The sequence below is a fragment of the Ambystoma mexicanum genome, chromosome 1q, assembly GCF_040938575.1.
Source record: "Ambystoma mexicanum isolate Mex_15411 chromosome 1q, UKY_AmexF1_1, whole genome shotgun sequence".
Taxonomy (NCBI): Eukaryota; Metazoa; Chordata; class Amphibia; order Caudata; family Ambystomatidae; genus Ambystoma; species Ambystoma mexicanum.
Window position 1 is genome coordinate 468,935,453 of NC_090922.1, and position 144,179 is coordinate 469,079,631.

Consider the following 144,179-nt stretch of genomic DNA (forward strand, 5'->3'; position numbering starts at 1 on the left):
TTATTTTTTTATTAAAATGTTTTGTTGGTTTCATAGTTAAAACAAAGCAACACCTTTAACATTAAAACAAATTCATCCACTTCCCCCACAATCCTTTTCAATATCAAAAATAATTAATAAAACGAAAAGCGAAACGAAGAAAAAAGTAAGAAGAGAGAAAAAACTAGGAAAAGGAAATTCTTCATCCTATCAAAATCAGAAAACCTCCCCAGTCTCCTCATAAGCAAAGGGTCCAAACCTTACTCACTCAATCCGCAGACAGAAATAATTCCAGCATTTTCATAGCCGCAATTACCACTCCAGTACCCAATTTGCACCCATTTCCACCAGTCCTCTAGGGTAAGAGTTTGTCCCATAGATTTAAATTCATCCAGAAAAAAACTTCTAGTCTGTGTTAAGGCAGTACATACCACTACTAAGTGCATTGGGGTTTCCACTGAGTCTCCATTATGACAATATCTACACTGGGGAATCACCATCCCTGGGGTTTTTCACAGCCATTGAACCTCCTTCGTATTTAGGATGTTCAAAATGCATCTTAATAACACATCTCTATATCTTTGTGATGGAAATGTTTTCAGATATTTTGGTAGCATGTTTAAGCCATTTTCTGCTAGAGACAAAGATTTCCTCGATTCCAATCTAGCACGTTGCTCGACAGTATTTATCCAATCTCTCTGCATTCGTTTTTTCGTCACCTTTATGGGATTATGCATCAGCATATCCAGCTCTATTTCATTGCCTTCAGGACACATTCAACTTTTCTTCTCCACCTTTCTAGATGTTTATCCAGTGGGCTCTTGCGCAGATTCAAAATGGCAAAGGGCCCTGTCACCGGGTCCATGGCACACTTCCTATACAAGGAAACTGTTTTCCGCCAAGCCATCGATTCCAAGAGCTGGAGTCTTAATTCATACCTAATAGCACAAGTAGGAAGGCCGTTAGGGAGGCGCAACACCTTCCTCCAAAACTGGCCCTCCAACTTGTCCCACCATTGACATGACAGATGGAGAGAAGTTTCTGCTCCATAATTCAACATTTGGGCCACTGTTTGTTTATAAAAAGAAATTGTTGCAATTAAAGTAAATTTCCCAAATTTACTGTGGAATAGTCTGGCTTGGTTAGTTAATGCAACCAGTCTCGACCTCAAATATAAGAGCTGGTCCATATCATTACGATTCCTATTGATAGTTACTCCCAGATATACCATAGAATCCACTGCATTTAACAGCTTCCCCTCGACCCTCCACTGGAATGTTTCAGTCTTCTTCAAACCGGCCCACTTCATAACCATGATTTTGGATTTAGCAGTATTCATTTTCATACCGTCATCCTTTAAGTAGGCTTCAAAGGCACCCAACATCATCTGCAACCCAATCTGAGTTTGGTCCAGAAAGACCAAATCATTAGCGAAGAGAATCCAAGGGACCACTTCTCCATTAATCCTATGCAGGAATGCTCTTATCTTTCCCTGGAAGACAGCCAAGTCTGCTATGTACAGACAGAAGAGCAGCGGGGCCAATGCGCAACCCTGCTTCAGCCCCCCGGAACGTAAAGATTTTTTCCGAGAGCGAGTCATTAGCTGATAAACTAATTCTGACGGAGGTGCCTGTGTACAGGGCCTTCATAACCTCCACCAGGTCCTTGGGGCAACCCCAGGCTCGCAGTTTGGCTCAGATTGTTTACCTCACAACACCGTCAAAGGCCTGCTCGAGGTCTGTGGGGGCCAAAAACAGAGGCTTCCCCTCTTCAAATGCTCTTTCTTTTAGCAGGTTTATAAGGAAGAGGTTATGGGTAGTTCCCACCCCCTTTACAAGACCTCATTGTCAGGGTCCAGAATCCCACTCTTTTCAGCCCAGGCTAGTAGGTCCCTCAATAAAACAGTGGTGAAGAGTTTGCCAAGGGAGTACAAAAGGGCATTAGGGTGTTAGTTTTTGGGTTCGGCCCTATTGTCCTTTTTAAAAATGGGAACAACATTGGCCTCCTTCCAAGATGCCGGTATGTTTTTGTTTTTCATTATTTGGGAGAACAGAATTACCACCAATTTCGCCCATTGCTCACTATTTTTCTTTAACTCTTAATTCGACAGGCCATCAGGGCCAGCCGTTCGAGAAGCACTAAGCTTTCCAATCATCATGGTAACATCGTGCTCATCAAAGGCAAACTTCCATGGCAACAGACACCGTTCATTTGCACCCTCAACTTCCCAACCGGGTTCAGCAAATAGACCCGAATAATGTTGGATCCAGTCACTCTCCGGAACCACTGCCAATGTCTTAGAATGGTGAAATATCCCACCATTGTTGAACAACTCCCACGTCTTTTTAGACGTTTTGGAGCAAACCGCTCTGAGTGTGGCCTCTGCATCATTCTGTGCATGTAGTATTTTAGTGCTTTTACACCAGTTTCTATAAACCTGACGAGTTTCCCTTATCCGTTCAGTTTTTAGCTCTAACTCGTCTCCACCATTTTTTTTATCATTGCTCTCATCAATCTCCTTCTCTTCACCACCTCAGAATCATATACATGGCTATGGGACCAATTTATTTGACATCCAGGATCACGTTTCCCAGAAAAATCCTTCAACAGACATAAGTAGTCAATATGAAGGATATCTTCTCTGATCTGCGCCTGATACTGAATAGTAACTTCATCAACATCCTGCGGTTTTAGTCTTAAGTGAATTCCGGAGGACCCTAGCTCGACCTGTTCCATTTTTATTAAAGTTTCACTGGGAGCCCATCACGAATATATATAGCCAACAAGTCGTTTAGTTTTTTTACTTACCCACCCTCCCTAAATCAGCCAAAGCCACCCTGGCTTGTGGCCCAGACCTGCCGCAGAAGCCGAAACGCTTGAAAGACAGAGAGGCCATGGCCCTAAACCCCCTGTAGACCCAGCAGAAACGGCAAGGTAAGGTTGGTGTTTCCAACACTACCTACTTCGCTTGCCGAAATTGAGCCTATTAATATATATATTTTTTTAAAAAATATTTTTATACCCGCCCGCCTTGAGGCTGCACTCGAGAGTCCCCCAGGCCGCCACACACCACCACAACAGCGGTGACTGCGAAGGTCCAGGCACAAGGAACGGCGTTGACCGCCAAATGTTCCTGAACCTTTGCTGGCCCCCTATAAATAACTTGCAGAGCACTCTACCCCGCCCCAGCTCGCTGGCCGTGGTGCAGTGCCCAAAACCTACCAGGGGAGCAAAGCATACCGCATGCCCCCCTTCTAGTGAGCCTGACGTGTGCAGCACAGAGATTTACTTTGAACACAATTCTTGACAATGTAAAGATTTTATTGTTGGCAATATGTGCCCACATCTAGGTTCACTCATCGAGCAGTCACGTTTTGAATACGGTTAAGCCGGGCTGTGAGCTTGCTTTTGAGTCAACTAAGTATATACTATTGCCTAAATCTAAGTGTGAGAAAATAAAATAATTCATAACCAGTACCGTATGTGAGAAGGAAAGCTGAGATAGGAGTTGCTTTAAGCCTCTCAATTGGAAAAAAAAATAGGCCTATTCCACCTAGGTTCTAGAGAGAGAGAGAGAGAGAGAGTTTGCAATCCATTGGGATGCCTAGGTTACGCACTACTGTCAACAATATTTGCCCATACATTTAAGCAAAAAGTTTGAGTTCACCCGGTTTATGAATACGTGCCCATAATTTCTGATTTTTCTGGGTCCAGTTTTAGGAAATGTCTTGTGAATCATTCTGAGGTGTTCAGCATATAAATTCTTCAGAAGGTCCCACTCGGCTGCCAAGCAATTCTTTTCAAAACTCTAAGCATCATTTGTACAGTCCAGAAAGGAGAAGCTGCAAGAAGAAATACATGTCATTGGTGGTTACATGACCCGGTTATGACACTGTAGCATTACTGCAGGAAACTGACATGATCGCTTGGCCCCAATGCCGGATTATACTGCAGCATTACTGCAGGAAAGCGACCTCACTGGAGGGCCTGAATGACTGTCGAAAGTGTTGAGTCACTGCAGGAATCGCAGGTCTCACTCAGGTTTCACAGGAGGGACTTGGCATCAACCCATGATCCTGATGCTGAAAGCGGACGGGAGGCTGCGGCATCGATTTGTTATGGACGCTGCAAATGATATTCTGGCCCGTCTTTGATTTTATAATAGGCTAGTTAATTCAAGACAGCTCCATTTTTCATTTGTATTCATTCATTCTCAGCTTTTTGTCTTACACCTTATACTTGCCCTGTCATTTCCCGAATACTTTTAACATCACTGTGACCTGCCCGCCCCCAATGGGCTGTATCATCCTCATGGTACACTGCTTTTCCTTGCTAGCCATTCCCTTTGTATTGGTTACATTTCTGGCATACCCGTCCGCTCTTGGACCACTGTGCCCAAATCTCACCCTTCTATCCAGCGGTATGTTATGTTTTTAATCTGATGTGTAGTGTGCACTGTTGCCATGTTCATGGTCTCTAAGCGCACTGGCGACTCTGTAAAGAAAGAGGGGATGGGGTGGGTTTGTTAGTGGGAGGAGAGGGAGAGCACACACGTGCTTTTGCTGTTCGGTTGGTAGTTTCAGTTTTGAAAAACCATCACTGTGTGATGGGTTTGCTTCTAGGTGGTATGGGATGGTGGGTGTTCTGGTGTGTGTGTATATGGGTTGCTTTGTGTGCCTGTGGTGTAGGGCTAGAATTTGAGCATGTTGTGATTGAGTGAGTTTTTGGAGGAGGTGTCCATTTTGCTGTCTGATTTTAGAGTTGATGTTGTGGTAGCCATGTTTTGCTGTTTTATGTGGAAGTTGGGAGGTGTGTTTGCTGGAATGTGGAGAGTTTTTGTAGGGTTAATGGTATGAAGGGGTAGGTCCTTCTGACAATGTTGCATAGATTGTTTTGTTTACACTGAAATATTTTGTGCAGTGGTTAGTGATATTATGTGTTCTTTTGCTGGTCCTACCAGTTTCGATGACTTGACCCAGCAGGCCAAAGGCGACTCCACCATGTGTTGCGTAACTCTTTGTTTTGAGGTTGCATACCTGTCTTAGACAGTAGTTAGCTTTTTAGGTTGGCAAATCCAGGTTTTTAGAGATTTCCTGAAGGTCAGATGTTCTTCTATTGTGCATATTTCTTTGTGGCGTGAGTTCCAGGGGCTTTTTCCCTAGATGTATGAAAAAGCTGACCCACCTTATTTCCTTTTTGAATTTTGTTTGGGTTCCACGCGTATGCCATTGCTAGATCTTAGGGTTCTTTTTTCGGCCTATAGATGGAGATTTGTTTCTAGCGGGAATTCTGCTCCTTGGCCATGAGTTGCCATGTGGAGGACACAGAGTGTTTGGAAACAAATCCTTTTTTGGAATGGCAGCCAGTGAACAGTTCTGGATGCTGTGTGATGTGCTCCCTCTTAATGAGTCTGAGTAGTAGTCTTGTTGCTGCGTTCTGTATCCATTACATTTTTTTGGTGTGTGGTCTGGCATTCCAAGGAATATGCTGTTGGCTCAGTCTATTCTTATCATGATGAGCGAGATGACGGCAAGTGTTCTGTGTAGGAAGGCGAGAATGGGTACTATCCATTTGATGTTGTGTAGATTGAAGGAGATTTTTTTCACTCCTGCACGTTGTCCATTAATATTCCAAGATTGTTAACTACTTTGGATGCTTCTGTTCCGTTTCCCATTTCGGTAAGCCATGCTATGTGATCTTGAGTCTGCATGGGTGCACAACCGATTCTGCTGGAGGGCAGAACATTCCACACAAGTCCCGTACAGTGGGCCACACTATCCATGTGAATCAGCGGGGGTGTAGGGGCATCGGTGTGGATTTGAGTGAAAAAAATGCATTTTGAGATGGACTGTATTTATTACAATAACACATGATACATATCCTTTTAGTTGCCATTTTGATTTACTTGTATTATGCGTCTGAAATCATATTTAAAATCGAAGTAAAACTGCACATAGCATGATGCAAAGACAAAAAATGGTCCACAGAGGCTTCTCACACGTTACATGACAGACTTAGGACTGACTGACTTCATGGCAGGCAACACTTCATCATTCAACTCATGTGACTTGGAGGGCCACAAATAATGTCCTGAAGGGCCACATTCGGCCCACAAGCCGCTGGGTTAGAGCATCATTTCTGTTTCGTCGACGGTTGGGTTTTAGGCTGTTTCTGCTCATCCATCTGTTTATTTGTGTGAGGCAGCTGATGGGGTTTTGCTCCATCGTTCGGCTGGTGTTCATTTTGTATAGGATTTGCTCGTCATCTGCATAGCTGTAGCAAGTGAGTCTGTGTCTTTACTAACCAAAACTTTCTTTAACATTAAACATTTTCATGAAATGTTGCTGTCCGGGCCCTCCTCTATAACCTGCCTTTAGCAACAATTGATAATGACAGGTGACATTTGGCACTAGCTTACCAGTATTTAAATAAGAGTAATTAATTTAAAAATGTTCTTTTATGTTCAGACTTATGAGAAATACTGTGTTGGATTTGCTTATGTCCAAAGCTTGGTCCACCCATTGGAAATGTTCTATATGCCACGCTATCCAATGTTTATACTGCAGCCATCAACACTGTAGTGCTCTTCAGGTGCCTGGCCTTGTCCCAAAGGTGTCCCAAAGGTAGCCTATTGTGACCCTGCCATGGGGTCTCCAAACCTGGAAGAGGAGGTATATACAACTACTGTCCTTGAGAACACGGGACGGTCAAACATGTGGTCGTCTGGATTAGTTAAAAAAACAATGCCGAGATTTGACACTTGATTAAAAAAAGACAAACAGGGTAATTCATAGAATTTCGCACAAAAGTGGCGCGCGCGGCTGGCGCACAGTGTGCGCGTGAGAATGTCTGCGCCAGCCGTGTGCGCTAAAATCGATATCCACGCACAGCGTATTCATGAATTTCAGCCTCCAAAACCAGCCGTGGCGCAGAGTGGCGCAGCGACCCTGCAGCTACGCCAGTTACGCCCCCAAGAACGCCCTCGCGCATGGAAAAGCCATCAAAATTTCCAATTCATCGCAAAGGGCTGCGCTAACCCTGGACCAGTATACAGGGCTGCCAAACAGCAAACGCCGAGCGGGGAACGTGTATTACTGGGGTGCGTGGGAAGTTTCACACGCGATTTCAGCAGGGTACATGTATTTCTGGGGAGCGGGGAAGTTCAACATGCGATTACAGCAGGGTACGTGTATTACAGGGGTGCGTGGGAAGTTCCACACGCGATTCCAGCAGGGTACGTGTATTTCTGTGGCACGGGGAATTTTTACACGCGATTTCAGTAGGGTACCAGTATTACTGGGGTGCGCGGGAAGTTCCACACGCGATTTCAGCAGGGTACGTGTATTTCTGGGGTGCGGGGAATTTTTACATGCAATTTCAGTAGGGTACCAGTATTACTGGGGTGCGCGGGAAGTTACACATGCGATTTCAGCAGGGTACGTGTATTTCTGGGGTGCAGGGAAGTTTAACACGCGATTTCAGCAGGGTAGGTGTCTTACTGGTGTGCGCGGGAAGTTACACACGCGATTTCAGCAAGGGTATGTGCATTTCTGGGTTGCGGGGAAGTTTGACATGTGATTTAAGCATGGCACGTGTATTACAGGGGTGCGCGGGAAGTTACACATGCGATTTCAGCAGGGTACGTGTATTTCTGGGGTGCGGGGCAGTTCAACACGCGATTACAGCAGGGTACGTGTATTACAGGGGTGCACGGGAAGTCCCACACGCGATTCCAGCAGGGTACGTTTATTTCTGGGGTGCGGGGAAGTATTACACGCGATTTCAGCAGGGTACCTGTATTACTGGGGTGCGCGGGAAGTTCCACATGCAATTTCAGCAGGGTACGTGTATTTCTGGGCTGCGGGGAAGTTCAACACGCGATTACAGCAGGGTACGTGTATTACAGGGGTGCGCGGGAAGTCCCACATGCGATTCCAGCAGGGTACGTTTTATTCTGGGGTGCAGGGAAGTATTACACGTGATTTCAGCAGGTTACCTGTATTACTGGGGTGCACGGGAAATTCCACACGCGATTTCAGCAGGGTGCGTGTATTACTGGGGTGTTCGGGAAGTTCCACACGCGATTTCTGCAGGGTCTGTGTATTACTGGGGTGAGCGGGAAGTTCCACACGCGATTTCAGCAGGGTATGTGTATTACTGGGGTGCGGGCAAGTTTCACACGTGATAGGCCCTGTGCGAATGGGGTACGTGTATTTCGGGGGGCAGGGGAGTCCTACACGTGAATTGGCAGTGTGGGTCCTCCCAGGTGTTCCGTCTACACCCTCCACGGCCCCTGCAGGCAGACCACACCACAGGGGACTACCCTGCACCCCAGGTCATGTCCCGCAGGCAGCACATCCACCGTGGGCATGCCCCCCCAGCCAAGCCACATGTCACCTTGCACTAGTGATCACCAACGCATTACCCCCTTGGACCCACACCCCACATCAGTGCAGGGCACCTGCCAGCAGGCACACACTCATGTCCCCCAGCACCCCCACCCCCCAGCACTGAGGGTCACCTGCCAGCAGGCCCCCACTCATGTCCCCTTGCGCACCCACCACCCAGCAGTGTGGGGCACCTGCCAGCAGGCCCCCACTCATGTCCCACTCATGTCCCCTTGCACCCCACCCCCCAGCAGTGTGGGGCACCTGCCAGCAGGCCCCCACTCATGTCCCACTCATGTCCCCTTGCACCCCCACTCCCCAGCAGCACAGGGCTCCTGCCAGCAGGCCCCCACTCATGTCCCCTTGCACCCCCACCCCCCAGCAGTGCGGGGCACCTGCCAGCAGGTCCCGACTCATGTCCCACTCATGTCCCCTTGCACCCCCACCCCCCAGCACTGAGGGGCACCTGCCAACAGGCCCCGACACATGTCCCCTGCACCCCCACCCCCCAGCAGTGCGGGGCACCTGCCTGCAGGCCCTGACACATGTTCCCCAGCCAACACGTCATCACAATCTAGATCCCTGGCCCTTATGGCCAGCTTCCACATGCCAAAGACCCATCCAAGTATTGCATCCACCCCCATAGAAATGCCAATTTCATGATACAACCCCAATGGCAAGTATGTAATTGAACACATGTCCGTCACACACACACAATGGGTGCAAGTGAATGTCAAAACCCATATCATGACACGCATGAAACCAATGAGATAATACCACACATCGAAGTATGAAGAAAAAAATGTATTAAAAGCAACATGAATGGAATTAAAAACAAACAAACGACAATGGGAATTAAAAACGAAAAGCTGCATGTCCGTAAAATAATGAAAAACAACAAATCATAATCCAAAGGAAAGGTGTCCAAAGTCACAGTTCAAAAAATCAAATCCAAGGGAAAAACAAAAGTGAAAACCATTGCTCCATGGGTAAATAAAATAATAAAAAAGATGAATCCAATAGTGAACTATATACAGAAGAACAATCCAGGGTCCATGATCCCAACTGAAGAAATGAAACCTATCAAAAATACTACCTAATGAAAAACTATATACAGAAAGGTGGTGCATTGTCCAAGCGCAACCAAAATAAAGAAAAAACCAAAGGAAACCTAACACTATCTAACTATTTACCAGGGCAGCGGGCAAGTCCAACGGCTCACATGTTGATGTTCCGGGCCAAGGCATCATCGAACTTCTGCTCAATCTCCCGGAGGCGGTCCTCTTCCATGGCCCCGAGGGTTCGCAGGGACGATGACATCTGGAACTCCAGGTCCCTGCGAATGGCCTCGAGGCACTCGGCCCGCATCAGGGCCCTACGCATGGAGTTCTCCGCCCTGACCATCGTGAGCCGTGCCTCTTCCGCCCGCTGCTGCTCTGCATCTATCGCATGGCCCAACCGCTGCCACACGGAAGACACTTCCCGTCCAGGGTCCTCCTGCCCTCCGGCCGATGCCTGCCCCTCCGATGATGAAGGCCCCGAGCCATCATGGCTCCCACCTTGTTGCTGCTGCTGCTGTGCCGCTGCCTGTGCCCTGGCTCCTGCTGCCTGCACATCCTCCTCCAGCTGGGGTGCAGTTGTTGAGGTGCCCACCCCTGCTGGACGTCCGACTCCCGACTGTGGCAGGGATGTGTCCTCCACCAGCCTGGCCGCAGGGTCAGAGGCAGCTCCACAGGGCACCCAGGTGACACATGGGTGGAAAGATGGCACGGAGGACGACTGGCGCATAGGGGGTTCAGTTGAGGAGGGGGTCGGAACAAGGTCCACAAAACGGAGAAATCTGGCCATGGTGAGCTGTCCCAGTGGGTCAACGCGGACAACGAGCCATGCGAGAAGATGTGAAGTCTCCTCATGAAAAGACTGCAGGTCAGCTCGCATGGCACGTTGACGCAACGCCACCCCACCCAGGACAGGCTCAACCCGGTGCCGGATAGCCACATCCGCAAGGAGAGGAAGGCCAGTTGGTGTAAGCCAATCCCCTCCCTGAGAACGGGTCTGGACGTAGGTATCCCTGCTGGTGCAAGATGATGCAGTCACAGGATCGGGGACAGGATTACACACAGGCACCTCCGTGGCGGCCTGTGCTGCCTCCTGTCCCTGCCCCTGCACTGCACCACTAGCACCAGTGGAATCCCCACCTCCAGACCCCGTCTCTGTCCCTTGCACGGCCTCCTCCTCCACCAAACCCCCCACCAACCTGGATGACTCCGTGCCATCTTCCTCCGTTGGGCCCTGTGGGGTCTCGGCTGCCGAGGAGTCCAACTCCAACCTCCGCCTCTTGGACCTCCCCTCGGCAGCTGCGACCTGGGACGCGGCACCGGACTCCTCACTCCACGACGAGATGACAACCTGGGAGGGGAGCTGGGCCTTGCGTCTCTGGCTGGCGGTGCGATCCCTGCCGCTGTGCTCCACAGCACCTTCTCCGCCCTCTTCATCAGTTGACGCTGCAGACAGGGAGAGATAGGAGACAGGCATCAGGGCACTGTACAATGGACTCATACACACATGACAGTTGTACATGAGTGGTATTATCAAACTTCAGACATGGCATCACAATCCCCAACACACATGTCATTGCAACTCACACACATGAGATATTCCACAGCCATATTGCAACAGCCAGCACCATCCATACACATACAAACAGCATGAGCAGCCAAAGGTGAGCCAGACATCACATAAAACACAGGGAGTGCACTAGACATGCACACACGCCACCACAATTACATGCATGTGTACACCTCTGCCAATTGTCGCAGTGATGAGATTGGCATCCATGTCACATCTGGCAATCAGTCTTCTACATATCAGTCTCACATGCATCCATGTTGCATCACTGTTACACCCATGTCAAATACACACACATGCACATTTACACGGTGCAGATACATGCAGCTGGAACCAACATCCATGTGTGACAGCACAACCATGCCAACTTACATACACAGTAATCAAAACATGTGTGCTCACACATCTGCATTTGGCCTGCATGCTTACCCACACATACACCATCCATGTGTCTCACACATGAAAGGACTTGCATGTGTCAGCCTCACAGCCCTGTACATACACATTCATACATGGCCCTACAAAACCACATGTACAACCTGCACACTACTGGCACACCACCACACGCACAGCTTCCAATCAGTATGCATGTACACTTACCGCTCGGCTCCAGACGGGTCTGCCTCTCAAGGACCTGGATGTGGAGCGCTGGGCGTATGCGTTCCAGGACCCTCATCTGATGTTCCGACAGGTGGCCACGGCGCCCCTTAGCATCCGCTGCCTTCAAGAGGCTCCGGGCCTTGTTGAAGGTCCTGGACCTGAAGTCCTCCCAGCGCTTCTTGACATGTTGGAAGTCGCGGACTGCCACCCCCTCCGCGTTGATGGCAGTCACGATGTCCGTCCAGATCCGAGTCCGTCCTTCCTTGTCGGCTGCCGACCTTCCGAAGAGGGCATCATACTGCCCCAGGACTTGCTCCACCAGGACACCAACTTCGGTGGCATTGAAGCTGGTGGCCCTCTGCCTCTCTGGCTAGGGGTTGCCAGTGGTGCCAGATGGTGCAGTGCCCGACATGGCAACCCCAGAGGCAGGTGCGGGTGGGCAACTGGGTCCTGAGGCTGGGCTGTGGAGCGATGGAATAGCAGTCGGGTGTCTTTGGTTCCAGCAGGGGTGGTCACAGCAACAGCACCCCGGGCTGACGTGCAGGCAGCAAATGGCAGGGCACGTGGGCAGCAGGCAATCAGGCAGCAGCAAATGGCTGGTGGGAGCGTGCTCGGGGCTCTGAGGGGCAGTAATTCGGCCTTCTGGGCAGGAGAGTGGTCTTCCGTGTGTGAACGTGTGGCCAGCTTGATACGGAGTGATTTGGCACGTGAAAATCTAGCACGTCAGCGTGTAATTTGAGGAAAGGCCCTTAGCATGTCAGCACGCGTACGCGATTTCATTGGACGAAAGGCCCTTAGCGCGTAAGCGCGTCTGTGACGTGCGCGCGCGGCATTTCCCTGAACCCGGGTGCATGTTACACGTCCAAGAACTGCAAATCCGTGTGTCAGCTCGTGTAACTGGAGGTTAGGGCCTTAGCGCGTATACGCGGAAGTGACGTTGGACGTGTGGGCCGGTTCAAAAGGTACGTGTAGGATGTCATTTCCTTGTACGTTCTTTTCGTGGAGAGCGAGTGGGTGAATTCTGTACTTCTTGTCGGTTCACACGCGATTTACTTCACAGCGTTTCTAGTTCGTACTCCCTGTTACCTCTGACAGCTTTTTTCTGATTTTCTGTTGGGCCTGTTTCCTCAAACAGCGTTCACTTCTTCTTTTGTCCTGTCTCCTCAGACAGTGTACAATTCTTCTTTTGGCGGGGGTGTTGCCAACGCACACACGCACGTATTTTTCAGGCTCATTTTCCAGGCAGACGGTGAGTCGCGCACGTATTTACCAACTGTGCTTGCCCCGTGTGTCGCGTACCCCTTCAGAGGTCATTGTAGGCTGCGTGTAACACGCGTATGTTCATTTTTGTGTTTCTGGGTGCCACAGCGTAGTGCGGGTTCATTTTTCCACGCACGTGGTCTATGAGGGGTTGCGTGCACTTTATTTTCTGTTTTTGGGGTGCCTGTGCATCGCGTGACCCGTCATCTTTCCCCAGGGGTCACATACACCCTTCCTAGAGCACTAGGGTACGAATTCCATCTAGTACCCTACCCTTTTGACCCCAAATTGCCCAGGACAATAGTTTACTGCAACTCCCATACGCACAACAACATCAGTGCCATGGTTGGGAGGCGACCAAGCGGTAAGGGTGGCAAAGGTGGCCGAGCCTCAAGAGGTGGCCGTGGTAGGGGACATGGCTGGGATTTGCAGGGTACCCCTAGCCCCTCATGTGTGGAGGACCAGTCAGGGACACCCATGCCCCCCCCCATAGTTGAGGGAAACGTGGCAGACACCATCTCTGCTCAGCCCTTGCTGAACCGGCCCATTGTGGCACCTGACCTGGCAGAGGGTGACTCCCAGGCTGACTTCCAGGTCGCCAAGTCTAGGCCATGTGTGGCAGTGCAAGTTGGTGTCACCAGAACATGTGGATCAGGGGCAGCTATGTCATCTGCTGCCCCGAGTAGGTAGGGTGGGGAGGGTGCAGGGGCAGCTGCAGCTCCATCCACCCCAGCTCTGACTCTCCCAGCCAGGGCAGTGTTGGTCCCAGTCCATCTTGCTAACGTTCCCCCTGACTACGCAACACTTCAGCCAATGCCTGCACCAAGTCCCATGCTCAGTGTGCATTCCCACACTCCAACTACCCAGTCCACCAGTGCTCCTGCCCCTAGTGGCCAGAGTGGCGTAGGCCACTCAGGATCCCCACCACCTTCCAAAAAAAAGAGGAAGAGTGCTCGTCCACTACAGGCTGATACCCCAGACATGGCTACGCAGTCCGGCACGCATAGGAAGCCTAGCTTCAATGATGCCGAACGTGATGCACTTGTGCAGTATGTGTCCGCACATGACAGCGAAATGTTGATCACTTCAGGGTGCAAGACCACACCTGCTCAACGTCAGGCACACTGGCAGACCGTCGCGGACATCAAAAGTGCCCTTGGATTAGTGAGGCGCACAGCTGGTGAGTGCTACAAGCGCTGGAATGACCTTAAGCGCAGGGCAAAGAAAAAGCTGGCCTCAAGTCATGCCGCTACTCTGGTGACGGGAGGTGGGTCTCCACAAGTGGACATTGAACTCACTGTACATGAGTCTGTTGCTGGGACCTACATCACAGAGGAACAGATCCAAGGTGTGGGAGAGCTGCCAGATTACGAGGCATTGTCCGGTGAGTGCACATGCATGTGTGTGTGATCCATGTGTATGTTGTGTGTGTAAGGGGTTCTGATTGAGTGCCAGGTGAGGGTGTGTGTCCCTGAGTGGTTTGGGTCACCCATGTGCTTCATCCAAAACATTCTGCGCCCCTAGATTAGGGTATTACAGTATCCCTTCTGCCCACAGTAGACATTTTGTGCAACACCACGCCAGTTGCCCTTGAAGTGGCATCGTGCAACAACATTGTTCCGTATTTCTCATTGTTCATTCAGGCTGATTGTTTCGATCCCCCCACTTTCACTACGCATTTCTCAGCCCTATTGTCAAATGATACGTGACATGCCTATGGTACATGCCATCTGTGTGATGGCATGTGTCATGTATGTGGACTGGACATGCCACTCACAGGCCAATGTGTGATGGCTCTGCTAGCCAGCATGCAGCTAATGTGTTGCTCTTCCATCTTGGTGTCATCAGTGTCTGACATTTTCCTCCCCTTCAAACTCAGTGACAGTGCATGCATGGGAGGGTTATAGTCATGTGGGACATGTGTCAATCAAGTACTGGTTCTGTAGCTTGTAAGGCCTAATTGTGTGCCATGGTGCTAATGCCTGTTTCCATGTTTTGTCTTTCATGTTTCTGCAGGGGATGACGCACTTGATGTTGTTGAGGGTGAGGAGATGGTGCAGACCCAGGGGGGATCTCAGGCCCGACCGGGCACCAGTGGGGGACGGGGTGTGGTGGTGGGTGAGAACCAACTCTTGCTGCAGACCGTTCTCTCCAGGGGTGTCTCTGGGTGCACCTCCCCAGACCTCTATTCAGGTGTTGATTCGGATGATGAGACCTATGTGGCTTCGCAGGTAGGTGTTTCTGGAAGGTATTCTGTTCTGTCCGACCCACCTGCACCAGGGGTACTGCCCACTATGGGGATGTCAGTGTTGGTAGGTCCGCCTTTGGTGGTCACGGATGCAAGGCCACACTCCGCAACATCTGATCCTGTTCCTGGACCAGCAGATCAGAGGGGGAATGCAGTCCTGCAGCCTCAGGCAGTGCCGACACAGCAAGGCACAGTTCGCCTTGCCCCAGACAGGTGTGGTGCCCGCCAACGCGGTGGCCGTACGCCACTAGGCAATACCACATGGGATAAATCCATATACGGTATGGCAAACCAACAGGCAGCAGCATCTGAGATGATGGCTCAAGCTATGGAGAGGGTGGCCACTTCCATTGTCACCCCAGAAAGGCAGATGGAGCAACTACAGCAGGCAACAGAGTCCATTTGCCGATCACTCAGGGAGGACATGTTGGCGTCCAACAGGGACAGAACGGTGGCCCTGGACACTCTGCGGGAAGCCATTTCTTTAGAGTCCCAGGGCCAGAGGGAAGCCCTGAGGGTAGAAGTCCATCACTTCAGGCAGACTCTTGTGGACCTTGAGGCTTCCACTGTCACGAGAACAGAACAGCTGCTGGAGCGGGTCACACATATGCTCTCAGCAGAGATGCAGGCAACTCGGGAGGAGGTCCGGGCATCACGTCAGGTGGTGCATGGGGATCTCCGCACCATATTCCTCCAGAACGAGACCTTCCACACCCGCATGCTTGCTGCCATGGAGGACCAGACTAGGGCTTTGCGTGGGCTGCCACCCATAGCACCACCACCTCCTGTGGCGGCAGCAGCACAGAGTGATGAGAGCGACCACAGCGATTCTGAATCTCTCACGATAGCGTAGCCGTGCAGGCCATGAGCCCCTGGAGGTGTTTTTTTTCTCGCAACATCCACACAGGAGGCTGTTGGTGTGCACCCTGTCCTCGGACCTCCTGGGTGGCCTCCCCCACCCCCCATGGCCCCCCATGGCCATTTTTGATTTTTGGTTTTTGAGTTTTTGTTACAGTGTGTTGCCTTGTGTGGCTCCCGTGGGCATCCACTGTATTCCGGCTGGGCACATGCAGGCTTGTCCTGAGTTTGGGTTAGATGCTTGGGTTCGTGACACACACACCCCTCCTGCTTCCCGTTTCCATGGGTTTGCAAAGGGTGTGCCCAAGTGACAGTCACTTACACAGTGACGTTGGACTCCCATGACATGTGTGGGCAGTCTGTATTCAATACTGTGTATACATTCCTAGTGCATATTGTTGTAGTATTGTACACTGCATGGTGTATTGATGTGTGCTTGTGCATCCATGTCTCCCTCATAATTTGCAGGTTCATTCCTCATGTCTTCACAAGGCTGTCTACTTTGGAGATGGAGTTCATGTTGTAAGCAGTGCACTTCCAGATTTGCGTGGCACCAACACTGTACAGTTGGAAGTGGTCGATGTGCTAGCATCACCAGGTTGTAAGACTACGTACCCTTTAACTTAGTACGGTCATGTGAATGCTATGTTTGGGGTTGGCTAGCTGCATTGTATTGTGGTAAGTCTTTGGTCATGTGTGTTGTCAGTTCTACATTAATGGGAGCATATTGTGTGTGGCCATTTTCCGTTCGGGACACTGTACTTTGTGACACTTGTGTCATGTTTTGGGGATTCCTTTGTTTGCACTCACATAGCATGACATGCCATGGTGTGTTGGGTAGGAGGTGTTGGGTGACATGGCACTGTTGTCATGTTGTATCTTGCAAGGGGGTAATGATTTTAGCAGCACAGAAGTGTGTCTTTTGATGACACAGCATTGGTGGTGTTTGTGTAGGCAGGGATGCACACAATGGAACACTTCCAGGTGAACAATCTCAGACTGGTATGGTTGTGACAGTTGACTGTCACTTGACTCATCATCATTGATAGTCAGCTGGTATGTGCCAGGGCTGTGTGCACTCCACAGGGGTGTGATTTTAGGTGAAGTAATTAGCCACCAGCTGCGTACGGGCTGCCTCACCCCGTGCCCTTTCCCCTCCCATGCGCAGCGGGCGTGCATGTGGTTGGGGATGTGGGGGCACCACCATGTCCATGGGCAGGCCCCGGCGTGTTGCAACGTTGTGCAGGACACATGCTGCCACTATGATCCTGCACACTACTGGGGGAGCGTATAACAGCTGCCCACCAGAACGGTCAAAGGAGCGAAAGCGTGACATGAGCACTCCGAATGTGCGCTCCACTATGCCCCGGGTTGCAATATGGGCTGTGTTGTATCTTACCTCGGGTGGCGTGGTGGGGTTCCGAATTGGCGTCATCATGTGGGTGCTCAGAGGGTAGGAACTGTCCCCTAGGGAGGTGGTGATGGGTATCATTAGTGGGGTTGTGACATTACTCAGTATCTGACATGCATGCATGTGCTGTGGCATTTATACTCACCGATCAGCCATGTATCGCCATGCCGCCCAGCTTCTAGGCCCCGGCTTAGGGTTGACATTCTGTAAATGAAACTGTCGTGCGTGGACCCTGGATAGTTGGCATATACTGAGGTGATGATTCCCTTGGCATCACATACTACCTGGACATTGATGGAATGCCAGTGCTTGCGGTTTCTATAGATGTGCTCAGATGCCTTGGGGGGACGTAGAGCCACATGGGTGCAGTCAATGGCACCTAGCACTTTGGGGAAGTGTGCCACCCCGTAAAAATCCTGGACGACAGCCTGCCTTTCTGCAGGTGTTCTGGGCAGGTATATGTGCATGCGTACTGATGGGCGTGCAGTCATGATGGCCAAGACCTGGTTTAGGCAGCGTGACTGCGTGGCCTGTGACACCCCCCCCCCCACTATGGCACTTGTCCGCTGAAATGATCCAGTGGCCAAGAAGTGCAGTACATTAAGGACCTTCTCCAGGGGGCTGAGTGCTTGGGAGCAGAGGGTGGGTGATGTGAGGTCATCCTCCCACTCACTGACCAGGTCGAGTATTATGTGAGGTGGAAACCTGTAACTCCCATACACGTGGTCATCAGGCATCCCAAAAAGGCTGGTTCTGGGTGTAAAAATTCTGGCCCTGACTATCCTCCTCCTCCTACTGCGGTATCCCACGGCCACTGCTGCTAGGAACGGTATATTCATCCTGGCGTCTGAGCTTGTTTGTTGTTTGCGCGCACTTTTATGCTGCACGGGTCGACGTTCGCCTGCTTCCTGCTGGCGTACGTGTTTCCGGATTCGCACGTCTTTTTTGGCGTGTGCGTGTGGGCGTTCCGCGCATTTGCCTCCTGTACTTCCACGCCCACCACAGTAATACACGTACCCCGCTTGCCCAGGCCCAATCGCGTGTAAAACTTCCCGCGAGCCCCTGAAGTACACTTACCCCGCTCGCCCAAGCCCAATTGCATGTAAAACTTCCCACGAGCCCCTGAAGTACACGTACCCCGCTCGCCCAGGCAAACTCGCGTGTAAAACTTCCCGCGAGCCCCTGAAGTACACGTACCCCGCTCGCCCAGGCACAATCGCGTGTGAAACTTCCTGCACACCCCCGAAATACACGCTATTTTTGACACAGCGGGTGTCCGTGTTTGTCGCGTACCCCTTTGCACGTCATTTGTCCTAGAGGGCCACAGTATGGGACATTCATCAGAGCTGTATATACGGCTTTTTGTTAGCGCACATTTTTTTAATGCACAGGGACGCTACCGCCTGCCTTCGTGTGGCGGACATGTGTTGATGTACATAGTTGACTTTTGGTTTGTGTCATGGGATCGCCATTTCACTGCTGTGGGGTGGGGGTGCAAGGGGACATGAGTGGGACATGAGTGGGGGCTTGCTCGCAGGTGCCCTGCTCTGCTGGGGGGTGGGGGTGCAAGGGGACATGAGTGGGACATGAGTGGGGGCCTGCTGGCAGGTGCCCTGCACTGCTGGGGTGTGGGGGTGCAAGGGGACATGACTGGGGGCCTGCTGGCAGGTGCCCCTCAGTGCTGGGGGTTGGGTGTGCAAGGGGACACGAGTGGGGGCCTGCTGGCAGGTGCCCTGCACTGCTGGGGGGTGGGGGTGCAAGGGGACATGAGTGGGACATGAGTGGGGCCTGCTGGCAGGTGCCCTGCACTGCTGGGGGGTGGGGGTGCAAGGGGACATGAGTGGGGGCCTGCTGGCAGGTGCCCCTCAGTGCTGGGGTGTGGGTGTGCAAGGGGACACGAGTGGGGGCCTGCTGGCAGGTGCCCTGCACTGCTGGGGGGTGGGGGTGCAAGGGGACATGAGTGGGAGCCTGCTGGCAGGTGCCCTGCACTGCTGGGGGGTGGGGGTGCAAGGGGACATGAGTGGGACATGAGTGGGGGCCTGTTGGCAGGTGCCCCTCAGTGCTGGGGGGTGGGTGTGCAAGGGGACATGAGTGGGGGCCTGCTGGCAGGTGCCCTGCACTGCTGGGGGTGGGGGTGCAAGGGGACATGAGTGGGGACCTGCTGGCCGGTGCCCTGCACTGCTGGGGGGTGGGGGTGCAAGGGGACATGAGTGGGGACCTGCTGGCAGGTGCCCTGCACTGTAGGGGGGTGGGGTGCAAGGGGACATGAGTGGGACATGAGTGGGGGCCTGCTGGCAGGGGACATGAGTGGGACATGAGTGGGGGCCTGCTGGCAGGTGCCCCTCAGTGCTGGGGGGTGGGTGTACAAGGGGATATGAGTGGGGGCCTGCTGGCAGGTGCCCTGCACTGCTGGGGGGTGGGTGTGGAGGGCGTCATGCGTTGGTGATCAGTAGTGAAAGCTGACATGTGGCTTGCCTGGGGGGCATGCCCATGGTGGATGGGCTGCCTGCGGGACATGACCAGGGGTGCAGTGTAGTCCCCTGTGGTGTGGGCTGCCTGCAGGGGCCGTGGAGGGTGTAGAGGGAACACCTGGGAGGACCCACACTGCCAATTCACGTGTAGGACTCCTCTGCACCCCAGATATACACGTACTCGACTCGCACAGGGCGTGTCGCGTGTGAAACTTCCTGCGCACCCCCGAAATACACGTACCCCGCTCGCCCAAGGCCAATCACGTGTGAAACTTCCTGCGCACCCCAGATTTACACGTACCCAGCCCAATCGCGTGTGAAACTTCACGCGAACCCCAGGAATACATGCACCCCACTCGCACAGGGCCTATCGTGTGTGAGACTTCCCGCGAACCCGAGATTTACACGTACCCAGGCCAATTGCGTGTGCAACTTCACGCGAACCCCAGGAATACACGCACCCCACTCGCACAGGGCCTATTGCATGTAAAACTTCCCGCAAACACTAGATTCACACGCACCCCGCTCGCCCAAGTGTCACGCCCCTGCGGAGACCATGGTCACTGTGGCATAGATGGTCTCTTAGACGGATTGCGGCCATCTTTACTCCCAAGATGGCCGCCGCTATGGATGGTGTGGGTCTAGACTTACACCAAGGCCGCACGGTGGAAGGACCGCCCCCCTGATCCGGAGTCGGTTCATCTGTTCCTGTGGACAACACGCGGATGCGTTGCTACTCTTCCACAACAGCGCTTCGTGAGTTCGATACTAGGATCTATTGCATACTAGTTTGTTTGTCATTCCTTCTGTGTAATTCAACCCTTTCATTCACCTGTTTCAGACTTGACTCCTTCTCCCAACTCTTGCACAACATCGGCGACTCGAGTGTACTCTCTCAGCCACACTCGTTACGAGCTGAACCTCACTGATCGGTTCGCTAGTGAGAATTCCTTCCTGGCGTGCGGTACGTGAGAATTGATAGTCAGTCCCTAGTATATCCGGGGGTTAGAAGAAGAACCAGAATTGACACCTGATATTATTTCACCTATTCAGAAGCAGGGATATGCGGGGTCCGATCCGCAGCATTGAGATTTGAGACTCATTCTCTTCCTGGGACGTCCTCGAGGTTACTCCTATCCGCGTCTCATCGGAAGACCTACAATATAGCCCGATAAGTCGTATCCCCCTTCCAATCAGGTACTCCTCGTTTTCTCTACCCATATTCTGCCTTCTACTTACCCTTCTTAAACTTACCACTTTCCTCTGTCTTTATCCAGACGGCTCCCCTCCAGCGGATAGTCCGGGTACCAAAAACCTCTCCAGACAGACGACATCTATCCAGTGGCCGTCGACACAGGGTTTTCTTTCCCAGAGGGTTTCCCTGGGGTCCTTCCCCTCCTTAATCCTTGATTTGAAGGCGGAGGAAGGGTCTCAGGGAGGCACTCATTCTCTACCCCTGTCGGAACCATTTCTGAAGAAGGAAGCATAGGAAGGAGAACGACTGGTGTTTCTCTAAGGCAGGGGTGCACAACTGATTTTGACAGAGGGCCGAAAGTACCTTACATGAGGGCTATAGTGGGCAGAAAAGTAAATGTGGGCGCGGCGGTAGGCGGGGCGTGGCAGGAGGCTTTTTAAACCCCCAATTTGTACTAAACACATGGAAAAAGAGTGTTTTTGAGGGGTAACGATTTTTATTTGCATTTCAAACTTACATTTTGTACTACACATTTTTCATTGTTATAATTTATTTCTATTTAGTTATTGTATCTCGCCTGCTTAATTAACTTATATATATTTTATTGACCCTAGATACACTATGCCCCATGGCACTCTCACCCCCAACCAAACACTATGCCCCATGGCCCCCTCACCCCCAATCAAACACTATGCCCCATGGCCCCCTCACCCCCAACCAAACATTATGCCCCATGGCCCCCTCATCCCCAACCAAACACTATGCCCCATGGCCCCCTCACCCCCAACCAAACACTATGCCCCATGGCCCCCTCACCCCCAACCAAGCACTATGCCCCATATGTCCCTCACCCCCAACCAAACACTATGCCCCATGGCCCCCTCACCCCCAACCAAACACTATGCCCCATGGCCCCCTCACCCCCAACCAAACACTATACCCCATATGTCCCTCACCCCCCAACCAAACACTATGCCCCATGGCCTCCTCACCCCCAACCAAACACTATGCCCCATGGCCCCCTCACCCCCAACCAAACACTATGCCCCATATGTCCCTCACCCCCAACCAAACACTATGCCCCATGGCCCCCTCACCCCCAACCAAACACTATGCCCCATATGTCCCTCACCCCCAACCAAACACTATGCCCCATGGCCCCCTCACCCCCAACCAAACACTATGCCCCATATGTCCCTCACTCCAAACCAAACACTATGCCCCATATGTCCCTCACCCCCAACCAAACACTATGCCCCATATGTCCCTCACCCCCAACCAAACACTATGCCCCATGGCCTCCTCACCCCCAACCAAACACTATGCCCCATGGCCCCCTCACCCCAACCAAACACTATGCCCCATATGTCCCTCACCCCCAACCAAACACTATGCCCCATGGCCCCCTCACCCCCAACCAAACACTATGCCCCATATGTCCCTCACCCCCAACCAAACACTATGCCCCATGGCCCCCTCACCCCCAACCAAACACTATGCCCCATGGCCCCCTCACCCCCAACCAAACACTGTGCCCCATATGTCACTCACCCCAAACCAAACACTATGCCCCATATGTCCCTCACCCCCAACCAAACACTATGCCCCATATGTCCCTCTCCCCCAACCAAACACTATGCCCCATGGCCCCCTCACCCCCAACCAAACACTATGCCCCATGGCCCCCTCGCCCCCAACCAAACACTATGCCCCATATGTCCCTCACCCCCAACCAAACACTATGCCCCATGGCCCCCTCACCCCCAACCAAACACTATGCCCCATGGCCCCCTCACCCCCAACCAAACACTATGCCCCATGGCCCCCTCACCCTCAACCAAACACTATGCCCCGTATGTCCCTCACCCCCAACCAAACACTATGCCCCATGGCCTCCTCACCCCCAACCAAACACTATGCCCCACGGCCCCCTCACCCCCAACCAAACACTATGCCCCATATGTCCCTCACCCCCAACCAAACACTATGCCCCATGGCCCCCTCACCCCCAACCAAACACTATGCCCCATACGTCCCTCACCCCCAACCAAACACTATGCCCCATGGCCTCCTCACCCCCAACCAAACACTATGCCCCATGGCCTCCTCACCCCCAACCAAACCCCCCACCCCATGGCCCCCTCACCCCCAACCAAACCCCCCAACTCAGCACACACACAAACATGCACCAATACAGACCCAAACCCCCACCCCCCAACTCACCACACACACAAACATGCACCCATAAAGACCCGAACCCCCACCCCCCAACTCCAAACCCCCCACCCCCCAACTCAGCACACACACTCTCAAGCATGCACCCATACAGACCCGAACCCCCCCACCCCCCAACTCAGCACACACACAAACATGCACCCATACAGGCCCGAACCCCCCACCCCCCAACTCCAAACCCCCCACCCCGCAACTCAGCACACACACTCTCAAGCATGCACCCATACAGACCCGAACCCCCCACCCCCCAACTCAGCACACACACAAACATGCACCCATACAGACCCGAACCCCCCACCCCCCAACTCAGCACACAAACATGCACCCATACAGACCCGAACCCCCCACCCCCAACTCAGCACACACTCAAGCATTCACCCATACAGACCCGAACCCCCACCCCCCAACTCAGCACATACACAAACATGCACCCATACAGACCCGAACCCCCCACCCCCCAAATCAGCACACACACAAACATGCACCCATAAAGACCCGAACCCCCACCCTCCAACTCAGCACACAAAAAACATTCAAATCAAAACATTCATACACATCCGACACACATCCGACACCCCCCACTCCCGCATCTCAACATACACACAAAATACATTCAAATACAAACATTCACACACCCCCCCACATCTCAACATACACACAAAATAAATTCAAATACAAACATTCACACACGTCCCCACATCTCAACATACACACAAAATACATTCAAATACAAACATTCATACACATCCGACACACACCCCCACCCCCGCATCTCAACATACACACAAAATACATTCAAATACAAACATGCATACACATCCGACACACCCCCCCACCCCCGCATCTCAACATACACACAAAATACATTCAAATACAAACATTCATACACATCCGGCACACCCCCCACCCCCGCATCTCAACATACACACAAAATACATTCAAATACAAACATTCATACACATCCGACACACTTCCCGACCCCCGCATCTCAACATACACACAAAATACATTCAAATACAAACATGCATACACATCCGACACCCCCCCCCACCCCCGCATCTCAACATACACACAAAATACATTCAAATACAAACATTCATACACATCCGACACACACCCCACCCCCGCATCTCAACATACACACAAAATACATTCAAATACAAACATACATACACATCCGACACACACCCCCACCCCCGCATCTCAACATACACACAAAATACATTCAAATACAAACATTCATACACATCCGACACCCCCCCGCAACATACACACACAAACATAAAGCAAAACAAACCCGACACACAAACACAAACAGACCACTTACCGGAGACGTGCTGGAAGGCAGGTAAGCGGCAGGTAAACTGGAATGCTGGAATCTTACTACGGCTGGCGTGGTCCAATGCTGAAATGCCTTCCGGCATCAAGCCTTATGGACCACGCCAGCCGTAGTGCTGGCCCTCCATTGGTGCAGCACACACGCATTACGTGGCTCGTAGGAGCGACGTGATGCGTGTGTGTGCTGAGCCAATGAGGGCCAGTGTTTCCACCGGCCCGGAAGACAACAAAGACTTTCCTAATGGAGGGTGGCCGCAACTGGCCCGCGGGCCGTATGTTGTGCACCCATGCTCTAAGGTAACCTTTCGGTGTATTCAAATTCCTCGTAATTTGTCTAATTATTACACCAAGGCCAATCGCGTGTGAAACTTCCTGCGCACCCCTGGAATATACGTATCCCACTCCCCCAGGCACGATTGCGTGTAGAACTTCACGCGCACCCCTGAAATACACGTACCCCGCTCCCCCAGGCCCGATCACGTGTAAAACTTCCCACGCACACCCGAAATACATGCACAAGCTAATTTTTCACACAGCGGGTGTCGCTGTTTGTCACGTACCCCTTTGCACGTCATTTGTCCTAGGGGTCCACAGTATGGGACATTCATCAGAGCTGTATATTCGTGCTTTTTGTTAGCGCACATTTTGGCGCACATTTTGGCGCACATTTTTTTTCCAGCGCAGGGACGCTACCGTTTGCCTTCGTGTGGAGGACGGGTTTGGGTCTGTGCGCGTTTTTGCCCGTGCGCTGGTTTGCCCTATTCGATTCCATGAATACGTGTTGTAGGCGAGCGTGTGGGCGTTCCGTGCACTTGCCTCCTGTACTTCCCCCGTGACGCCCACATTTTTACGAGTTGTTCCCCATTCCGAGTGTTACGCCCCATGTTCCGCCTACTTTTGTTATGTGCGCCGCGCTATGTGCTCTTTCGCTGTGGCCTTAGCGCACGCCGTTAGATAACCTGTGCGCCGGCGTGTGCCGCGCACTTTTTCAGCGCACATCCCTGATTTTACTCGCGCACGGACTTCCATGAATAGATGTGCGCTGGTTTCCCTGCGATATTCGCACTTGCACTGCGATTTTCGCTCTTTCACCTGCAAATCGCACGTTTTCGCAGGCTTGCGCCGAAATTTTCGGCGCACATTAATTCCATGAATCGGCTTGAAAATCTGCCTTATAATATGCCCTGGCTTTTCCGTGCATGTTCACCTATCACTGCGCATCTTGAGCAACGTCAGCTCTGCACATCGGACAATACACCCGCTTTCCTCTACCCTACAATTAAACCAGGGGACCCCGCCCAAACCTATTCCCATTATCGACCCCCCCAGCCCACCCACCTATGAGGCTGACTCCCAACTGCGATAAAAATGTGGGTTCGTGGCGTCATCCTGTGACATCACTCAAGGGCCCCCGGATACAGGCACCACTCCTGGGATCAGACAGTCAGATACTGCAGGAACACATCCTCCACATATGTGGTAACACTCTGGGATGTTTACGTGCCCCAAAGTCGGCCATCCGCATTACACAATCAACTGCTCACAGTGTTGGGAAAGTTGAGAAAACTCGATAAAAGTACGGCATTCAATATCCGCACTCAAGTGATACCCAGGGCAGGCGATTCATAAAACGAGCCCATGCTGAAGACTCTCTGGTCCAGTGCGTGCCAGGCCAAGGCCCCCGGGCACGTGTCCGTTGTTGTTGCTGCCTTCTGATGAGGAAGATGCCGGGAATGGCGGTGGTGATGCGGGAAGCGTCGCGGGGGCACAGGATCTCCTTACAAGGGCCGCCGTGACATCAGAGGGACTCCCCTCCCCTCCCCTCCCCTCGGGGAGGACAGTGAGTGAGCGATCTCTGAGTCAGAGGCGGGCTCAGCCGGCGCGACACGCACGCGGCTCTGCCCACTACGCACCATCAACACAAGGGGACGAGGCGGAGCGAGCCAGGCAGCGTGCTCGGCCGGGGCAGAGAAGGAAGCAAGCGTGCTCGGCTGGGACAAGGCAAGGAAACGTGCTCGGCCGGGACAGAGCAGGCAGCGTGCTCGTTCTCCCGCCCCACAGACTGCCAGCGAGCCGGAACACAGCAGCCGGACAGGGTAAGTTAACCGGGACCTCCAGGAAACCCAAGACAGTATCCGAAAGATTTACGAAAAGTGGCGGCAAGTTCTACTCGCCTGGCCGCTTTAAGAACACAAGCTGGAACTCGTGTTCCCTGCGCCCCGCTTTCTCGACTGGGATAGCGCCTTGAGGCGATCTAGCGCCCAGAGCGCAGATAAAATATGTTTAATCACTCTGTTAAAGCTCTCTGGCGCGTTCGCTGTAACGATTCTCAAATTACATATTGAAACAATAAAGTGTAGGAACAACTTTTCGAACTGTCAGGGCAGAACACATGCTGACCCGACGTGCTCTGGAACTCGCGAAGGAGAGACATTGGCAGGCTGGGCTGTTTCATGGAGACTGCCCCCTCACAGCGAGGACAGTCGCTCTGCGTGAGACATTGCCCTCGAGTGATCTAAAGACGGGTGCAGTCTCTTGTGGTTCCTGCACGCCATTGCTCAGCCTGCGCCCCCTCCACGGGCTCACGAGGTGTGCCTCTAGCAATGCGGTTTGGTTGTTCTTATTGTTTGAATTCCTGTTTTTCTGGCCATGCTACACTAGAGGGAGGGGAAGTGTGAGGGGGGGTAAGCAGAGTGTGTTGTTGCCAACAGCCTTCCGAGCGGAGAATAGGGCCACGTGGGCTTTGTAAACACCCCCCCCCCCGGTCCTGTATCACGCTCGACTAACATTACAGGTGCCCCAGGTGACAAGAGAAGGCACATGGGGTTACTCTGATTACTCGCAATCCCCACTTTTAGTTAAGACTTTTTAAAAAAAATCTTGGCATTCTGGTACTTGTAGTGCTTGATTTGACATTTTAAATGTAGATGTCTTTAGAATGCAGGGTGGAAAAAGAAGATTTAGCGAACCATTTAGTCTTGTATCCGACTTTGAGAGGGATTTCTGGGACATGTAGTCCTCCTGGCTCGGGACTAAGTAGTCCGTACTCATAGCGTTCTGTGGAAACATCCTCATTGAGTGAGGTAGGGTGCATTCTGTGGCAAGTAGTCCGGGGTTAAGTTCTGCTCTTGGTGAAGTAGTGTACATTCCCGCACAAATCATTGTGCAGAATGAGGCTGTGCACCCCAGACCTGTGCACCGCTGAAGGCTTTCCTGCACAGAGAGGCAATGTAAACATGCAATCCTATGAGGTCATCTACGTAGTTTTTCTGCAACATGTGTTCAGGGTCGGCTGAAGGTCAGCGGGGGCCCATTTTAATGGTCTGTTGGGCCCTGTGGTAAAGGGTCGGGTCAAGGTCAGCGGGGGCCTCTGCCAAGCCCCGGAATCGACCATGCCGCCTGGTACACCTGCGTGCTGTCCTTTGCATGCCCCCCCCACCGTTATTCATGCTGCTCCATGCACAGTAGCGTAACTCCAATAATACTATGAATAATTAAAGCATGAGTGAGGGAGAGTTTCTCTGTAGTCCACACTGGCTGAGAGCCATACGACGCTGCTGCTGTGGCAGTGTAAGGAACATAAGGCACGTTAAGCTAAAGCCCATTTGCTCAGTATCAAAGGCCACGTGGGGAAGCCGAAATGCAAGCACTTGTTTCCCAGATTACACTTTAAAGAGCAGAGAATACTACCTTGCTCTGCTGTTCGTTTTAGAATCCGCATTCAATGCTTGCTGTGAAGGTGTATTTCATGGACTCGGTTAGTACTCCCTTCGGTAAATCTGTCATGAAATATCAACCTGTTGGTATATGCAAACAGTGAAATAGAAACAGGGTTTCAAAAGCAAATACAAGTCTTCTGAAAAATAATAAAGGGTCACACAAGGATTACAAAAAAGAGCAGTGACATGCATCTTTTTAAAACACATATCTCAGTTACAGGTGCACAACCTCATGAGCTACCTCATAGCATTTCTATTTTAGACACAGAACCCCTGATGGAAGCAATGTGGCCTCATAACAGACTGAGGCAAGAAGAAACAATCATGGAAACAGGAACACTCGGGGGAGGGGGGGGAGCAGGGCCAGAGGGGGGCCTAACAGAGCAGGAGGAGAACACTCTCCAGGAAAGAGCTAATGGGATGGAATACAGCACCAGGTCCAGTGGGGCACGCTTTCTTTGATTTTGGCTGCAGGGCAAACGCTGCATAAGGCAGGCACAGGGGGGGCGCACACCATAACAATGGAGAACAGTAGAGGGCCTAGGAAACCCTGCACGCAGCCTGCCTTGTGAAAACGTGCAAGCTGCAAAGCTCCTGTCACATGGCAGGGGAGAGGGGGCACAATCAAAGCTGCTCACGTGTTCCAGTTCTTTTGTAACCCAGTCGGCACCTTGCCATCATTACCCCAAGGGGGATTCCGAGTTGGAGTAGCGACAAAGCTGAAAAGAGGTGCTAATGCATACTTGCCAACATACCCATTCCAATCTGTAGGTGCTTATCCAGTCCTGTTTTTTTCCTTTGCATTCTACTTTTCCCTTTATAAAACTCAGGGACATATAGGAAGGGTCTGCCGTGTTCGCTGGATCTGAACGCCGGCGTGATAGCCAGCACTGATGGAGAGGCATGTGAAGGCACGACGAGGTGATCGAGTGAGTGATGGTGCTAGCAAAGGCAGCTTGTCCCGGGCACACGGCAAAGGGTAGTTTAATGTACAAAAGAACACAACACAGAGCGAGCTTCCCACCCCCTGAGGCTCGGGGCCCATTCCAACTGAAAGGCCCCGGTGCTGCCCCTGCATGTAGTGCTGCGCGTTGCCAACTGTACTGACTGAGTCTGAATATATCCCTGCGCACGTAGGGTGAGATTTAGTGGGCGACACGAGGAAGCGTGCATTCCAGAAGATGCCCTGCGGGTACTTCTATTACCAACGGAGCTAGAGTGAATTCTGAGCTATGCATTCCCGCGGAGACATCGGTAATGGAAGGCGTATTGCAGTCCTTGACCCGTACCTGCATTTCTAATAAGTATCGAGACTGTCCTTTGACAAGTTGTCCTGCTGTGGCATCTGTGTTGCGGGGTGCCGTGTGCATTCTGGGGCATGTAGTCTCCTGAGTGCACTTTGGGAAATCTAGGGCCTCTTTCTTGGTGTGTATTCTGACGTTTGAGGGCAGTACCCTGGGCAAATTGTCAATTCCTAGCATGTGAGTGATTCCTGTGCAGTTGAGGTGGCACCATAGATCAGGGTCTCTCCATTGCAAACTGTCCTTTTGTCACGCACCTTTTACATCCATTGTAGCACTACTTATTCATGGAACGCTGGTTCAGCCAGCCCCTCATGGAACCCTCTCAACGTGTCCAAATTACCAGGAGCTGGGGACTTGTTAGCTCCTGGGTAGGGCGACCAGATAAAACATAAATAAAAAAAAAACTCGCCAGGCCATAGACATAGAAGTAGGACTACCATAAATACAAATACAACTGTAGTCCTACTGGCCTGTTGTGGGGGGGGGTGTGCTCCCAGGCACACTCCTCTCATTGGAGGAGAGCGCCAGGGAGGGGAAGTGGGAGGAAATGGGGGTGGGGGGGTGAAAAGCATTTCACGCCCCCATTCATGCAGGAAGAGTCGCAACAGGACCAGATTTCGGTATTTCAAAATCGGACCTGGCACACACCGGGACCGTAGCCACCCAAACATGCAAACACCGGGGCGGAGCGCGATTTCCATGGACTGTCTCTGGGTGGTGGGGGCGGGGGAGGGACTAGGACGTCTGGTCACACTACTCCTGGGTATGCCCGAGCAGAATACCTGGTTAGCTGAATACCAGAAGCTGCCTTTGACTCCCTGTGTCGCATTTTGTCATCCATACACATCTTTGCTAAATGTACTCTAGGTGTTAGTGCGGCTGCTTTGACGGCAGCCATTTTGGTGCGGCTGCTTTGGTGCAGATCCCTTGTCGTCGTGCCCTATTGGATGCGGCCCGAGGGGATCTATCGGCACCGGCCAAATAGGCGCACAATCCCAGCATATTTTTTAAAAAGAATACGTTGGTGAGATTCGAACCAGGATCTCTCGTCTTCAAGGCATGGCACTAAACCACAAAACCGAACAAGGCTCATAGCTTTAATGTGCACAACTTACCTATTATACATATGTATGGTTGCAGGGTAAGTATGAAAGTTGTGCCCTCCACCTATATGTGCCAGTTGGTCATGTGGCGCATTGCATGCCTTGAAAACTGGTGACCAGGGTTCAAATGCCTGGCAGCGGTACATTTTTAGGGTTCAAATGCCTGGCAGCGGTACATTTTTCTTTAAGTATATCATAATGTCCCCATTTGGCGAAACAGCTATTTGGGCACAGCTGCTAAATGCCAGCAGCTTGGCCTAAATCAACCACGCACCAAATGTGCAGCACTGAATTGTCTGTCGCACCACTGTGGCTGTGCCGAAAGGGGCTCTGTGGCCAAAGTGCTGTGCCGAAACATGGCATCGGGAATGCATCTAAAGGAGCCTTGGGACACGCATAGAAGACCAGTAAGCTATAAAGGGTCATATATAATGGACAAACGGTCAAAACTTGCCTCACGTGAAAGTTAGATTTGCAACATGCTAGGAACTAGCTCCCTTCTTCCCACGAGGTAGTGTCAGCTTACTGGGTAAGTGCCAGATAGCTATGAGCTGCTTGTTTGCTCCTGCTCAACTAATCCCTGAACTTGTGCTATTACTGGTTACCTAGCAGATATTATCTGCACACACTCTCCTAAAACAAACGGGATCCCCTCCCAGTGCTTGCAATGCCAGAGGTGCTGCAACTGACATACATCATGTGTTACAAATACCCCCTGATCTAACCTGTAATTACTTCGTCCTGTGGGCTGAACGCTACTTGTCCCTCTAAGAACGTGGATGCCGACCTTTGCCGTCATGTAACTAGTTGACATGGGGGAGTCCTGTTTGTTCTTGTAATTAACTAAACTATTTGCTGCAGTTTAGAAAGGCGCCATGAGCCATGGAAAACAGATGGAACTTTTGTTTTCAGAAGTTGCTCAAGCCCTTCACATTTGAACTGTGCTCCAACTGTTGAGTCCTCTTGGAGGTCCTTCAAAAAGCCCCAGCATGGGATTGTTTTCTGTGCTTGCTTACCTCTGTGCCACCAAAGTCTGTGGAGTCCTGTAGTTCGGTTATTCCGAGCGGTCCAAATTTAATGGCGCCTCCTTGTTGAAGTTCTGACTTTGTGCTTGTTCTGCACATACTTCCTCTTCTCAAGAAGTGTTTTAAGGACCAAGTGGTCCTACCTAACTGGTACACCCATTGGCAAAGTCTTTGAGAAGCTTTCCATCTCCCAACATGCGGCCTTCAGTGAAAACAATGATCACCCACCTGGGTTGCAGCTCTGGTGCATTGCTGGGTCTGCCCTTTTCTATCTGTCTGAAAGCAATTTAGAATTAAATAGTTTTTTGCTATGTAATTCTGACTTGTCAAAAACTGCGCCAAACAGGAATTAGTCCAACACCTTAGCTAGTTAGCATGGTTGCATTTTTGTTTTACAATGCCCTTATGCTGACACGTGTTTCGGCTGTCACAAAAAGTGTACCCGACTGTCCATCTTGGAAAGACAACCTATCAAAAAATAATGTATGTAGCTATTCTAGCTTTCCATAATGTGCTTTGCTCCGTAAGACAAGTTTACTCTTCTTATTTTGGCTATAGTATATACTGGAAGGCAAGTGCAGCAAGGCTACTCCAGCGACTAAACGGAAGAGACCACATCACACCGGCCCAGAGAAGCCTACACTGGCTTCCAGTAAAAAAAATACATTCATTTCAAAGTCCTCTGCATCGCTCACACATCCCTACATGGACAAGGAACCAAATTCCTCCAAGCCAAAATCAACCGCTACCAACCAGGAAGAAACCTATGATGGAGCAATGACCTCAAACGAAATTCGGATGAACCGCACTTTCCCATTTGATGGCCAAATATGGAACTCGATCAACGACAGATCATCTGATGTTCAGAAAATGACTAAAAACCTAGCTATTCAACACGCCAAGGCTAGTTACGGGAGTCCAAGTAACCAGCCTTTGACCGGAAGTTATGGCGCAGCATATGGGAGTCAGGGGAGCATAAGTGCATATGGTAAGTAGTATTAAGGCAAGGTCTATTAACGGTGATGCTAGTGGTATTTCACAGCTGCCTAGAAGGATAATTGTTCACTCTTAACTTATTGGCAGAGAACATGCACTGATATGATGTATAGCACCTATAGTGTTGTAACGCTTCAATGCATGGGAAGGGAGGGAAGAATGGAAAATACAATGACATTCTTACAGGACATGAACAGTGAGGATGTGAAATTAACTATCATACTCGGCCTGATGACATTGAGCTTGGACATAAAGAAGGAAGGAGGGTGGGAAGGAAATTGTCAGACAGGCGACTAACATATAGTAAGTGCATAGGAGAAAGTAAGGGGAGGAGAGGCGGGGGAGGTGAGAAAAGTACACTCAAAAGCAGCAAAGCAAGCAGGAGAGTGAATACAATAGTCAGTAGTAAAACCATGTTGCAAGCCAGGATACAACTTTAGCTTGCGTCACATCTAGATAGAAATGTGAATATTAGCATGTACCACACTTAGATGGAATTCTTAACTTTAGCTTGCGTCACATCTAGACGGGATTATGAATATTAGCATGTACCACACTTAGATGGAATTCTTAACGTTAGCTTGTGTCGCATCTAGATAGAAATGTGAATGTTAGCATGCGCCACACTTGGATGAAACTGTGAATGATGGTAAGTGCAACACTTGATTGGAATCGTGATCAATATCCTGCCTCACATCTAGACAGAATATTGAAAATTAGCAACAATGGAATAGTGAATGATAGCAAACATCAGACATAGACATAACTGCAAGGACAGCAATGCCAACTAACCAATCCACTAACAATTTCATCCCTCTGCATACACTTCTCTAACCAAACACAACCACAAGCCTAAAACGCAGCAATCCGCACTAACTTCACTACACTGCAAAAACAAAACAAACCTCACGTAGACTTGCACAACAGCACACGACTACTGACCGTAAAACACCCCAAGCCCAGCCGACGGACCCACCGGGGTGAGGCTGCCATCAGCACATCACTGCTCTCTTGCACTTTTCCAGTTTATTCCCACTAACTCACCCCCCCCTCTCCCTTTCAGAGTCACCAGAGCACCAGGGGACCACTACGGTGGTGATAGTGCGCGGTACAAATATCCTTTAACATTAACATAAAAAACAGGCACCCTCCTCAGGCACCAAGGCAATCTGGTGACGGTACGAACCCTGGAATCAACAATAAATCAACCACACTGTTCTAAATACTAACCGTCCCTGCTTACCCGCTCCTCACCAGCACACCACCCACCTACCACACACGCCTTAAATGGCCAGCCTTTACTACATACATAACACACACCTGCCAAAAGAACAAACTGCCACAATCAAACAACCCAGACACTGGACGTTGCCCCTCTGACACAATAACCCCAGTGCACACAATCCCAGCATTCAGAAATCGTTGTGCTGCGTGCGGCCAGAGAATGCGCATGTGAAATGCAGCTCTTCTCTGTACACACCCGCACCCAACAATTGGGGGACTGAGACAGAGTGCTAGATCCGATTGATATGCTAGCTACAGATAGCAAGTATTAAAACACTAGGATTTTTGTAGACTCAGCATAGATGGTTGGGGGTTAAAGAACCTGCAGGCAGGTGGGAGAGTTGATCATATGTTTGCGGACTTGTAAGATATCCTTCAATCGATGTAGCATTAGGTTGCCTTTTCCCGATGCAGTAACTTTTTTTGTGTATTGAGCGTATCTGACCACTCCAAACTCCCTTTAGCCCACACTAGACTATCAGGGTGACCTTGTTGGGGTTGAGCTCTGTACATTCCCTGCACTGGATCCTCTGAGAGCTGCTGGCATACGTGGACTCCCTGGCTTTGCCCTGTCTGGCCAGGCCCTCTTCTTCCCCCGCTAGAATAGTATTGTATTTTACTTGTCATTTGTATAGTGCCAATTTCACCATTATTATAGTCTCAATGCGCTGGGAATGCCCTCAGAGGACCAGTGTTGGAGGTCCTGGGGGAGGGGGATGGTGTGTGTGTGTGTGTGTGTGTGTGTGTGTGTGTGTGTGTGTGCTTGCTTGCTTGCTTCTCAGGGCTGGCCAGGCTGCGGTAGAAAAGCAACCCATGTAGTCACGATTGTGGATGGGTGCTCAGAAGAGTAGGGATGGTGTCCGTGCTAGAGACTTGATGTGTGCTCAGCATGCCCAAATTTATCGTAGGACTGCACCGCATTCTGCTCTCAGAGGTGTTGAGGCATAGGGTGGTGTAAGTAGGCAGAGAATTTATGTGGACCGAACGACCACATTTTTATTCAGTCCTTGCTGTATACTGATGTGTGTGGTTAGTGAAGTTGTGTATTATACGTACCTTGCCGCCATTGGAGCCGTATTGATGTTAGGGCGCGCCCTCGGGTATTTGGCTTCTTCATTTGGTTCTTGCGGCTGTGATAAAAACTGTTAGGAGCAGCAGCATTTCTGCTCCAAGTAAACGCCACAGGAGGTGAACGGGTTGTGCTTCCAGTTCTTCTAGGTGGGTTAAGTGTATGATTGCGGTGGAGGTGGCGTTGGTTCTATTGCACCACTGTGCTTCTACTACTGTTGATTGATTAGTCCGTTTTCTGTCCATCTGTCAGGTGCAGTCATGCATCAATCCTGTGACGTTACATATGCGAGTGCTGTGAATCGGCCAGTGGCGCTTGAAGGAAGGCAGGGTCGTGATGGATGATGGAATATGTGTGCGTTATTGGAACTTACTGAGGACAGCATCCTCTTGCAGGTCCCTTCACACAGAACAGCAGCTATGTTTTCACTGTCAGAAAGTTGGTTTATTTGTGGTGATACAAATATTCACTGAGTTAAGAGTTAGACCTCTGACCCTCCCTAAATGGCGGGAGATGGGGGGCGGGATTAAAGTCAATAAAGCGAGCCTGCTCCTTTTGATTGGCAGAGCAATCGTCCCCTTTTGGGAACCTCCTGGTCATAAAGTACAGTTTGGTTATACTTCCATCACTGGAGGAAAGGGGTCGCTCCCACATGGTAGGTGGGCCAGATGACCTACACACATAGCCTTGCAGGGAAATGGCTGCTATACTAGTAGCCCCTCAAGCTGGCGTAGCACCAGCGATACGAAGACCGTATGACCTGAACTAAACCCTCAAAGGGGGAACAGTAGAAGCAATTGCTATAATCTAGCAGCATCAAAATGGTGGCAATAGCCAGTGACATTTGGTGCTTGTGCATTAAGCAAAAGGTTTCCCTGATGGGGGAAACGAGCGCCTTGAAGTGATTGTTGTGTGGGATCTGCAAAAGACACTAGTCCATTCTAAATGCCACAGTTAGTTGTGGAATCGTGGCCTCTGCGTTCCCTGGCCTCTTCTTTAGCCTCTTGGAGAGCAGACGGTCTGGTCTCTCTTTGTGTCTGTCACTCTCACTTCCACCTCTCGAGTTCTCGCTTTCACTTTCCCAGTCACGACAGACGACAACCGGGGCATTTTTTAAAACATTTTTTTTTTGTTTAGTATTCTTTTTCCCTCTTTCATTTTTCCTCTCCACATGACCCGCTGTTTGCCTTTCTGCATACCTCTACCTCCCTCCTTCTCGCGGCAGTCTGTCATATAGGGAACACTCAGGAGGCCGCCCCTCTCGTATTTACCTCCTCTCACCTCCCTTCTCGTACTTTTTTGCTAAATGCATTCGCTTTCTTGGTACCGGGGACGGATTATAGTTGACAGTTCGAAGTAGTAAGAAAAATGCAGGTCCGGATTTCCCGTGAGATGGCTACAGTGGGTGTGTGATTATTATGCATTTAAAATAGTGCGTGATCGAGATGGAATGCTTTCATAAAGCTGCCTGCTGTGTAACATGGTGACCTCACTCAGGTGATGGTGAGGCCGGGTTTGAGGTTGCAGGAGGAGGGACAAACGCTGCCATGTCCTCCAAGCAATGGAGCCCCCTGGTGCCACTGAAACGGCAGATGCGTCAGGTAATGACCGTCCGTGTGTTACACGGACCAGCGGGAGATCCCACGCCAAGCCACGCAGAATGCCTGCACGTTACACACACACACACGGCGCGGCCTGGACCTGCCCCCTGAGGACTGATCATTCTGTACTTTCGCCCTTGAGAGAAACTTGGGGACTTTCTCCCGTGGAATTTCTGTGCAGTGTCACTGTTTATGTGCGCGCTGCATGTTTTGCCAAGGGATGATGAAACTGGCAGCAACTCTGGCACTCCTGCATAAAGCCCTGCTTGGCATGGCCTCGCCCGGCTGCCAGCATCACAAGGTGGATAAGTGGTAGGGATGGGGCGGGGTGTGCGCTTTCCTGGAAGCGTGGCGGTGGTGGGGGGGAGGGGCCGCGGAGCACGGGGACCCATCGGAGGATGCTGGGCTCGCGCGCTCCTGTCAGGTGATGCAGGAAGCGCTCCAGAAAAGCCCCATTGTCTGTTTGAGGAACTCACAGTGCCCGTCTGTGTTCGAAATACAAATAGGCAGCGCCATTCGGGAGGGTGGTGGCGATTGAGTCCAGGGGGGCTATAGGGTCAGAATAAAGGGTCATGCAGATATTTCAAAAAAGGTAGCGCTCCTGTGCCAGGTTCTTTCTGGAGAGGAGCGCCTACTACCTTTTTTGAAATATTTGCAAGGAACTTGGGGCTGGTCACCCTGAGTTACCTGGGGTTAACCAGACGTGGACTCCCTGCGCTCAGAGAGGCATCAGCTTCACCTCACTGATGAGGCCCAACAATGCTAAACACGCGTATGGGGTTGCTGTTGGTACTCTTGTTCAGAGAGGAATTGCCATAGCATTTCGGTGCTGGACTGCCCATGTGGGCGGGACAAAGACTGATGTGCAAATGAATATTTCCCATCTGTGAAGGGTACAGTGAACAAAAAGCGTGTGCTGCAAACTCTCATCTCAGAACAGGCTATCATGCCGTATTCTTTGTGGAGAGGAGCGCCTGCTGCCCTTTTTTAAGGGTCATGCAGCTATGCTGGATTTGGGAGCATTTATTCCAGAAGCCCCAATTCTAGCACAATCGCGTTTGTACTAACGCGTCTCAACAGGTCTAATCGACTTTTTTTTGGACTCCACCAGCGTTTTTCAGTAGGCCTGCTTTGCGATGCTGCCAGTGCCAGCGTTGTTTCTCAGAAGGCCCTGATGGGGCACAACCAGGTTGCTTGGAGAATGATGGCACAGCTGGCATTTGAAGATTACTTTTCATGGGATGGGATGCCGGGGCTGGGGCGGTGTTGCTCCTTTTTACTTTTGATGTAACAATCCCGCCATTTCTCAGCAGGAGGAAGAGCTCTTGAACCTCATTGCGTGATGTCTCCCTCGGGAAATGTTGGAGTCCTCAAACGGGGACCAGTTTTAAAGACTTTGCATCAGGGTCTAATATATAAATGCAAGCTCCCAGAGCTTTTCTGAAAGATATTTTAGTTTTATCGGTCATATTTCTTTGATGCTGAGCGACGGCCTTCTCTAGCCTTGTTTTTGGTGTGCGTGTGCTCGGACACTCCCCATGCAGTCCTTTTCATTTTTTTTACTGGTAAAAAATTCCACCATCTTGAATTGTATCCTCCTTAGAATAACGTTCCGGGAAGTGCCTTGATCCAGGATTGCTGGCACAGTTCTCCCAGTGTGCATGCAGACCTGTTTCCATTGATCTGTGGAGCTGAGCAGTTGTGAGCAGTCAATGTTGGGAAACACCCTGATTTCCCCACCTGCCAAGCAACGGAGACTAGAAGCACACGGGAGTTTTTGTCCGCTTCCCGTGACCAAGTGCCTTGAGGCTATCCGTGTTTCGCAGCACCTGGCCGTTAAGGTGATTGTAGATCCCATGAGGATGCTGGACGGAGGCACAGCACTGGAGGTGTATTCCCGCCCCAGTAGGCTGCCCTGACTGCAGCATCAGCGCTGGAGGAGGAGTTCACCATATGACGCAGCCCAGTGCCATGATCCAGCCAGGTAAATCTTTCCCGGATCTCCAATCCAGCAAATTCCCACTCATTTCCGACAATAGGTATGCATGATGCATAATCTTCATGACCTATCGTGACAATTTGACACCTGCCCTCATGCGCAGCACAAAATGCTCCCTCAGCTTGATCGAAATGACGGCGGCCATCAACCAGTGATTGAGACATACTTGAACCATTTGAACGGAAATTGCAGTTGGCTTGTCGATGCCTTGCCAACCCTACCGATTCAGGCAGTAGGCTACTGCTTTTTCAGCAGCCCTACCACCTACTGATTTGGGTGTCAAAGTGTACTGATTTATGGCTCCAGGCCTGGCTGCCTGAGGCCCAACCAGCAACATCAGCATCCTCCATGTGTATTGGAAGGTGGACGTGTTAAGGGCCTATTAATTTGATTGATGTTGAAATGCTGTCTGGTTATAACCTACAGTGAAACGGATTCCACCAGCGTGGATGGAAAGTCATTTTTTGAAAAGTATTTAAACATTATATGCAGAGTTTCTGAAATATTGCATGCAGTAGTTATGAAAATCTGCATAGTTGTACTGCTGTGCCCACCCTAACGGTAATCAGCATATGCAGTAATTTGTCTGAAAAATCCACACAGCTAATAATGAGTCTGTAAGTAACACAAGCGCAGCTCACAGGTGACACTGGAACCCTTGCAGATCCATTCTGCTGTGAAAAAACAAAACATTCCAACAATTTCCATAATTTGAGGGCACCGATTGAGGGATTTAAAAGCAGAATGCCAGTGCCATGTTGCCATTAAATAGAATAACGAACGCCCCCCCCCCATCAAGTACATTTTAATAATGTAACGTTTTCATAGTGGTTTAGGCTGTGTTCCCCCTACGTCTAAGCACTGTAAATCATGTGAGTCTGATTTACAAAGCGTTTGTCGGTGGCATTTTCCCATTGAAAAACTGTTTTATAAATCAGGCCTATGTCTTATTCTTACCCAGTTTAATGGTAATCAGTTAATTGACCTTAAATGGATGAAAGGCTGAGCCTTGCTGGTATTAAAGCTAAATATAAAGTGCAGGGGACGGGGGTTCCGTATCTGTGGGATCTCGTTTTTGTGGTATTGAAGTCCTGCAAGCTGAATACTGATGTCTGGGATGAGCACTTTAACTCACAGGGCTATTTTACCATTTTGTTACGAGTCATTTTGGAGCACTGTGACTGTATAAAGTACTTGATCTGCTGCCCTTTTCTCTATATAGTACAAAACCCTGTAGTTATAATACCCTTATTCTACATTTGGAATACATTATGCCATATATGTAGACACACTCTCAGAGCCCTGGGTACTGTGAGGTCCAGGCAAGTGTCGGAGCGTCCGCATGACGCCACACACATCCCGTGCCTCTCAGAGCTGCTTGCGTGAGCTCATTGTGGATACTGTTGGTTCAGAGCTCATTGTGGATACTGTTGGTTCAGAGCTCCTAGCCGGTGCTCTGTATCGCTGCAGACATTCTTCTGACCTTCCCAGTGTCTGTCTGCACACAGCTGTAAGTGTCTCCAATCTCTGAGGCAGGTACATTTGTTTCTTTTTTTAATATCTGACAATTGATGTGTCAAGGGCAGCTTGGATAAGCTGCAAAGCTCCATTTAGTGCTTCAGTGCCTGGCTGTAATTACCTAGTGTGCTGGCCCAGTGTTCCTGGGGCACAGGGCCTGTTCATTACATTTAACTTCCCATCACGTTTTCAGCACACATCGAGGGAGTCATGCACCATACAATTGCCGGTCACCGGTGAGGGAAAGCACTGTGCAAGGCACACCTTCTCGCACACTTCTTCCTTCAGTGTACACTTCTATTTCGTGCTTCATGTCTCCCAAAGGCATTGGTTGTGGGAAGCTGCATGTTGACATAGATACAGTCACTAGAAATCAGTATTATGGCATGAGGGCCTTTCCACCTTTTCGTTTGAAAGGGGTAATAAGCTTCCGGGATGCCCCCCAGCAACTGCCCCATGTTGCCAGTCGGCAGTCTCCTAACACAGCAATATAATTCGCTCTATATTACTTTCATTGTGGGGCTTTAAATGCACTCTTTGCCACGCCTGCCTTACAAGCTGCATTTGTGGGAGCCTTCGCAACCATCACTTCCCTTGGGGTATACAGATGTGTTCATACCTTGTTGCCTTTACACACCAGTTCCTCCACAGCAGGCACTTGCTGACATAGGATTTATAACTTTTCAGTGGGTATTTTGTGTTTCAGCTTCCGGCCAGTTGGCCATCTCGTGATAATCAACAGCTATTAATCACCAGCTGTATTTCTTTGTCTCCCTAATGTATGCACCTCACAGGTGCCTTTTGACGTTTTTCCGCTGTAAGCAAGGGGGGGGTGCTCAACCATTATGTTGAAGTGGGTGCCCACACATTTTCAGCTGGGCAAGGGCAGTGAGTCTCTGTGGCAACCTGAAGGTAGCCTGTACATTTGTGTTTTGTCAGAAATTGATATTTTGGCCAATTAATATCCTGGTGTTCACTCCGTACAAGAATACATTCTTTGTAAATTTGAATAGTTAATATCTTGACATCAAGTATGCCATTTGTTGTATTTGAAAGATCAGTGGCACCGGAGCCGAGTGAAATGTTTTATAGAGTTTGTCAGAATACCTAAGGTTGGGGGATAAAGTCAACATATTTTAGAGAATGAGACCAGAGAAATTGGAGTAAGCCTTGAAGAGGCTGTAAGGTTCATTGGCCCTCGAGGGCCACAAAGACCTGTCTTCCTACGAAGACCTGCACTTAGTTCACGTCTGCTTCTTATGTGAGAGTACTTGGCACACATAATTATAAAATCTTCCTCGTCACAGTACTCATTTAAGGTGCTCTGTCTGACTTGCAACAGAATCCAGAGATTCCTACAGATTTTTGGTCACAGAATGTTTGCATGTATGCGATGGTCATTGCAGCACATTTGTCACCCATGGAGGCTGAGTTCCATACGGCACGACTTCTAAAGGTCACAGTCCTTTACACATACAGTCATCACAGTGGGACACACCAAAACGCTCGCTTTGTCATTTGTTGGCCTGAAATGTCTCTTTCCACTTCCTCTGCTCACGGGCTCCGTCTCTTTAAAAGCAAGTCTCTTACTCAGCGTGCCTTCTCTCCCTAGGCCAGCTAACCCCTCTTTGCACAGCCCGCTCGGCCTCTGTAAGTAGAGCGTTCTTCCTCTTCACCTGTCTCCCCCAGAAGTGGGTGTCTTCCACCCCCGCAGCTGTTCTTTCCTCCCCCCTCACTCTCTCCTTCCGGTAGCAAGTGGCCTGGAAACGTTTCTCTCCACCTGCCTTCAAAACTCGGTGTCACGCATCAAGGCGTTGAGGGGAGTGTCCCAGAACAATGCCAACATTCATTGCCCCTTATTTGTGTATAATACATTTTCAAAAACACAATATGACCCAAGTCTGAAAGTTTACAAACAGAAACTACATTTTTCTGTAGGAATCCCTGGGCATATAAATCTCTCCAGTCATCTACCCCCAACATGTCTTAGGTAGGACGGGGGGCAAAACGGCTGAAATCGAATTGACAATTTCTGGTCAAAATATGCACTCTTTGCCAACGAGCACAACTGGCCATTTGGCTGAGATTTTATTCTATTCTGCCTGAAATGTTGAGCAATGAAGGGGCTGTGGAAAGTTTTGTCCCTCTAATTGGCTGAAATTTCGTTGGGGGGGAAAAAAATACATTCTAAAATCTGCTCGACCAGCAAACTGAAACATGGGACGAATTTTGCTTCACTGTGATCGTTTTGCCGCCCTGAGAGATTTTGAGGCAGATAGTGCGGTTGTCTGTATTTAAGCAGTATCCTACAAATAAAAGGTAGATTTTGTGACTGTAAATTTGGTAGCAATGCCTGGATATTGGCGCGAGCAGGGCGCCTCCTCTCCCTGACCTACCAGCACTTCTGCCCAACGCCTCCAACAAAAGCAGTGTGTGCGGAGCAAGGGTGCGCGGTGTTGCGCTCCGCTTGCCTTGGCCCAGGAGGGCCTCCATTGCTGCTCGATTCCTGGCCAAGCCCCCTCTGTTTCAAAGGGACTGGGTGTTGCCCTCTGCGGGGGTGTTGGGCGGGAGGCGCCTATGGAGCATGGAGGCGGTGGTGCACACGCAGTCGGGGGAGTATGAATCTGCACTCTAGGATGACTGCTGATTAACATACCATAAGGTGAGACTACCCCTTTGACCTAACTATCGTGTAATAGTGCAAGTCTATGCTAAGCCCCGGCGCAAGATCCTGATCATGAGGCGTAAAGGGGTTCCGGGCTGCCGCCCAGCCCCCGCAACCTATTACGGGGACTGACATTGATCCTGACCCTGCTTCTAGGGGGGACATCTGCAGCACTATCAAGACCACCGGAGAAGTGTGCCTCCTGATTAAAGAAATACAGCAGTTCCTAGGGTCCGACCGGCAGAACTGGAGGGGTTCAACGGGCAGCATAGATCCCTGGGGACCCCTGGAATCAGTCCTGGCAACGGTGTTAGTATGGTTGCAAGTAAGCCCGATGGCATGACTGGTGTCTCCTGTTTGGATAGCCTTACCGTCAAGGAGAGGACCGCCGCCATGCCTGTGATCAAGGGCCGTCAATCAACCCCAAGTGATGCCAGTGGTGTTCCTGGGGACATGGGGCCAAGCCTCTGTCCCCGGACTTGGAGCTACTTTGACAAACCTGCCGTAGATGTCCCCCAATCTTCTGCTTCTTCCATTGTTATTGCCAGGGTGGCTACCCCACAGACAACCAGTGACATATTGTGTTACATACAAGAGCGGGGACCGGCTGTGGGAGGAATAGGGATGGTTTATGCGCCCAGCCAACCGCCATCACAGCAATCCAGGGTCGCGGGGGGTGTCTATTGAGAAAATTCTGAGGGGCAAATTGGAGGACTCTGTGTCTCTGACCCCATTGAGCTTGAACACCATGGCAAAGGACGTACCATAATCTGGACGCACTTGCACCCTTTTTGCCATGGAATGAATGGAACCTGTGGTTGAGGTTGCTCCAGGAGAAGGGCCTGCTGATGCCAACCGGTCTGGGACATAGCACCTACAGGACATGAATCTAGGAATGAAAGCCTTGCCTTTCCCGCCCTTATTAAATGCCCCCAAACCACCTGTCCCCTGCTCTCAGTCAACCGGTGATTCCCCGCCATGTGGGAACGCTGTGACCATGGCTGCGGAAGTAAACCTGTAAAGACCGAATTAACAGAGATAAACCTGCTTCTACTGGTCTTGATCGAAGCCCAGGCGAGAGGGCGAGGGAGGGGAGACAAGGGGGGGGGGGCGCCACCCTTGGGTTTGGATGACACCAAGGGGCTTTATAGTTCATTAGCAGAACTCGAAACAAATGCCAGAAAAGCCCTTATAATTGTTAAAGCCACTGGAGCCCCCGTTGATCCAAGTAAAAACTCCAGCAAAAATCTACCCCAGGCTCTGAATCAACGAGAGCCCCTTGAGTCCACCTCAAGCCCGTAGGACCGAGACAGGGGTGTTAATACCGAGGGAAATCGATAACAATGTATGCAACAAGGGATGCTGGGGTTGCTAATGTTGGGGGTGGGTGGGGTAATGGCCCAAATGCAGACTGTTGCAGTCAGGCCAGACAATGGCCTTGAAAGGGCTCGAACATTAGAAGAGAACCTAGGGCCCCAGGGAGGGGTAATTTATTCCTGCATGGGGTTCCAAAGATGCATCCCAATCGACACGAGCCAAGGGATGCACTTCTCAAAAAATGTACGCCTCGGCTTCGTATAGTCGGGGGCTGTCGATTTGTAAACCTGAGAACCAATTGTGACTTGCACCAGAATATGCTCTGAGGGTGACGCCACCACTGACCTACTGAAGCTGGTATTCGGGGACCAGAGAATGGCCAATGGTGTACTGCCCCTGAACAGTGCAGTGAATCATGGCCGGAAACCGCGCAGCTCAATCCTTGTCCGCCCATACTCGCCTGATGGCATTACCAATCTCCCTGGAAATAACTGTACACATGCTGTCCTTTCTGGTGCCGATGCCCTCCCATTGCGGGGAAAGGCATATGTGTAATCCCGTTGGCATAGGGTTTGTTGACCTCTAGGTGAAACGAAAGGGGGATAGCGTTGTTGTTTATTATTATTATTATTCTATAATCTTTAGTTTGGATTATTTTTAGGATGTGCTTTGATGGCCTAATGGGCGAATGAAGTTACTTGATGAGTGTGCCCCAGTTTTATACATTCACAGCATTGCCGCATACTGGACTGAGCAGGCAGCTTGAGAGAGAGATTTTTCAAGGATCATGAGCTTTTCATAATGTGGAAACCCCGGAATTGGAACCCTGGTTTCCTGTCCCCAATTACCGCATCGCCCACAGTCTGGCACAAAAACAAATGCTCAAAAGTAATTAAACTCCATGGCAGCGCTGCCCTTCATATATGCATACCGTGCTTGTTTGTTTATTTATTTAGTATGGCGCGCAAAACCCAGAGGTAACAGGGCGCAACAGAGGGCAGGAAGATAAGATTACATAAAAGCTTAGTTGCAGGATAAGGCACACATGAGAAAAAAACAAAAAAGAGGCATAGCATTACATTTCGTGGAGTGTGCATATATACATATAGTTAAGCGAATGCTTGCATATTTACATATTTAGTGCTGTACATAGGGGCAGTTTGGTTGCACTTACATATATCCATATTTAAAGCTGTGCATGGCAGTCAGGTTAGAACAACGGCATGGGCAGATGAGATGGCAGGGTTAGTCGTGAGGATCATTGGTCCGCAACCAGGTGAGGGTGTTTCGCCTGGAGCTATAGTAGGATTGGTCTGTCCTAATGTTGAGTGGGAGGGCGGAAACAATCCATTTCCACTGCTTTCTTTGTACAATCAAAGCACAGGGGCAACATGTCTGTCAGCTGTCTTGTTGTCTCTTGGGGACACGGAAGCTCACCTGCTCATAACATTGTATTGCATGTTTTGTTTCCTGGGTGGAAGCATGACTCGTAAGTGCTGCTGCTTTGAGTAAGCGAAGAGGCAGTGTGTGATGCATTCGAATTAATGTGGATAAACACAAAGGCTCTGTTGGGCCATTTATGAGCAGTGATTTGTAGAGTGCCCGCTTATAGGAAATTACACACAGATCAAGGAAACCGGGCACAGGGGAGTGAGGGATTTGGATCGCATCACAGCATTTAGTAAGTGGAGAGTTGAGCTTTGGGGCCTGGTTTCACAGTTTTTATAATTGAGGCAGTACACAGTATCTCCTCCTTTCTACCCATCCCAACTTGTGTTTTTTGTTTTAAAGTTGTCTTTTAAGATCGAACACAAGTACCTTGTGTCCAATAATGGCAATGCACCAAACCGCATGGTAAATGAACCTACCAATACATTAGTAATGGACACGTTAGACAAACAGTGGGTCAATGTTTATTTTTTTTAATTTTTTTTCGTTCAAGCCCCTTTTTTAGGCTTGAATAACCAAATCCAATATGGCTGCCATTGCTTCATGTGCGATTGCATTTGTATATGATCATCAACATGGAGGTAGGATCAGTAGTAGACACCAAGTTAAAATCAACTTCCCTCTGCCACCCGAAGCATTGAAAATCCCATTACGCCACAGGACCACTGTTCAGGCGTCGAAAGCCCACCCTGTTGACCCTTAAATCAGGGGCTGACTGAGTAAATACTCCCTTGCTTCGTGTAATGATGGCTAGTGTTTGTTCGCTTTAGACTACGGAGATTAGTCACCCATTGGCACCGGCAACAACAGAGTTCAATGTGGCGGTGCCCTCCCCTTAAGAGGTGCCTACCCACCTCCACAATGCCCCACAGAGAACTATTTACAGACACTGCTGAGTGTCGCCTGCATAGTGCCTGCCGCCCATCAGAAGTGCATGACATGTACCGGAAGGCGGCACTGTCTGCATTGCTGGCTATTAACTGCCAAGGGTCCTGCAGTAGCCGGGCCCGTAGAAAACCTGAATCCACAAGTCACGCTGAACTCGGCCTGCAAGGTGTTGCTCTGCCACAAGGTGCCGCTGGCTATGGCGCCATCTTGAGTGGAAATACGGTACACCTGAATATCAATGTATTAGACGTGAACATGTGCGCCCAGAACACATCTGGTGGGAAGACGAGGCTGATGGCGATATTGTTTATTCTGTAGTGATGAGAAGGGGATTATAAAACACGGGAATGGTATCCAGAGCAATTCACTGCGTTTAAAAATAATAAAACCAAGCATTTCCATACAGCACGTGTTGCTCCAGTCCTTGTTTCACCCCTATATCTGCTCCCCGTCTGTCTCGCTGCTAGCAATACTGCAGACTTACTATAATCTACCCGCCCACCCCCCCCCCCCCTCCATGGCTGGATGATCCTTGGGGCATGTCAGCAGATGGGTCTCTCACCCTACAGTGCATATGGGCTCCTAACGTTCGCCTTAAGGACGAGGCGTAGCACTTTGTGATGGGAATATTAGTAACCGCTGGTGGTGTGTGTGTGGGGGGGGAGTGGGGTGCAGTGGTTGGTGCTTGCTCATTAAAGATTCTCCCTAGTTTCTCTTTCTGCCTGGGGGTTGGGGAGTGGTCCCCTCATCTGAAATGTATGATAACGATTGGTGGAAAGAGGGGGGGGGGATGGAGGTATTTTATTGGTTGGTGTTAAGCTCGCACTGTGCACCTAAACATCTTTCCAAATTGGGCACCATTCCCTCCTGAGCAGTTCAGTGCAATATGGAGTTCCGCTTGCTTGCCCCCGTGTGAACAGGCTGAAACGGGGTGGCAGTATGGACATTATCCCCAGAGGAGCGTAGCAATGGCTTAACCGGTACATCTTCCTCATTAAGCCATGGGCAACCAGAAAGGTTGCTGGCAGGACGTGCTCACTGCTTGCACTGCAAACTTGTGTGGCATTTCTCATCACAGGAAATGGCACACCAACCCTCTACTCCCAAGTAACCTCTGAGACTCAATTACCCCACTATTAGAATAGGGTTTCTGGGCCCCCAACATCGACCCCCCCCTCGGCTCACTCCTGACACTTTCCCCACTGCCCTGGTCTTCACCACCCGCTCCTTGTGACAGCCCAGAGTGTTTTGAAAGCAACAAAATAATCTGTCCTTCCTTCCTTCCTTCCTTCCTTCCTTCCTTCCTTCCTTCCTTCCTTCCTTCCTTCCTCGCTGTCTCATCTTCACCCTCTGTGATTTTTAGCCAGCCAAAAGCAGTATAATGTGCTACATAAACAACCGACATAACTGCCAGATTACGCATGACCGCTTACACTAGGTCTCGCCACTGCAAATGGCATTGTGTGACAGGAGCCGAGGTGTCACTCATGAGAGTACCAGGCTCAAGCTGACCTTCGATGTCCTCCTAAGGCAGGTTCCGTTTTGTTTTCTTGCAGAGGCTTTTGGTGTACCACAACATTGAGGATTTGTGAGAAATTCGACCATCCGCACGGTGGGTGGGCAGTCGCCTAGGCTTTTCTCCGTAAAATGTGTGTGGCTGATCTGCACCCGTTTTCCTATGCTCACCGCATGACATACACATAGACCCATGTACACAACCTACAGACGCTGCCCCCCCTGTCATATTTAGTTGGAATATGATAGTCAACAGTACATCAAGGCATCTCGAAAGGGGCAAGGCAAAACCTTCCTCCTACCATGACCAGCCTAATTAACAAAGACTTAATGGATATGCCCTGCACTTTGTTAGCTGCTGGTGGCAGCTTTGCATACTAATCAGTTAATTCAAACAGGCTCATGGGGGCCCTGGTCGCAGGACTAAAGGACAGGAAAATCCCAACAACCTTTGATATGCAGTGTGTCAACCTGAAGCCAGCTCGCACCTCTCTGTATCAAGGGCAGTGACCTGTCCTGTCTGGGACTATGTATCTACAGTAGTCCTCCCCACAGGGAGACCCCATGTGGTTTGGCACTGTCGCAGCTTAAAGGGAGACCTGGTGCTTTTTAATCGGGAACCACAGAGGGCTCAATCAGAGAGACCCTTTGATCCACAACAGACAAGACGACGGGTGAGACTTAGTATTACATGTTTTCACCCCTGTACCTTTTCTGTTGCATAGAACTCTGGTTATGACCTTATGCATTCAGGAGATTGTTGGTGGCAACCCATGATTGGTTCATTAAGGTAAGCTTAGCCTACACCAATCACCGGGGCCCATTTGGCTTTAAAAGAGGGTTGAGCCCCTCTTTTGGGAAAATCATCTGAAGACTTTGCAAGGAGTAGCTAGAAGAACTAATTTGAACCCTGGCTGAAGGTACAGTCTGCCTTACAGCTTCCACCCATGAAGGAAAACTAGGATTTCCAAAGGGGGAAGCAACATCCCTCCCCTAAACATCTCCCAGGGAACATATGGAGCTACTGAATCCAGAGGACCTTCCAGCAGCTCCAAAACCGGTACCCAGCCAGCACACAGTGTGTCCTGCTAGGCTCTGCAAGCAAGCTTTGTAGGTGGGAAGTGCCAGAGAGTCTCTGAACCAAACCCAGGACAGCCGATGCCTATAACACGCTCTTCAGCTTTGGGAAATCCACCTTCAAGGATGACACAAGCCCAGTGAAGATACTAGTAGGAGTGCATCAACCAGCGTCTGCCTTAAAGGACATTTTCAAGCCAGTCGAGCCTCTCGAGCTGCAACCAACTGCACCATTGACTGTTGTATCGCCGCAGTCACTAACGTCATCCGAGACGCCTCGACCAGTGGTTGACACCCGCCAACCGGCACTGAGACAATGGTTCCTGACCCGAGCCGCCGTGTAGACTATCCTGCAGCTGTCTGTCCAATCTGGCTCGCCGCACTGCCTGCTCCCTGATAACTGCAGCTGTCTCCTGTCTTGAACTCTGTCGCATGAGCTGCAAAGTGCCCTGAAACCGACTTGACCCTGTCGAGCACCAAGCACTTCTACAAGCTCGAGGTACATTGTGGTTCTGTCCCCCTGGTACTTCTCCGAAGGCCTATAGTGACATTCACGACCCATTGCTCCTTTTCTGCTGAAACCAAGTATCCTTGAATTATTGTGATTGATTACTTCACCGACTACCCTCCTGTTAGTATCCAGAGTGCATCCCTTTTCCTTCTTGATCCGTCTGTCCTCTGCATTTCCTTACAGGGTGGGTTGTATTTTGTAGTGTGCTATAACTGTCTGTTGAATAATAATAAAGTAGATATTTTTATACAACCTTGACTAGACAGTCCCTTTTATCATTGGGTAATAATTGTATTTTCACTGTGTTGCAACTAACCAACGATCCATAACCTTGCGGGGCTGTTTCGTCCACGTTACCAAAATTGGACAAGGGGGTTTATCATTTTCTTGTCTTTCCATCTGATCGGGTCTCGTCTGGTGTAATGGAGGTGTAGGGCTGATTGATGGTTTAGAAATTGATATTCATTCCTAGACCATTGGTGCCCCGGAAGTTGATTTGCCACAGGACTCCAGCAGGCAGCATGTTTGAAAGTCTGATCCAATTGAAAATCAGTGCACACCACTTGCTATCAAGCCATCTGCTGCCTAGTCATTCTTGAGTATCTGCCATTTCACCTTTATAGATCCCTCCCACTCTCTGATTCAGGGAAAATTGTGATGAGGTGATTCAATGCCCTGGAGCCTTGCTCGTGCAGCTCTGACTTGCCCACCGCCCTTCTAAGCGAAGAGTCAGAGCTGCTCTTGCTAGCATAGATCCAGGAAATCTGAATGCATATACTGGCATGCAATGACTCATTTGATTGGTCACGTGCAGGTTTTGCATGGCAAGTTACTGACCAATAGAAAGGCAGCAGTGACATCACACTGTTCACTTCCAGCCACCAAGCCCCAAGAGTATGGCCACTGCCACATGCCGGCCTGTTACAGCTCTGCTCCCCACATCTCCAAATTGTGGGAATGAATTCAATTATTTGTCACGGAGGATTACAAGGCAAAGCTGGTGGATGCACCGAATGCTTCAGTGGTTTACTATTTGGCCAACATGGAGCTTATTTTCTTTATCGTGTACTCGCCGCTTCGTCTTTGCAATGCACGTTCTGATCGGACATCTGGCGTGCGCCCTCACGTGGTGTGGCTAACTAGGGGAAGGCTGCTACTGGGCAGAGATGGTTAGACCTACACTGGGTTCAGGATGCCTTGAAAGCCAGTGATGTTTGCGCTACAATTGTTTTGTGGCCAGACTACCCCACCGCCCGCTCCCCTGTTACCCATATGGTATTTAAGAGCGATTTGGTGTTTGAAGCTGCAAGTGATTGAAAAAATATCAACAGTGACAACAACCCCGGTGGCTGCTGGACGTTGAAGAATATTAACAGGAGAGCATTTAAACGTGTTCGCCAGGATCATGCAAACTGTGTGATACCAGGCAGATCGCTGCAGCGCCATTATTTGTAAGCTGGCGGGCCACATGATCCTCAGTTAAGCTTATTCTATTTATGGAGAGCCTCTGGTTGGCTTCCGGTCACTGTCCAGCCGTATTCTGACCATTTGTCCGCACTTGCTCTCTGATACGCAGGACTTCAGCATATTGTTGCTCATGTCCCATTTGGGGACACAACAAGAACATCCGTAGGCGCTGTTCCTTGCATTATGTAGAATTCAGTTTCTTTGGAATGTCTTTATTTTTCTCTTCTGGTTTTGCTTCAGCAGTCTCAATCTAGTGCCAGCCAGGGGTGTTGCTAGGTCTGGAAAAGATCAGGGGCTAAACTAATGTCAGGACTGGAGGGATTCAGGGCTAATTATATCCTTTGGGTTGTAGCCCCTGAGCTTCTATCCGGGGCTACAACCAAAAGACCTGGCGCTATAGCCTCCTAAGCAACGCCTCTGGAGCTTACACCAGGTGTATCACGCTTGATGGGCCCTTTCATACTGGGTATTGTTAATGTGTGGCTGGCTAAAAGATTGGTGCCTCATTCCTTGAAATCTGAGACAGACCACTGCTCCTTTCACTATGAGCTAGGAAACTGTACAAGGAAATTAGGCATGCCAACTTCAGGGCTGCCCTCGGCTGTACCGTGCAGCACGGTGCCGACTAAAATGGTTCCTGGACATGAAATATCAGTTCTATTGCGAACGTGCATGCCTGCTGGTGCTTTTGGCCATAGTGCCCTTCTCATAGGCCTAAATTCCTTGCTGAGCTGTTGCTCTTTCCCGGTCACTAGAAAGAGGAATGTGGGGAAGGGTTGGTCATTTTGTCATGCAGGAGGAGTTGTGGTCCTGTGTCAGTTGTATGCCAATGATGCCCCGCTCTACATCCGGGTTGATGGACCCCCGAAGAAATTGAACTGCTAGTGGAGTGCTTCAGGGAGATCAGGAATAGCATCAATGCTAGTTGTGTCCAACTCCACTGTGGACAAATGGAAGGTATGCTGCCCTCTTCCATCTCAAAAGAATATAAGCCCCTCACACATTGCCCTGGATGGACCAAGAACCCCATTATCATGAAGGGCACAGGCTCCAGCTGGACGTCAGCTTCTACCTCCAATCCCACCTTCGACAAACCACCAAAAAGGGGTCGCTGCAGATCCACAGGCTGAGGAAAATCATTTGTTTTGTGCAACAAGTGCTTGAGTAGCAGCATTCGGGGCTAGGACATCTTAAACCTGGACTACTGTAACGTTATCTCTGCAGGTCTCCCAGAGAAGGCGTTTCAGTGGCAGCGGGGAGCAGTCCAGAATGTATCAGTTCGGTCAGCTGCCTTTATTGGGATGTGACCCCACTGCAGGTACTAACAGGCGAGTTCTGCTGTCTCCTGAGAGCCAAAGGAGCCCTCGTTGAAAATGCTTGGCTAACTCATACTTTTCTAGGTACTCAAAGTGTCCTTGCATCTGCAGGCATGCTTAGCTTCACATACTAAGCTCTTCCAGAAACATTCCCATCCGTACTCTTTTAGGGAAGACATGCCTGACTAACGACTAATTGACTAACGACTTCAACATAGTCGCCTCCAAAAAGTAACCATTTGTTTATTCAATGATATTTTAACAGCACTAGACTGCAGAGGTGTCGCGGTATTAGTTTTATGACGGTACAATAACCTTCTTGCGAAATGACGGTATATCATGGTTATCGCGGTACAGCAGGTGGAGTTAACTACTCTTAACAAATATTTTCTAAAAGGTCATAAATTGTCAGATTTATCATCACAAACAAAACCAGGCACCCAGAATTGGGCTTTTCAACATACTTTCCACTGAAATGCCACCCCTTGCTTCCACCAAACACACACGTGTGGAGAATAGGAGCAGGGGAGGAGGGGGGGCCCTGCTGCGACTGGCAAAGCAAACTGAATAGCTTCTCTTAAGTGGTCATTTAGTCTTTTAGCTCCCCCACTGGCTACTGGTGAAGATGAACATGTTGGCATCTTGATAACCTGCATGCCACAGATCAATGGATTCCGATGGTAGTATACGCTTGTGCGCACACACACATGCACACTCTTTAAGTTACAGCCTTTAGTTTACTTGCGGGCCAAAAGGTGTTCAGTAATCACAGACATGTTACCCTTTGGTATGGCAGCAGGGAATACCCACAGAGAGGAGTACATTTCGCAGTGCGACTTATTATATGTAAATTCAATGATAGAACCAGGGAAATCCCCCATTCATCCCTACTAGACTGTTCGTAATGTGTGCTGTTCGTAATGTGTGCTAAAGGAATGTCCTGGACGCGTAGAAATCATCAATGACCTCCTCTCCACCAACCGGAATACTTGGAATGTCATCAATAACTACCAATATCGATTGCATGCCAACAATTCTAACTTCAGAAGCAGCCAGGAAAACAAAATAACACGTTTCTCCCTATTCAAGAAGGAGCAGAGCAATTTCCCAGCAATATTTTTTTGTTTGTTTACAAGACCCTCACTTATTTTTTTTCTTACAATGCCTTTAACTGAAAATGCTTAAAGGAATGGCTCGGTCAAAATTTTTTATTGTCCCTACGGGTCGGCCATGTGTTTTTAAGCCTAAGTTGCACGATTTTCGAAAAATTTCCCATGGACCTTACCCGAGTTTCCGTCCATTAAACGCACATGAAAACAGGCACCAGGGCGCTGCCGTTTTGTGATAATCCTATCACTTGCCCCATCGCCCTGGCTGCATCCTCTGCCCCTGAGCCTGACATTATCAAGACATTCATATTCCCCGCCTCTCTCCGTGACGTTGCTGTGCTGCGTAGGCAAACGCGCCCAGTCGTCTTCTACGCGACTTCACACAGAACCCGGAAACCAACACAGCGCGCCACAATTCGGAATATGAAACTGTACTTTAAAATCAAACGGCAACACGGTACATTTGGTAAAGTACATTTATTTGACATTAAATGTTTATAGAATATTCAGCAATTGGCATATTAAATTGGAATGTGATTTATTTCTTTTCTTTTTTTTTTTTTTTTTTTCTTTTCTCTCTAACCACAAATGCTGTTCCGTTTTATCGTGAGTCACGCGCTGTTCCTTTATGGTACACAGGGTGTTGGTTTTCATTAAAAAAAAGCACTTTGGTCGCATGGTGAACCGCAAGGCTGTTCCATCAACTAGGCACTAGGCCAGCGTAAAGGTTTATATGTTGCTTCTAGCCGCTAGTACCGCATAAGGGCATATGGGCCCTTGGCGATCGTCCCATAAGATCGTCAAAGTGGTGCAGTTGTTTACAAGAAGCTGCAGCTGGCGGTTGAAAAAACCATCTGCCGGGGTCTGAAACTGGTGGCAGTAGCAGTAGGGTAGGATATACCTGTTTTGAAAACATAAAAATTATTAATAGTCTCGCCAGCCGATCTTTATTACTATTATTCATTTTATTTATTACGGCCGATCAGAAACTATTTGCTTACAAGGATAGTGCAATGGAGTATGTTTGGCTCTAAAATCAATGCGAAAACTAACGAAATAAATCGAGGTTAACACACAATGAGAAACGACTGTTTGTCTATATGCGTGTGGAATGTGGACCTGCATGCCCATGTGCCCGGTACAAAGACGATCCCACAAACGTTTTACTTGGTCTTCATTCATTCATTCATTAATTCTTCATTCCGGTATAATAGCGTCTAAAGAGTTACTTACATTATATTTGCAATTTCCATTGTGTCTCAGCGTAATGCAGTCCGTAAATCCCACTGTGCTCGTGACAACGATTTTTCGTATACTGAACTAACATGAAACTCGGTCTAGTTTCTGAATTTTCTGCCTTATCGTCTCTTACGTTATTGCACCCCTCCTTCAAATGAAGTCCTTTCGACATGGTCCATGTCTCTCAAGGTCAAAAAACAATAGAACCTTATACTGCCAGTGCGAGTTGTGGGCCTCTTCAGGCCGCGAACTGAAAATCGAAGCCGCTGACCTTCACTCGCAATGAGCATACATTCTTACTTTGCAACATCGCGTAGTAAAGCCATCTGTGAGAACTTGAATTTTCGAATCCATCTATGTACTGGGCCTCAATGTGCAAATGCGAACTGGCTTCTCTCCCTTCCGCAACGGCTCGCTTGGCGCGTTCTAAGGCCCCCAATTTTGTCCTTGTTGTCCACGAGCTTTGCAGCCCTAGAGAACCAGAACTATGGGGATATTGACTTTTTGGGGGAAGGTCAGGGAAAGTATAAAGTACCCGAGGAGTTGAGTTGAAAGTGAGATTTATTGTTGTTTGTTTTATTATTTGCAATACGCAAGCCTCCCCTCGGTTAACAGTGCACAGCATTTACATGAGATTGCGAAACTTAGTTACATCAACAAAAATATATACATACACATATTGACAAGGTCAGAGATATGAGGTGAATAGAGAGAGAAGTCAAAGATAACACCCAGGTTGTTCGCCACCCAGGATGGTGAAGGTAGGGGTTAGGGGTTTTTTTACAAAAAGACAATCGGATTATAATGATTTAAACCGGGATTTGTACTTCTCAACGAGTTCTTCTTTGGGTGGACGTGGCACAGTGGCAATGTTTGGTGGCAATGCATCAGTGCTCTGCACAGAAACGCTCAAAATTCCATATCTGTGCTTCTCGAGTACAGCAACAATAAGGCTTTTAACTAAGTCGAACTCCATTTCCTCATAGACTGGTTTGATCACCCATTGCTTACTTCTTTTTGCAAAAGCCGTAGTGTAGCGAAGCATCCCCACATTACCTGTAGTTCTAGATGGCTCACGGTACACACTCTCGTTATGGGCCAAGACCGCAAGTAGAGTCCTATGTTTCATGCCCTGCATGCTGAAATGCAAGCGCTTTGGCCTGTACTTTAGGTACATATTGTGGAACACTTCCAAACCTCCTGTGTGACAGAATTCTGTCAGCCCCCTCAAATCTCTTGATAGAGTTTTATCGAAAATAATCTTCTCAATGGCTTTGTGTGTGGGTAAAGATGGAACCAACCACTTCTTCTTCCGTGCCTCCTCTGGGGACAAAGGGCCATGTTGAACAAATGGTTTCCTGATTAAGGAAACCCGCGTCCCCTGCACACTTATCGACAAGGGCCGTGGCCCGTATAGAGTTTTTAAGGGTACAAATAGTAACCTTATTGTTTTTTACAGGGTTTGATTCTTAAGTTTAGTAAGTTTCTATGCTTTGCTATGACTGCAAAATATTCTGAAGTGTCTCCATTAATACTTGACAATTCATCTGTTTATCAGAAAAACAGTAATTTATTCAGATTTTTGGCAAAAAACATTCAAAGTATAATCTGGCCCAACGCGTTTCGAGTATCAATTTTCACTCTTCATCAGGGGCATTCTGTTCTGTATTCTTTACATTAAGTATAAACACTGAAGAAAAAATAAATTAAATTAATCTAATATTCATATTAATATTCATAGGTACATTTAAGGCAAAAAAACAGGGTTCTTCAATAACCAGTTAGAAGCACATATATATGTTTCTATGTACATCATTACTTCATTCTTTAAATTCAGGATCAGTTACATTGCTCAAAAGAAAAATGTATTAAGATATTAGCTAATGCTGGGAGCCTATTAAGATAAAGGACAAACCAATCTTATCCTGAATATGCCATTACTTACTAATAATAGCAACATCTTGGATGGTGGCTTGAATACTAACCTGAACGGTTGTATAAAAATAGTTCTGATCTACTGGGCTAAGTGCTGATATACTAAAGGCACTTACTTAAAAAAAATCCATAGGTTGTAATAGAGTTTATAGATTATGTGATAAATATTGAAGTAAGGGTGGTATAATAGGATTCATTAGTGCAAGAGATAATAGAATGGATCTTACTTGTAAAAGAAATGTCGGACTCCACAGGCAGTCATCTAAGGCTTCTCTGTAGATGGGATGTCCCAATCTAGTAATTTAAGAAAAGAGAAAGCAAGGTGTGTTAAGGAAAAGGGTGAACATTGGCTGTGAGGCTCAATGAGGTAGCTGAGTAGCCATACTTACAAGTTGAGATGAAGAAAAGCAGAATAGCAGGTTTCCCAGATGTAGTTGTTACCGGAGACTCTCCATCCGCTTCCGAGTGAAAAATCGGAGTAGATCGAGTATTTATAGTCGCGGAAACCATTTGTTCAATGCATTTTTCCCAGCCTAGATACCAAGGCTGAGCACATCTCCCCTGCACCTCAAATTGTACTCGATTGTCCAACTAATTACTCAAAGCTATTGTCCTATATGCAAAAAATACAAATGAGGACTAGGTGTGCATGGTGATTATCAATCTTTTCTTTCTTCCGACAAAGGGCCATGTTCACATTGGTGGAAATGTAGGTTTTCTGTCCAGCGGTGAACGTTGGTACAGTGGTGCATCAGTGACCGCCATTTTTCAAGTAGGATTTCCACTGACCCTTCACAAGTTCTGGAGCTCCACCAAAGATGGTTGCTGATAGACTTGGACCACTGTGAAATACTTTCCAAACCTTTTTTTCCCTGCAGCTGAGATTTTCTTATTGATTGATTTAGCAAGATGCCATACATCAAATTGATGTTTAATATGTGGGAACTGCTCTCTCATTGTCTTGGCAATTGAAACGTGTCTGTCCATGGCTATGAGGTCGATGCGCATTCCCCTCGATTGTAGATATTCCACTGATTTTATAAATCCTAGTTTCTCCATGGCCACTGAGGATTTACATTGGGACAACTGCACGACCACCGAACTCACAATTTTCTTACTATTCATGTCCTGAAAGTGGTAGGTGCAGTACTTGGCAGAAAATCCAGGGCTGTCGCACTGTCCTCCACCGGCTAGCTTGAATCGTTTGCCTTCGAATGTACTTGCTAGAGAAAATTGTTCAATTTTCCAAGCATCACTAATGGCCGGAAATGGATAATCGTGTTGGAATTTGTAGTACTGTGTTTCAGAAATGAAATGGAGTCCCACAAACTGAAAGAAAGACTCTAACTTTCTTAAACTGGAGCCACTAAAAAGTGATGCAGCTGCACACAGTAGATTGCCTGCCGCAGTTTCCCCAGCATCGGTTGTGCAGACCATGAGAACGTATGATTTAATCTACAGGCGGCATGTATTGTGACGTTACTGGTTTGTTTTTGACGAGTCACATGAAGCAATGGCTTCCGACATACTTTCCCTCTGACGGAATGCCCACATTTCAGCATACATTAATATCCATCAAACAACTGTCGAATACTATGTATTTGCCCTCTTTCATTAGACTGTCATCCGGCATCACACTTGTTTCGGACTGCATCGTTGAGGACATAGCAGCAGCATTGAAAGAAATATCGCCGATATCCGGTTCTGATGCGTCGGTGAATGCTACTGCTGGTTCATTCTGTCATTTCAACATCTGTTACTTCATCGTTGATGGGAGAACACAACAATGTCGACAGCTTTTTTGGTGGCAATTTTTTGGCGGATGTAGATTGTGTGAATTGATCTGCGACTACTTCAGAGCTATCTTCAATACATTCAGTATCATCTTCTTGTGGTGTTGCAGTCGCACTGTAGCAATGGTCCTTTACAACTTTACTGGATTCTCCGGACACATTAATTTCATGTTCTGGCCATTGGACATGAGCATCTCTAGTCTCAACACGCGGCGTCTGAATTAATAGTTCCTCCATAGTGTAAATGGTCTGGCAAGCAACATCTCTCATTCGCTTCACTGTCTTTGTATGTATAGTTTGTACACCCACGGGTAACTAGAGGACAGATTGGAAAAGGGATGTTCAGTTTAAACACAAGATAAAGTATAGTACAATTGGCTGGAAAAAAACATAAAATAGTCCCCAGCACAAAAAAATGTGTAAAGTTATGAACTGTTTGTAACTAACCTTATTTTTGTTTCTTTTCTTTGCAACTTTTTTGACTCGACCTTCAACATCTGCACGCTGTAGCTCCGATTCGTTTCCGCATCGCTGCCCTTCCTGTTGCGCTGCAACGACTATACTTTCTGTATCCGCATAGACAGCACGGAATGAGGCTCCATCGACTCCCTGAAACACAGTACTTTCATTACTATGCATCACAATATTGTTAGCATAAAACACACGTGAGGACGAACACACAGGTACATCTCAATAGCTAAACAGGATTTAAACATTGTGTAGAACAATCAAACGACAAGTATTCGAGCTCTGATTACCTAGTTCGATGGAACTGTCAGTATCTATACCTCTGGCTCTGCATGGACTGCAATGAATGATTGTATTGGAGAGGATGCATCAGCAACGCCCTGAAACACAGTACTTGCGTTAGTATGGTTTTCAATATTGTTAACATACACACACTTGGGGTCGACGGCACAGGTACATATAAAGAGAAAACCACAAATGATGCTTTGTCTAAAAGAATCAAGGAATACATAAATATGATCAGATTTAATCGACTTATTTCTCCGATTTCTTTACATCTGCATCATCTAAATGGGATCTTGTGATTGTAGTGGAAGCTCCATCGTCTCCCTGAAGCACAGTAAAAAAATATAGCAAATGGAATCACGTTATATGATCACGCTCGATGGAGCTGTCAGTATCCATACCTCGTGCGGCTGAAGAATATCTAGGGATGTTGTAAATGTAGTGCGCACTTCCGAAAGCTGTTGCGCCGATTCGTATCCGCATGGTCCCGCTTCCACTTCCCCTGGAATTACTTGAATGTCAGGCTCCGCATCAAGTGCGGGGGTTGACGCTTCAACAACTACCTGAAACATAGTATTTGCATTAGTAAAGATTACAATATTGAAAACATAACACACACTTGGGGTCGACCGCACAGGTACATATCAATGGCTAACCACGAATGAAACATGGTGTAGAACAAACGACAAGTGTTCCAGTCCTGATGATCACGGTCGATGGAGCTGTCAGTATCCATACCTCGTGCTGCTGAAGAACATCTAGGGCTGTTGTCAATGTGGTAGACGCTTCAGCATCTCCCTGAAAGACAGTACTTGCATTAGTATGGATACCACTAATTATAACTGAAAACAAACACCAGGGGACGACAACTAAGGTGTATATCAATTGGAAAGCACTAACCATACAATTGGTAAAATAATCACACGATACATAAAAACTATTACTTGACATGCATAAAACAAGTCTGTAGCGGAATAGCCAAGTAAGATTACCTGATACGCGCTAGAAGTGGTTGATAACTGCGAGCACGTCACAGAAGTAGAATGTTCTTGCTTCAGATTCAAGGGATAGTCGAGCAGTTGTAAAGGTAAATTGTTTGATAATGAAATGCCAAAATTTAAAATTGCCATGTAAGGAGACAGAATACTTGAGTAATGCATTTGAAAATGCGCAATATAGCACAGTTCCCTGTGCCCATATATAGATTTTGTTTGTGGGTTATGAAATCTAAAAATAATATATTGATAAATGTCATTATTCAAAAAGCTATACACTCATCAATGTCGAAAGTATTACAAATTGGAAACAGCACCTAAAATATCAATGAATCCATTCTGCTACCTACACACTACCGCAAGGCCTAAAGCTAAAAACAGACACTTGACTCACCAGTGGCGGAATGTGGACAAATAGAGTGAGAATAGCGTTTGCGAGCAATTTTCGTGTCGTTCGCCGTTTATTCTTCTTTGTTACCCAAGATGTGGCGTACATGTTCGAGGGAAAGTGCCGGCTGCAGATGCGGTATCGGATCACCCCTCTTGTCCTCAAAGACTTGTTGGACTCTACTTTCAAGCTCATGCAGTGGATATCCGCAATGTCTGACCCATTCTCTTATTCGATCAACAGTTTTCGGGAATACATGCATTGTAGTACCTTCAGATTTAGCATGGGTCTTCGAAGGGCAACCGCTAATCGAACAGGCGGGCATTGTTGAAAATTCTGAAAAGTAAATATCGACATTATTAAACGATCTTGATGAATAAAAATGTGATACAAAAGTAAATGAACCATACAATGTTCAATAGTTTGTTTTACTCGCCGGAACTATACCAGTTCATCATGTGCGGCTTAGTGTTTGCATAAGTTGCAGAAATTTGTAAATGATGTGACTAAACTAACATGTGACTCGTCCCTTGGATGTTCTGTCTTGCACGAGAAGGAAACATGCTTACGTTATAGACTGGACCTCCGAAGGATGCAATTCGATGACAATTGACACAGATGAAAATAAATAGATCTATCGATAGCATAACAATTGAATCTCAACTCAAGTCAATAGCAATGAGCCAAATGAACATAGCACTATTGGGTACTCTAATCGCAAATAGATAGAAATTTAAAAATGACCGAAATATGACTAGGATACATGGCCTTACCTTGACCAACAAACAGTTGGATTCAGCAGGCCGAGCAGTATCTTGCAGGAGAACAGGTAGATGGCCACAGGTAGCACACTGACGAGTTTGCTCGAAGCGGTCACAGATGGCACAACGACGAGCAGATTAGCATAGATCTCAGTGCTTCTCAGGTAAAACGTTCAGGAGTTGACTTGCAAAGCACAAAGATGTTCTCATGAGACATATCAAGTGGTTTATAAAGTATTAGAAACAGGGGTGTGTTTGTGAATGAATGACGTGTGTATGTCGTGGTATTATGTGGTTTGCAGGGGGGCGGCCAGCGTCAGGCTTGGCCTGCCTGGAGACACAGGGTCTGAGGAGGCCATGTGAGCGATTGCACCTTTGGCGTTGGATACCTTTTGAAGTGTACATGGTGTTTGGCACCTTGGCCGTTATCGCCCCGGACAGCACACCATGGCAGTGCTCATCCACGGGTGCGAAATGCCTTTGATAGGGGAGGGGGGGTGGATGGATGGGCCGGTGGGCGTGCAGGTAAGTGTGGGGGAGCGAGGGGCCATCAGGCCCCTCTCATCCTTTACTTCTCAGTAGAAACTCGGACCAAGTGCCTCCAGTAGTGGGTTCGCCCCTTGCCCTTATGTGATAACTTTGGTTGACATTCGCGTAGATGGGACCACTGAGCAGGACACGGGGCATCTATTTTTGTACCCCCTTTCGACTCCATCTTGGTGACCAGGCCTCAGTGCGATAGTACAGCGCGCAGAGCACATGGCCCCCACCCTTGTTCCCACTCTGACTGGAAAACTAACTCCAGAGGTATTTACAACAGCTAATAAATGTAACACATCACTCTTCCTCTGAGATCACTGTCCTGCATGTGAACCAGCCTGAACTAAGCACATAGCTCGTTCATCTCCACAAACGTGTCCTTGCCCACGCACCCTCGCCAGTGGAAACTTACTGCCATTCTGACCCTGTGTCCCTGCAAGGTATTCTCTTCATGTGAGAGACCACTGACCACGCCACGATGCCCACCTAGCAGATCCCCAACTAACATTAGACCCCTACCACAGTATATCGTTGCCTATCAATAACAAATGACACATACCAGAGATTCTTGTGAGCACAGACCCACACTTCAACCAGTGTATTATAGTGGCCAAGACCCTTAACCTAAGGCCTGTATAATCCAATGTTAATTGATAGTATAGATATATGTGTGACTTTTATAGAGACATAACCTACTGAAAGACTTTGAACAAGTGTTATTTAGTGCATGCATTATTGAGAATATATTATGTTAGCTTAGATAGTGACCACCCCGCTTCACTGCGACCTGACCTTCACCCATTCGGAGCACAGATGTCTGACGTCCATCCTTGAATGGAGACACACTTCATTCATTTAAAAATTCGAAACAACCGTTGTTGAAATATATGTGGTGTTTTATTTTGTATCTTATTTTGATGGCGCAAAAATACAAGACTTTACACATTGTAGAGGTCAGGTTGCAGCACAGCGAGGGAAAATCCCCTGTACTGACCGCTGTCACTAGGGGAAAGTTTCTCTTATGGCACGAACGGCACAAGCGGGCATTACTCTTCGAACGCAGTGTCCAAGCCTCCCATGAAGCCATCATGTAAAGGAATGATAGGCCACCAGCCGGCACCACCTGTGAAAAAGAATGATACAAACTGTTTTTAAATGAACAAGATAGGTTTATTAAACGTTTGTTGTCAATGACAATTCTTGTAACTAATGGCATTCTGCTTGGACAAATGCTATCTAGAGACTGCACACTATTGAACGACTTTCATGCGTTAACATGATATGTATATGTAATTTTGGATATAGTAGAAGACCATGAAATAGGAGTGGCATCACAAGCAGAGTATAATTACTCGTTACTCGGATTACGAGGACGAACAGTTGCACGAAGTTCGTGCATAAGCACCATCGTTATCCTCAACACGGACCGTGTGAGGCAGGCTGCCCTGAAGTCTGGCAGCTCGGTGATGCGTGGCGGCCGTGGCTCGACTTCCAAAATGTAGGCCACGCATCCCGAGTTTTCACAGCAGCAGCAGTTCTCCTCGGTTGGCATTAGCTCGCACAAATTGCATGTGCACCAGGTGGAAACACCATCCATGCGACTAGGTCCAGTGTCTTCATCCGTTGTTTCGTCCTGCCAACTGCCGTCCGAAGCCCCATCGTTTTCGCATGTTTCCCTTTCCAGTAGTTCCTCCTCGGTATACTCGGGCTCGTACATGTAGGGCATTATTGTAGCCATTGTGTGGTAAAGAAACGAAAATAATTTATAGCGGTGGTACTGGTATCTGTTCACACGGGCTACAAGCAGCGAAGGTAGCTGACCAGAGCACAGAAACGAGTCACAGAATACTCAAAGTAACACAGAGGGAGGAATGGAATTGAAAATCTGCTGCTGTGTGTTGTGAAACGGTCTGTTTATACTTATTGAGTAAAGAGGCTTCCTGCCGTTTCCATGGCGACACGTCATTAGCTGAAGCGCAGCGACTGTTGACACGAGACGTGCTTTGGCATTGTGAAATGGGCGGTACGCATCTGCTGATGACAGGCTCAGGGGCGGGGGATATGATTTAGAGCCGCAAAAGCAGGTCAGCCAGGGCGATGAGGCAAGTGATAGGATTATCACAAAATGGCAGCGCCCTGGTGCCTGTTTTCGCGTGCGTTTGATGGCCGAAAACTCGGGTAAGGTCCATAGGAAATTTTTCTAAAATCGTGCGACTTAGGCTTAAAAACACATGGCCGACCCGTAGGGACAATAAAAATGTTTGACCGAACCATTCCTTTAACTGTAGAGAAAACTATTTAATTGTACTTCATGGTTTTTTTGGTTTTTTTTGTTTTCTTCATCATCACTACTCCAAAACCTACATTGCTATTGCCACTATGTTTTTATGGACCTTGGGAGGGCCCATTGTTGCATGGAATAATGACTGTCCCACTGGCTTGAGGCATTATCACACAGTAATGACCCCTCCTGGGGTGATCAGACTTTCCAAAGGGAAACGGAAAGGGGCCACCAACATAAAACTAGGGCTACATATTGACAGTGGCTATCGTGACTACACTTCAGTAGTGGGAGTGTGGATTTCAGCCAGTTCTCTGGATCTAAACTGTGATGTGGCTGTGAATGGAAGCCCATTAAAAACTAAGGAGCCTGTGCTGCAACTGCTCTTCCAGGCCTCGCTGTGAAGCCTGTCCCAAGCAGTCTCTGTGGTACAGTCGGGGAATGCATTTGTCTGTTCACTGATAGGTTGGAGCTTACCCCTGCATAGTAGACGCTGATTAAGTGTTAATGTAAAATGTGGATATTATTCTAACCTGCAGTTGGTTTATACCTGTTAATATGGATTGTTGGTAAAGGAGCATTGTGCATCCAGAAGGGAATATGGATCTGCCTGCTGCCACAGCTGGGAGTCTGCCAGTCGCCAACCTGCCTCTGCCAAGAACCAGGTTTGTAAATCAAACACTCAGGACAGGGGTCAAGAGGGCCCGATTGTAGGACCATCCCGGCATGACACCCCTAGCCCTCCCTCGGTCTATAAGGTTTCTGCTCCCACACATCATGCGCTCATTTTTCAGGTAAAATGATGCATAATATGAACTGTTCAGAATATAGTTGTTCCCTTATTTTTGACCAAGGTAGAGTTTAGTAGATCCTCTCAGCCAGGGTGTAGTCGGTAGAGGTGTCTCCTACCGGTGCACCAAGTTAAAGGTAAGGCCCCAGTACAGTATGCTGGTCCTCTGTGCCTGTTTGTATCATTGAGTCCAGGCAACCCTGAGGGACAGAAGACCTCCGACCTCCTAGATGACGTCCTTCCGCACGCTGAGCTGCGCCAGGGGTGGAAATACCCCTGGCACCGGGTGCTGCAGGGACCCCGGCCTGCACCCAGGTTTGTGAAAAGGTCAATTGTAATTCGAACAGTTGTAAAACGAACAATTCGTATACAACCCTATAATCTCTATAATCCCAGATGCGGCCTACGGTGGGGTCAGTGCTTCCATTCTTTTCCTTTCCTTTCCAAGATGCCCTCTCTAATTTCACAGGCAGACTTTTTTGTTTCTTTTTCTGTAAAGAGGGGTTTCTTCATGTGCACTGCAAACCCATGGGCTCAATGTTTGTTTGCAAGAAATAAGAGGATGGTGTATATTATTGAAATCCTGAATTAAATTTGTATTCAGAAATACCTGACTCTGGGTGGCAGGTTGACATGCTCTGTCTTTTGTGAAGTGATGATTATTAAGAAATCTGAAAATCTTTTTTTTTTATTAAATGTTTAATTGCTCTAGTATTAAATTCCTCACGGTCATTTACTAGAATACTTAACTGGCCTGGTTGGATGAATGTAGTTGGAGGTTTTAACCCTCGGGGATGCCGCATGGACCATTGTATCAAGTTGCTGTTGGGGTGGCGGGGAGTGGGTGAAGGGGGGGGGGTGTGCTCCAGTGCCTTTTTGCAGTGGATGACTGTGCATTATTACTATGAGGGAATGTATTAAACACAAACCTAGTTTTGGGAAGCTACGGAGCGTTTTACAAGTCCTAGGAAGGACAACCGGGTGAGGGAAGCAGGGGTGCAAAGGAGTGCGGAGAGTGGGCAATTTGGCAACAAGGGGTCTACCAGGTGAGGAAGCGCGGGAGGGGGGCGAACGGATCACCCATTCTCAGGTTAGGTGGGGAGTGGAGGGTGTGTAGACATAGGTGTTGGGGAGGATCCTGGGAGGTGTGCATGATAAACGTATACATATGCTGACAATAGGTTGGATTTTAAAGAGCGGACATAGACAGTTTTGGTTCTCATGAAGACAATGTGTGCTTTAATATTCGGCGACTTATGTCTTACAAATACTGTAACATTTTCCAGTTGATGGAGGTGCACTGCATTTGGCTTCCACGCCTCCTGCAAATGTTCCGATTACCCACTATAATTCTTCCAGATTGTGAAGACCTTGAATGCACAGAGTGGTCAACGCAGCCTGTTCCTACTTCTTTCTATGTCAGCTAGACCTGGATCCTGAGGGACTAGCCGAGATCGCCATCGCCCCATTAGTCTGATGTGAGCCCTAACCCACTTAAGTCTGCGGAGAACCAGTCAGTAATTCTTGAATCGCAGCGCTCGTTGATCCGGCAGATATCGACTGCAGTTTTACTGTTAAGAACCCTCAAAATAACGTTCCAGATGCAGAGCTTTGCACTGTAAGGGCAGGAAATTATTACTTTTCATTCTCAAATTGCGTTTTTATCTTGTCCTCTGAATACAACAGAGAAAGTGATGACTTACATATTCCCTGAATCCATGGGAATGCCTTCCCACCCAAACCACAATGTGTCGCCTACTTGTATACTTGTTACACCATCACCGCTTGTTGTCCAGGCAATGTGCATGACCGCTTTCTAGGACTGCGGTCCAGATTTTCCAAGAGAAAAACCTGGAAACTCTAGCCGGCTAGATCCTTGTGCTTCAACCAACAGCCAACACCCCCCTCCCCTCCAAGGCTGAAGAGTCTTTTTTCCATGTTGGCACCAGATTTTGGAATGGGCTTCTCTTCGTAGTCATTGCCTCACAACTATCCTTTAGATGAGAGTCCAAGGCCGATCTTAGGTTCACAAAAACGGGATTGCGCCACACCTGCGGTAATTCACCCTAAGAGGCATCTTCGTTGGCGCTTGCCAAGCTTTCCAAATCCATGATTGCATAACCTAACACATGGTCACCAAGTGATCCATTTTAGTTCTGAAAAGGGTGGAGGGTGGGTGGTGTGTATGTGTGTGGAGAGGGGGTGAAGTGGTTGGAACTGATTCTAGGGCTCAAAGGGGATAAGAACTCTGATGTCATGGGGTTGTGTGCTCCCCAGAACCCCGAGTGGCTGTCTTGGGTTTGTGTGCTCCCTCCCCAGAACCCTTTTAGCGGGAGACTTAGTTGCAGGTTTTTTTTGTTATCCTCATTTAACCTGTCCCTTCAGGCTAAGGTGCCATGGCAGAGGATGGTGTTATTGTTTTTAGTGAGTGGTAGCGGATACGGTAATGAGATTATGGCCTCGTGATCGTGAGTAAATAGTCATAAAAATAAACATTGAAGCAGGAGATGAAGGTAAACATAAGAACGTACAGCCACATGAACGAATGAGGGAGGTACCCAAACAACGAAGGGAAAAAAAGCACACACCGTGTTGTGTAGCTACACTGATGGAAAACGGGCACACGACCCCTCTCCAAATGCATCCCCCACACGCGCGCATAAGTACAAGTGAAGAAAGGGACCCACCAAGAGGCAAACACTCTACATATGCAGATGAGAGTTAGAGCTAGGCCGCAAGAAACGCACCAATTTATTAATCTGGGTACGCTCTCTGGAGCATCTGTTTGGATGCAAATTAGCCCAACATGCAAGACTTTTTTTTTTTTTTACATGGGCAATATAAATCTGCTCTGGCCAAGGTCACGTGGCACTGATATGTCCACCCAGTCTCTGGGCTGGAATGCCTCATTCCTCCGACGATTAAGGTGGGGATAACGCAATTGCTAATTAAACCCCATTGCATGGAGATTCCATGTGCAGCCCAAAGCTAGCTTTGTTCTGTGTAGCAAGGGTCCATGTGGCACAGCAGGTGTACATGTAGCTCCACCGGTCTTGGCATGTCTCTCCTTCTTTTGTCTTGTTGCTAAGGCGAGCAAACCCCAAATTGGCTATACCATATTTAAGCCATGCTCCCTCTTGTCATACATAGGATCCTAATGGAACCAAGGAAGTAAAGCTCATAGAATGCTGCTTTAGACTCTCTCCTGATTTGACTCTGGTCAAGTCCTTTGACCCAACTGGAACAGGGACTCCCTACCGATATATAGTATATTGTTTCCCCCCTCCATTGTTAGTCTGTAACTGGGGTCTGCAAACTTTGGCTGTCCAGATGTTGTGGACTACGGCTCCCAGAATTCCTCACCTTTGACGATATGGTGTAGTTGGAGTGCAAAAACAGAGCCAACGTTTCCAGGCCCCTGGTCTATAAAATGTATAGTGCTTTGCTCAGTGGGAACCCCAGCTTTGTCTCTGAGCTAATTACCCCTGCAATGGGTTAACTGTGGTATTGACTATTTACTGAGATTCTGCAGACATTTTTTTCAAGGACCTGTTTGTTGCTATGTCTGATGTGGGGGTACATATATGGTGCGGGTATATATATATATATGGTGCAACAATTAATGCTGGGAGTTTGCCCCCCCCACCAAAAGCGCCACCTCAATATACCTGTTTATCTATTTCAATCTAGCCCCGTCTATGGACCATATCATGCCTTGTAGATCCCTCACCTTTAGCGATAGGTAAGCCAAGAACCAGGCTGGTGTGTAGAAAGAATATTTATTCATTAATATGTATTTGCACAAAATCACACGACACACCACCTTCTCTCTGTGGCACCAAAACAAAGCTTTAATACAAATAAGTAGAGCACAATTCGGTTTTGTGTGTTAAATAATAATCAAAGGGCCTGTAGCACTAACACATATACAGTTTTCATTTCAGGTCAAATAAACAACTTCAACTATTTTTGGCCGCTACCAGGAATTCCTTAATGTCTAGAATTCCAGCACCTTGAAACAAAAGATCATAAGCTTGGCAATATACTTTTTAGGGTTTTAATTTCACTAACATGCAACGCTTTTCTGTTGGTAAAAAAAAATGGACATACGCAGCACCCTTAAAGTTTATCTCCCTGGTTTGCACTGCTATCTGTGTTCTGAGGAATCTCTCTTCTATTAGGAGTCACTGTCTTACTCTCTGTCGAGGGTATGCTTTTACATCAGGGACTTCACTCTATTTAATTTGGCAAGGCAGGTTTCTGCCCCAGCATAAACCCAGAAACTCAGTTTACTATTGAAACCCCCCTACTTTAAGGCAGGGTCTGGGGAATGGGGAGCATTCGTTTTTTTATGCACCCCTTCTCTTTTTGGGGTTGGCAAAAAGAAAATAGCAGTACCCAATGACTTTAACAGACTATATTTGTATCCAGAGTGGAAGCAATGTTTATTTCGTACTTCATCAAAATCACCCTGTGTCATTTGACTATCGGGGAATTGATAACATTATTATTTGGTAAGAAAATGTTCAGGATCTACTTCCATACCCCACTCCTTAAATAAAGGGAAGATATTAACTCTAACAGATCCCCAAAATACTTGGTTTTGTGGGACACATTTACTTACATTGAACACCTCTGGGTTTTGTGCTCGGAAGAGGACCTCAAGCCTCAAGGGTCATCTCACAGTAATGGATGGGGACCTGGTCAGACTCCAACACCAATCAATGATAGCCTCCAGCATCCATGCCTCTATTTGCCACTCCTTGTATGGATCCCAGCCTCTGTCTGTTTCCCTGGTTTCATCCACTAACAACTTCACCCTCTGCATACACCTCGCAAATTCTAACCAAACACAACCACAAACCTACAACACAAGAATCCGCACAAACTTCAATACGCTGCAACAACAAAAAGCACACATAGACTGGCATAACGGAACACAAGGTCTTCTTACAGTATAACGCCCCAAGCACAGCCAACGGAATTCCGGGCTGAGGCATAGCCTCCAGCATACATGCCCCCATTTGCTACTCCTTGTATGGATCCCAACCTGTGTCTGTTTCCCTTGTTTCATCCACTAACAACTTCACCCTCTGCATACACCTCTCAAATTCTAACCAAACACAACCACAAACCTACAACACAGCAATCCGCACAGACTTCACTACACTGCAACAACAAAACAAAGCACACACAGACCAGCACAACAGCACACGAGATCTTCCGACAGCATAACACCCCAAGCCCAGCCAACGGAATTCCGGGTTGAGGCCGCCAACAGCATATCACTGCTCTTGCACTTCTCCAGCTCATCCCACTAACTCCCCCGTCCCCTTTCTTTTTTTTCAGAGCCTCCAGAGCGCCAGGGGACCACTCTGGTGGTGATAGTGCGCGGTACAAATATCCTTTAACATTTACATTAACACCTCGCAGGCAATGTTGGTTAACCAGCAATTTTTCCAGCAGTTACGACTCGGATAATTTAACACTGTTCACCCTTTTTCCCCATTGTGCGTACCTTTTTTTAAATTCTAAACCACACCCACAAAAATGTCTAAATTATGAGGTGCCAGCTCATTGGTTAGTGATTTGGATTGGACATCTACTATGCTCCCCTTCAACAAGGCCTAGCCTCTTCTCTTTGGATTGGTTTCTGTAGTTACTAAGCTTTTATTTATGGGGGTATAACTCCACCCATTTAAAATGAATATATTTTCGAATAGGTCAAATCATGCCAGACGGAATGCACCGTCACATGTCAGGTTGCAGGTGAGAATGGCAGATTTTTGCAAGTTCTTTAAAAATTCTAACGATCATGACATTTTATATACAGGTATCTAATTTAATAAGCTAACATCTTCTCAGCGCTGTGACATTAGAATCACATTTTGGCTTCTAACTCTGGGTCCCATGTTCGAATTCCTATGGGTCCAGTGTCAAATTTAAGAGATGTGTCATTGGATTGGTCTTTTCATAAGCTTTTCATTGATACTTGGGTCATTTTTGTGCAAAGTGCGGTTCCTGAGATAATGAACAATATTTGATGCTCCATATAAAGTTATGGTAATCCCTAGTGACATGCCTGCTTTTAACTTCTACTAACATCACGTTCCTTTTCTTTAAGAAGCTTCACATGTGGCCTAGGCCATCTATTCCTTTGTTGACCCAGACTACTATAAATCCATTGATATTCTTGCAAAGTCAAAGGCCTGAAGATGTGTTCCTATCTTCCTGAACATAGCGGTATAACCCCATACCTTGGCATCATATAGCAGTCTCTTGTAACATGTCACTTGTCATTGTGCTCATGGAGGCCACAAATTGAATTTGTAATCCTAACTATTTTCCAGAGTTCAGCCCATTAAGGCCTGACTCTTTGTTTACCCAGTTGACGCTACCTAGCCCCAATCGCCCTCTTCCCAGGCTCTGCTACAGATTCAAAGACATTCCCAAATATTCTGATACGGGTAGGGGGAGGTGAACTGTCTTTGAATTTTAGGTGAAAAAAAGTATTTTGTTCTAAGCACAAGTTTTCAGTGCTTGGGCTGAACAGAAACAATTATTTTTATATTGGTTACATTTTCTTTCCCTGTGAAGACTGTTTTAAACTCTTATATCATACAATGTCATTTTTTTTCCATCTTCATTCTTGCAGCATATTTAAAAACAGTTTTTCTTTGCCCCCCAGTTTCCTTAATGTGTGCAGTGTTTTATATTTTAAAGGTTCCTTGTTTCAAGTTGCAGAATGCATGCAGAACTCGTCCATTGCCATGGTCTGTTTTACCAAAGGAAACAGCGGTTTCATGTTTTGCAGTTTGAAAATGAACTGCTGGCCTTTTCTCTGTCACTCCAAAGTGTGCTTTCAATATCCTTGCACCTTTGAACCCAGCACAGCCAAAATGTCCTGAAGCTGAATGTAAACCCCACACTGAGACTGTTGCCATGTGCTATAGCCCCTAGTCGCTCATCTACATGCTTGAAACATCTGGTGCGAACGTGTGGGGTCTGTTTAGCAGATTCCCCTGGTGGGCGTACTCTAGTGGAGTGAGATGAGAGAGGGCCTTTGACCTCCCCTAGTTGTGGGTGCATGTGAGGTTTTCTCAGGCAGCTGGCCTGAAGAACTGCTCTTGCACGCAATGCCATCATAAAGCTCCTGGGAAGAAGCCTCTTGCTCTCCATCGCTGGTGGTGGGGCAGGATAAGTCTGTCTACTGGAGAAGTCCACCAAAACAGCAACTTGGTGAGAACTTTCCACAGGTGTTCTGCTGAAAGAGGGCGTTTGCAGTAATGGAGAGGAACTAGAGTGTGGAGAGTACCAGACGAGCCAAAGTTGCAATGCTTTGACCCTCATTTGGAACATGGTGGTAATTGTGAAAACCTGTGGTATTTTAAGTAACTTCAATTTTGAGATCACATGGGATATTTACAGTGTGGGGTACATGGAGAGAACTGAATGGGGTGAATAACCCATATTTACTCCAGACATTACTCTGCATGTACCCTATACCGTAAATAGCTGAGGCAATACCAACTCACAATAACTTAGTAATTTAAGAATTAAAAAAAAGTTTCAGGTACCAGCATTTTACCCTTAGCACCATGCTCCAAGTGAGACCCTTTGTATCAGATTACATATGCTTCCCTGGAAGCAATAGCAAAGAGGGAACAAGGACTGTTCCCACGCTCCTTTTTATTTTATTTTATTTTTTTTAATTTGCCCAATGTGCTGATCCTAGAGCGCTTCTGCTCCAGTTATCTGCCCTTTCACTGTGCAAGACAGACTGACCTTCTGGGATGGGCCCGCCCCTCTCCACACATGCACCTTTTTTGGACCCATTTCTCATTGGTTCGTTCATATATGCATTCTTTCCATAATTGTCCCACTTTTCTTTTGGTAGAAGCGGATGGGTTTTTTATAGCAATATCTGTGACTTTCTTTCATTGAAAGATTTGCTGTTGTGTTTTTTTTATGGTTACAGTAGTTGTCGTTGTTCGGATATGGAAGTTTGTAAAGCACTCCGATTCATTTGTTCCTGACTCGTGATATATACACATTTTAAATGGATACAATATTTATTGTTTGTGCTTCTGAAATTATTCTTTTAATTTGCCTTTTGCTGTATAGTTTTGTGTGCTTTGCATGTGCCTGCCTATCTTTTCTGTAGAGCAGTTTTGTACACAGTCTTCACTAAACGGATGAAGGCCGGTGTGTTTTGAAGGAGCAGTTTCGTTCACTTGTTTCACACTTACTTACCTGACACACACACACACACACACACACCTACCTTTACCTCTTTTGCATACGTGCTTCGCATCTCTCACTTTCCTTTAATTGTCCTCTTAACCATGGCCATCCTTTCTTTCACGCGCTGCCTATTTTTTCTTTTTCATGCGTTCACTTCTCTTCCACATACTTCTATGCTTCACCTCCCACACACCAGCCTCCCCGTTTCTTTCTTATCTTTACCATCTCCCATCAGCCTATCTATGCCCCTCGACTTTTTCCTCCTTTTTCACTGCTCATTCATATCGTTACTTCATTTTTCTTATCCTCGTTTTAATCTTCATTTGACAGCAATGTTTCTTTCCCATCTCGGTCTCTCCACCTACCTTGGTACAAGCTAATCTCCATACTTTAAAGACCCCACTATGCTCCGCTCCTAATTCCGTTCAAACATCCCTGCCCACGGGTGGGTCCAGTGCCGGATTAAACCCTGTGGAGGCCCGTAAGCAGTCGAAAATTCAGAGCCCCCCCCCCCCGCAAATGATCTTCTAATACGTTTTAAATGTTGGATATTTTTGGGTAAAATGATTGTTTTATTTTTTAATTAATTTATTTTTATTATATTCTTGATTTCTTTGCACATATTGCACGGGCACCGCTGTAGCACTTTGGACAGTACAAGTACTTTATATCACTACCTCAATATGGGGACTCTATTTCAGTGGCAGTGGCAAGGTCATGTTTTAAAACTCGCCCCCATTGAACACTTGCCATTCTGTGGCTCTTTTCAAAACAGACATTGCTATATTGGAACTGGTGCTTTGCAGTACATTGAAATATGTGCAAATAAAGCAGTGTTTATTTATTTTTTTTTTTTTTTTTACGTATGCAATTTGCACATTTATAATAGCAATAATTATCGACATACACTAAATGTGCATATCATTGATTTGCAAATATTCTCCATATTAGAAAATGTTTGCTCACTGCAGCATAAAATCTTGAAAATGGTGAATAAAACAAAATCTCGGAGGGTCCGTTGACAATTTGCATTATTTAAAATACCCATGTCATGAAGACACCCGTTCACAGCACTACGAACAAAGGCATGCATTATACCACCATTCTGCAATCCCACCCACCACCTAACTGACCCGGGCCAGGCATATTCAGTGATCGCTTTGCAGAAATGTGGCTTGGGCCTGGCTTGGGCCTGGCCCGGCCACTTAACAGATGCGGGTCTTCTGTCTTGAGTACCGGCACTGCAGTAAACCCACCCAGGCAAGCCACACAAGGCACTTTCTTTCACCCCGGCCCCTCCAGCACTGGCCCATGTATAGGATTTTTATTGTAGGATGGCCGTGGCTTAACCTGGCGCTGCCAGGTTGGCAGTGGCAAAGGCTGATGCTGCTTGGCCCTGTGATGACTACCTGTCTGCCGGTGCGCATCAGCCATGGTGTGTCTTAGACTCACTGAGTCTGCGCCTGGGCCCTGGCTGGCACGCAAGTAAAAAATAAAAGCTGCTGAAAATGATCTAAGTTTGATGCGACAGGAGGGCCCACACGCGGACGCAGAGGGAGACAGTCTAAATTAAAATGCTATCGTGGCGCAGGATGCCGGACCGGTGTGTCCAGCCCCGGGACACAAAATTCAAATTAAGCCCTGGCAGACCCTGGGGCCCCCCAAAAGGAGTGTGACCCATAGGCCGATGCCTATTTGGCCTAACGGGTAATCTGGCACTGGGTGGGTCTCTCTGCACACCAACGATGTGGCCTGTCACCAGTAGTACTAGCACCCAGCAGCTCCTGAAATGTTATGGTTTTGTTCACTGATTTCACGCAAACTGAACCACACATACAACAATGCAATGCGGCTCATGTGCAGGATGTCATCCTCCTGCATGCACCCAAGTAGCAAATGGTGCATGGGCACATCCTAGCACTTCCGCTGCCACTGGGCCTCGTCCAAAAGTGGGGACTGTTGAGGCGTGCAAAGGGAGAGGGGGGGGGTGAGGGCTATCTCCATAAAGCAAGGACACGCACACCAATCGGGGGTTTGGAACTGACAGCCCACGGAAGGGCGGTGGCTTTTTATTGAATTGCTACGTCGTGTCACTCTGCATCCTCAACGCTGTACGGCATGATGCTCCACATGGACATCTCCTTTCTGGAAATGGGAAGAGGGCAGGACCAGTGAGATGGATACACCTTGCACTTGTTGCAGGGGAATTCTGTATTTGCAGCAAAAATTACGAAACATTCACGAGATTTCAGTTTCTCTTCTTTGTCAAAATGTACGTTTCTCGATCTTTTCAGGGAAATCAACTTTCTCGTGCTTCCTGGGGGGGGGGGCGGGGGGATGTTGGGGCCTGGGGGACCAAGTGTTTTCATCATGGCATTCTGTGTACCCTACATTTTGGGAAATGGCTTCTCGAAACGGGCAGTTTGCTCACACCAGAACTTTGGGGGAAATTCTGTTGAGCTCAGTGCCCTCAGCACAAGAGCCAGTGGAGGCCCCCACATTGGGCCCTTAGACAGTCTGAAGTGGCTGGCAGTGGTTAATCTGTGCCAGGGCTTGTCATGTGCTCAGCACCAGGAGTTATTTTGAAACCGGGGAAGATCACTGGCACTTCTTGTACTGTTGTTTGGGATGCTTGTTCTGCTGTTTGCAGTGCTGACTCCATCCCAGCCCTCCCCTTGCAAAGCTGCTTCTTCTGATGCAAACTGGAAGGGCTCTGATGGAGGCAACCATGTTTCCTGCAGTGGACTAACCCTCTTTCTGGCCAACATTTAAAAGTGTTGGATTATTGCATGAGTTCCTCTTCATCAGTGCATCAAAATCTATAGCTTTCTAGACAACTTAGTTAGAAAATGTCTTCAAAAAGCAGCAGCTGGGCCAATTCTCTCATATTTCTGGAAATGTGCTTGCCATGGTCCGTCATACTTCCCTCTTTCCCGAGTTGTAGAGGCACCCGACATTACACAGTTGCACACTGAGAAAAAAAAAAAAACATTAGAGGCAACTTCCTCAGAGGACCGGAAGTGTTTTCTCTACTATAGCAGACCTGTGTCATTTAAGGAACCGAGCACTGAAGCGTCTCCAGGCCTTTAGTGTTCAGTTTTGTAGAGTTCACTTGGCCAAAGATGCTTCTAAATGCAACATTTACTTTAATGTTTTTTCAAAGTTAGTATGATGACATGGTAATAGTCGCAAGATCCCAAACCCCAAAAAGGGCCTCCCAAACATCTCGCCATGACGACAGTACGTGGCCCTTGTGGGCTCTCTATAACAAATGGAGGGCCTAGACACTGGTGGTAATTTCCAAGTAAGCAATAGGTCGCGCTGGGCACGTACTCGCGCCTGCAGGCTCTCGGCAAGAGTCTCTGGCAGCCCAAGGCAAGGCGGGTGACGTGTAGTTGAATGTGAGCGGGAAGAGGAACTCTTTTCTGGGAACTTTCAGCTGATGAAGCAACAGCAGAGCCCAAACATCTGGCTGATAAAATGGAGAGGAAATAGATGCCTTACACAATTACAAATGTACCAGTCCGAGCTGCAGCTATCCATGTGGGTTAAGGAGCATGCAGTAAGAGCGGGAGATGGGATACCGAGTCAGGCCTGCAGGGGAGGCCTCTGACACTGTGCTAAGCCCTTGGAGTCTGACCCTTTGCTCCACTGGTCGAACAACATCAGGACTCGCTTTTAAAATGTCTGCAAACAGAAGTCGATGGGTAGGTAGATTTCAAATGTTCCAGCTGTGTCCAGCCCCACCATTTGTGGAAGTTCCACTTCCACCACCTTCGAGACATGGCTAACCAGAAAGGAGGTCATTTTTGAAGCATTGGCTGACCCGAGATGCACTCTCTACAGGGCCCGAGAAGAAGTTGGCCATGGTCTCGTCATAGGCCTGTAAATAACCACACGATGGGCCTCATCGGGAATGTGGGTGTGCTCTACATTTTTGCAGGTAATTGCTCCAGCTAACTTAGTGGTAAGAGAATTTCTGGCAATTTTAACACCTCACCAAATTCAAAGATTGTAGATTAAGTGGCGGGGGCACCTCCGGTGTACACCTGTAAGTGAGCTCTCCATTTTGCCTCCAAAAATCAGTGAATTTAGTGCAGTGGATGTATCACTTGTGGTTAGTCCACAAAAAAATCCCATTCGTGGTCTATGGCATCCAAAAATGGGGGTCACCACCACCTTCCCACCACCGTTGCTCTTGGGGTTAATGCGCTGGACTGAGTGGCAACAGTAAACCAGTTCAGCAACCATTTGACCCACATCACAGAATTACTGCCATACTATGAATGAGGCCCCGTGTGTCTTCCTGGGAGCTTTGGCGGTGTAGTCTGTGTGAACAGGTGCTACTACCCGCCTCTATGATAATGCACGTATCGACCTCTGAGCTGGATGAAAGCTCGGTCTGCTCTGCTGGGATTTGGACGTGTGATCGCAGAAGAGCACCACCCCACAAATATTCCCAACAGGCTGGCAGGAAGATGCCGTCCTGTTGTAATGGTGTTTGGTGATTGGGCAGACGAAAGGGTGAAGGGCATGGGGGCTGTATGGGTGCGAAAGAAAGTGGAGGCATGCACAGGGTGCCGAATCGGGAGCGTGTGAAAAAGGCGAACACAGCGCGCAAAAGCGAGCGAGTGCGTGTTACCGGCAATGACTGACACTTTGAGGCGTGAAGGAAGGTGCCTGGAGAGTGGCAAGATATGGCTGCACTGATGTTGGGAACGCCGGTGCTGTGAAGCCCTGAGAGGAAGGGCGCCTTTATTTCCTCTTTCGCGGCATGGCCGGGGCGGGTCGCGTCTTATATCGAAACCTCGCGGGGGAAGTGGTGCTCTGCGAGGCGACGCTACTGCTGCTGGTTCCGCGTATGTGAGGATGACGCTGTGCGTGACTAATTAGCCCCCACGCTGCCGCGTCTCGCATGGAGATTCGCTTCCCTGGCTGCCTGCAAGCCTCGCTGACACTTCCCAGAAGCCCCTGCCCCGTGCTTGCTTGAGGATTAAACCTGTGTTGCAGGCATCGTTCTGTTCCCAAGGGCAGCGTGTTGCCCCTCAGCTGACCCAAAAGCATTGGACCCCGTTCTCAGTATGTTGACATCAAAGGGGTCTATATCTCTTTTGCCTAATCCACAAAATGAACCGGAAATGCTTGAATCATAGATGTATCAGCTCGAGCGCACTTTTCCCTTCCTGTGTGCAATTGCTGAAAACATGGGAGTGAAGACGTTATTTCTGCACGCTTCAAAATTAATCCGGAATTCACAAAAGGTGTTTGCTTTGAAGTGAGCAAAAAACAGCCCCATCCCCCTATCTCTTTTTGAGAACAGCGTGGTTGGAGACGCAACACACAAGGAGTTCATGAATGAACTCTCATGTATTTTTTAACTGGGACACAGGCGATATAAACCGCCACTGTCCCACTTGTACTTCTGGCCCTTGATTCTTATTGGTCACTTCAAGGTGACGGCTCTGTGAACCATGCGGTGGCGTTTGCAGGGAGTGGCCTGGGGTGGCACGTGCTACCACCGGAATCTGATTGGCAACCCCAGGTGCCACTCGTTATCCTAAACTATGATCTGTGTGTGTGCGTGCTCGTACATGCCACCCCTGCATAAGTCAATGCCCCACTTGGGCCTCCCCAGTCAAAAAGGTCTGGACACGCCTCTGGAGCCATGGCATTAAATGACTGTCATTAAACATTTTGTTTTAAAACATTGAAGTGATAACCAGTGGCAGCTTGAAGACCACCAATACACTTGTGGAAATTGTAACTAGCTCCAAAATGTGCCCTGACTCCTGCAAGAAGCCACATCCCTGTTGCCTCTACTGAGGCACGCCGCAAAACACTGGACAGTGGTCGAAGTGTACGAAAAGAAGTAGTGCTCTGCTGGTCTGCCCGCGCTCCCCACAAACCCCTCCCAGGCTTAATCCAAACCCCCAAACGCATCTGCTTTTTAAGGGCACGTTCATTGCAGTTCACTGAAGCGCAAGTTTCAACTAGATCTGACACTTTTTATTTTAAAACAAAACCATTCTGGAACTTTTTATTTTTCTTTTTTTCTTTTTTTTTTTAAAATAAAATGATAGGAATGGTGAAACTTAATTTTAAAAAAGTCGAGTGACTGCTCCCGCCCACTTCAATCACTGCTCTCTGATGCTTAAGCATAGGAAAGGAGGAGCGGGAGGAGTACCCAATACACCGGGTGCAATAGCAAATTGGCAAGGATTTTTATTGAATTTTTTATTGAAGTGTGTACAGTTTCGCTCTTTAACAGGCCCCTCTCATTGGTAGTATTTCCAGAGGCTATTTTATTCGAGGTTGAAGGAGTACAAAGACTTTTCAACCGTAGGTAGGGCTGATTTTGGCATTGCTCCGATCATAGCTTTTTGTAACACAAAGTAATGCTGGCTATTTCTATTCACAAAAACGACTGGTGCTCTTCAATGCATCATCAACTAGACAATTAAACACATGACAACGCAAAATAACTAGATTTGAATGGGATGGAGCTTTTATTTATCAGTTGAAAAAAGTAACGAAAGCCTTAACCAAGGGAAAGGAGGAAGGGGCGAGGTAAAAAAAAGGAGTGAAGGAAAAGGAGACATGAAAATAATCTAGAGGATGCAGACTTGGAGAAAGACGAAGGAAAGGCTGATGACATTTAGAAAGGATAGAGGGGGACAGATGAATAATAGATGGGATGAAGAATAGAAAAAGATAGCAGGAAATAAAAAAAAGTGTGAGGAAAGGACATTGGGATGAAGGAATAATACAATGACAGAATGGAGGAAATATGGGTAAGAAGGTTAGAAACAAGAATATATGGAAATAAAGAGGATACGCTGGAAAGAATAGATGAACGACCAACGCAGAGGGAATGAAAGAACCATGAAATGTAGGAAAGGAATGATGGTGGAAGGACAAAGAAGGAAGGATCGAATAATGAAGAAAAAAGGAAAAGGGTGGAGCGCACAAGGTTAAAAAGACCCCTTTAAAGGTGGTCAGAAAAATTGATGAATTGGAAGAATGGAGAAAATAATTAAAGAGAAAGAAAGGGAGAGGAAGGCACTGAAGATAAGTTGGACAAAAATAAACAAGTACGAGTAGAACTATGAAAAGAAAAAACCGGGGAAGCAAAAGACGGTGAAAAGAGAGGCATATAAAAAGAAAAGACTGATGGAAAAGGGGGTAATGGAATAGCTAGATATTCCACAATGGAGATGGATTTCCCCCCTCTGCCCCTGCTGTAGTCCAATCCATTATTGCAACTTTGTGACCGCAGCGATTGTCCCTCAGGTCTAGAAAGGCCATTCAGTGATGAGTAAAGTCTGTTATTTTGTATGCTTTGTAAAATGAGTCCTATCCTCATTGGAGCAAGAGGGATGGATGCCTGCCTGAAGGAGCCAATTAGAGGGCTCATTATGAAGCCTTTGAAATATTTGTACAAGTCCTTTGGTGTGTGAGTTTTCCCTGATGATTACCTCAATGTTTTCACATGACATTATTCAGGCCCCCTTTAATCCTCCAGATCAGGTTTGTCCAACTCCAGGCCTCGAGGGCTGGAATCCTGAGAGGTTTTCAGGATACTCCTCGTTAATATTCATGAGAGAAAAAAAACCTACATTTACAATCATTGTATCAAATGTATCATGAATATTAATGAGGGGTAGCTTCAAAATCTGGCATGTTTCCGGCCCTCAAGGCCTGGAGTTGGACAACCCTGCTCTAGATGGTCCCCCGGAAATCTCTTCATCCCTATATTCAGCTGAAGGCAGGGCGTTTTCCTGCTTAGCCCACAACCGGGCTCCAAAAAGTTCTGGTGGTTGCCCGTCTGCTATGTTGATCTGCCTTTATACTGCTCCAAGTCACCATCCTAGTTGCATCAGAATGCCCGTGCTGCCTGCTCCCAGGAATGTCCTCAACTTAACCTGTGGTGATGTGCGGCAAGGGCCCGAGTGCTCTTCTGCACCTTTACATTGCTCCAGGCACCATACAAGGAGGGGAGGGCAAACCCTGAGCATTGTGGAGGTTTACTCCCCTTAGGAGGAGGTGCCTGGCCTGTCGTAGTGTTGGAGTCCACCTCATTGGTAAGGAATGGGACGCATAGTTGGATCAGGAGGAAACATCCTTTCAGGTGTCATTGGCTTCACTGCCTGGTATAGTTTCCAACAAATGGTGGGTGGAGCGGTTGTCTCAAATGTGAGGCACACTTTGTTTTACATGGCGTTGAAGTGTTTTTTTTACTCTGATCAAGGCCTCTTAAGTGGAGGTTGCATTGGTTATTGGTAGCGTGGCGTGATCTGCCGTGTTTACTCTTTTTTTGCTTTCTGCTTCAAGGTTCCTTAAGTAACCCCTCTTTCTCTCTGCAGTTAAGACCAGGGCGCCGCAGACATGAAGGAGCAAATCGCCCTGGGCGTGGACTACATCTCGAAACTGATCAATCGCCACAACAAACTGGACCAGGAGAAAATGGAGAAGTTTGAGGAGAAGCTTACTGCCATCCTGTGTGAGAAATACGCTGACCACTGGTACCCCGAGAACCCAATCAAGGGACAGGCTTACAGGTAACCTAAATGGGCTGGCATCTCTGACCTTCTTCAGGCTTCTGCTTGCAACCCACTGGTCTAACCCTGCAATGTTTGCTGTTGGGAGCTCTGCACTTGTCTGTTTCCTGCCTTCTGGCGACCATCGAAGTGTGGTCCTTATTTGCATCAGCCGCACGCCTCCACTCTGGAGTGCCTGCAACCCTGGTTGAGTTTCTGACCGCAGTGGCCTCAAGATGCCAAGAATTGTATGGCACTGCCAGGAGTGGCAGCATTGACGTCTATACCGCAGTCTGAGCACTGGCTGTACTCCGGAAGGGGCAGGGGTTTACCATCAGCACCTCCTGCACTACTCTGCTGTGAGAGAAAGAGGGAGTAATGGAGTAAAGCGAGTGCTGGGGCCTGCCATAGAAGGCCATTACTGGATAGCATCTCCTGCAAAGCCCACTGTGTAACGATCTCGGACGAAAAGGCAGTGTGGCTCCAAAAACACCAAACTCTTCCATATGCTTGGCCAAGTGTTGGGAGGAGATTTTTGTGAGCGAGACCAGCGTGTGACCAATGAGATGTTCCCTACTAGTTGGAAGACCCTAAAAGCAAGAACATCATTTCAAAATTACCCCTCTGCCTCCAGCAGGGCAGGGCCGGGCCAGCCCACACCCACAGCCCGCAATTCCTGTTTTTTCTTGTAAAGCGGAGCAGCAGCTGGGAGAGCATTTTTAGAGTCCTTTTTTTGGAAACGATGTATGACTTTAGGGAGATGTTGTCAATATAATTCTTTGAAACTAATGGGTTGTTACTTAAAAACTGTCCCACTCTGCTTTTTAGCACTGACCCATCGGGCATTGCTCCATAGCCCTTTGGTACAGTCCGAGCAGTGCCTATAACTCTTCAATAAGTGATTTTCTTGACTAGCAAAGCATTTTTTACTGTAGTGGAGGGCGGGCTCCGTAATTAGAAACTTGTTTACTGTACATGTGGGGACCTCCATCGCTACACGTTCGCATATCTAACAAAGAGTGATTTGATAGTAGAGCCACTAGAGGGAGCAGCAGGGTCATTTTTTCACGAATACAGTGTTTGGACCACGGCCCTGCAGACAAGGAGTGTACCGGCCAATTTTACTCTGTAAAAATAGGCATACCCCCACCCCCACCCAGGGAGTACAAATACTCTCAACAAAAATAGGAAATCTACACATAGGAGCCAGTCCCCGAGCTTAGATCAACATTATGGAGGTGTACACGTTACTTTTAAATCCATCGAGCTCTAAGGCTCTCGAAATCAAAGTAAGATGATACAAATTATATCAAAGTTTAAATCGGATGGCACATTTTAGAATCTTGGGGCTGGGGAGGCGTTTACGTTTATTTATATATTTGGGTCTGGGTTGTCTGCATGTTTTGCTGGTGAGCTTGCTCGCCAGCGGTAGCTGCCTCTTTGTTACTCTGCTATTGCGCTTCATCTTAAAGTGACTAACTTTCTGGTTTAATGGCCTGATGCAATTGGTTGAAATAATAAACTTGCGGATTGTTGCAGGGTGAAGTGAGTGGGCCCGCCACCTTAAGGCGAGGAGGAAGGACTTGACACGAGGGACATGGGTGGAAGACGAGGGGCTACTGGAGCCCGGGACCAGAACGATGTAGAGGGCATTAAAGAACGTTGCAGAATCCTACGTCTCAGTGTGTCTGTGTCAGGGATAGTGGGCCCTGGCCACGGGCCCTAGGGAGGCGGGATGTAGCACAAGGAAACAACTGGCGACAAAGGGAAACGAGCGCCCACGTTGTGCAGCAGAGTCGAGGGTGCGGTGCACCCAGCGACAGAGAGCCCAGCAGAGTGGTATCCTGTGGACCAGTGAACGAAGAGCCCAAAGCCCGCACCACAGTACAGTGCGCAACAGCACCCAGCGGGCACAGGAGGCAATGATGAGCCCAGCAGAGGCCCGACGAGCCCTCACGTCGCGAGAAGTGAAGGTGGGCAATGGAAGCCCTGCAGAGCTGTTGAGGACGCAGCACGGCGTGCATACGAGGCCCAGCAGCATGGAGGGTGCACGAACAGGAAGTCGATGGTGCCCAGCAGAGGAAGCTACACCAGGCGGTGAGGACGGTCAGCAGTGCCCAGCAGTGAGGCGCCAGTGGGAATTACTCACCTTATTTGGACGCTACCGTGACATTTGAGTCTGGGCCCCCAACACAAAATTCACTCACGCTCTGTCACCACCAACCAATATACTGTTTACACTGGAGACCACACCTATAAAACACACCTGCTTAGTGCTTAAGACACAACTCTCTACACACCATGCTCAGATAAATGAAGTCTACGGAGCAGGCGGCACGGACACCGTATGGCGTGTTTCCATGAGAGTAAAGGAAATGCCACATCACAGAGCAGGCACAGTATCGCTCACAGCGTGACACCGTTATTTCTATGACCAGAATTGGATGCTGCTCATACACGAAGTAAGGTTTCATTTGTAGCAGAGTACAGTGCTTGACATGAGAACAAGCATAGCAAAGCCAGCCCTTTAGATTGCTTAGAAGTATAAGACACAGCAAAGAAGACCCAAGCTGTGCAAAGCACGGAGTGAATGAGAAGAGCCCAGCAGCATGCCCTGCAATGGAAGCGTGTCGGGTGAGCAGAGCCAAGTGGCAGCGACACCACGGAGGAGGAGGGGCAGCGAGCGCGACCAGCCAAGCTGCGACAGCGAGACGACACCAGGCAGTGAGCGAAGCAGAGACATCACACTTGATTGCAGTAAGAGGAGCCGAAGCCCAGACACCATCAGCCCACAAGTGCCACCACGCTCCCACCAGCCTCATCAGGAAACATAGGGAAGGGCCACTGAGGAAAATAGAACACCAGTTGCACGTGGCGCTGATGCATACCACGATCCCAGGAAAGCCACAACACTAAATCACAGCCTCATCAACACAAAGGAAAGAGGGCCCAGGAAAGCATAAGGAAGCGCCACCTACTGCCTTACCAACAGACGAAGGAAGGAAGTGAAGCATACCCCACCCAAGCCCACTAATCATACGCCACAGCCGCCACCAACACACATGATGTAGTGGAAAATATGAATGTAACCTGCTAACGTATTGGGGCAAGCATAACTAATTCCTGCTAACCTACAAGGACAAGCAAATTAAAGCAAACCACCCCAACAGCCTGCAAAACACATGGAGCACCACACAAATGACCGTGGGACATGGGGGGGGGGGGGGGGCAGAGGCATCACGCAGCACATCACAGCCACTGCCCGGGCTGCAGTCACATCACCAAGGGCCCACTGCATACTATGAAGGACTACATATCGGGTATAGCATCCCCACACGCTGCCACTAGCACTGAAGGACCCCCAGTGCAAGAACTTTGGAAGAGGTGATCAGCGCCAGCCCATCCTACCACCCAGACTGTCGCACTCATTGGCACAAATGGCTCAGAAAACCATCACCAAAACACTTCCCCAAGATGACAGACCAAGCACTGCAAGCTGCTGATGCAGGGAGCATTGCTACATGAGGCTCATGCCGCTCCCATCAGGCAGCAGACAAGAACAGCATAAGGAGCAGGACATAAATGGCCTGCTGCGAACCAGGAGCATAACGCCGGAGGGCCACTGAGGGGGAGAAGAAGCAAGGAGGCGACCGGATTGACAGCAGGACCGGAGAACGACAGGATAGCAGTACCGCAAAGAGCAGGTGACCGGGGAAGATCTTGATGACCCCGAGGCAACAGCAACTGAGACGGCCACAAGAGAAGATTGCCCAAGAGGGAGGGGCAAGCAAAGGTGGGAGGAAAAGGGAGGGGGGGTCCGCCCAATGTTGGGGGAAGCAGGGCACTCCGCCCAACAGCAAGAAATGAGAGGAAGACAATCCGCCCACAGGGATGGCAGTCCACCGCACGAGTAGCAGGAAGGGTCTAGAGAGCCACAGTTGATGGAAGCTCAGAAAAAGGAAGCCCAGAAAGGAGGGCAGCAGGAAAAGGAAGCCCAGAAAGGAGGGCAGCAGGAAAAGGAAGCCCAGAAAGGAGGGCAGCAGGAAAAGGAAGCACAGAAAGGAGGGCAACAGGACAGAACGTGAAGGAGTAGGACACCCACAACAAAAGGAGCCCAGAAAGGCAGTATGTGTTATAATTGGGGGATGTTGTTTTGGAGAAGATTTAACTTAATCGGATGCCCAGTGCAGGCAAGTGTCTAACATCATGCTTGCCCTGGAAAGTGCTCCCCACGAACCTTGGGGAGGGTGGGGGCTGAAGCTGAGATGTGCAGTGCATTCTGTATGCAGACCACCCCTGTGCTTCTGTAGACTCTACAGCGGGAATTCGAGTTGCAGTACTTTCACTCATCACCAGAGTAAGCTCAGTGCATACACTTCATGTAGTGGGGGGGAGGGGGGTCGGGAACGTAGCAGACGCAGTGGTACCCTGTCCCTTTTGATAGTTAATCAGTATGTGATTGGGGCTGTAGCTCAGTCTCAGCAATAATGACTACCAGTGGGTAGGTGGCCAGGGGTCATTTATGGTTACGTAGGAGTTCCCTGCACTCATTACTTAGATGTTAATTGTCTTGCCACTAGAGGGAGCACTAAGATTATTTAATACACAGAATGTGTAGCAAATTTAGCAGGTGTCATGGGTTTGTCTGGTCCCAGTGAGAGCTTATCAGCTCCAGCAAGGCCGTGTGGTGTCTCGGCATTAATACAATGACTATAAGTCTTGCGTGTGATGTGGTGTAATGGAAATTACCAGACGTGTTGCAAAAATAGCCCACACGCGTTTAATGAGCATAGCAGTGCCATCTCCATTTGCCACCCACTTTTCTGGGGTTGAGGGGGCAAAAGACATCATGCACTAGCTATACATGTTAATAAAAATACAGACAACTGTTTATATTTGGAAACACAAGATCATGTTTATTGCAGCATACAACAATACGGTGGGCAGTCCCAGCCCTAAGAATTTCACATTTAATTTCCTTAGACTTCTAAGGTGTCGCATAGGCCGGGCAATGTCATTGTCTTAAATTTTTCTGGGGACACTTGTCACTTCTGGGTTCACAAAGTAGCAGACATACGCTTCTGATTAGAACTGTCAAGCAGTGATTCTTTGGGACCACTGAATCTCGTTGACGAGGAGTCTCGACTGTCCCCGTCGTCCGAATTTGGCTCGAGTGTGGCCATCGGGAAATGGCAGCGTCATTCTCCTCCCCGGCTAGGACTGCCCTGAAACTCTGCCATGCTGTTGGGGGTGCTGCCCCCAATGTCCCCACACAAGACTCCTACTTACCAAATGGTCTAGCTGCAGCCAGCCTTCATCAATGTCCCCAGCATAGCTGTGAGGAAGAGCTAATTCCTGTTGTCAGATAAATGTACCACGTCAGCCACAAAGTGGGAACCGGGAGCGAATCAAGCAAGCGTGTCTAACAAATCCCAGTTGCAAATCCCGCCTTTGCACATTTTTCGATCCCTTTGTTACTCCTCCTGATCTTTTCCATCCCTACGTGAGACGCAGTGCCCCTCCACTGTAGTCTGGGCACCACCAGATTGTCCGTGCCAGGCAATTTTGTGCCAATGTGCGCAGGCCCACTTGTATCTGGGCCCATAGTCGGACCCTCCCCATGATGGCAAGGTCGTTTCCTTCTAAATGTACCACTAAAACTCTGGGTGCCAGCCTCCACTGCAACTGCCTGTGCACTGCTGGCAACAAAGAGTGCCACCTCATACCCGGTGCCCCTGAGCCAAACCACACAGTGTTCTTTTATAATCCTAAATCTGGAGTCGGCATCCATGGGTGTAATTTTGGGGGGGGGGTGGGGGTTTTTGTCCCCCCCAACTTTCATGGCACACCATTTTATCCCCATTCATTTGGCTGGGGCACCTTTTCTTCAGATGTCATGTCCTCCCCACCCCCCTCCCCCCAACATTTTCAGCAAAGTTACTCCACTGGCGGCATCCATCGCCATGGCGCGTTCTCAGCCGGGGTAAAAAATGACTGCCCCGTAATCCATATCGCATCATCTGTTCATACAAATTGCATAGTTGAAAAACGTTTCAAAAAGGCATAATTAGTCATAATCAAAACAAATGAGTCCTTTTTAACATGCTGATCACCCTAGAATCAGTGCCTGCACTGGACTTCGGCTCGCCCTGTAGCCTAACATAAAGCGAAAAGCGGTTTCACTGCCATCTGCCTATTTTTTTTTTTAATTGCTGTTACTGGCATGCCCTGCAGGAAGGCAGTCGTGGCAGCACCTATATGGAAACTGTGGGAGGACCATCCTTTGCCATAAACTCCCACTTGCCCCAGTGTGGTTGACCATTCTTTTAAAATTGGTAGTTGGTCAGTGGAATGCCGCTAGAATGCATAAGGAGGGGGCCCGGTTACTGGGGCCTCCTCGCCAAGAACGGCACGACTGGACAACTGTAGATGAGTGATTTTTGTACAGCACAACCCACTTCCCTTTGCCCCCTTGGTCAGTCTTGCACTGTCCCAACTTGATGTTCAACACCTCCCTGTCAGCCCTTGAACCACTGCACATCCTTCAAGGCTAGAGCCTTGATGCAGAGGTCATCCTTAGCTGCTGCTACGAATTCACTGACCAGAAAAGCCCCAAACAATGCGGTGCAAATTCAGCCCAGAACAAATCCACCTCAAAATCATCAAAGCATACCCCAGGCAAGGCGCGTAACAGCTTTTGCAACAATTCAAAATTGATGGGTTTCCGACCAGCCTGCTTGGGTCCCATCTCTCCACAGCCATGCGTACTAAAGTGTCTTTAGTGGGGTCCTTCCTTCCCCTTAATTTGTAATAAAACGCTATGGCTGCAAGGTGCCCCTTCACCCAGCTCCTGCTCTTACCCTCACCATGTGTCCATGTCACAAATGCATGCACCTGCTCCTCTAGGGAAGATTTTTGCAATGCTTCTGACACACTCAAAAATATACCGTAGCCCTGCCGGTACCTGGACCTAATGCCTGGTGTGAGTGATCGCTCCCCCAAGTTCCAGAGCACCTTGTCCATGACATCAGCTGCCACCACTCCTGAGTGTCCCCTTCCTTGCTGTTGGATGGGCCTCCTGAAACCAGCACCACTGAAAACGAGAAAGCACGTCGGCTGCAACATTCACCACACCCTGTACATGTCAAGCCCTGAACTCGATATTCCTGTGTAAAGCAACCTCTACCAATCTCCTTAAAAAGCTCAGAACCTCCGGGCAAGATGCAGACTGCAGGTTTATGGCCTGAGCCACTGCCTTGTTATCACACCAAAAGTGCACCCTCTTCTTTTCCAATTCCCTGGGACACAATGTGAGTGCTACGACAGCGGGGAAGAGCTTGAGTGCCACGATATTCTTTGTTCTCCCCTTCTTGTGTCACTGGGTCAGCCATTTTTGTGCACACCACTTCTGACCCAATATTACCCCAAATCCTTCATTACACGAAGCATCTGAGAACATCTGTAACTTACCACAGGTTTGCCATGGGCTTCTCCACAATAGCACCCCATTAAACTGTGTGGTGATGCCCCTGTGAACCCCCCCCGCCGTCATCCTTGCCAATCTGCGAGCGAACACCCGGCCTGCAGGAATCACCATAGCCCCAAAATTCAATTTTCCCAACAATTGCTGCCCTCCAACGTGGTGCTATCTTTTGACAAAGTATTCTCTATTTCTGTAATCAACTCAGACACCTTCTCCCGTGGCAACCTGCAAGTACCCTTTACTGTATCTATCTCAATCCCTAAAAAGTTTAATACCTCAGTAGGTCCTTGCGTTTTTTCTGGTGCCATTGGAATCCCCATCCTGTCCATCACGTTTTTAAAGGAAGACTGAGCATAACCACAGTCCATCGAACCCTCCCGGCCCATGAACATAGTCATAGAGATAATGGATGATGTCACCCTGCTGCTCCATTCTGCACGCTGCCCATTCCAAGAATGTGGTAAATGCCTCAAATAGTGCACAAGAGCCAGAGCAACCCATTAGCATGCATTTGGCAATGTGTAAACCGCCATCCCATTGAAACCCCAAAAGATAAACTGTCTGGGTGTACAGGTAAAAGGCGAGTGCTGATTCTTTGTCCACCTTGGCCAAGAGGGCCCGTTTCCCCATGGAGGTCACCATTAGCATAGCCTGGTCAAATTGGGCATAATGCACAGAGTGGAGGTCCTGTTCCAGCCAATCATTGACCGGGTCACCTTTTAGGTACAAAAGGTTGTGAATCCATCTAAACTTGCCCTTTTCCTTCTTGGGTACAATGCCCAAGGGGGAAACTATGCAGTGAGGGAGCGCGGGGTGGGAGAAGGGGCCAGCCACCCTGCCGAGCTCCACTTATTTCTCTATTTTTTATCTTGCCACATGCGGCTGCTGCAGTGCTGAAGGGAGGTTCCTGGCCACCCGACCCATCAGTGGTCCACCATAAGGGATCTTGAACCCCTCGCTAAAGCGTTCCCACAACAAATCCTCCTTCACCTTTGGGTAATCCCACAAAAATGTCAGCAAAACTCTCCGGTCTACTGGGGAGAAGGGCTTTTCACCTGGGAGGATAGCTCAGTGGCAACATGCTCACCTTGGAAACAAGACAACACAGAGCAACACAGGTTCGATCCCCGGGTCCGTGCTTAGAAACCTCTGGGTATTAAGTGCAAAATAATATCACAAATTCCCCACTATTGGGAACCTCTGTGCTGCCCTCTGCCCCTAGCTCCACCTTTCGTCTTGAAACGGCTTGTAATCGGGTGGCTTCCACCACATTTGGAGCATTGGTGTTGGAATCTGCACCTGGGCCCCCAAGTGCATGACCACTTGTTAAAAGATCTACAGGCCCGTCCAGCCCTAAAACTTCTGTGTGCTTGCTCACTACCCCTCTGTGTTGAGGGGGCTGGCTGAAGGGGCTGCCAGTCGATTTTCTGATTGTGCTCAGACTTGCCATACCATGGTTTCCTTGAACCTTTGGCTACTTCAGATTTTGTTTACTGATCCTGTCCTTACCTCCCATGAATAACACTCAACCTTCCTATGTCCCTACTTCCTATGTTCATTTACATCCCTGTATTTCCAAAAGGCCGGACCCTGTCCTGGATCTTTTTCCATCCAGACCGCTGTCAACAAAGAGAATGCCCTGTTCCAATTATATATGTTCGCCTCCGGCCTGTTTCTCCTCTCCCTCTCTTTGCCATCCTCCTTGCTAATGGTTATGTCGGGGCCTGCTGTCTCCGCTGATAATAGTGAAAATGATCGAAATACTCCCTCTCCCAGATCCTTTCCTTCACCTGTCTAGGGATATGCCAAGCCATGGTGGATCTGCCAGATAATAAGAGTGCAATAGTTATTAGAAGGGGGCCAACATATCCTACACCGTCCCCTCCGATGCTGGCAATACCGGTCATCTCGGCTAACACCACAGGCTGCCGAGCGGGCTGCTGAGCTATAACTACCACTGCTGGGGTGGCCCCTCCCTTGTCAGATAGGAACTGCACCCATATGTCCCCAAAAACTGTCTGGTTCTGCAGAGCTAAAGAACTTGGAAAAGTTGAGACCCCTGCAATTGCAGCATGCTCTGGGGGGCCTTCCCCCACTCCTCTAATGGTTGCGCTGGCTGAACCTTCAATTGGCGTCTGCACTGTTCCACGCAATAATTTCAACATTTCGCCCAGTGTCTCATTCAATTTTTCACTCGTGCCTGAAACTACTGCCGGGAGTGAACTTAACCAAACTGTTGCCTAGCTGTCCAAAGGTGGGAGACATCCCATTGTTATTTGTAATACCCAAATCAGTAGCTGTAACCAATGCCTGTTGCTGCTCTTCCCCGGGGGACCTACGGAATCGACCACCGCCCCTGCGGGATGGTGTGGCAGGACTGCCCCCGTATTACCCGTTGTTTTTCACGCTGCCTGTTTCTTTGGTGGTGGTGCCCCAGGATCTCCCTCCCCCTGAGACAACACAACACCTTCTGGCAATAAAGATGCAACTTTACCCGTTGGACACCCGCGACTTTTTGTTTTGGATGGCGTTGCGTCGGTCGGTATCTCGCTGGCCGCTATGGTGTCCAAAAGTGGGGGCGCACACACCTGTGCCTGCACAATCTGCTGATGAGAGGGCAATCCCTGTTCGTCATCCAACATCTTTTTTGCCCAGTCTTTCCCCCTCTTGCACATTTTCTCTTGGAAAAGTTTGAACATCTCGGCCTGCTCGTCAGATTCGTCCCACGAAAAAACTGTTGAAAACTACATTGATTCCTGAAAATGTCTGGCGACTCCAGTTGAGATATGGCGTGAGTGAGATATCAGGCGGGCGGGCTGAGGAAAGACTTGGCTCGCCAGCCCCCTCTCCTTGTAGCCGCTCCCTGGTGCCCAGCTGGATGTGACCGGGCCCAGGGACGCCCCCTCCCCCTGGGAGGAGGCAAGGTGGGAATGGCCAGAAGGGTGGCCCACTATGCAGGCTGTCCCTCTAGCGCCCCCTCCAGGGGCTGGACATCCCCTGAGCAGTGTGGTCGCTTCCTGTTGCCCTCTCTTATAAGGGGAGAGTCAGGGCTCTGGGCATTGGTTGCAAAATTCTGCTGTTGTGTCCGTAAAGCCATCAATTGGCCCATTTCAGAGGAGCAGAGGCCTTGTTCATGAGAGACGTGGGTTTTAACAGGCAGGGAGTTTGCGGACCTGCTATCCCCGAAGTGATGGCATTATAATCCTGTGTAGTGTAGGCACGGTGTGCAGTCAGGACATCCCTTCTCTCAATTTGTGTATGTGCCCCAACGAGCTGTATCTGCAGTGTGAGATATGACCAGAGAAATCCGTGATTCCTTGAGCTCCCACAACTTTGACCCAGGGCCTTGCCTATTTCCCCCTCTGAACATCAGTGACCAACCCTCACCCCGGTTCGATGGCTTCCACCATATCCGTTTATGAATCGGGGTGTTAATCTTGCATGGCAAATACCGCTTCCCCCCACCCCCAGCCTCTCCATATAGTATCATTATGATTGAGATTTCGGCCTTTTCTGTTGCGTTATTGCAGAAGCCAAGGATTGTATGGGCATTGTGCGTTTGTGTTGCCCCTAACCCCACCCCGAAGATGGGTCTTCATACATGTATGTATATATATATATTGCTCTCTAAAGTGTAATTCATTCTCTTTGCATCATAGGTGTATTCGGATCAATCGTAAGCAGCATGTGGACGAGTCGCTACAGAAGGCGTGCAGCGCCAGCGGCCTCGCCTACTCTGACCTGCCTCTGCCTACAGAACTGTGCCTCTGGATCGATCCCAGTGAAGTCAGCTGCCGGTGAGTCACGGCGGTGGGACCTGCCAGGAACGGGCCGGAGGTGCCGGCGCCACACTTGGAGCAGCGCCATGTTGTTATGAATTTTTTTTTGTATGTGCTGTTGACAGTGCCTCCAACTTGACACACCTACAGCAGGTATCGCAAGGTGTCGGGGTGCCTCGTTATCTTAACTTTTCCACCAATAGACTGATATTACATATTTTTTGTATGCCATTTTTATTACCTGTCCAACTTCCCTAAATGGAGAAAAGCAACCTGTTGTGCATGGCCAGATTTTTGGTTAACAAATGAAGGTCGCAGCAGAAATAGCATGAGTTGGTCACTACAGAGACTATTGTACTGCTCGCCATAGTCCCCTTGCTGCCACACATTAGTGGCGTGGACTCCAAAAGGGGTGCCACCAGAGCACTTGGTTACCAGTGAACGTAGAAAATTAAGCAGGGGGTGCATGTTCAAAGCAAAAGCAAAAACAAAGAGGTTGGCTGGAAGGTTAAGAATTCATCTCATCCTCTGGCATAGTTCTGGGCACCCCTCCAGACCATCGCTCTTCTCCTGCCAAGCCATTGCAGAAGGGGAAAGACCATATGCAGATCAGGCTTAGTTTTTTAATTTTATTCGCCATTTCTATGGTGCCTATACACAGGTGTTTCCAAGCGCCACAAGACAAAAGGGGGAGGCATAGGAAAACAAACCTAACAATCGCGCTAGCTGCCTGATTCATGGAATTATTTGCACCGAAAAACGGGCATTTGTGCGCCATTCTGCACGCAAATCCCCATTTGTCAAACAGGGATTTGCGGGCAGAATGGCGCACAAATCCCTGTTTTTCGGCGCAAAGAATTCCAGGCAATAGGTCTTGTGACATTCCTACAATGCAATGTGCAAGGGGGAGTGGAAATGGGGGAAGGGTTGGGGGGAGTGAAGTGCAGAGGTGGGGGGCCCCGGGGGAGTGACCAAGTGCTGAGGGGTGCCACGAGGGCACGTGCTGGAGGAAAGGTAGGAGGGGGAAAAATAAGTGCGGTGGACGGGGTGGACCAGATGCAGGTTAGTCTGGGAAAGGTGCCCATGGGCAAGTGCTGGGGGAGACCAGTCAAAAAGGGGGGGGGGGTCTGGCACCACCACTCTCTGGTGTAGACAGACATTAACACGGGAGGGGGAGAGGGAAGCAGGAGGAGAAAGTGTCTTGAGGTGTTTCTCGAATTTAAGGAGATCCGACTCAAGTTTGAGGGTGTGGGGAGACATTCCAGCAGGAGGTTTCTGCCGAGGTGAGGGATGTACCTCCCACTCAAAGAAACATCTGACCTGTAGAGATTTAGAGCCAGAGGACGAAGAACTCTAGCTGGGAGGTATTTCAGGATAGAAAGCTGGATATAGAGGTCCCAGGCCCCAGACCGCCTTGTGGATAATGCAAAGGGTCTTGAATTTGATCCTTGCAGTCACCGGGAGCCAGTGGAGAGATTTTAGGGCTGAGATGTGGTCCCTGGGCTTGAGACCAAGGATAAATCTCGCAGCCATATTCTGGATTAGTTGAAGAGGGCAAAGGGAAGGAGGAGTCAGATTGAGGAAGAGGTTGTTGCAGTAGTGCAGCCTAGAGAGAACCAGAGCTCTGGAGACATTGAACTTCTGGGGGAAGATAAGGAAAGGGAGAATGTTTCTGAGACGGTGAAGCTGATAGTTGGACTTCCTGGCGAGGACCATGATGTGCGGTGAAAATGAGTCGAGGGGCCCCAAGCTTTTTTGCCTCACAAGAGGATGAGGGGAGCCAAGGAGGGTGGCCAGAGAGTGGGGGAGGGGAAGCAGGTGTCCCTCTGAGTGTTTTTGTCTTACTGGCATTAAGGCAGAGAGAGATCGTTAGCAGAGCACCATGTCTGAATAGCAGTCGAGTATGAGGGAGGAAGACGGGTGCGGGGAGTAGAGGAAGGAAGTTTGAAGGAAAGCGGAGTGTCATCAGCGTTGCATTGCAAGTGAGGAGAGAAGGTGGAGCTGCGGGGGGGGGGGGCAGGGAGATGTTGACAAGCCATGAGAGAGTGAGGTGGAGGAAAGGAAAGGGCCCTTTTTTACTTGGGAGGAATGGTTTGAAAGGAAGTCAGTCAGCCAAGCCAGTACGCGTTCGGTGATGCCAAGGGTATCACAAAGACATTTTATGACCATATCATGGTTGACCGTGCCAAAGGCAGAGAACAAATCAAGGAGCATCTGAACAGAGGGAGAGTTAGAGTCAAGGTCTTCACAGGTGTTTAGGAGAGCAGTTTCCGTGCCCCTCGATGCTCTGAAGCCAGACTGGTGGTCGTGGAGGCAGCCAGCCAGTTCAGTTTGGTGGGTTGGTTGGAGGGTGACCAGCTTCTCCATAAGTGCAGTGCAAAAAAGCTTGGGTGGACCGGGGAGAAGAGGAGACTGCAGAAGGATCGGCCAGTTCCTTGCAGAGTTTGAAAAGTTCAGCCATGTTGTTTGATGTCCATCAGATGCAGGCTTGCACATGAGCTCTGTGATATTTCCTTTGGAGCAGGCGGCAGGCCAGTTTGTCAGAGGATGTACCCAAGACCTGTCATTTCCACATAGCAGCTTTGCACTTGCATTTCAAAACTGCAAAGTCAGAGTCATACCAAGAATTGCATTTGGAGTCGGGCTTCAAGCGGATCCTCATGGCATGGGCAAGGATGTCAAAGGGCATTAGAGATGGAACGCTGGAGGTTAGCCAGTGCAGATTCAGTCGGAGAGTCTGAAGTAGAGGAGGGAGGAGGGATGAAGGTGGCGGCGAATGCAGCGACTGACGCACTCACACTTCATCTGTTGAATGACAGAGAAAGAGCCTGTCAGTGGGGTTAGTGGCATCATTTGCTGCCGGGGGAGCTTGAGATGGGACGCGAGGAGGGAGTGGTCTGACCAGGAGAGAGGAGTAGTAAGAAGGTTGGTGGGAGGGATGTTTGAAGGGACAGTCCAGGCCAAACTGCTAAGTCGCATCCCTTCTGCACAAGACCACAAACATCCCCAGACATGTTTCAGCCTCATTGGGCGTCATCAGTGAGGAGTAGCTTGGGTCTCTAGGCTTTTCTTTGGTTATAGTTTGTCTCCCTATGTGAGAGACGGTATGCCCAGACGTGGGTCCCTTGCTTGCAGCGTCATAGGAAACCAAGCTGCACCTCGCTGATTAGGCCCAACAAGGCTGAAACATGTCTGGGGTTGCTTGTGTTTCCGTGCAGAGGGGACCTGACCTAGCAGTTTGGGCTGGCTGCTCCCATTGGTGGCATTACCTGACTGATTTGCATATGGCTTTTGCAACATCACAGACTTGCTAAAAAACCGAAGTGTGGAAGGTTGCCCATAGCAGTGCCAGTGGTTCATATGTATTCAAAACCTTCCACCCATCACTTTTTTGGTTATGGGGTGTGCATGTTCAGCCACACCTGTGCCGATTCCTGACCTGCATGCCCTTGGGCACCATTCTGAATGTCCTTTTCATCACGGGCAGCAAGGCCACCAATAGTGGCCTGTACATGGCCACTTAAATTGTATTTACAGCTATCTGTGGACTCATTGTTAAGTGATGTGGAGGGCCATCTGGATGTAGAAGCTTAGTGTACCAATGGCAGTGTGTTAAAATCTAGCAGACTTCTGTTCTGATATACAATTCAGCTACAAAGGGAACATGTGCAAGGGATTTTTGCAGATTGGAATACCATTTTTTAGCAGTTTACAGGATTTTCGCCATGGCACTGAACCACATATATGCCTTCTCTCTCAGGCTCGGCGAAAACAGCAGCCACTTCACAGTCACGGCAAGTGAGGACAAAGAGGTTGCAGGCAAGAAGAGCCCCTCGGAACTGGAGACCTCAGACTACCACTCGGAGGGCTCAGACTCCCCGTGCGAGAGCTCCTCGGAAGATGAGAGTGCCCGCAAGCCGACAAAGCAAGTGTGCACCCCCAAGACACCAGTCATCAGCACAGTGAAGCAGGTATGAAATCTCCCACCATGGGGAAAGAGTGGTAATGGCAGGATCCAAGTACCTTTTGCCACCACACAAGAGGGGTATTTGACCAATGTCACTGAATGGCTCTACCTTGGTTCCCTCTCCTCACGGACCAATCAACTAGCGGCATAGGTTCGCTTTTTAAGGTGATTTCTGCCTTGGGTAGGATCTACGTGTACCTGTCCCAGTATAATCAGGGCAGGACTTGGTGTTGAAGTAGCAGAGAAAGCTGTGGTCCAGGGTTCAAGTGCTTTGGCACAGTAGTTTGTGGGTCCCAATGTAGTAGTGACCAGGGCTGCTGCACGTCTGGGTTCGGTGTGCAGTGTGTAGGTCCCCGTATTGGAAACACACAGGGGTTGAGGAAGAAAAGTGAGATGCTTTGATCAACCCTCATGAGGTCTCGCACAGTGTAGGGGTGTCCCGAGGTGCTACTGGCCAGTATTCGGGTGTGTAGGGGAAACTGAACCCTAAACAGGATAATGCCAGTACATGTTCCTTTCTCTCTGTCCGCGAGATCAGTTGTCCATTACTCATTTTTTGTTCACGCCTCCCAGAACACTCCATGCTTGCTCTTCTCTCCCACACAGTATTGCTCCTTCTCTTGTCTCGCAGCTGTCCTTGCTTCCTCATTCGCACCCGGAAAAGGCAGATTTATCAATCACAATCCGGCTTTCCCAGGTGCGTTTGTGCATTTACTGACAAGGTGAAACAAAAAAAAAAAAAAAAAAAAAAATGTCCGCCGCCTTAAAGATAGAAAAGCCACTAGGTCCCTTTTCAGATGACGGTGGCAATTTTGTAACCTGTTTTCCATGGCCGCCGTCATCCGAAAAGGGACCTAGTCCCTTTTTTATTTTAATGGCGGCAGCCATTTTTTTTTTTTTTTTTTCTCATTCCGTCAGGAGATGTGCTCGCACTGAACACATCTCCAGTCGGAATGAAAATAAATGTACTATGCACCACGGGAAATCCCGGGGTGTGAATGCCTTTCACGTCCTGGCTGGAGGGTGGGTGCGAATGGCTTTCACGCCCTGCTTGGTGGGCGTTCATAGCGTCTAACGGGCTGCAGCTCGGGTCTACCAGAGCCCAGGCTGGCGGGCCGTTAAACACCATGTCCACCCACCCCCCAGCCAGGATGTGAAAGTGACATACTTTGCTCTATTCCGCTGCTCTATTGTCTCTCACCCGATTCCTTGGTACCTTCTCATATACCTCGTCCCTTTAGATCCCCTTTACATGTTCCCTCCTCGCCCCACTCATCCTCTGTTATTTCTCCCATTGTTTATTTTCACACCCCTCAGTCCTACTCTCGTACATCAAGCTTCATGCTCCACCGATTCCTCCTCCTTCCATGCTTCTTTCCACATGCCTCATTCGTTGCTCCCTCACCTTGCTCGTATCCCTCCTTGCTTATTCTCCCCCCTCATGTTCACCATTCCTCGTTATCTTTCCTTGCTCATATTCGGTGTCTGTCGCCCTCTCTCTCCCCTTAGCTGCCTTGTCTCACATGCCTTGTTCTTTGCTCCCTCCTGTCTTTTTTCATTGCTTTTTTTCCCCCCTGTGCTTCTTCACTAATTGCTCTACTCCCTCACCTCAGTATTCCTTATTCCGCTTCACACCGTTCTTCTTTCCTCGTTCCTTTCACATTCATTGCTAGCTCTCACTTCCTCTGTTCCCCTCTAGATTTCCATGGCACAGCCCTCATTCATTTTTCTTCCTCTCAGGGCACATCCTTCAATTCTTGTTTCCTTGCACTCCTCATCCCATTCCTCGTTTTCTCACTCCTCTCAGACCTTGTTCTCTCTCACATTCCTTATTCCCTGCTCTTTCTGGTCACAGCGGTCGTTCAGTTCCCTCCTCAACGCCCATGTGCCCTGCCCTTGTTCTTTCTGCTCCGACCCCACTCTTCATTTCGTGTTGACTCACTCCTGTTCTTTTCTCTCTCCTCCCAGGGCACGCAGTACTTCTATCACCCTGCTCCAGCAGCGCCGTTCTTCATTCCCTATGGGAGCAGGAACCTTGGCTTCATCCCCACCTACCAGCCGATGACCCTGTACTACATCTACCCAAAGGTGCAGAAGGTCTTTCCTCAGCCCTCGCGGACTACGCGTCAGAAACGCAAAGTGGCCAAGCCCTGAGGGCCACCACCTGCACCAGACTGACCGCCTCACTGGCCCTGCAACTCAGGAAGGACCGACGAAACAGGGCGGCGAGGGGCAAATGGACCTCGGGGGAATTGCCATGGGGACAAGCAGGAGCCAACTCTGACTCCATTTTCATATGGTCACAGCCATCAACTCAGCAATTGCAACAGAGATCAATTGTTTTAAAGAACTATGGATTACTGGCAAAAATGTTAATTCTTTGGAAGACTGTGTGGAAATAGCTAGGTGTAGGATTTGATTCCTGCACAATGAATTTTTATTTGAGTCGGCGTATGGTAAATTGCAATCAATGTGACTCAATGTGACTCCAAACGACTCATTTTGAAACGTGTGTCGCAATGCTTTCTAGCGCCTGTAGTCCTGCTTTCCTTCATAGAAGGGGCCGGAAAAATGATTTTTTTTTCTGTGCCCAGGCTTATTTTAGCAACTGCATTTGATGTGTTTCCCTTAATGCTGCCAGAAGATGATGACACTCCTCTAGCAGTTGTGGAGAGGGGCACGGTTGTTCACGTTTTTTGCGCAGCCGGTCTTTCTTCAGTCATTCCATCCATTGTGATGCCGTTAATCTGGCACCTGCCCACAAATTGTGCTGTGGGACTGGAATTTCTTATTTTAATTTGAATGTCTGCTTCGTTGCTGAGGCATGATGTCTGTATTGTCCACCCCTCCCACCATCGATTTCGATGAATTGCAGGCAAAGTGTGTTGACGATCTTGTGTGAGGGACGAGGCATGTTTGCATTGTCTAAAAGATCTACCTTTTGGGTCAAAGAGTGTCGCCTTCTTTAAATGTATTGCTAAAGATAGATCAGGGGTCTGCAACCTGCATCTCTCCAGATGTTTTGGACTACACCTGCTCGGGACCCTCGCCATTGACTTTCTTTTTGTCTGAGAACGATGGAAGTTGCAGTCTAAGATCCGACCCCTGAGCTAGATGTTTAAGAGCAGAGGGGAATCAAAATGCAACACTACTGGGACGAGTGAGGATCTGTTGACCAGATTCTCGAGGTGGGAATGAGATTTGGAGCAGGTACTTCAAGACGCAAAGCAGCTGTTTCCATTTACATAGGGTTCCATCAACATCCCTTGGAGTTCACCTGGCCATGTCCAGCTGCAAAAATTCCAGATTTGGCAAGTTGATTTTTAGGAAGAGCATGGTAGTTGGAGGGTATTATGTATGTTGCTTTAGAGTATATTAATATAATCTGATCTTTACGTGGCGCCTCGTGCCAAATTCGCCCAGGTCTAAACACTGTAATAATGTAGCATTGTAGCCACACCTGTACACTAAACTAGCTGTTAATGGCCTGGAAGTCCGAGTTAAAGGCCTGAGCAAAGCTGATGGCGAGCAGTGGGGTGTTGGAGGCGAGAGCACTGAGCAGGAAGCGGGCACCGCACGCGCAACCCACTCTTGAGAGCTCAGAATGTAGGACAATAATGGCAGCATTCCGAGCGTTCTTACTGGCTCGGGCTTACTTCCCGGATTCTAATTGCAATTTGATGGCACTCAATGTATTGGCCTCGATACCTCGTGCAGTTATTTCCATTATGGAAACATTAATGGGTTAAAATCGACATTGGTTGCTTGTTATCTAGCAGTGAGCCCTTGCGCTAGCAGCGCAGCGGTCTTGGATGCAGAATAGAAAAAGATCATTTGAGAAACGCATTTGGAACATGTGACCAAATAACTGCAATGCCTGCTAAACATGTGCATGTCTTCATCATTGATGGTGAACATTAACCGCGCCAAGTTGGCCTGTGTGAGAAGTTAGACTCCCCACCTAACCCCCCAAGGAAAGCATGGGGAATGACGCTTGGAAAGCAAAGGCGGGTGCTGTTTGAGCCCTACAGGCCTATATTTCAGCGTCCACCATTAACGGTCTACAGTTGTAAGCCAAACCGGTCCCTGGAGTTCGTTGGTCCATGTTGTGTGTTTAGGTTGCATCCTCAGTTTGCAATGACCGGTTTATTGCCACTTACCAGTGAAAGGCGCAGGGCTACAAAACTCCATGTTGCTCTTGGGTGCCTGTGCAACGCCTAGTGGCTGGTGCTGTACTGTGACCCGATCGCTGTAATTCAGCGCTATCACTACATAATGTCCCCAACAAAAATATCGCCATAGATATGGCCGCTTGGTTCGCCATAGGCGATATTTTTGGGGGGGATATTATGTGGGAGCAGAGGTTGCGGGGATGTCCGCAGAGTCCATGTGTGAATTTTGCCGCAAAAATATGGCGATATTTTTGCATCGCAATATTTTTGCGGCGGAATTAACACATGGAATCAGTTCAGCGACACTTCTAGCTCATTCCACTGTCTGTGTGTCTTAGCCAGAGGGCATTCCAAAAGTATGCCCGCCCGAACGGTCTAATTATATATTTACTTTGCGTTCTTTGCGCTAGGATGTATCCTTAAGTGGCGCAGCAGAGAGGTTAGCTGTGCTCGTGTACTGGTTGTTTAAGCTTTTGTCAGAAGTTGACTCCAAGCTGTGTTTTGCTTCATTTAAGTTGCCTGTTGCGTAAAGGGCCTGGTTTAATGCATATTCTCCATAACTGCAAAAGTGTCAAATTAACAACGGCACATGTTCAAGATTTGCTCAAACGGAGGGGCCAACAGTCCTACAATCCAGTGTGCCAAGAAGTAAAAATCAAAGTTCACCTGCCAAATGCTCATGTGTAGAACCAAACTCTCATATTGATTTTTGCACAGGATCAAAGCACCATGCATGTAATCTGGCTGCTTTACAAACCAATAGGACTAGTCGTGCAGCATTGACCTAATGTTTCGCTCATCTGTGCTGTTACAGGAAGGGACCAATTTTCGGTGAATCGGTGCAATCCGGCCCCAAAAGAGGTCTTCTGGCTCGATTGCATTCTGATTCAAGCCTCATATCGGCCACATCCCCTGGGCACTGCAAGCATATCTAGTCCGGTCTACCTAAGCAGAAAGAACAGAGGTCTGATAGTGTGGTGGAAAGGATTCTGCAGGGTTTGTAACATACCAGGACTGCGTCTGCCATTATTTTCATCCTTAGCGCTGGTGCTCCTGCTGGCAGAGTTGTCAAATGAGACTAGAATGACAAAGCCCTTTCTTGCTGCATGCAAACTCGGTTGTCATCTTGGAATAGCCGAGGGTTTCATGAGATACATTCAGGGCTACTTAAGAAATTACAACGAAGATGAAATGTCTGCAAAAGCAGTCATGCAGCAGCATCGTCTTCAATATATTGAGGGCAGGGCACATTTGTAATTTAAAAGAATGGAGGTCTGCATCCTGTTGTTGAATTCGAGGCCTGTATATTTTGTTTAAAGGATCTAAATGGGATGGAAAGGTAAGCCAGAAAAATGGCACCTTATAATGTGGGTCTGCAACCTTTGGCTCTCCAGATGCTTTGGACTACAGCTATCACCAGCCTTGGCCAGCATTGGCAATGGTGAGGGAACCTGGGAGTTCTCGCACAAAACAAGCCGCAGGTTGCAGATCCTGGCCATATGATGACCTATCTTCCCAATTAGTACTTGGTATTTAAATTTGTCTTCAATGTACTGTAGGGCTATCTCCCAACTTTTTACGCCATTCCAAGTATTTACTGATGTAACATTTTAGTGATTCTGATTTCGACGACCAAATTCCAATTGTAGACTCCCTTCTTCTCTTCACTGTTCATCAGCCCTAACAGCACAGAGGGATGAGAGGAGTCTACATTTAACATCTAAATGATTTAAAAATCCGGCCAACAAAATGGTGGACCGACTCGCAGATAAATACAAAGCTAACTGTCCGTTTATTTCATGGAGGTGAATCAATTGAAACAATGCTGTTCCAAAATGGCCCCCGTGTTTACACATGGTAGACATTGCTATTCCTTCCTTGTTTTCAATGCGACATGCTAATCCAATTTCTATGTGCAAAATAACTTACCCTATATTTGGGGAAGTTGCACTCCAATTCCCATTGTTCTGCAGATCAGAAGGGCACATGCATATTTGCTGTCTGTACACTGTGAAATGTTTCAATTGTGCCAGATGAGGCATTGCATCGCTGAGCATTCCTCCCCCGCCTCCCAACTCCACCTGCCCTCAATTTTTCTTCTAATACATTGCCTAAGATTTCATTGAACATCAAAGGTCTGTAGACCCATCTTCTCTGTTCCCCTGAACCCTTCTTCCCGTTGTGACTTTGGTGGCTCTACGTGCACTCCCATCTTGCCTTTAAAAATGTGAACAGTGCTGTGCGGTGTCAGGAAGGGAGCTCTGTTGTGATCTTTTGTGTTATTTTAGATTTGTAGAGAGTCAAACACCTTTAATGCAAGTGCTTTTGAAGTCTGTTCAGGGATTGTGTTAAAAGTTTCTGGTGTTGGGGTTTTCAAACTACAGCCACCCACCCGTAACCTCAGGAGAGTTGGCATTGTAATTGATGTTGTAGATATATAAATGTGTTTTTTTTTTGTGGCCATTTTCTTATTAGTTTTACTTTACTAATGGGTGCTGTATTTACAGTAAGTGTGCACACGACTGCAATCTTTAAGGATGGTCCTGGTCTGTGGGAAAGCGAGGTGCGTTTGCCTTTGGGCTGAAAGTTGCCTCACTACGGGCAGCACACAGGTGCTAGAAAGGTACAATACCAGAAGTAACGACGACAAAGTGAATGAAACGTAGAGCGCATATGGGCTACTACCCCGTCGTGAAAAGAAAAGCGCCCGGATAGAAAATGAACAAAACGAAGATGAGTGCTTCATTTGTTAATGTGTTTGCCAGGGCTCAGCCCTGGCACTTATTTTTGAGCCATGGCACCTATTAACTATGTAATGGTGGGAGTCCGTTCATCCATCAACCACAACGAGCAGGTGTAAGCTGTAGCGTAACCCCAAATATGTCGCTGCGGTGGCGAGCAGCTATGGGTGTTGGCATCAGGGGTGCCCACCCGCAGTGTCGCAGGAGTGCTAGAAAATATTTGGGACCTGGCACTTATTATTTTACAAAAAGATGGACCGAAGACATAGAACAGCGAACTGACCGCAAAGACGGCCGCCCTCCCACACACCCGCGGCAGTAAGTAAACGCGAGAGAAGCACCATTGGTTCTCTTGATGGTGGTGGTTTCTGTGGGGTTTATAACAAGCAAACTTGCCTTATACCCCCTCCCCCCTATTCTTTTCTGTGAACTCCCTCCTGTCCCCAAATGCATGACACTCCGCCCAAAAGTGCACAGGGCTTTGAAACTTTCCCACCTGTTTTTAAAGCGCGCCCTTGCTTGCAGGCCTAATCTGCTGCTTTGTGTAAATTGCAGTTATTATAATATAATTCTTTGATTTTCTTTTCTTAGTTTCGGAATGTCCTCGCCTTCTCTAATGCCTGAGGGCAGTTCAATATATCTTATCCTGTTTTAAATAGTTGTACAGTCAGTGAAGCAGTTAGTGAAGCTTAACTGCCCGAAATGAGCCTATGCCGCCGGCAGCCTCAACCACTCATTAATGCAAAGTGCCTTCCTTCACTCGACCCTCCCTTGGCACTAGTTGACCAACAGCCAAAATGCTGACACTGTGAATGTAGTGGGTTTATATGCTTTTACACTGTAATTCCACATGCATGTGGCGGTCGTTCTGCACAAAGTAAACTGATGCTGTAGGTTTTCAGCGTTATAAGAATGTTTGCCCTTTTCTGGTTTATTTTTTTCTCTTCTTCCATGCGCATTTATTAAGGTTTGTTTTGCGGAAGTTGTAGCCATTGTTTTTGTAAAGGATGTGTTTTGAAAAAAGTGATGTCTTCCTTTGTACGCAGTCTAATGTGGAGTAAGCTCGGGTAGAAGCTGCGGCTTCTGCAGTGGTTGCAGTGGTTTCACGAGAAATGGAGTAAGCGCATGTTCTCCGGTCACTCCAAGCCCTGGACATCTGGGGCCAGATTACAGAAACGTTGCACTGGTACAACTGCAATATTGCACCAGGGCAAAGTTTGCCCTAGTGCGATATTGAACTTGCATGGTGCAAATGTTTTCTAGTCCGGCCCCAATGTTTTTTGGAGTAGGGCCATTTTTGGCCAAGTACAAATACCATGCAAAATTGCACGTGCCCAGCTGCAAAGTTTCTTTAATCTGGTCTGAGAGTGCAACATCACTTCAGGAATTGTACGTTGCACTGTGAAATGACTGCAGAAGCATGTCTTTTTGACATTATGTAAGAAGCCAACTTCAGACTGTTGGCTCTCTACAGGAGCCTGCCCTGGAATCTGATGTCTGACTGTGGCGTCAATGGAGGAGTCGGACGTCAGACTTTTACACTACTATAGAAAAGTGGTATTGGGCTCCGACGTCACTGCCGTAACTTCACTTTGGACTGACATCATTGCAACGACCAGACGTTGCTTGTCACTTCAATGCAAAACCGTGATCTCGGCTCCCAAAGGAAGGCAGACATCTTTGTGAATGTTAAGCGATACCATTCTGTGCTTAAAACATTTTTTGAAAGTTTCTGCGTTCTAGATGATGGCATCAGAGGAGGGATTTGGTACTCACAAAGGTCCACAGTGGAGGGTGGTGCTTGGTTGCAAAAGCTTTTATGATTTTGGTGCTGGTGAAAGGTTTCTGCAGGGGTGCTTGCCGCTTGCTGCACACGTTCTATTTATGTTTGTCTTCATGTCAAGGGCCCAACTATTCTGCAATCGACGCATGCACCAATGCAGACCATGCGGTGTGTAGGCGCCCCTTCCTCCCTCTCACAGACTAGGCGGAGAGGGCTATGCTTGCTGGTGTTTTGTAGAATTTGCCCTTTTTTATATTCATTTGCATAAATGTCTTGAAATATTTATAAGAGCCATGTAAATATTTGTGGACTGACATTCTGTGATATAAAATTAACTTGTTTTATTAATATATAATGTTTTTATATACGCTGTGTCTTTGTTGAGAGGCATTTAAAATAGTTTTTTAAACATTTGTATAAAATAATAAATATTTTATATTCAAAAGGAGGTGACTAAAAAGAGTAACCTTATTTTTCATGTAATCATTGTCTCTGTGAGCACATTTTCTCTCCTAGTCCTTGGGCTGACTTTCATGCCCCTGTTATTGCCTGCTCTCCGTTCAGCCCACAGCGCTCGGAGGCCATACCAATGGCAGTGGGCGCTATACGACACGTAAACTAACATAACTCCTGACTGGTGCCGCTGCTACTGTACTAACTGTTTTCTCTCCTCACTGTCACTAGAACACTGGGGAGGAAGGACACCAAGTCGACTATTGCAGGTTACATATTTTTCTTTGCAGACTATGTACAAATAGGGTTGACTAAAATGAAAACTGGGATGTCCACAAAATAAATTAAAATGATCCGGTTGGTATTATCTGAAGAAACGTCTCTCCGCTCGACTCTGGTAGTGTGGCGCTCTGGCTACCGCAGCCACTTTCCATGTCCTTCGCATTAATGAATGTTGCATCCCTCCTCACCTGTGGCATAGCAGGTTTACAGGCTCGTCAAACTCTCTTGCTTGCTCTAGTGTAGATGCAGGCTGTCCAAGGTATTGTACTCCTCGACTGACTCTGGCACCAAGTCTTGCATGCAGACTAGTCATTGGTCTTTACTGGTGGGGAGATTCAGAGGGGGTTCAGTGAGGGGGGGGCTGAAATTGCTGTAACCTCCTCGTTTCTTCTCCCACCTTGCGGTCCTTTGTGGGGCTGACCTGAGCCACCGGGAACCTGCTATTCTAGCTGGCTAGGTAGGCCCTGACTTTGCTCATTCTCCCCTTCTCTGATTTTCTTCCACCTTCACCTGCCACTTTCTTCCTCTGGAGTCACTGCTTCTGTGACTCATCCCGTGGCCCCGATGTCTGTACTTCCTCCTCTAGAGTCCTATCTTCCATTAACTCCCTTCTATGTCTCTGTCATGATGTTTCCTCTACCTCCTGGACCTACTTCCCCATTCTGACTTAACCTTCACTGATACTTACCTTCAATGTTCCCACCCGTCAGCCCCTTTACCGCCACCACCTACCTTTTGGCTACCCTCGTGTCCTGATGCTACTACCACCTCCCTTCCCCTCGCTGCTCTCACCACCTCCCTTTGATCTCCTCTGCCACTAATTCTCAAGCCTTCTCTTACACTACTCTTCAATCTCCATCCTTCTCCAAACATGAACCCCCTACTCCTACAGCCTATTCTCTGACTGGGGCTGGCTGTTTTTCTTGGAAGACTGCCCCTCCATTTGGGCGTGCATGTGCCTCTGGTAATGGACCTGATCTTGAGGACTGGCTCTGGCCATACATGGGCTTTATTGAGGCTTAAGGGGCTGGGCCAAAATTGGAGCATAGCTGCCATTTGGAAATTCCTTTCACTCCCTCCAAACTTCAGTGGCTGCTTGTGGTGAGCTGTGGCTTTATGAATGGTCTGGGTGAAACATAATTTAAGATTGCAACCAGAAGCATTTTTCGAACCGTTTCCCTGAATTACATGCTGCTCTGGTAACATTGTGGCTTTTGCAAGGACTTTTGGGTCAGAGAATGGGGTATTTCTGTTCCTAGCAAAGCAGTGCAGTGAAATGAAAATATAATGCGTCAATTGTATAGTGCCTTTCACCATTAGTATGGTCACAACAATCCGGTGTATGGGTATTGGAAGACATTCGAGGAGGTGCTTGTATACATGTGTGTGTACATATTGGCCAGTACAATGATAGGAAGGGTGGCCAGGCCCCTGCAAGCCACCCATGTCGAGCTGCCATGGGGATGGGTGGTGATGGGTCGTCTAGAGGGGTATGTGAGGGCAGGAGGGAGATTAGGTGTGCAGTTATTTCTAGAATATTTTCGGGAATGGTAGCTGCGTTCTTATGGCCGAGCTGTTATGCGAAGTGTCTCTAGTGATGTATGATGACAGATGCGTGCAGGTCTGTGGCCGTGCTTTCGGCAGTTTCCCTGTGCGTGGCGATTGAGAGGTTAAATGCATTGTCTACATTCTAAACAGTGAGCCAGGGTAGATCTCTTACTCTAAGTCAACTTACTATAATTTAGAGGTCACATTCTTCATGCTCCTAGGTTCAATGAAAAGATTGCCATCACCATTCTTCTGGATTCAACATCTGGCTGCCCTCCACGTACTTCCAGATTCCAACCATGGCTAAAATTCCTCAATTCGCTTCGATTCAGTATCCATGCTAGATTCTTCTATTAGCTCAAATTCCATAGAGACTATTCTGCCAGGGAGAGGCAGATCACCTACATTCAGTGCAATGGCTACATTCTAAGTTCTCCTGGAATTAATAAAGTGGTTGCATTCCACAAAGACCTGGAATAAAAATGAAGGCTGCTTTACACTGGAACGTAGAATCCATACAGTGGCTGTATTGTTCGTTCACCTAAATTCGAGTCTGGCTGTATTCTGCAAGCACCTACTGTCGAAACACTGGTTGCACTAGAAGAATCAACTTGAAAGAACGCAGTGTCTACACCTTAACGGTCGCTTGGCTGAATGCTACCACAGACCATGAGAGTTGGGGCGTTGTTTCTTACCTGGTAGTTGCTGTTGATTGGTTTTGATTCCTGGATGGGGCCTCCCACTGGCAAAAGGGAATTTTGAAGAATCTTATGGATCCCTCAATGAACCTCTGCCCAAAGTCTCCTCTCAAGTGGCCAGGGGAAGGTGGGCACTTCCTGATCCCAACCCTGGGAGCCGTGTACTGCAGGAGGATCACCTGGGTGGAGACGGGGCCCAGGGTGGTGAGGCGATTTCATGGGATAAAACAGTGTTTTTCCTCTGACAGGAAGATTCTTACCACTCTAACTAAAGAGGGTACGGCCTATTGCCATTTTAATGTTTCTCAGCCACATATGAGGTCTACGGTTGTGAACCGGAAGGTGGGAAAATCAGAACAAACTATATGGAAAGAAAGATCCTTTTTGGTATCACAAACTAAATACCTTCCTCAAACCTCAGGGTACAATGTAAAGGATTATGGTCTTCACTAAACCATCTTCCTCTATGATGGCCAATCCTCATAGCCCCTCTGTAAAAAGGTTGAAGGGCATTAAATCTACCCTTATAAATAATGTAGAATTTGAAAAACCTAACGTTGGTGGAAAAAACTCTTAGTCCCAGAACCCTAGAGGTACTGAGATGAGTAAGGGGGATGAATAGGCAGGTAGATGTAATAGTCAGGCAATTAAGCCTAGTAGCAGTTGCAGTAGTCGGGTGATTAAGGCTACTAGCCTATGCCTGAATCTTCTCATTGAACCTGTGAGCCATAAAAGGACCCAGTAGGAAAGGAGTAGAAGGAGCTGGAATGAGGGCGGGTAGGCTGGCTGTAGGAGCAGTAGCTGAGGAGAAGCACGAGGCTAGCAAATCACAAGAAAGTGGACGAATAGAAGGGACACGAGCGTGGAGACAGCAGATTTCACCTGCAAGATCTGAGAGTCCTGTTTCCCCTAACTCTTACATGCAGAGGCTGAACAGCGGAAGACGTGCTGGAGGCATGTGAGCCATATTGCAGCAATTGTAGAGTCGTTATTGTGCAGGAGACTAAGGCCAGAAGCAGAAGGCAAGCCGAGGGTCTCGGAAGTAAAGGAAATGGCCACATCAAGTGGCCAGACTGAAGACCGCCGTACTGGAGAAGGGTGTGGGTCCCCAGCAAGCCAGAAGTAGTAGCAGAAGAAGTCGGAAAAGCAGTGCAACCCGCAAAACTAATGCCACTGAAGCCGGTGAGTGAAGCACAGCATTCGTATAACACTGCACAGACCATGCCGGTAACTGCAGCCAGCTCCTAAGTAACTTGTGTATAGCTGAAAGCGAGTAAAAGTTTGTTCAGTATAATTGAAGTCTTATTTATGTATTTAGTGTTCACTTGTTAGGTGCTTATACAGGAAGTAAATACTGTTTAAAAGCACCAACAGGGAGGGACAAGGGATGAGAAACAATTAGAATACATATTAAATACAATGGAGGGGTAGACAAACCTACTATGCCTTGTGAGTGTTCAGAACGTGCAAGTGCAGAAGGAAGAGGGAATTAGGTGCTGGGGTGCTCATGGGTGAGCAACAGGTGAAGTGCAATGTAGGGTAAGTGAGAGCCTCTGAGGGTGGAGGGTGAGCCGAAGCAAGTGCTGAGGATGGACAGACGTGGAGGAGAGAGAGAGGGGGAGGGAGGGGACGGGAGAGGGGAAAAAAAAGCCTGGAAGATCTCCCGGAATTTAAGAAAGTTCAGCTCTAGATGAAGAGGGAGGGGGGTTGTTCCAAAGAAGGGAGCCAGCTGAGGAAAGCAATCAACCTCCTGCCCTCTGTTTAGCTAAAAGCTTTGCATACAAGGAGTTGGTGCCAGAGGAGCGCAGTGGTCTAGAGGATTCAAATTTAATCCACGAAGCAACCGGTAGCCAGTGAAGACTTTAGGGCAGTAGAGATGCGGCCCCTGGGCTTGAGGCCAAGGATAAGCCTCGCTGCCCTATTCTGGATTAGCTGGAGGGGTCGCAGAGTGGATGAAGGTAGATTCAGGAGGAGGCTATTGCAACAGTCAAGCCTAGAGAGAACCAGGGCTCGAGTAACATTGAGCTTCTTGTGGAAGGTGACAAAAGGTAGAATTCCTTTGAGAAGGAAAAGCTGAAAGTGGGACTTCTTGGCAATGTCCTGAGTGGAGGCAGATGGGAGAGAGAGGAGTTGAAGATGACTCCAAGGTTTCTGGTTTCAGAAGAGGGAGCAGGGGTTGAGCCTGTGGAAGAAGGCCAGAGTGAAGGGAAGAAGTCGGGTACAGGGGTCCCAATCGGAAGGACGTCTGTTTTGCTGGCATTGAGGCAGAGATCATTGGAGTGCACCAGGCCTGGATGGCAGAAAGGCAGTCGGGGATGATGGAAGGTGCAAGAGGGTCAGCAGAAAGTTTGAACAAGAGTTGTCATCAGCATAACCCTGGAAGTTGGGGGGAGAAGGAGGAGATGAGGAGTGCCAGTTGAGTAAGGTAAATGTTGGAGCCAAGCTGAGAGAATGGAGCCCTAGGGGATACCACAGGTGGAGACGGAAGTAGGAGAGGAGAAGGTTCCCAGGATGACTTGGGATGAGCGACCAGGAAGGGTGTCATGGAGCCTTTGTATGAGGATGCAGTGGTTGACCGTGTTAAATGCAGAGGAGAGATCAAGAAGGATGAAGACATCTGGGGAGTTGGAATCCAGGGATACAAGCAGTTCTTCACAGGTGTTCAGAAGAGCAGTTTCTGTGCCTCTGGATGCTCTGAATCCAGATTGATGCTTGTGGAGAACTGTTTCAAAACATTTCTTTTCTTTTGTTGAACATTTTGGAGTTGACTTGAATCCTGGGAAAGGGGTCTTACCCAGGACAGAAGACTGCCATTTCAGACATTGTGTTGATAATATATTGTGTTGCTATATCATTTCCTTTGTATGTTAGTTGGTTAGTGTGAGAGCCAGTTTGCCCATGCTAGAGAATGTTCCCATCGCCTCTAGACTAAGTAGGGAATTCCTCTGTTGAGAAGGGCAAGCAAAGTATTTTCTTTGTATAATTTTGTTATTAAAATGGCATCTTTTGAGAAAACTACAAGCCGTTGTCCACCTTGCATTACTGACCCCTCACAGAAAGCTACAGATGGAAGCTGTGCCTGATAATGTCCTCCATCCCTGGCTGGCTACCCAAACAGGAGCTTCCTGGTAGAGCCATTGAGAGCAAGTGTTCTGTGTTCACAAAACCAGGCTTGGGGACCAGGCAGGGACAAGGGCGATGACCCAGGAGCAGCCCCATCCCTTGGATCCTAATTGACTGCTCGGGCAGGAGTTCTCCAGAATTGACCTGGGTGGGTGGGTATGAAGTCCTGGCCTAGGTATCTTCATGTAGGTGTGAACGTGCAGGGGAAGTCAAGTTGCAGGGGGAAAGGCCATGTTTTAAGGGCCTTCCTGAAGGCGGGAGGTCCTCTAGGAGGAGGAGTTGAGAGGGAAGGAGTTCCAGAGTGTGGGTGCTTGGGCAGGTCATCGAAGCAAACTAAGAGTCCACCAGTCATGACCAGAGTTGACCTGGGCGGGTGGGTATGGAGTCCTGGCCTAGGTATCTTTGTGTGTGCATGAACGGGCTAGGGGAGACAGGTTGCAGGAGGCAAGTGCCATGTTTTAAGGTCCTTCCTGAAGGTGAGATGGTCCTCTAGGAGGCAGAGGTTGAAAGGGAGGGAATCCAGATTGGGGGTGCTTGAACAGGGAAGGAAGATCCTCCTAGTCTGGTGAAATTGAAAGGCGGGCCACCAGGAGGATTCTTTTGGGTTGGTAGCAGAATAATTTGTTTTGGAGGTATTCAGGGCATTTCTTGTGGAGAGCATGGTGTGTGATGCACATGGCTTTGAAAGTGGCCCGTCTGTTAATTGGGAGCCAGTGGAGCACCCTGAGTGCAGGGGATATGTGTTCTCTTGGGGAGAGTGTAAGGAGGAGCCTTGCTGCACAGCTTTAGATCCATTGGATCTTTCTGAGCTGGAAGGCAGGGGTGACTAGGTAGAGGGAGTTCGCATAATCTAGCCAATAGACGATGATTGCAGGGATTATGTGAGGGTAGAAGAGATGGGGCGACATTTTGCCTGAGAATGCGGCAGTGAAAGTGGCAAGATCTGGAGATGGCGTTGATTTGGCGAGTGTGTAGGGTCATGATGTGGGGGTGGGGAGAGCCTAGGGAGTGCCATCATGGAGTGGGGGAGGACTGCTGTATTTTGGTTTTGCCAGGAATGAGCAGGAGCTGGTTGGCTGTCATCCAGTGGTCGTTATCCGTGAGGCAGGAGGTGAGGTCTGGGTGGGGAGAGGCTAGGGAATAGTTTTATTATTAGTACAAATTTGACATGAAATGTTTTGAAGGCTCCTGGGAAAACATCAGATGTTAGAGAAAGATCAATTATTGATCTAGCGATGCTGCCTGAGCAAGTGGAGGAGAGTATGTTTTTTTTTTTAAGAGTGATGGTGGCCAGGGGTCTCCAGGGGATCCTGAGGGCTGGCTACTTGAGAGTAGTTTCAGGAATTCTGGAGGGGAGATAGAGGCAAAGGAGCAGAAGAGGGGCTTGGGGTGGGCCACAGGAGGAGAGGGGGAGGCAGTGGGCGAGCAGGGGGGAATTCTGCTAATTTAGTGCTGATGGTTAACTTCCTTCGATGGCGATGTTATAAGCGTGATCTGACCAGGCATCGTATAGTAATTGGGAGTGAGCGCTAGAGTGGGAAGAGCAGAGAGGGGCCTTGAATTCTGCGATGATCTTGTGGAGTTCTCTGCTGGGATTGAGGGCATTGGAGATTTGAGAACCATAGAAAGATTGTTTAGCTTTCCTTACTTCGTTACTGTAGTCCCTAATCTGGTAAGGTTGGCTTTAAGGGAGGACATATCTTTTCACCATTTACGTTCCAGGCAGTGGTTGATGGATTTTAGGGAGGGTGTGAACCACTTTGGAGAAGGGCCTGCTAGGGGAGAGGAGATGTTGGGGGTGGACTGAGACAGGGGAGAAGAGTACACGGGAAGGTAGGGGGGGTACTTGGATTTTGGAGTGGGGGCGAGGGCAGAGCTTGGAGATCTGGCAGGGGAGGAGAAGAGTAGATGGATAGGGTTAGGAAAAGGGGGAGGTTATTTGGGTGTAGGAGCACAGGATGGCATGAGTTATTGGAGGGAGAATAGAGGATGATGGGTGGGATGTGAGACTACATTGAACTTGGATTCTGGGTTTTGAGTGGTGTGATGGTGCCTGAGGTGTATGTGTGAGAGTCTGCGGGGCTGCTGAATGGGGAGTCTTTGCTAGGGCTATGCATGCTGCGCTTGGAGATGGGAGGTGGTGGAGGGTGAAGGGGGTGCTGGGTGGAGAGAGGAGATGGAGATGTGGGGTGAGAGTTGGATGGGCTTGAAGGGAAGGCAGGGGCAGATGGGAGGAGTAGGGGTGGGGAGGAGAGGAGAACTGGTTTCTGGTGTGCCAAAGAGCTCATCTGGCCTTGGAACTGTGGCTGGGCATGGTCACAGTATTAAAATCCACCTAGATTCAAAACAGTTGCAGTACTGAAATGCACCTAGATTCCAATTGCTGTATTGAATTCCACCTAGATTCAAAACCGGTGCAGAATGTAAATGTATTCAAATCCACCCAGCTTCAAACTATTGCAGTATTAAACCCCACCTAGATTCAAAACCATTGCAGTATTGAAATCCACCTGGATTCAAATTAAATACTATGCTTGTATGGGAGCAGTAATGAAGACCAACCAAAGTGCCTACAGAACAGCTGGTGTTGGGCAGGAATACAACTTGTATCCAAAATTTGCTTTAGTTTGCATGCACCTTGTGTTGAATGATAGTTACAGAAGGAGGTGTAGGTAGGTAGAGGTCTAGAAAGGGACAGTCTCCAATAGGTAGAAAAGTTGACCGAGCTAGTTGACGTTACGAGCAATTAGTCTAGCATGGGTACTGGAGAGAATGGAGAGAGTCGATCACAGTGTAAGGCTTACGGATAGAGTATATCAAAACCAGGTCCAAAGGCAAGGGAGAATTGTTGGTTACCTTAGAAATTCTGCTTGAACCGTTTTGGCTAGGGCTCCTTAGGCGAACAGGGGCAAACAGGGAATGTCAAGCTGCCCTTTTCTGTAGCACTTAGCTGGCAGCCTGGGCAATGCAGCCCTAGGAAAGTCTCTGATGAGGGAGTTTCAGGTCATGTGTGCACTGCACATGGACCAATTTAGGCCAAGGAGGGTGGGCAGACAGAGTAAAATTAAACAAAATGAAGGATTCACCTGAAACAAGTTACGCACAGGGGAAGGCTTGCCGCCTGTGAGTACTGCATATCGGGAAAACTATATTGCAGTTTCCCTCGCTCTCCACCAACCTGGTCCAGGCCTACCTCTAAGATCCACCAGAGCACTCGTATTGTAGCAGTGTACAAAATAAATTCCAAACAAATCTTTTTTCAAATGGTGTACAGACTGAAATCATTCACACAAAAGATAAAGTTTAAGTCCCATACGGAAAAGCATACACTTTAACAGAAGGATCAGAGCTGGATCGGACAGAATCCCCATCCATGAAAGAGTCTGAATCGGTTGCTTCACTTCTAGTGTCATAGTCAATGAGTGGCGTTAAAGTGCTCAGGAACAATGGTGGGCCACCTTGCAAGTTGATTTTTAAAAGAATGGGAGCTTGCAAGCTCTAATGAATCTGAAACGTCAGCGTTCACTGCAGTGAACGGAGCTCTCATCTATCTTCTCCAAGCTTGCATGTGATTTTTGAGGTTCCGGAACACAGGCTGTAGTTGGTTGGACTTTAAAATGTTATGTTACTTGGCATTTATTTAGCGCTCTATATATCATTGGTATGACCTCAATGCGCTGGTAGGTTGAACGCCCTCGGGAACCGTAGTTCTGTTCAGTAGAGAGAGATAGTGTCGTAGAGTGCTTGGGTGCACCATATATGTTAACAGTTGATGTAATTGCAGGGTGGTAGCTGCAGACTAGCATTAAATGTGGTGCTGGAGATATCAGTTGGATGTGTGTAGTCTGGTGGGTGGACACCCAGACTGGGCTCTGGCTGCGTCAGGCCTGGAGGACGCATATGTGAGCAACTAGGCTGGAATGTGCTTGGCTCGCTGACGTTTTATTAGGGTGATGAGGTGTTCATGGGGTCTTATTCGTATTTGAACAGCTAGGCTGAATTAATCAGGGGTATAGTTGTGTTCTAGTTGAATGATGGTGTATAGTAGAGAGTAAGCGTAGTGATGTGATATGATTATCTTTGGAGTGCCCGAGACCTGCCATGTGAACAGGATGGCAGGGAACAGAGAGCTACATGGAACATAGAGATAGGGGGCTGGGCTTATAGCGACAGGGCTGGGTAGACACATGCGTCCATCCACTCCATCCATGTCATCTGTCTGTCTTTTTTATCTATTGCGTCCATCCATTCCATCAAGCATCCTTTCCATAAATCCCCTCCATCCATCCATCTACTCATTCCCCTCCATCCATTCCATCTATCCATTCTTCCGCTGTTCCACTCGTCCGATCCATCCATTCCATCCATCCATCAGTTCTATTAATTTCATCTATTCTCCCTAGTTCATCCATTCTATATACATAACCTCCATTCATTCTACATGCATCCGTGCCATACATTCAATCCTTCATTCACATGCGTCTGTTTCATTCATTCCATCCTCTCCTTCCGCTCCAACCATCACTCCATACATGCATCCACAACATCCATTCGATCTACCCATTTCGTCAATCCATTCCCTCCATCATTCCGTCCATCTATTCCCTCAATCCATTCCCTTCACAATTCCATCCAGTTTGGCACATGCTACCATTCATAATTGCATCCAAGTGTGGGGCAAGCTGACAATTGCGTTCTATCTAGATGCGACTCAGGCTAAAGTTCATGATCTCATCTCTAAGTGTGGCACATGCTAACGTTTACAATTCTATCTAAGTGTGGGACATGCTGACAATTATATTCTATCGAGATGCGACCCTTAAAGGTCCAGGCCACGGCTTCATGACTAGAGCTACAGGGTGCTCTCTAAACCACTGAAGACTTTGCACGTAGGGAGAAGGTTCTTTTTGTTTGACCTTTGAGTATTTTTCTGACTGAAGGAGCTGGCTGGGAGGATTGATTCAGTGAGAATGTTACCATGACTATTTAGCTCTTGCACAGTGAGACTCTGGGAGTCGTTGGTTTGCCACAGGTTGGATTACAACAATGTCATGTGAGTGTCTCCTAAATGTCCAAATCGTATAGATGCACGTCTTCGTACTCTAGTACCGCTAGGTCATGGATATCAAAGGAATTGCAGAGGAGGTAACTCAACCCTGACACGAAGTTGGAAAACAATAGAAAACACAGATGGTGTCTGAAATGTATCGAACGCTGCTGTCCCCCTGCACACCTTTTTGCTTAATAAAGCAGCGAGAATTAAGTAAATAATTAATTAGGAACTTGCAAAGTAAATTACATTCAATGTGAACAGATTTTTGGGAGAAAAGGTAATAATACAAGTCTTAGATGATATCGGTATTCAAATCTTCCTTTATGACCAAAAATAACAACACAATGCGTTTCGGGTGTAAATTCCCTTCATCAGGTGCAATTCAATAATCTACAATATGATAAACAAACTGTCAGTACAATTGTAGTCTGAATTTAAAGTGCATAAACTCCATTGAAAGTATAACTTATTTAAGTCCACTTTTTAACATTGGATACTGTTCTCAACCATTGACTAACCACTGACAAATAGTCAAAATCTCAAGTCATGGATGTCATATGATTTTAGTTATAGTGCCAACAACGTAGTGGAGGAGGAACAAAATAATTCTAGTAGAATCAGCTTTGTGGGCAAGTAGTGGTATCAGCATACTTTGTTAGTGACTGGGTATCAGAATCCAATATCCATGCAGTACACCTTGTGAGCATGCTCGACATGAGTCAATAGTGCATGACAGTGATGGTATAGGGGTCCAAAGTATGCAAGAGTATGTACCTGTATTGTTAGATCCCTTAGTTATAGGGATGAAACTTATGGCCTTGTACAATGTCCAGAGGCTGAGAAATAAAGAAATGACAGTGAATAAAGAGGCGTGATGGTAAAGTGTGTGATGTGTGCTGCTGGACTAAGCAGGTTAAGTATAGAAAAACAGAAGAAAACACCTCTTAACCAGCGCTTGTTGAAATGTCTGTAAAGATTTAACAAAGACAGGGAAGCTTATGAGAAAAAGGATCATCGCAAGAATGGCAATTTGGGGAAATAAAGTATATCTATGATGTAGAAAGGTCCCTTACCAGTATGGTGGTAACACATTGACTGGATGAATATAGGTTGTGTAGGGTCCTCGGTCGGTCCAATGATGTGAAAATGAGGCCAAAATCGAAACCTTCTGTACGTATACAGCGCAGGTTAGGAAGGCTGTCAAGACATATTAGTAGCCAATTCTATGCCAAGACACGGAGGCTCGTATTGTGCTTTCTCTCAACTTTACTGTTCGAGCAGCATCATCAAAAAACAATAACGATGACTTACAAATGCAAAAAAACGACATCCGATATGTTTATAGTCTTTTGTACTTCATATGTTATTGGACTTTCAAAGATGTGACTTTAACCACCAGTCCTCATAGTCCATCTCTATAAATCCAGTCCACCGTATTGACTATTCCTCTTACTTTGCTGCTCGGGCAGCCAGTTAAGTACCTTGTAGTTACTTTCCTATTTGTTTGTAATGTGCCTTGAAAGATTATATGAGGTACTTGCAGTCGGTTAATGTGAAGCGTGCATCGTTAGATGATTGTGGTGGAACATATCTGCAAGGTTTAGGATACTTTTATTGTTATGAGCAGGATTGCGACAGGATTTAGAATTCTGGTGACCGCAATTATACATAGTGAGGAAGGGGGGGGCACCACAGTCACGGAAGTGAGAGAAGCGTGACGGTGAATTGTGAAGGTTCCAGGGCTCCCAAGAGCACTTCTGTGACAATTGAATAGTGTGAACCTTAAGAGACAGACATAGTAGTAGAACAAAGAGTTCTATTTCCATAAAACAATTATTGCAGTGCTCTGAACGGCCAGACAGCGGATTCCAACTATTAGATGTTTCCCTGGTAAACGCGGCACAAACCGTGTGAGGGATATAGCAGAGTTATCAATGCGGATTAAGAGAACAGTGCCACCTGGTGCCCAGAGAAGGCAACACAGCCAAAAAAAGAGGTTAGCAGTGGATTGCATAGCCTCTAGAGCGTTAAATAAATATAATCTGCCCTAACAATAGAAATTCGATGGGTGCAGGCCCAAGATACCTGTGGATTATCAAGCAGTGGCATATATTTCCCCAGTTAAATACAATAATTTCCAGCTCAAGTGAAGAGGGAATAGCTCAAGTGAGCCAGAAAAGAATACAACCCGGCATGGGGGAGATATTAGACCAAGCTCTGGGGCAGAGTTTGGGGCACAGCTCACAACAGCTGGCAATCATGGAAGACTGGATACAGTTCTCCAAGGGTATAGAATAACTTAGAGGGACAGGTGGCCAAGGAACATAGAAGGGGGAAGAAAGAAAGCCTGCAAGGCCAAAAAGGCCAAGACCCCACCCCCGGGCTCGCCACTAAAAGGAAGGGGCAAGAGAAAGGCGGTAAGCCAAAAGAATAAAGAGCCCAAATGGCGCGCTGCAACCTCAGACAGTTCAGAGGAAGAAGTTGAGATTATATCCTCAGAAGAAGAGAAAAGTAATAGAGCCTCCAAGAAAAAGAAAGTGGAAGACAAGGAGGAAGAAGCCGGGGACGAGTATGACCCGGACTCCTTGATACATCCACGTTCCTCAGAATGGGAGCCGCCGACTAAGATAGTGGCATATATAAAGAGAAGACTCAGAACCCCACTGGCAAAAGAAGCCAGAAATAAGTTGAGGGCGGAGTGCCTAAGACCACACCTGCCAGAAGTCATAGCAGAGACCCTAGATATTGACGACCGCATGGTCACATTCATGGGGAGGTACATTAAGGACATTAAAGAAGGTCTAGACAGGTCCTGGTGCTCACGCCAGGACAAAATGCTGGACGCGTTTGGGTCCCTTATGAAAATCATGGAGATGGCAGAAGAAGCAAAAGAAAAAAATGAGGCACTAGATCCAGATATACTATGTGGATGGGCCCAGAGAGCGATACGTTTACTGAGTAATGAGAATAGTGCTATCATGGCAGAAAGGAGGAGATCAATTTTTGTTAAGATCGATCCCAAGCTCAGCGAGCTGGCCACATCAGAGGCGGCAGCTTGTGCCAAAGGGAAAATCTTCGGTGATACATTTATAAAAGAATTAACTAAATTTGCAAATTCATATGCAGCAATCGATAAAGCCCAGGCTTCCTTAAAAAGAGTATTCGGCAGACAAGTTTTTGGCAGGGCTGGAAGAGGCAGAGGCCCCTCCGCCAGCCGCTTCTCAAACAATAGGTTCCATGCCGACAGATATCATTGGAAACAAGATGAAAGGAAACCCAATCTAGAGGTTGAGGTAAGTGTAGAGACACGCAGAAAATCAATATCAACCTAACGCATGTGAGAATGAATGCGCAAGCGCAGATGGCACAGACACAAACTTCCACAGTAGGGGGGAGAGTAGCAAAGTTTGTAGAAAAATGGCAAATGATTTCTACAGATGCTTGGGTGTCAGACACCATACAAGGTTTTCACATAGATTGGCAAAGGATGCCACGGCAAGAGAGATGGCCAAATGCACTACTGCTCAGTGCAACAGACAAAGAGTTATTAGATGCAGAAATAGGAGAACTAGCACGGAAAGACACCATAAAACAGGCAACAGATATGAGGTAAAGCTTTATAAGCAACATGTTCCTAGTGAGAGGTTGTCACAAGAGGAGACGGATAATAAATCTAAGAGAACTGAACTTCTTTATTATATACAGACATTTCAAGATGGAGGACATACACCTCCTGAGGGACAGCCAGGATAGATCTCAAAGTTGCTTACCTGACCATACTTATGGCAATAGAGCAATAGACATTTCTGAGATTTTGGTGGCAAGGTAAAATTTGGGAGTTCACATGCTTACCATTCGGGCTGGCATCGGCCCCATGGTGTTTCACGAAGGTGATAGAACCAGTAGTAACCTTCCTCAGAGAAAGAGGGGTCAGACTGATCATACATCTGGACAACATTTGTATAATGTGCCAGGACAAATTGCTGATCAAGGAACAGGTAGACAACACTGTAGACCTCCTTCAGCAACTAGGGTTTATAATAAACTGGGAGAAATTAAGCCTACAGAGGGAACCGAACATGGGATTTCTGGGCTTCAGGTTAGACACAGTGCAGGGAACATTAAACATCCCTCTGAAAAAGTAAACAACATCAGATTAGTTGCAGAGACGATGTCTCTGAGAGAGCTAGCGAGGCTAGTGGGATGCCTGACATCATTCAGGTGATATTCCCGGGTCCACTACACTACAGGGCTCATCAGAGATTGAAAATCCAACACCTCAAGAGAGGCGCATCCTATGAGCAGAGGATGTCCCTCTATAGAAGCTAAGGAGGAACTGGAGTGGTGGTTACACCACATGGATGCCTGGAATGGAAGGGCAATATTTGACTCATCCCTGGACCTAGTGATAGAATCCGATGCAAGCAGGTGGGGATCAGGAGCCAGATGCAAAGATCTGTTGACAGGGTGAAGATGGTCAATAGAAGAATTGAACCTTCACATAAACTGCTTAGAACTCCTAGTGGGATACTTTGTGGTAAAATGTTAGACACAGGAGAGGGCATGAGGCTGCGTTCCCCTCAAGATCGAGAACATGTCAGCAGTCCGATCTATAAACAGACTGGGAGGCACAAAGTCAAGAATGTTAGCAGTGCTAGCGAAGGAATTTTACCACCTTTACCTACAGAGAGAGATATCAGTGATGGCAGAATACTTACCAGGCCGTCAGAACAAGGTTTCTGATTGGAACTCCAGATTCCTCAGGGATGCCAGCGATTGGTAGCTGGACGAAAGAGTCTTTCAGACACTAATGGAGAGATGGGGTCTGTGCAGGACAGACCTCTTTGCATCGAGAATGAACAGGTAAATTGCTTGTTTCTTCAGTTGGAGACCAGGCCCAGAGATGGAAGGAATAGACCCATTCATGCAACAGTGGGGACTGAGCAAGGAATATGCCTTTCCTCCATTCGCGATGATCGGGAGGACTCTGGCACAGGTGAGGAGGCAGCAAGTATCCATGGTGCTGATTACACCAGATTGGAAGGATCAAGTATGGTACCTGGACCTGCTAGGGATTGCTTACGACAACCCAATCGCACTACCAAGGTTAGACCTAATAGTGAGAGGCCCTGCACGGGGGACATCCTCTGGCGAAGGCAGGCAGCCTCAATTACATTGCATGGGCAATTTCAGGGGATCCTGGGCTAGGCTAGGATTATCGGACAAGGCTGAACAGATTATCGAACAAGCCTGGGCGCCTGGGAACGGGAAGGCATACAGAACAGCCTGGTCAAAATGGCTCACTTGGTGTGTCGAAAGGAATGTACATTCCACTGGAACGGATGTGGTACACGTAGCCAATTTACTGGCTCAGTTATCAGCGCAGGGCAAAGTATACAGGACGATCAACACAGTCTGCTCGGCTATTTCTGTGGGGCAGCCGAGAATAGAAGGGATAACAGTGGGAGAATATCCTCTTATCTGCAGACAGGGGTTAGAATAATTAGACCCCGGTGACAAAAATATGATGCTATGGGACATAGATAAAGTCCTGAGAATGTTCATATCATGGGCAGATAACGACGAGCTGACAAGGAAGGTGTTATCAGCCAAATTGGCTATGCTTCTATGCTTATTATTGTGTAAGAGGGTATCGGACGTCAGGGCACTAGAGATCAATAGGAAAACCATATCCCCTCAGGGATTGATGTTTCATATTTTCAAGCATTCCCAGATCAACCCAAACTATGTCCAGTGAGATGCATTTCAACCTACGAGTCCATGACTAGGGAATCGAGACCCCTGGTGGTGACTCAGTTATTTAAAGCCATAAGGAAATCTTTTTTGGGGAAGTGACGTCAGCCATGCTAGTTAGATGGGTTATGTCCCAAGCGGGAGTAGATACAGATTGGTATGGAGCACACTCAGTTAAAGAAGCAATGGCCTCTAAGGCCTTACAGGCAGGGGCCAGATTGGAAGACAATATGAAGTCAGCAGACTGTTCAAAGGAATCGACGTGTAAAACCTTTTATTTCAAGCAAGTGGAAAAAGTAGCAATGTTGGTGGTAAGTAAGCTCTGAACAAGCATAACACGAGCCTCCGTGTCTTGACATAGAATTCAGATTTTCCATACATACATTACAGAAAGTCATAATTCTATTAAAGACACAGAGGTGAAAGATTATCCACCCAGTAATCGATGTTAATGAAATGTCTTCTCTGATGATCATGATGTTAAGAGGATATATTTTCAAAAGAGAATCTTGAATGGTCTTGCTCATGTCGATTACCCACCATTAGGACAGAAGTCTGTAATATGATTTGTGTTTCAGCTTCTATGGCGGAAAACAAAGCAACAAGATCATGATGTTGTGTTAAAAGATCAGTTTACAGCGTCGACTGGTTGGGATGCTACAGTTCAGAAGAGACCAGACAAAGAAAGCGGAATAGTCAAAATGGTGGACTGGATTTATAGGGATGGAGTATGAGGATTGGTAGTTAAAGTCACATGTTTGAAAGTCCAATAACATATGAACTACAAAAGTCCATAAACAAATGGGACTTGTAGTTTCTTTGCATTTGTAAGTCATTGTTATTGTTTTTTGATGATGATGCTCGAACAGTAACGTTGAGAGAAAGCATATCCCTTCGCCTCTGTGTCTTTACTAGCAGTATGACTTTCTGTAACATATGTATGGAAAATCTGAATTTCAGTGCTAAAGAGTCAAGGTACCTTCCGTAATCTTAGAAAATATCCATAGCCCTTCAAAGGAAAGGAGATACTGTTATTAAGCAAAAAAGGTTTAACCTGCATTCACCATGTGCGTTTTACATATTGCATTTCTCGCAGCAAGCCATCGCAGTAACAGAAGCGAGCGTGTCTGTTGCTATGGAAAACAGTATGAAACAAGAAGGTAGGACTACAGAGAGTAAATCTAAAGTGTGCACGGTAGCTAAGCTGACTGTCGGAACGGCAAAAGGATAACCATGGCCAGTGGGGCATAGAGTGCAAAGGCAGAACAAAATTGACTGTCATAAGTGAAGAAAAAGTGAAGAAATTGATTGCATGAACATGAAGTTATCATTGAGAGAATATTAAGATGGCCACTGCCGGTGGTGTATCTGGAAACTACAATGGTGACGGGACATGTAGTGTGGACTCTGGCTACTTCCCATGGAGTGAATGGGACACAAAAGATGAGCCAGTTCATTGTCAGAAAACTGATTGATGTGGCGTTAAAATAGTTTTTGAAACTATAACATATAAACTACCTAATCAGGGAAGTGAAAAGCAATTCAATTATAATAGTATGACATCAATTTCTGCTTTCATAGATATGTATCATACATATCCAAACCCTTGTTGAATGCAATTTCCGATCATTAGTACAAATACATTAATACATAATATTAACGTAATATTGTCTGAAAAGTGTACAAAACTCTCAAGTTCACATGCCCATCAAGGCAGAGTGCAAAAATGTAGATGAAATAAACATCATTAACAGTTACCAACCCTTGCCATCATTAATACCATAGTCAGGATGGTACAAAATACGTATAAAATGAAATAAAAATGAATAATCAATGATGCATAATAAAAAGTACATTAGAAGTAAGATACCAATGGAAATATCCAGCCATACACAGTGATGTGCTCTACACACAAGGTAGACAGAGTCATAAACATTTTGAATCAAATCACAAAAACCAGTGCAGATTGAACTCCTCGTTCATTCCTTCGTCTAGGGTATCCATCATAACCTTAGCCTGAAGATTTCTAAAATATTCTGAAGGAGGCAGAAATGTTTCCTGGCCAATTGAGAACTGTAGTACAGTGTCCTCATTCAACTTGGGCAGGCATGAATTGTTTAATGTGGTTGATCCTGCCCAAGAAGGTTCACCAGCGCTTAACACGGGGGCACGTGGCCCATGCAAGACCCAGGAATAGGGACTCAGCTAGCACAAGTGAGAGAGAATGTGTTGTTTAAAAAAACTTTGGTATGTCCCACAAAGACAGATTGGGTAATGATCAAAACTGTAAGCACAATTAGAATGAATATGCAGTGGATTACCTTTGCACAAAATTTGGAGATTAACTAACTGGCTGAAACTTTCCAAGGGAGGCCTTGGCAGCTGTTTGTTCAAAGGATAATACCCACGCTGCAGCAACACTTTAAAGCCATGTCTGTGGTGTCGCAAACAAAGCCCTTAAGGCAATTAATGGCAGTTGTGAATCCCTTCCCATTTTGGCTGGAACAAAAGCGTGAAATTAATCCATGCAAACAGATTGCATTGCAATTAAAGTATTTGCAGGGGTGGGGCACAGGTGCACACATGAACTGGTGCAGCACAAATGTTCAAGGTCCTGGCTGAGGAAGAAGTAGTGGTCTGGGCGCTGGTGGGTTTGTGCCCATCATGCTTGCCATTATTGCAAGTCTGATGGGCATTGAAAATTTGAGTGCCCCAAGTAACCACATTTTGCCATTTCCGAATGCACACAATCTTCCCCCACCGTTGAAGCCGAATGAAGGTTATGACAGCCAGGGAAAAGCAACATTTTCCTGCTAATGTTTATACCAATAGAAAAATAATATGGATGTACCAAATAGTACATTTCCACTGTGCATCCTGGCCAAGTTAAGTGAGTGCCCCCCAGTGCCCCTCGATTTTTCTCTTAGCCTCTTTATGCTCCGTTCATGCTTTTTTGTCCTTTTTCATTTTTCTCCCTCTCCACCCGCTCTCCGTACCTGGCTTCCCTCCCCGACCCCTTGCCTTTCAAATTGTGTTGTTTTTGCATCATTACAGCCGGTTCCGAGTCCTCCCTCCACCCTGATCCCCCTTACTCCTTTCCCCCTCTCCGTGTCCGCCTCCCAGCCCGCCCTGTCCCCTGATTGGGCCTTTTGGCCCATTTAGGATAGTCTCTCAGGTTAGCCCTTCTGCCTGGGCAGCCCCCTCGGCTACGGGCCCCAAAGCAAAGGGCAGCTCACAAAGAAGCAGCTCCTCCCATGTTTGCCCGTGTTCTCCTGGGAAGTCTGCTGCCGTCATCCATCAGTAACTGACAAGGTAAGAGTGGTCTGGGTGCGAAATAAGCAATTACTGTATTCTCCAAAGCCCTACCGCCCCTCTCAGCTTCATAACATAGCTTACCAAGGTTTGCTAGCTAGTAATGAATAGTCCCATCACTGCTGCACTCCAACCCCTAAGTACCATATCATGAACTCTAAAGTTCCTCTCAAATCTAGGTGCTACTGCATTGACTGCTGTGCCCCCATTTTAGGCATTTTTCCCCTCTAATGAACTATCTCAGATATAGGTGGTTCTGCATTGACTGTTGTGCCCCCATATTAGGTGTTTCACCCTCTATCCCGGTATCCCAAATCTAGGTGTTACTGCATTTACTGTTGTATGCCCATTATAGGAGTCTCTCCCTCCAATCCCACTCCAAAATTCTGGGCAGTAAACAGACAGTGACTTCCTTAAACTAAAAATGTATTTAAAAAAATAACTAATTCAAAGAAAATTGGTCTCCAGCTTTATTCCATAGAAATGACTGAAATATTATATACCCATAAACAATTTGTCAACAGAGTTTTACCTGCCTACGTCAATTTTGATACTTCAGTTCACACAAGCATTCATTTCCATAATCAATGCTAGGTATATTGTACACTCTAAAAGATACCATGGACAGGTAGCAGAGTTCATAAAAGAGAAAATAACTGTCTACCATCCGACAAGAGCACTGAGATCAAGCAACTTGGAACCAAAACCATACAATAAAAGAAAACTCTGAAGATCAACATTCTTTCACCTGGCAGCAATAACATGGAAATAACTACCAAAAACATACACAACACAAGAGATCACTTGGAATTCATGAAACTTCTGAAATATTGGCTCTTTGCCCCAGAACCAGAAGGAAATGACTAGGAAGGATGCAACTGACTGGGAAACAAGAATCCAAATGATTAGCCCATGACCCTGACTTGTTGGGAGGACACCCCAACAACCCATGTCCACATAAAGCTAGTCTGCAGAGGAAACCTAGGTAGGAGGTAAAAAAACCCCAAGGAATAGGCAGGGAATGACCAGAACCGCAAACCGTAACATTGCCAATCTGGGGCCAGGATGACACCGGCCTCCGCCAGGTAGACATACCACCAGAGTAACACAGAGGAAAGCTGCGTCTCCTAGATATGCCTGCCAATTAGGCAGACGACCACAGTGCCATGTACAGAGGATGGTCACAGATGTTGAGCGCAGAGACGCAGAGACAAAGAGGTGAGCAAAATTAGCATAACTCCAAAACCTCAATTTCCGCATACACTTCCCATACACAAACTCACACAACCACATCTCCGCCCAGCAATCCACACGCACTTCACCACACTGCAACAACAGACCAACAACATCACACCCCAATACAACAGCACATGGGAAGCCACAATGACCCGAAAATCGTACTCAAGCTCAGCGAACAGTGCAACCCGAACTGAAGCTGCCAACAAGACATCACAACTCTCACTTTCCTTTTCCCACTACACCCTAACGATCCCGCACCCTCCTTTTTCAGATCCACCAAAGCACCTGTGGACCACTCTGGTGGTGACAGTGCGCGGTACAAATACCTTTAACATTACCAGTAAATGCACTACTATGATTGCTTCTATCTAAGCCACACAGTATGCTTCAATGATAACATTGCCATTTTTCAACCAGAGTATGTACATATTTAATTAGAACCATTTAAAAATTCCTCAAACATTGCATTTTCTCTGGTATCAAGAGAAGTATGGTATAAGAGAAAAATCACATGAATGATTGTCATTTAGAAACATATATTCATTAAACTTAATTTCCTTGTATACGTGTGGGGTTGTGAATGTATTAGGTATGTGCAGGCCATTTAAATGTAGACCAGAACCTCATTTATACAGTTTTGGATTAGGAAAATAAAACTATCAAGGATTTTGAACTCTTCTTTGAACACATGTGTGCGGGCTTATCAGAGTATGTAGATGAAAGGTTGGAGACACTCCACAATCGCGCTAGGTACTTCACAGTGTTTAGATTAGATTCTAGTCTTTATTGATGAGTCAGAGACTTGATTTAATAATGTACCAAAGGTGTATTTAATAGCGTAGCTGACAAGTGTTTCTACCCTGCAGGATTTGGTTTGGCAAGAAAACTACCTACTGGTCACACTCGATGTCCAAGCTCTCTATACATCTATAAATCATTTGATATGTTTAGGGGCTATGGACTTTACATATGCCAATGAGCCAGCTTCCTTTTCCACGCATTTGGAGATGTTGAAAGATTTGTTATGTTCCTAACTCTTGAATAATGTGTTTCTCTTAAATGGTGTGTTTTACAGACAAAAACGGGTGTTACCATGGGAGCAACATAGGCCCCATCCATAGCCAATCTCTTTATGAATAGCTATGAGAAGGTTCATGCACTGTCAGATGACAGGTTCAGCAGTATGATTGTGGAATGCAACCACTATATTGACGATGTGATCATGATTTGGTCAGGCACCAGAGGGGAATTTAGCGAGTACAATATTGACCTCAACTCTAGCAAGTTTGGGATCAATTTCACATTCAAGTGTAATAAAACGACTATAGACTTTCTAGCTCTTCGTGTCACTGTCAATGAAGTACTATATAGAATTTGAAAACTCTTGTAGTTTTGGTCTTGAGGCCTTTGTTGACAATGTAGTCGCAATGTTCTTTTGAAGAGTGCATACACAAGTAGAATAGAGTTTGCTTTGTCACATTGAAGGGAGTTAGTCTTGCCACACTATAGAGAGTTTAGAGTTTAGGTTGCAGAATACATTAAGAAGCAAAATAAATTACGTTTTTAGGGTATGGTATAATTATAATTGTTCTACGACAACAAGCTTACTTCCAGAGATTGGTTTCTAAGCATGGCATCAGGATTCAAACCTGTGTTGTGCTGCATTGTCTTACTTCCGAGACAAACGCGTTGCCCCTGAGCTATGGTCGAACAATAGAAGAAATTGACATTTTGTTGAATTTTGGTCCTAACATTGAACAAAGGTATCACCATTTTGAGATGAGGTCCCCATATTGCTCAGATTTGTTCATTTTAGGAGAAGATGTTCTCTTTGTTTTCCCTGGAAGATACTAGACAGTAAAGGTCAGCTCAGAAGAGAGTGCAGAAAGGTGTTACTTAGAGCTGTGAGAATGTGATGTTCTCAGGACTTGAAAATAGATAAGCACCAATTATTCCTGTGCCAGACGGTAGCTGAACTAACACATAGCATCAGTATCGCCAGGTGTTTCATGATCCATGAAATAAAACATTGTCGAGATATCAAACTAAAATGCATATACACAGCTGGTCAAAACTATAAATATAAAAAAATATTCTCTGTACACAAGGCCTCACTATATTTTATTGAAAACAGTTACTCATCCAATGACCCAATTTGACTGTCCACCTGTGTCGGAACAATATATCGAGATGGAAAGTAGCAGAATAAGGTATTCTAGCTTAGGGAACTGTCTGGGACCATTGGGGCCTTTGGATGGAAAAATGAGATCGGAGTATCTTTTTGTTCCTATAGCCGGGTTTGGTTCGCTCTGTTCACATTAAATAATAATTAAACTGCTTCAGAGGGTTGCAACATCCAAGGCCACTTTAAACAGTGCCAAACAAATGGCACACAGATGCTTCAGCAGTGTCAGCATAAAATGTGCCAGCAAATAAAAAATGCGAGGTGATGGTGTTCATTGTTATGACATTAGGGGTGATGGGTTGGACCTGGTAAGGTTTGAAGATACTGGATTAGCCAATGGTAGATTCCAATGTATAGGGTTCTATAGAGCCTTGATTAGAGTAGCCAATAACTATGTTAGAATGTTATTAAATGTTGATTTTTGTAATTATGTAAATGATGTGGTTTACAGCTTTATAATCCTGTGCCCGATGTGTGCGTCTTTTAGTGTTATTTTTGTTTCCCTCCCGGCCGATTACTTTTGTTTTGAATAAAGTAATTAAAGCCGTTTTTTTCTTGCCCTTGCTGCGTTCCTTTATTTTGTGTCATTTGATTACTATTGGAGCACCTGCACATCTGGTTGAGAATGTGGCCACTCCAGTGTCCCTGAGAAGGCTGAGGACTTCTCATCACACATCTTGGGCAGCGGCGTGTGAGGTCGTAGAGGGCACGAACGAGGAGGCGAGCAGGTACAGAGTTCTACAAAAGCCCACCTGATCCCAATGGCAGCCTGCTATCCTGTGGGGCTACAGGCAGGTGGAGAGAGGAGGCTCAGCATCGTGGACCTTGGAGTCCCCCTAGAATGTGAGTGTGATCGTGCATGAAAATAGTTGTGGTGTAGATATTTTAACTTTTATTATTATTGTGTAATGATTTAAAGGATTAAGGAAGAGAGGAAACTCCCAGTAAAAGGGGAAAGACCATGTGGTGAAGTGTTAGGAGTTTTGTGGAGAAATATTGAGATGAATTGAAGAAGAGGATACTCCCCTTTATGTGGGGAAGAGCAGTGTTGCATAGAGTATAGATTGTGTAGCTTAGAGAAGGTCTTATATAAGGAAAGGACCTGATTTCCTTTTCTCCTAGGTAAGGGGGCATGAGGAGAAGTGTATACCCTTGTATTAAGCTCAGGAACAAGTTACGTTGCTGTTATAAATGGTATCCAGTGATTATAATGAAATAAAACAGTGAGGGATTTTTTTACGAACCCAAAACAGTGAAGAAAACACTGTATATAAAGTTGATATAATGGGGGGAGGGTAAGGGGATAAAACGGGTGCAGAGGGGGTTGGGGTGGGTTTAAACTCAATGGGAAACGGGGGGCCTGGGAGGTGAACGCTCAAATAGAAAATTCTGTGGTTTCTTCCGCTGTTTTGGGTACATTAAAAAATCCCTCTATGTAATTGTTTGCGATAAAATCACATAGAACCATTATAAATACATAGTGTTTTATTGATGATTAGTTGTGTATGTAGGGAGCGTTTTGTTTTGAAGTTCTGTTGAATTTCTTGATTTGTATATTGTGGCTTTTTGTTGAGGGTTATGAGAAGGTGGTGATGTGAAAATATTTGGAAGTAAATGGTCTGAGGTTGGGTGTGTGTTAAAGTACTTCGGGATTAAGATACAATTGGGAGGAGGTAATTAAGTTAAGGGAATTTTGTTATTAAGGGAAAAGGTTTATTTTTGATGAGGCGCTTCTGGGACAGCGTCCACAGGCAAGTTGGTAACGAAGGACACACCCTTGGTTCACATGTGCAAGTCACTCCTGCAGTATCAGGAACAAGTAATCACATTAAATATCACCCGATGTGGGTACAGGAAAGAGCAACCAAAAGGTTTAAATCTTAATATCACCCTGAGTGGGTACAGGAAACAGCAACCAAAAGGTTTAAATCTTGATATCACCCTGAGTGGGTACAGGAAACAGCAACCAAAAGGTTTAAATCTTAATATCACCCTGAGTGGGTACAGGAAACAGCAACCAAAAGGTTTAAATCTTGATATCACCCTGAGTGGGTACAGGAAACAGCAACCAAAAGGTTTAAATCTTAATATCACCCTGAGTGGGTACAGGAAACAGCAACCAAAAGGTTTAAATCTTAATATCACCCTGAGTGGGTACAGGAAACCGCAACCAAAAGGTTTAAATCTTGGCCTACGGAACGCGCACATGATTGGGCAATGCTGCAAAATATGTACACATGTTTAAATGCTACATATTACTGCGCAAAAAGTGAAATAATAGATTGAGTATTCTCGAACTGTAGAAAATGTTCAAGGAAGAGGAGGGCGATAATAAGGATTAGGAAAAGGAAATAAAAAATGAGATAGGCACACTGCCTACTGCTCCTCCTCTTTATGGGTTGTTTCTTCCACAGACAATATATGGACATTATCCCTTACAGCCTGCAGCCGGCTACACCAATCCCCAATACATAGCATCAGGCGGCAGCTGAAAAGGGGAGAAAAAGCATCCTCAGAATGCTACTAGAGATCCACTTGTGTTGCAAACAGAAAACGATGCATAATGGAATTTGGAAGCAGAATGAAAGAAAACACAAGAAGAGTTGGCAAAAGAAAGGCAGGCGTGAGTGGAGGAAAAGAGTATAAAGATAACTCCAGACGAGTGGAGGGAAGGACAAACCCTTTTTAAAGTTGACAGCAACACAGTTCAGGACCCCCCTATACAAGTCCACGCAAATGATGAGCAACCAAGAGGCGGGGGTGAGATGATTCACTGGAAGTACATGTACATGGCAACAGTGTTGCTTGTGACTCGGTATATGGTGAGGACGAGGAAGATTGGGAGAATGTAGACTTAGACGATGAACGTCAAATGGATGAAAGCGACATGAGAGAACCTCTAAGGGACGAAAGAAGAGAATAACTCTATACGGACAGACTTAGAAGACTACCAGGTCAAATGGTAGTACAAACAGGAAAGAAAAGGGGGAACTTGTCATTGCTTAAGAAACAAGGGATTCAATTTTCTCTATTACAGAAAGGTTCATTGGTATTGCAATATGTCTAGTGGCCCCATATTGATACCGAAAATGTAATGAATTGCAGAGGAGCAGCTGTACACCTCTGCAGGAAACCCTGCCCCCTACCTCCCATATATTGGAGACCTGAGATTGTGCTGTGTTTGGCACCTGCAGTTGTGCCAATAGCGCAGCGTATGTTCAAGAGAAGAAACCCATTGAGACAACCCTACCGAATGTATCCCAGAAGGAATGACAACTGAGGGAGGAACTCCCTGAAGGAATATTAGAAGGAGCAGAGAAAAGAAGCCAGTGATGGCCAAAAGTGTATGTACAACTTCCCGAGATACTGGCTGAAGAACATGTATAGATCCTGAAGAGACTAATGACAAAGTAAAGAATCAAGTGAACTTTTAAATACAAAAAAGGAAATTACACATGCACAAAGTGCTGCAGAAAATCAACCTTTCAATAATTGTACAGATCCTGAAACGTAAGTAGACTAAGTTAACATAGAAGCTGGCTATACGTAGTGAATAGAGCACAGGCAAAGCTGCCATTGTATAGCGACGAGAGCAGATATATCAGGAGGAGCAAGAGAAAATTGAAGAACGGGCAGAAGAACAGAGAAAGTATAATAGACAAAGCACGATAGAAGAAAGGGACAGAAAGGAAAGAAAGAGAGTAGGAAGAAGCACAAAGATTAAGGGACAAACGATTACAGAGACTAAGGGAAGGAGTAAGGAGAGAAGAACAAAGCCAAGAGGAAGAAATAGTTAGAAGGGATGCAAGAAAGCAAAGGGAAGTGGATGAAGAAATAGAGCGAAAGAGGAGACAGCGAAGTTCAGAAACTAGTCTTATTCAAAAGGAACAAATGAGGCAGAACCCAAAAATACGATTAGATAGAGTGGAAGAGATTCTCCCGATAAAGGAAGCAATGCCAGCAGCATCTAGAGTAGTGCTGGAAGAAGAAAGATTTGACACAGAGAGCATCAGAGAAAATATTGATAAAGTCTATCAACAGTTAAGATGTATGGAACTCGAGGGAATGATGATCGTTCCCTAGTACCTCAATCACAAAATGAGGAGAGAAACATGTTCAATGATGAGTGTTGGACATTGTCTTTGAGCAGATTGAATCTAGACAAAGGCAAGGAGGATGTTAGTCATACTAGTTTGGGCCTAGACATGTCAGACGAGGACAGCAGGTCATTGCTGACAAGGGGACAGACAGGGACAATTATTCCTGCCATGGATAGGCTAATAGTGGGGTACATTCCATGGCCACAGATGGACAAGTATAACTTAAAGTGTAAGCTTCCTAGTTTGAGTTTGGGATCTCGAAAATGGATATACGAATTAGAGAAACTGACAGGAGGAAATACACTGGCCATAGGGGACATAAAAGGTCTCCTGGCAGCCATTCCTGAAGAGAGGGTTGATGACATATGGAGGAGAGTGAGGTATTCAAGTGTGACTTCACAAAATAAAGCGCATGATGGAGCGCCGTTTAATAATTGTAGAGCAGATGTTTGGAAGGATCTGAGGGTACAATATGCTAACACATCGGATATGGATGCAATTATGACACGCAAAATGAAAGAAGATGAAGACCCTATTGCTTATATTCAAGATATTGAGGAGGAATGGCAGCTTGAAACTCACGAGCCGTGGGAAAACAGTGGCATTATTTTACCACATTTTATGTCAGGGGTTGCCTGAGGCAGTACAGAGGCAGATGAAAAAACAAGTGGGGATAGAAGAGAAACCCTGGGCTGAGATGCAGTTGACAATAGTACACCATTGCCGGTTATTACCAGAAAAGAACTAAAAGAAAGAGGAAAATAGAAAGATTGAGGAAGCCAAGTTAGTTCAGAAAACATTTTTAAAATTTGCCATAGAAGGAGCGGTATTGACAAATGGAGAACGAATTGGAATGCAGGAAACAATGGGTACATCACAGGCAAATAATCTGCGCCAGATGGTCCAAGGTGGGTATGGGTTTACATCATGAGGCAGAGGTATGGGTTATAGGGAAAGAGGAGGTGGGTTTCAGAATAACCAGAATAACCAAGGTGGGTTTCAAAATAAACAGAATGAGAACCAGAGTGATCAGGGAGGACATAACAAAGGAGGGATTAACAGAAGGGTTCCCCCAGTATGTTTTAATTGTGTAATGACAGGACATATTGCGCGTGTATGCGTGAGCCAAGGGAATGTACAAAATGGCCGATTTTCCAGGGGGGGGACAGCTTATCCTCTGCCATACAGCACACAGACTACAGAGGGCTTTGCCCAAGATCACACATCTTATCAGGTGCAAGCACTGCAAGTACAGCAGGGACAAGCACAACTGAATACACCAGAGGGACAGTCGCAACAAGCCCTTATGCAGACACAGCAGTATGCTAATACAGGAGAAGTGTTAACACCTAGAATAGGAGGTGTCACTGGGGTGGGAGGAAATCCTTCCACAGGAACGGGGACGAGCCTCTACCCATGATAGGACAGCTCACAGGGTGACTTGATATGTTCAGTACTATCTGTGACACCAGACCCCCAAGAGGAACCAAAGGTCGATGTGACGATAGGAGGCAAATCTTTTTCTTTTCTTGTAGACACTGGAGCAACTTGTTCGTGCATACGAGAGGGAAAATATCCAGTGTCAGGTGTTGCCATGAATGCTCAAGGGTTCTTTGGAGCTACGAGTCGAGTTCCTTTTTCTGGTAAATTACCAGTCTCCATTGGAGAATGTGACTTGTTCGTTCCTCTGTTATGTTGGCGAAAGACACTGGTTAACATTTTAGGAAGAGATTTAATGATGAAACTTAATATGACAATTTCATTTACTGATCAAATGTGTTCAACACCAGGAATACACCGTTTTACCGTGGGAGAGTTCATACTGGCTTTTAAAGGGCAAGTGGTTCTGCCAGGTGTTCCAGTAGATCCAGAGATTTTTTTTTCGATATGAGGTAAGCATTTTACTGACATGGCTACCGGGCCTGGTAGGAAAGATTGTGAGGATACCTGATGAGTTTTTATTTAGACACAAATACCTATGATGAGGAGGGTAGACAGACAATTCCTATAGAGTTGGAAGCATAGTATGAAAAGAAATGGCAATGCTCAAAGGGATAGATGATGAGAGTAGACCATGGGGAACAGTGATAGCTCTTGAGGAGGGGTACAGACTGACTGACATAACTGATGATGATATGTACAGGGAAGACCAAAGTGATGATGAAGTGGTGTTCTTCATGAGCATTACATACAGGATAAGGATAGAGAAAAGGAAAGTCCCACAAAAAATGGCGATAATGCGGCAGCGACCACCATTTTTTCAGAAGCATCTTGAGAAGGTGCTGAGTGTCCTATGCACCACAGGCCCCTTTGACATAGGATTATTGAAGGGGATAGGAGAGGTTAAAATAAAGCTTAAGCCAGAAGCAATTTTACCCCAAGCAAAACAGTACCCCATGGCTTGAGAAGCTGATAAAGGTATATTCCAGACTATTTCAGCACTGATGAATTGGGGGATTCTGATGCCATCAGAGTCATTGTGTAATATCACAGTGTATCCGATTAAAATATCTAAAGGATGGTTGCTGAGTTTCCTTTAGTTCATAATCCGGTGACAATATTGTGTAGTATCCCAGTAGAAGCTCAATACTTCACAGTGATCGATCTGAAAGATGTGTTTTTCTCGATCCCATTGCATAAGGACTCCCAAGACTTGACTTCATTTACATTTTTCCAAAAGAGACTGAAACATACCTGTTTGCCTCAAGGGTACTGCGAGTCTCCAACGGTGTCCTACAGATGGATCTAGGCAATATCGATCTCAAAGGTGTGGTGATACAGTGCGTAGATGACCTATTGATTTGTAGTAAAACAGAAGATGTGGGTAGACTGGACTCTATCCGATTAATGACTATTTCAGCAGGTAAAGGATATAAGGTGGACAAGGAGAAGTTACAGTACTGTCAAGAAGTGTTATACATAGGTCAGTTGATTTCACATGAAGGAAAGAAAGTGACACCTGAGAGAGCTGAGGCAATCATGAAAACATCACAACCAAACACAGTGAGACAGATGCAACAGTTTCTGGGTTTGTCAAATTACGTTAGAGCCTTGGTGTTTGATTATAGTACGTACACGAGGTGCATTTCTGCAAGCATTAAAGAAAGCACAAGTTGGTAAAACAAAACTCGAATGGACTGAAGAAATGGAGGAAGGATTTGAGGAATTCAAGAAAGCAATTTGTACAGCCCTAGTTTTAGGAATTCCCAATTATGGCAAGGAATTTTATTTGTTTTCACACACAAATGGGTGTTTAATGACAGCAGCGCTTACACAAAGAACCACATTAGGGTATAAACCTTTAGCATATTATAGTGGGATTTTAGACCAAGTTATGAGAGGACACTTCCCCTGCAAACAATCTTTGGCAGCTGCCGCGTTAGCAATTGAGAGGTCCACAAGTATTGTCATGGGCTGCTCTATGCCCCTTTACGTAGAGCATGCTCTATTTGCCATTCTAGAGAAACCCAAGGGCTCATTGACATCCCAAATGAGCATCAGGTTATGAGGTAATGATTTAAAACCCAACGATTAAAATTGTAAGATGTAAAATAGTAAATCCAACCACATTCATAGCTGAACCCGTAGAGGAAGGTGATCATGTGCATGACAGCGCTGATGATGTTGAATATTATGATGATATACCCTGTGTGAAGGAGAATGCTTTAGTGGGAGGGGAAACACTTTTTATTGACGGTTCTTCGAAAATTGATTTGACTAGTGGAGAAAGGCATTCAGGCACTGCAGTAGTAAGGCACAGATTAAATGAGGAATTCGAGGTAGTGGCAAGTGCAAGGCTACTGTCTCACTTTTCAGCACAAGCAGCAGAATTAATAGCACTTATTGTCATACTTGTAAAACATGAAGGACAGAAAGTGATGATATACAGTGACTCTGACTATGTGACATCAACCGAACATGCAGGGTTGGCACGTTGGAAAAGGAGGGGCTACCTCCACGCATACAGCTCTCCAGTGCAGCATTCATCCTTATTTGAGAGACTCATTAAGGCACTACAACACTCAGTAGCCATAGCGGTCATAAAACGCACAGCGCATACCAAACAAACAGATTTGATCTCTTGCAGGTATGAAGCCACAGACGTAGATCCAAAAGGGTTGCATATTCTCCAGAAATTTCAAGTTTTAATATTGAAGATATTGAAGAGAATTCGGCTACAACCATGTTAGTACATGAGGAGTTTAATATGTTGTCAATAACCCAATTAATAGAGATTCAGGGAAGCGCACCACAGGAAGAGCAAGAAATGAAGGTGATGTTCTTTATCCCCCATGGAAGCTTTATGGGGGTAGGACAGCACTGGAAAATCATTGAGGCCAGTAACTTAATTAAAGGTCGCTTTTGAACAGCTGCATTACCCCATGCATGTAACTAGAGAAAGTCCTGCTGCCAATATTGCAGAAGACTGGTTCAGTCCTAATTTATTGGAACACGTTGCACTGTTTATGGTGAATTGCATCGTGTGTCAAAAGTTTACTGCTGGGCATACACTGAGAATAAATAATGAAGAGTAATACCTCAATCGAATGTTCCATTTCAACATTTACATATCGACTATGTCGATATGCTGCAGATATGTAATGAATATAGGTATCAGTGGTGGTGTGTCCCTTCTCTAGGTGGATCAAATTGTGTCAGTGTACACACCATGATCCCACTTGCGCAGCAATGTTTTAGTGTGCAAAGTATTTCCGAGGTGGGGTGTGTGTGAAGTGCTAAGATCTGATAATGGGCCACATTTTGTCAATGAGTTATTCGAACAAATAGGGCTTTTATTAAGTATAAAACATAGGTTTTCTTCTGCGTATCACCCACAAGCCAACGGAATATGTGAGAGACTCAATGGCCTCCTCAAAGAGAGGATTACCAAGATTTAAAAAAGGGATGGCTGTATTGCCTGCCCCATCCCTTATATACACTTCGGAATCAGCCAGGGTCGGACCACCACCTCACCTTGCATAAGCTAGCTACAGGGCATTGAAGGAGCACACTCCTTACACCTCCGTCTAGGATTAGGAGTGATGCCCAGAGTGCAGCAAAAACTTTAGGTGATGTGATGCATGATTATTTGACATGGATGACTACCAGTATTTGTTTTCAGATCAAGTCAAGCATCGGGGGGGCAGTCTAGGAACACGGAAGAAGATCATTCGGCAACCAATCCAAGTGAACTATTACCACCAACTAAGTTATATGTTGGGGACCTGATCCTGATTAAGAACTATACCTGGAAGTGGCATGAGCCTCGCTTTACTGGCCCATTCTGTGTTGAAGAAGGGTCCCCTTCAGCTGTTAAGGTTCAGGGAAGATTAGCCTGGTTGCATCTGAATGACAAGAAGGTGTATAAAGGTAAAACCTTCCCTCCCACCGTTATTGATCCAGAAGCAAGACAAGAAGAAGAATTTCTGCATGTGCAAACCCGATCGATGACTAAGAAGAAAGATGATAAAGCAACGAGTGATTAACACATACTTTATTTGGACTGGAATGCAATATATACTCTTATAAACATATTTTAGCAGAGAGTGCGAGGACTTGCAGAGAATTCCAGGAGTTTTAAATGAACTTTTGGAAATATATTGAAGCAGTAAATAATGCACCAGAGTTATGCATAAATGTCAGTTCTTGATCAGAAATTGGAAAAGAGATCAATATCCGGATTGATTTAGTGGAGAATATTTGTTTCAGGTGATAAAAACACATGATACCTTCCGACAGTGATGTTCATGGGCTTGTGGTTGCTGTCTTTGTGTTCATACTTAAATCTTACCCTAATAATTCTTGGCTTTTATCAGAAGAGATGTTAATATTCACACTTTTTTACATTATCCTAAAAACGGTCCAGTGATACGAAGACTCCTTATTGCTATAATTGAACAAATTGTATAGTTGCAGACATAAAGGAAACTTGATGATTGTATAGAAATGTTTAATGAAGAAGACAAGACGATTATAGAAAGAGCACTAGTTCAGCAAGCAGTAGGATGGCACGAAAAATGACTACCTAGATTTCTATGCATAATATATATTTGCATGATTGTTCTCATTGTCTTTTTGTTCCTTATGTTTCACAGTCTCTTATCATCTTAATGTTTCTACTGAAGAAAGAGTTCCTATGATTCTCCTAACTATAAAAACCAATAATGACAAATTCCTTGATCTCTATAAGTATATCTGGGAGACATAAAAGAGATGTAGTGGAATATAATGAAGGGATAACACTTATCTAGATAATTCAGCTCAACTGGTGAATAACGTGGTATCCACACATGGAAAGGGTGGTTGGAATGAGCATCTGATGAGAGTTGGTATGTCTGCTCTGTCATCCCCTATGCCATGAATACAGTAAAGACTTCAATTTCAAAAGAGGTTTCTGTACATGATGTGAAACGGATCAGCCATCTTGCAGCAGGTACTACTCAAGGACAGTTTTAAGGAAGTTGGGCGACCTTGTGATGGAGATCAAAATGGTTGTTTCCATACTAGGATGACCACATCAAAACCACACAAATGAAGAAGGAGCCTGGATGGAAAAGAAAAATGCTTGTATATCCTGCTGCAGGACAGGATGACATGATCATTGAAGAAATTAGGAGAATTAATTGTCCTGATGTGACAGAAATAGCAGGATCACCTGGATGTTGGGAACAAACTCAAATGTTGATCTATGGACGAGTGCATACCAAGACGGATGGGAAGAAGGAATGGTATCTTTGGCAGCTCATCTGCTGAAGACGGGCTACATACAAGAAGTGCAGAAAGTGAATGATGGTTGTTTAAAGTCGTGGGCCAAGCACTCTAAATTGTTGACATGGGTAGAAAAGGAATCAAGCCCAGTAGTTGTAGTCCCATTGGTTAATGTGACACTGGTCCTCATTAGAAGTTTGGCAGTAGCCTTGCCGGTAAAACCAGCAGGCTGCCGCCAAACATCTGAAAATTTCTGGCACCCGCGAATGGGCAATTACCGGGTCATTACCGCCCTGCCGGACCCAGTAATTGCTAATTTGCGGGCACCGGAAAAAAAATACGCTCCCCATTTACATTCGGCCAAATAGGGCCGAATGGGAATGGGGAGGTTGGATGCACCGGCACCGTTTATATAACGGTGCCGATGCATCCGACATGCTGTGCTCGCGGGTGCCTTTCTGCCTGGCAGGTCCGATCTGGGTCCCAAGTCTGCTGGGTCTAGAGATCTAAGCTACTCCTCACTGATGACACCCAACAAAGCTGAAACTTGTCTGGGGATGCTTGTGGTCTTGTGCAGAAGGGATGTGACCTAGCAGTTCGGGCTGGACTTTCCCTTTTGGGGTTCGACCAAGCCTGATTTGCATATGGTTTTTCCCCTTCTGTAATGGTTTGACAAGATGAAAAACGATGGTCTGGAGGGTTGCCCGGAGCTGTGCCTGTAGTTATAATTAATTCAAAACCTTCCAGCCATCACCTTTCTGTTTTGCTAAAGTCACCCCGAGTGGGACGAGTATGCCCAGACGTGGGTCCCGAGTCTGCCAGGCCTAGAGACTCAAGCTACTCCTCACTGATGACATCCAACAAGGCTGAAACTTGTCTGTTATGTTATGTTAGTTGAGTTTATAACGCGCCAAAGCCCGCAGGCATCCAGGCGCCTAAAGATAGAAGTAGAGCGAAAGCAGAACTGGAGTTATTCTAGTTAAACAGGATTGTCTTCAACTGTCTACGGAAGGTAAGATGATCCTCTATTTTGCGTATCTGTGGTGGAAGAGAGTTCCAGGCTTGGGCGCCCTGGACAAGGAAGGCCCACCCTAAACCATGGGATCTTTTTATCCGTGGCAAAACCAACAGAGAGACTTCCAAAGATCTTAAACTTCTCTTCGGTTTATAAATGCTAATCTTCTCCTTCAAATATAGAGGAGCATTTCCAAAGATACACTTGTGGCATGTAGTGAGCAATTTGAATTGGATACGGGCTGTCTGGGGATGCTTGTGGTCTCGTGCAGAAGGGATGTGACCTAGCAGTTTGGGCTAGACTGCCCCTTTTGGGGTAAGACCAAGCCTGATTTGCCTATGGTTTTCCCCTTCTGTTAATGACTTAGCAGGCTGAAAAACAATGGTCTGGAGGGTTGCCCAGAGCTGTGCCTGTGGTTATGGTTAATTCAAAACCTTCCAGCCATCACCTTTCTGTTTTGCTAAAGTCACCCTGAGTGGGACGGGTATGCCCAGACGTGGGTCCCGAGTCTGTCAGGCCTAGAGACCCAAGCCACTCCTCACTGATGACGCCTAACAATGCTGAAACTTGTCTGGGGATGCTTGTGGTCTCGTGCAGAAGGGATGTGACCTTGCAGTTTGGGCTGGACTGCCCCTTTTGGGGTAAGACCAAGGCTGATTTGCATATGGTTTTCCCCTTCTGTAATGGCTTAGCAGGCTGAAAAACGATGGTCTGGAGGGTTGCACAGAGCTGTGCCCGTGCTTACAATTAATTCAAAACCTTCCAACCATCACCTTTCTGTTTTGCTCCTGTCGTGTGAGCAAGGATGAAAATAGAGCTCGAACATGGAGTCCCAGAACATGAGAGTGAGTGCTCTCAGTCCCATGTATTCTGAAAGATAAGGATACTTTGCAAGGCCAAGTTCAAAGACCATCTTCATGGCAGAAGGCATGGGTAATGAGAGCTGCTGGGCTGATTGGGTGGGGAGGTAGTGTCATGCCCCATCTCCTTGCACCTGGGTCTGGGCTTACGCGCTGCTAAGTGAACCGAGTATTCCAGACTTGGCACAAGCATGCCAATCAATTGTAGTTCTCCATGTAACAAAGGACCTTATAGTTTGAAAACCAATGAGAACCTGTACATTTAATCTTTATGAAGATGACATGTTTTAGAGGTAGGCATATGTTGTCCACCCCATAGTGGGCAACCAATCACAATCCTTGTTCCTATAGAAAGTATATTTAGATGTTGCCCTTAAGCCAATCCCAACCCTTGGTAGTTTTTCATTATTGCCACGTAGTATGATGTCATCTTTGAGATATTTTTGATATAAAAGCTATGATTTATGTGAAGATCGCTGAGAGAACATGAGCGTACGTCTGTTGATGTTCGTTGTAAACTCCCTGTTTTAGATAATTGTTAATAAAACAGTACTTTGCCATCTTCCTGAGTTGGTTTGGTTATTTGGATGCAGAGTTATTCTGTTGGATCCCATCCATTACATATGCACGTTCCTAAAGTGCCCCAAGCTCAGATTAATTTACCATCCCTCACAGCAGGGTTTGGGAAATTGATTAATGAATTAGAAAAAAGAACAGCGGGAATCACTTTAGCTGTAGGAGACATGAAGAGCTTGTTTGCTTTAATATTGTGGGAACAAGCAGACGATCTTTGGAAAAGAGCAGGTTAACCAGGAGTAACATCAAATAACAATGCACAAGATGGCTTGCCATTTAATTATTGTCAAACACGTGTTTGGAAAGCATTAAGGGTACACTAACGTGATAAATCTGACATGAGCACTATTATGTCATGCACAATAAAGGCAGATGAAGACCCTGCAAACTATATACAGGATAGGAAGGAGAAATGGCACTTGGAAACTAAGGAACAAGAATATTCCCATTTTGTATCACATATCAAATGCACCGGCTGGGCATTTAGCAGATTGGATTTATGAAGAGTGTGGGACCCCTTTTGGAGTGGGACAAAACCTTATTTGCATATGGTCTTTCCCCTTCTGTAATGGCTTGGCAGGCTAAAGAACAATGGTCTGGAGGGTTGCCCAGAGCAATGCCAGAGTTTAGGATTAATTCCAAACCTTTCAGCCATCACCTCTTTTGTTTTGCATAAGTCACCCTGAGTGGGACGGGTATGCCCAGACATGGTCCATGAGCCTGCTGGGCCTAATGACCCAAGCTACTCCTCGCTGATGATGCCCAAAACATGTCTGGGGATGCTTGTGGTCTCGTGCAGAAGGGATGTGACCTAGCAGTTGGGACTGTACTTCCCCTTTTGGGGTGGGACCAAGCCTGGTTTGCATATGGTCTTTCCCGTTCTTTAATGGCTTGGCAGGATGAAGAACGATGGTCTAGAGGGTTGGCTGGAGGAGCAATGCCTGAGGTTAGGATTAACCCTTCTAGCAATCGACTCCTTTGTGGAGGAATGTCCAGATCTGGGGTCCGGGGTATGTTTCACCTAATCAGTGCAACAGTGCTTAGGCCAAGATCATTTGCCCCACCTTCTCTGGCCTGTACGTGAGTGCACCCCCAGACTGAAATATGCCTTCAAGAGCCCAAAGGCCCACTCGATGGTCACCCTGGTCCTCACAAGGGCCCTGTTGTATGCCACTTCCTGCAGCATCTGGAGTTTCCTCAGAGGGGTCATCCACCATGGAAGCAGTGGGTATCCAGAGTCCACCTACAAGGGGTAAGGACACAGCTGTGAGTAATGCTTGGCAGTGGTATTGCCTGTGTTGGCAGAATCTCAATGGTTAGTCTGTGCATGCATGTCCCATGTCAGCACATTGTTTCACGTTACAGTCCTTGCATGTGTATTGCACTGCTCAGGGGCATGTTGCATTCTGGTCCCTGTAGTGCATTGCGTGTGGTTGCCTTGTTGGGTTTGAAATAATTGGCCTGGTCAGTTACTGCTACATCTCGAGTACTTTGATACTTCTGTGTGTTGTGGACTGTGAACTGAGATAAGCTGGTGGGTCCTGAATGTG

The 144,179-nt window shown here is 47.3% G+C and overlaps 1 protein-coding gene across 2 annotated transcripts; it reads left to right on the forward strand.

The window, feature by feature from the left end:
• Positions 1-26,465: 26,465 nt before the first annotated feature.
• LOC138528818 (protein BTG3-like) lies at positions 26,466-106,183 on the forward strand. Of its 2 annotated transcripts, XM_069640716.1 has the most exons (6): positions 26,471-26,706; positions 32,320-32,749; positions 81,625-81,819; positions 92,941-93,078; positions 96,821-97,031; positions 98,996-106,183. In XM_069640716.1, exons 3-6 carry the CDS (start codon positions 81,647-81,649, stop codon positions 99,179-99,181), a joined length of 708 nt encoding a protein of 235 aa, XP_069496817.1. In that variant the 5' UTR covers positions 26,471-26,706; positions 32,320-32,749; positions 81,625-81,646; the 3' UTR covers positions 99,182-106,183. The 2 variants fall into 2 exon arrangements, with proteins under 2 accessions (XP_069496814.1, XP_069496817.1); XM_069640713.1 differs by lacking the exon at positions 32,320-32,749 and having other exon boundaries at positions 26,466-26,706.
• The last annotated feature ends 37,996 nt before the right edge of the window (positions 106,184-144,179 follow it).

Coding starts and splice junctions, on each gene's coding strand:
- LOC138528818 (XM_069640713.1), top strand. CDS start 81,647: ATGAAGGAGCAAATCGCCCTGGGCGTGGACTACATCTCGAAACTGATC. Junction 81,820..92,940: donor ATCAAGGGACAGGCTTACAG/GTAACCTAAATG, acceptor TTTGCATCATAG/GTGTATTCGGATCAATCGTA. Junction 97,032..98,995: donor TCATCAGCACAGTGAAGCAG/GTATGAAATCTC, acceptor CTCTCCTCCCAG/GGCACGCAGTACTTCTATCA.